Below are 144,179 nucleotides of genomic sequence, written 5' to 3'. Positions count from 1 at the left end.
GTGCGCTATTGTAGTGCAATTCCTTCCTTACCATCAGTAGATAAGAAGAAGTACCCCAGAGCAGTTACTATTCTATTTTCTATTAGGCCCTTTAACGTCAAACAAGCTTTGTGTGACCTGGGAGCTGGGATAAATTTGATGCCACTAGTTATATACAAGATATTGGTGATAGGGACAATCAAACCCACATCCATGAAGTTGTTGGTGGCTGAATCATCTGGGAAAAAATCATTGGGTGTTTAGTGTGACGTAGTAGTAAGGGTGACATCCTTTATGTTCCCAGTTGATTTTATGGTTCTTGACTGCGAGGTGGACTTTCAAGCCACTATTATATCCTGTAGACCCTTCCTATCCACAGACAGGGCACTAATTGATATGGAGTTGGAGCAGGTGATCTTCAGAATGAATGCTGGGTAATGATTTTTGATATATGTCTGTCAGTACCGCAACTAGATGATATACAAGTGGTGTTGATGATAGATACTATTGATAATGATGTTAATGCAGGGGTTGTGTTTATTCAACAGAGGCTTGGGGTTGAAGTGATAACAATTGTAATCATGAATTTTGAAAGTGATGGAATCGAAGAATATGATGAGATGGTTAAAGCATTGCATGGTAGAGGTTCTTACAATTATGCTCCAAAAAAGCTGGATCTTGATCTCAAAACTAGAACCCGCCTCCTGCAAAACCATCTATTGAGGAGCCATCGGTTTTGGAATTGAAGTCCCTCCTTTGTCACTTGTAATATGTATTCTTGGGCGCCAACAATACCTTACCAGTGATTATTGATGTATATTTTCCAGAGCCATAGGTGAAAGCATTGATATTCGCATTGTAGAGGTTTAAAAGAGCCACTGGTTGGACCATAGCAGATATTGTGGAGATTGTACCAGGTATTTGTAATCATAAAATATAGCTTGAGCCAAAATTTATTCCCAGCATTGAGCATCTGGTAGATTGAACCCTTATACGAAGGAGGTTATGAAGAAAGAAATTATTAAGTGGTTAGATACACGAGTGGTTTACCCCATTGCAGATAACAGGTGGGTTAGCCCAGTTCAATGCATACCCAAAAAAGTTGAATTACTGTAGTTCCTAATGAGAAGAATGAACTTATGCCCATGCGACCGGTGACCAGTTGGAGAGTTTGCATGGATTGTAGAAAGCTAAATACTTGGGCCTAGAAGGACCACTTCTCCATGACTTTTATGGATAAGATGCTTGGTACACTAGCAGGTCGGGGTTGGTATTGTTTCCTTGATAGGTACTCAGGCAAAAATCTGATCACTATTGCTCTGAAGGACCAAAAAAAGACAATATTTACTTTCCCCTACGGAACTTTTGCATTCAAGAGAATGCCATTTCGGTTATGCAACTCTCCTGCCATCTTTCAGTGATACATGATGTCTATATTTTTTTATATGGTGGAGAAAATGATCGAGGTCTTCATGGATGATTTTTTAGTAGTTAGGGACTCCTTTGATAATTGTTTGGCCCATCTGGCTAGTGCACTACAGAGATGTGAAGAGTGCAACTTGATGATAAATTAAAAAAAATGTCATTTTTTGGTAAAAAAGGGTATTGTTCTCGGGCATAAGATCTCCAAATAGGGTATTGAGGTGGACACAACTAAGATTGAGGTAATTGAAAAGTTTCCACCACCAATCTCAGTTAAAGGTATACAGAGTTTTTTGGGTCATGCAGGGTTTTAAAGGAGTTTCATCAAAGACTTCTCTAAAATTAAAAATACTCTATGCAAGCTGTTAGAGAAAGAGGTGAAATTTGTATTCAGTGATGCATGCCTGAAATCCCTCAAGTTCCTTAATAAGCAGTTGATTTTGGCTCCTATCATTGTGTCCCTTGATTGATTTTCACCGTTTGAGGTCATATGTGATGCGAGTGCAATGGCCTTAGTTGCTGTCCTATCCAAAAAGAGAGAGAGAGAAGATTACTGATCCAATATATTATACTAGTAGGGTATAAACCCCACATAGAAGAAATATATAATTATAGCATAAGATTTACTTACAGTGGTTTTTACCTTTGAAAAACTCCAACCCTATTTGATTAAGATCACAGTAATAGTTCATAGACTATGCAGCCTTGAGGTATCTGATGTCAAAAAAAGATGCCAAATTGAGATTGATTCGTTGAATTCTCTTGCTACAAGAATTTGATTTTAGGTGAAGGACCAAAAAGGCACTGAAAATCAAGTTATAGATCACTTGTCTAGGCTTGAGGAGGAGGCAATGCAGAAAGTAGGGGATGAGCTTGAAATATATGATACTTTTCCAAATGAGCGGGTCTTGGCAGTATCTCAGGACTTAGTTCCCTGATTTGTTGATTTTGCCTACTATTTGGCAAGCGATCTGTCCTAAAAGATCATTCCTTCTAATAGCTCAAGAGATTTATGTATGAGGTAAGGAAGTTCTTTTGGTATGCGCCATATCTTTTTAGGGTTTATGCAAATGGTGTTATTCGGAGGTGTATCCCTGAGGTGGAGATGATGAGCATTCTTGAAGCTTGTCATTCATCACCAGTTGGAGGTCACCATAGTGGTACCTATACAACCCACAAAATTCTGTAGTGTGGGTTTTACTGGCCTATAATTTATAAAGATGCTCACTATTATGCACAAGCTTGGTCAGTGTCAAGGAAATATTTCATGATACCATGAACTCCCCATGAAACCTACTTTGCCTTGCCTCATTGGTCTTTAATTTGACTTTGATGCCACATCACTTGACACGTGGCATAAGTTTGGGCCTCAAGGTGAGATAGACCTTGATGTCCTTGATGTGGAATAAAATGAGCTTATTATTTTTATTGTCTAAAATAATTTTAGACCCAATAAAATATGGGTTAAATCAAAATTTTATATGAATTTGACCCAATAAATTTTACGTGTCTACAGTATTCCCAAGCAATTCAGGCATCAAAACTTCTGCTACTTGATCAGGTTCTTGGGTTAGTTCGTGAGTTGACATTGATGTGGTGAGCTTTCATATTTTTGAAGGCTTCATCTCATGGTCCTTATTTCCTACGTCTTAGACCTTTTTTTGACTTTGTTTTGGCTACTATCGGGACATATCCTGACGTTTTATTGATTTCAGTTTTACAGAGGTTTTGCTGGATTACTGTGGATTTAGGAGGTTTGGTTGATTGTCTCGGTCGCGGACGGTTGTCCGATTACCTATGGATGGTATAAGCATATGATGAATTATTATTAGTTTTAGTTTACATTATCTTATTATATATTCAGAATTCATCCGACACTTAAGGTTATTGTGCTGGTATGGTTAGATGAATGCGGGGTTGATCTCCGATCCACGTGAAACTTGAGATACCCGTCATGGCAAGGCCCTGGTTCGGGTATACGCTTTGGCCAAGGCAAAATAAGAGTACAAAAAAGCTGTCATAATATTGGATAAAGGTTAAATCCTTATTAAAAAAGTGCTAGTTTAGATCAGCTACAAACTAATTAACATACCAACACACGACCTTTTAAATTGAAAATTGGAACTACATACCAAAAGATAACATACTTTGATGTTTCAAACTTTCATTGGTAAATAAAAAAAAACTTGTGATCGGCTACAAACTAACTAAACATACAAACAGTTGACCTCTTGAACTTAAAAAAACAACACTAGAAGGTGACATCCTTAGAGCAACAATATGGATTTTCAACCAATTTTACTATGCTTAAAGGGATAAACTGAAATAAAGTTAAAAAATACAACCATGTAAATTTTTTAAAAAAACTTCATGATAGATGTCAATTAGTTGTAAAAAATTCTGTAGCATCACTCCTCGGCCGTTCTATATTGATTTTGAGAAGGCAAAGCAAAAGAAAAAGACCATAACTCATAGCCCAAAAAACAACATTATGAACTTGATAGATTCCCTTTAAACAAGACTATTGAAAAAAATATAAGGAGATATGCTTTCAAGTATTCTAACTTCCTAGAAATTCTAATTACAAGCCTAAAGTGAAAAGGGGGGAGTTTCACGTTATAATTTTTTCGACCAACCAGGAAACAAAGCATTCCAAACTAAATTTTTTTTCTTAACAACTTATCTTAAACTTGATAAACTTTGACATCAAATTATTATGGTAAATGGAAAAGATTTTTTTAGCTCCATCGTGATTGAACTTTCAAGGTAGAACAAGAATTATTTCAGCTCATACACAACTAAACAAAACAGGTTGGCATAGAAAATTCAAGATCAGTTTATTTTTTTTCTTCTCTTACAACAAATTTATAAGATTACTCAAAAAGTAAACACATACCAAATATGACCAATACCATAAATTTGCAAAAAATTATGCAAAATAGGAGCTATCACAAATATACAAGTTGTGAGAAACACATATACACATATTTACGTAGCTTAGCCAAATACAGAAATGTAACTTACTCGAATATGAAAACAAAGAAAATAGGACGATTTTCACATTATTTTACTTCACATAGCCCTAAATTCGAAATAGGAGGAAATAAATTCAAACTTAATTTTTTAGAGACAAAAAATAAATTTTCATCAAAATAAAAAATATGACTCGAACAACAGTCCCAAAACAATTTCAATACACATACGGTATACATTTGCAGATTGGGGAATCCACATACGAAATTGATTTCAGGACTAAATATTGTATTCATCAGCAGGATTTAACAAAAACAATTAAGCTTAATCTAAATTTTATATAAAATTTTGTGTCCATAAAAATCATAACAAAAGAAAGAAAAAGAGATGAAAGTGGATCAAAGGAGTCGGATTTGCACCTTTTATGGGCAGCGAACTAGGACTTTCAATGGAGATTCAAACTCGGACTCGAACTTCAAACTCGAAAAGAAAGCAAAAATAAGGAGAAAAGTATGAACTTCTCAATATTTAGTAATGATTATTGCTAATAGCTGATGATTCTTGATTTAAGGGGGTGAAAAAGACTCTTTTTATAGGCAAAAATTACAACGGCTTCTTGGAGAGGCCTTGAAAAAAATTTAAATTTTATAGTCTTGATGTTCTTGAGGACACCAATATCATGCTGGATCAGGAAGAGAAAAGGGGTCACCTTTTCAGCTGATTTTAAGGAAAAACAATAAACTTGTAGTGGAGAGGCTTGGACCCGTCTGTCTAAGCTTGGTAGCTGTCGAATCGAAGTAAAAAACATCTTAAAACTGATGGATTCTCAATTTGTCCATCTCTTCCTAAAATTGCAGATTTTTGCTCTATTTTTTGCTTTAGAAAAGTGATGGAGAGATGGATGTTGACAAGAGAGGACAAATGAGAGGAGAGGCAAAAAACCATCGGATTTCTTAACTATCTGGTCGTCTGAGTATTGAGTGGCGTTGCAGGTTAATGATGTTGTCGTTGTTTTTATGATATTGTTGCTGGGTTGTATCATTGTTTTTGTGTTGCTATGGTGTTGTATTACTGATGTTGCTATTATTTTTTTCATCGGGTAAAAGGGAGAGTCACAAGGTGGGCTGGGTTAGGGAGTTGTAAATGGGATGGGGCAGTTTTAGGGATTTTGGGCTAATGTTTTGCTGAAACATAAGGGTCTAGAGCTTTAAATTGATAGTGGATTGGATATTTTGATTTGGGCTATTATTTGGCTAAAAAGCAAGGAGTAAATGGCCCAAATTATGCACAAGTGAATGAAATTTTCAAGAAAATCTAATCTTTTCCACTTGTTTTTACTTAATTAATTTAACGACGCTTCTTCCGTCTTAATTAATTTTTCATAATATATGTATCATACACACACACACACACACACACACATATATATATATATATATATAAATTGTAACTATATTTAGAAAAATATTATAATGATACAACAAAATTTGCTTAGAGTTAAAATTAAAAGTGAACATGCTAATAGTTAAATATTTATTGTGACATCGATAATATATACATACATATATATTATATATGTATGTGTGTATATATGTGTGTGTGTGTGTATGAAATTTAATAATAAGAAAATGAAAAAAATTATTCCATCTATGCCATAATTTTGTACTGAAATGAATATGAAGGATAAAAAATGTCATCTTGATAAAGTATTCATTACTAAGAATCATAGAAAAATTAATTATATGAAAAGGATAGTCAATATTGGGTGTCAACAGGTTGTCCCTCTTAGACCAAAGATGATGTAAGATTCTTTGAATGAAGACGTTAACGTAATAGCCAATTTTGTTTCGACTAGAAGAACAAATTTGAGAGAGAAAAAAGATGAATGGAAAGAATGCACTCGGATGGAGCAAACCATCTAAGGAATGGAGTAGACTAAACTAGTATGATTGTGGTCATGAATTTGACTGAACCTTGATTTTTGAGTCGCCTACATATTTTGAGTTTCACAAAAATCAGATCGATGTAGTTCAAAAGTTATGTTATGGTAAAATTTTGAGAGGATCTCAAAATTTTACCTCAGTTTCAGATTTATAATGGCACTAGAATATAAGAACAGATTTGGGAATATATTTAGAGTTATATTAATAATTGTGAAAATTGAGTCGAGTCGAGTTCTAAACCGTTGAAGCAGCTAGGGGTGCTTGACATTCCACTAGCTTGCCCAGTTTGCTGCTATGAGATGATTCTAGATTATGTTATGTCTCCTCTTTCTGCATATAAGTTTTGCTTTCTGCCAAGTCAAGATAAAAAATTTAGCAAATAAAGTAACGCATGAAAAAATGTAAATAAAATTCTTACAAAAAAGTCATAAGAAAAATGCATCCATTGATTCTCTAGATGCGATTGGTCAAACATTCGGTATTTTTAAAAGTAACAACTTCAAATTATATGCTTGGAAAATTCATCAAACTAAGAAGCAGTTCTTAATAAAAAACTAATGAGTAATTAAACTTGATTTATCAAGAGATTCAAAAGATAGCATACTGGGTAAAAATAAATAAATGGTAAATGCACTGCAAAATATTCAATCAAAGGCAACCAAAACATAGATATTCAATTGAAGGCAAACATGCATAATTTCTTATTAAAGGGTAGCCTAACCCACTCATGTCCTATTTTAGGATGGACGAACCCAATTTATCCTCAAATTATATGCCTGCAAAGTTCATTAAACTAAAAAGCAGAGCTCAAATGAGAAAAGGAAGCTTGATTTTCTTTTTAAGAACTTTAAAAGATAGCATGTAGTGCTTAATTAACTAAGAAAAATAATAATGATAAAAATAAATAGATGATTAAGGCATTGCGACGTGCTAAAGCAAGAGACAAACAAACATAAATATTCAATTGAAAGTAAACATGTATAAAATATCTTATTGGAGGGCAGACTATCCAAAAATATTCTATTTTAGGGTGGACGATCCAAAATATCCTATTTCCAGAGTGGATGAATCCAAAATATCCTATTTTAAGGGGAAAAATTCAAAGTGTCCTATTTTAGGGTGAACGAACCCAATGTGTCCTATTTTAGGATGGACGAACCCAAAGTATCCTATTTTAGGGTGGACAAACCCAAAGTATCCTATTTTAGGGTGGCCAATCTTAATGTGTCCTGTTTTAGGGTGGACAGACCCATAGTATATTGCAAACATACAAATATTATGCAGTGCAAAGAGATTGGTGCGATTTAATATTATAATAAACATTTATAAACAGTAAAACCTCTATGTAGTGCCTTTGTAGTAGTGAAAATTTAAGATGTGGTGCTTTGGAGATAGCAAACATTAACGGTACAATGCCACATTAGTGACTATTCATGATGTGGTACCCATAATTTGGGATTTTCCCTCTTTGGCAAAGTTTGTTGTAAAGAAGGTTTCTGCACTCAAAGAGAATTATAAGTTTTTGAAATTTTAACCGCTTGATTTTACTTTATTTTTCCATTGCCTTTATTGTGCTTTGCTAGCATGCGTTATCCTTCAAGAATAATTGAAAATAAGCAACTGCATTACTCAAAGAAATTTGATTAGTATAAAAGAAAATGATTGTCTTGCGTTAAACCTAAAGTTTTGGCTTTGAATTTGCGCTTCTCATAGTTAAGGCATTTCTGCTACTTGACGATGCAAATGTGGCCCATGATCTCTAACATCTTCTTTGAGAAAATGGTGATAGACTATCTGTAAAGTTGTACCAATTTTGGCTATAGGACAAATGATTTTTTTAAAATATTGTGACCGAACCCAGAATAGGCGCCTATGTATCCTGTTACTAACAAGAATCAGGTCCAACGTAGTTCATAGAAGTGTCTGAAAAGAATTTAGAAAAAGTAGCTTCTTATATAGAAGGAAAAAAAGAGTGGTACTAAGTTACAAATAGTAACTACTCATAAAGAAAGAAAAGGGGGAATAATATTCTCAAGTTGCAAAATGGTGTCCTTGTTAGTCTTCTAGACTTGTTGCACGTTTTCTCTTCAAGTGAATTGGTACCAATTTTGATGGATCACCCTTAACAAAAATTATATCCTTGATTGCGATATTACCATTGTTGATTGGAGGCTCTTGCTGCAACTTTATCTTGCCACCTTCAATCATGCTTCAGTGTCTTGACCGTAAAGTTTTGGCTTTGAATTTGCGCTTCTCATAGTTAAGGCATTTCTGTGACTTGACGACTCGAATTTGGCTCGTGATCTCTAATATCTACTTTGAAAATAGTGATAGGCTATCTGTAAAGTTGTCCCAGTTTTGGCTATGGGAGAATTTACAATATTATGATCGAACTTTGAATAGGCACCTATGTATCCTGTTGCAAATAGAAATCAGGTCCAACGTAGTTCATAGAAGAGTTTGAAAAGAATTGAGAAACAACAACTACTTATCTAGGAGGAAAAAAGAATGGTACTTAGTTACAAATAGTGACTACTCATAAAGAAAGAAAAGGGGGAATAATATTTTCAAGTTACAAAATGATGTCTCTGTCAGTCTTCCAGACTTGTTGCACGCTTTCTCTTCAAGTGACTTGGTACCAATTTCGATGGATCGCCCTTAACAAAAATTATATCTTTATTTATGACATTACCATTGTTGATTAGAGGCTCTTGCTGCAACTTTATCTTGCCACCTTCAATCATGCTTTAAATCTTGAATCTTAGTGTTGGAATATTCAATATCATGTCTTTGAATATTTGAGTGATAAGAATAATTTTTGGTTAAATCAAAGTTTGAAGATGTGCATTGCGAAGGCTAGAAGAAGCATAATATTGTGAAAATTGATGACTTTGATGGCATTGTAATTGATGTACAAAAGCTGAGTTGTTTATACTTTACTAATTTCTCAACGTCTTTGGTTGAAAAACTGGATGAACAACTAGTATTTCTTCTAAAAATTTTCCTTCTTGAATGCCACTTTCTATCTCTATTTCAATTCAAATCAAACTGGAGAAATTGTGTGCACAAATTTCAAACAACTTATCATAATATAAGCCTTCTAGAATTTGAATGAAGGCTAAAATCAATTCTTTTTCGAAAAGTAGAAGATGTATCTTTGAAGATTTTAACCTCCATTGTGTGGCATATGCTTGAAAAGATTTATGGCGTGTCTTCTTTATTTTGAGCAAACCGATCATGTGTAGATCACCTCCAATCTTAAACTCATATTGTTTTGACAAAGTCGCGAGCCATATTTTCTTATGTATGCCATTTTTTAAAGTCCTGCTTGGCGTACCAAGCGAGTGACAATCCTAATAAACTTTAAATGAATAGTCTCATTCGAATGGCTTCATCATGTCCAATTTTAATTAACCTGTTGCAATAGTCCTTTAAGTGAGTAATGGGATATCCTTCCCTACTTAAAGTATTAAATTTTGTTTGCTTATACCCTTGTGGAAGCTCAACATTTGAGTGCACACACAAATCTTAATAATTTAAACTCTGCTAATTTCTTAAGCGAAAATATTTATCAAGTGCTATTCCCAGATTGTAGAGTTCTTCGCCTAAATTTTCGTGGTGGATTGATAAAATCTCCTTTCTACATTTTACATTTTGACAAACAGCTAGCTGATAATGCTTATTTTTCTTGGAAGGAAGCACAATTGTTGGATAATGAGTATTTGGCATCGTAGTAAGATAAAATTTTTTAAGACTGACAGTATATATTGATGACATTTGTGGAGAGATCGTATAGGCGGGAGTTGAAAAAGGAGATATGGTTAAACAATTATTTTTGGTTAAGCTGAGATTGTGATAGTGGTAGAAAGAAGGCTTAATCAATCAAAATATTTTTTTGGACCACACTCTTCTTGCTATCATCATTCTATGCTTAAACTAAATCCGTATCAATATTAAATACTTCAAACTTATCTGCTATTATCGTTTCGTTCTCGACGCAAATTCACAGTCAAAATAGTTTTCAATGCCAGGTAATCTCTAAACAAAAATGAAACTTTAAACATAGAATGAAGTGTTAGTACATACGAAATACATATAATAATAATAAAATTTTGATAAAAAGATTAACTCGTGAGTAGTATAAGTGAAAGTTCTAGACTAGAAGAGAAGATCTTAGTTGCAGAATGACTAGATCAAAAGACTTCTTGACTAGTAGACTCTAAAGCTTGAGATGTAAAAGAAAAGTAACAATTAATTTGGAGTAGTAATCAGAAAAAAGCTTGAATCATGCCAAACACCAAAGCTTGGGTCTAGCTCGACCTTTATGCTTTGCTAACTCTGGCGTATCCCAAAATTTGCCTCAATCTGAAGACAATTCTAATGATGATGCCTTATCTTTGTGTGCGAAAATTCTACCACAATTGCCTTCTCTATTTTTTGAGAAAAAATAAAATATATAATAAAGATACCGAGCTTTATAAAGGCTGCCTACGTATTTTGTGTCCGACAGAAAATCAAGTCGAACATAGTTTCAATTACATGCTAAAGGAATATTGAAATCCTATCCTAAATATGACCGAGTTCCTATGCGGGCTGCCTACGTATCCAATAAGAAAATAAGTTCAACTGTAGTTTGACTTACATAAAAAAAGTTTTAAAGTGTACAAAGGATTGATCATTAAGTTCACAAAAGTACATAATTATTCCAAAAATATGCTACCCAAAAAATGACCATCCTACTACATAACTCCTAGATGACATATTTTAAACAAAGTTCCATTGAATTTTAATCATCATGCTCAAGGAAATCATTGTTGAAGTTCTACCCGACTCTGTTATAAGCTCTTGCAAAAATTGTGGAAAAAAATGAATTTGGTTCTTTTTCTTTTGGACCCTTAAGGAACTCTGCATATTTTCTTTTTAGCGGATCAACTTCTCTAGGAATACTGCTAGGAGACCAATATTACTTGACAAAATCATCGACCAAGTCACCCCAAGAAGACCATTTCCATGTCTCTTGTTTTGCATACCAAATCAAAGATGGACCCGTAAGAGTCCTAACAAAAAGTCTTATCTACAATTAATTATCTTGCCCAATATTTCTCACCCAATCAACATATGTCTTCAAGTGGTCTACAGGACTACCTACCCCATTATACATCAAAATATCATCATAATCCATCTCAAAAGGTAAAGCAAGCTCATTTGTAAAAAAAAAAAACCTGATTAGTTTCAATATTAAAATGCCCTCCATCATTTGCTTCAATTTTGCTCGTCTCCGCCAAGTTGTTGAATGTATCTTTTAGGAAGAATGAGTACATGTTACAGAAAAATTGGGCATTATAATCAAAAGTGGGAAGTTTGAAAGTACCAAAGGGTGAGTATGCTTTTGAGCCTTCAAAAATGGGAAGTGCGGTAGAGCCAAAGGGTGAGTATGCTTCTGCGCCTTCAGTGAATGAATTCTTAAGATCGACTATCATTTCTTTCATGCTGTCAATTTCTTGCTCCCTTTATGACAATTTCATCTCAATCTTAGCAACTTTATCTTGATATGAATCTGGTTCTTCGCAGTCGAATTCATCCTCAACTAGGTCAATCATAATAATTTGATTGGCCTTATTCTCTTTGAATTACCTTTGGTGCTCAACTTAAGTCATCCATTGGAAGGAAAATGAAACACTCGATAAGCATTGAATACTTATGAAAGGATAAGCATGAAGAATTTAGAAATGTGATTTAAAGGAAACCAATGGATTTAGTCCTATAGGGAATATAAGCTTGAGATAACGTAAAATAATTAAGAAGGCACAAAAATTAAACTTTGATAAGACGAAGGATTGTGAATGACTCAAAATTCTACTTTAACATTGTTGGATCAAAAATTATCGAGGACGAAGAAATGTCAATTAATAATTTTTTTTTATCGATTTACGTACTAAAGCTTGAATTTAAAATGAGTGCGGAAAGAACAATTCTAATAATCCCAAGATAGGAACGACGCTAGCATTTTGATGAAAGTTTAAAGAAGTATCAAACTTAGATCATCTCTCTAAAATAATTTAATGGACAAAATTGAATAAATAAAGTCAAGTGTGATTTGACAGTTTGTGTAATTAAATTTGGACATCCACCAACTTAAGAAGCAAAAAATCCCCCGAAGATCAATAAAAGGTCGGAAGAACTTGAGAGCGTGAGCAAGAGTTTCATGACGTAGATCGACACCAAATAGATATTATAAAGTATGAAACTAACGGGTTAAATTATTTCTCTCTATAAACAGAAGATTACACCTGTAGTGAAGAACTTGGAAGAGCTTGGAAAGGAAGAAAATCTAATAGTTTGAATTTAGATCGAGTCTGGCAAAATTTAAAATGAGTGATTTAGAAAAATAGACAGAAAAAATATTTGCAAAAAATTATGCCAACATTAATAATGTAAGGAAGTTTTTAACAAATTGTAGATACAAGTATTGAAAAACTCGAGGAAGAATGTAAAATAATGACGAATTAAACTCATTGAAAATTTAAAGAAAGAATGTGAACCCTATAGAAGATCGTAAAAAATGAAAATGGGAGAAAACCTTAATTGAAATACTAAAAATTCGACGGGATTAACATAATTTCCTAAATGAAGCTCTAGAATCATTAAAGTGCGCTAAGCGCAGAAGTGTTATAATAATAGAATTTTAAAGAAATGTCATGATATAAAATATGTAAAAATACAGTAGATAATAAAGAGATACATAAATACAAATTTAATTTTCTTATTTGAAAATAAGAAAAAAACAAAGATAAAGTTAGCAAATAAATACCAAGTCAAATTATATTACAAATAAATTCATGTAATCAAGTAGCACGAAAGCAATCAAATTGACAAAAAAAATGACACAAATATGTTAAATAATATGTCCTGATGTGCAGGTGACTCCTTTATACTGCAGGTAGGCCTAAATGTCAAATATTAATTAAGATTCCGATAAGCTTTAATTAATGACATTACTCAAGTTTGGAGTTAGAATTTTTCCAAAGTCAATTTGGTCAAATTTTGACGTGAATTAATTTATCATTATCTCTGCACATAATAGGAGGGTTGTCATTGGATCGTAAAATGCATTTGACATAAAAGGTATTCTCCTATTTGTGGAATGTCACCATGAGTCAAACCACCTAAGGTTTATGCATGCATGGCCTAAATCAAGGGTGGTAACACTCTATCTTAAGATTTTCTAAGATTTGGATAGACACGGACTTGGATTTCCTATATGAGAAGACATGTGGTCCCACGACAGTAAAACTTTCGCTCACCTTATGTATATGCCGACTCTCTAAAGTAAGATGATTTGAAAGAATTTTGGAAAAGTACAATGTACAATTGGCATGTACAATGTGTGTGAGTGTCAGTTTTTTAAAGTGGAGAAAATATGAACAGAATGCCAATTCATATAAAGCGATAAACAAATAAACAATTTATACAAAATAATAGCAAATAAATAATTTAATTTATGTCAAACAAACATGATAAATCAAGACAACTAAAGTGCAACAAATAACAATATATAAAAAATATAATTGTTAACCTAAGTTTGTTATGATTAAGAACATAATTTCCCAGTGAAGTCGTCAAGCTGTTATACTCCATTTTAACACGGGTCATACCGACATACAACATATTGGAAAAACTTCTAAATAAATTAAAGAACTCGCCACCTAATTAGTTCTACGATGAATTAGGACACCTATTATAAACTATGTGATTAAGAGAAAATAAAGACTTCATTTTAAGATCTATTTAATTTAAGATTCTAGGTAAGGATTCTAATTATCCTAATGGGGAAGGATTAGGCACCCTAAAGGATAATAAAATAATAGCAAATAAACAATATGTATTTGCTATATAAGAAAGTCTTGCAAAAATCTTGCCAAGTGGCATTATAGAATTATTACATGTGTTAGTTTTTAGGACAAATTAGTTAATCTAGTTATTAATTCTTTATTAGTTATTTTGTACAATTTAAGATTTTAAAATAATAAAATATTAATAATTTTATGAAAATATTTTATTTTAAATATGCTAAAATCATTCCATCAAACAATTAATTCTCATTATTTAATTTCTCCATTATTTTTATAATTTAAAAATCCAACCATTCCCGTTTAAAAAGTTACCGCATTTAATGATAAATAATTATATCAATATTTTTATTAGAGTCATTAATCCAAGTTATAGTTAGGAATTAGGGAGAAAATTATTTAAACATTTTATAATTTATCATATTTTAAGTTACTGAATTATTTAAATTATTAGAATCATTGTTAGATTTTAAATCTTAGTTTTAAAGTTGATTGATATAAGAATACGAACGTGGGCGACGAGAATGAGAAGTTAGGCAAAAATGCGGAACGAAAAGTTAGGATAAAGACTTAGTTAATTTATTTATTTATCAAATCTATCTATATCTAATGCGAGAGGCAACACACTATTAAGCTACAAGTGTCAAAACTAGGAAACTCAAATCCTATTTAAAAATTTAAAAATAATAAAAATCCAATTTATATATGTTAAAAAAATAATCAATATATATATATATATATATATATATATATTAATATATATATAAACACTAATCAACACATTAACTAGCCTATAATAAATTGCACATTAAAAATGAAAGAAATAGAATAAAAAATAAAAATATTGTTTATTATTTATAATATTTTAAAATATAAAAATTGATTTATCAAATATATAATAAAATAGAAAAAAAATCTGATAATCCTTGGGGGGAGGGATGGGTTAAACTTTATGTTTTCTTTTTTCGTTTTTCATCCAGTGTCCAGTGTCCTTATTGGAGCCCCGACTAATCCGAATCGCACATTGCAGGTCCCATTAAGGGGTTCAGTAATTCTTTTCTCTTTTTTAAAATAGCATTTTTATCTAATTCTTTTTGTACCTTTTTATTAACAAAAAATCAAATTACAAAGCAAAAAATATTTTTTAAAATATTATCTTTCTATATATTTTAATATTATAGAAATGATGGATTCAACATGCCTGCTTCACTACCTGCTTCATGATTTTATCATATCACCCTTAATTAATTATTATTAGTTATTTATTTATTAGAAAATTAAAAATATTTAATTAAAAATGAGAAATAGACATTTATGACATGTCTGATTTAGCTGCTTCATTCGTAATTTTACCATATCACCCCTAATTAATTATTATAAGTCATTATGTATCAGAAAATTAATAATATTTAATTAAAAAAATAGACATTTGTAACATGTCTGCAGCAGCTTCTTCAACCATAATTTTGTTAAATATCACCCCTAATTAATTATTATGAGTCATCTAAGTATTGAAAAATTAATAATATTTAATAAAAAAATAAGATAGACATAACATAATAAATTAACTCTTGATGTAACGTTGGTTTCGACATGCGTGCGTCACCAGCTGCTCCATAATTTTACTATATCACACATAATTAATTATTATTATTTATTTATTAAAAAATTAATAATATTTAATTAAAAAAGTAAAATAAAAATTTATGTCATCTCTATTTCAGCTGCTTCAATCGTGATTTTACTATATCACCCCTAATTAATTATTATAAGTCATTTATGTATGAAAAATATACGTTTATGGCATGTCTGCTTCAACTGCTTCAACTGTAATTTTATTAAATATCTCTCCTAATTAACTATTATGAGTCATCTAAGTATTAAAAAATTAATAATATTTAATAAAAAATATAAAATTGACATAAAATGATAAATTAACTCTTGATGTTATAAATTAAGTTGACGTTCTTCAACTATGATTTTACTATATCACCCCTAATTAATTATTATAAGTCATTTATGTATTAAAAAAAATAATAATATTTAATTAAGAAAAGAAAAATAGACCTTTATGACATGTCTGCTTTAGCTGCTTTAACCGTAATTTTACTAAATATCGCGCCTAGTTATCCTAAAAGGAAGATATTAGGCACCCTAAAGGATCTGCTAACTACGGTTAACGGGCCAAACTTAGACTAGATTAAAAAATTAAATGTTATATTAAAAAAGATATAAATAAGGTATTAAAATATATAGATCTTATTAAAATAAAACATGCTAATTATTCATAAGAAAAGATTAGAAAAATTTAGAAAGATTCACCCATTTTCGAAAAATATCAGAGATAACTCCTAAAGAAATAATGCAACCTTATCATTTCTCTTAAAGATATACAAAGCATCTATTTAATAATTTAAATAAAAGTCTAAGGCTAGAAAAGGAGTTAATTATACTATATCAAGAAAATCATGTTTTTCGTCATTATTAGAAATAAATTTAATTTTTATAATATAAATAAAATGGTAAATTAGTATATGCTAAGTGAATCATTGAGATAACTAAGAAAATATAATTGTTTAAATCTATATTAGCTTGAAAAATTATTCTTATAAAGAAAAAGCCCATGTTTAAAGAAAATATTTTTTTGCCATTTAAAATCTTAAAAAAAATGCCTTCATGGAATCAAATTGAAAAAGTTGCTATTTTTTATTTGAAATTGATGAGAAAATGGAGTTAATTTACCATATCCCAAGTAGTTAAAGTCAATTTTCGAGTCTAGCGATAACAAATTCACCTACCGCGAAACCTATATTTGATTAATTCGAATATTACTAATTACTGAAAATAACTTTGATTCTAAAGATAGACTACTATTCTATATTAAAGAAGTGCTAATGGAAATTAAACTCTAAAAGATATATTTTCGCCTATCAAATTTTAGCGATACAAATTATATACAAAGCCTAGCGATATGCTAAATTTAGAATCTAAGGGAAAAAAGATTTGCTACAATATTTGAAGATTAATTAAAAGAAGAACATACAAAACATAAATTTCAAATAATAATGTGTAAACTATTAAACAAAAATAATAAGTGTCTAAAAAAGAAGAATAAAGCTTGAAAAGAGGGAAAGAGGCACTAGACTGCTAGATGAAAATATGTAATTCAATATTTGTTCACTTCTCTGATTTGGACAGAGATGGCGTCAAACCATAAGACCCTAAATACGCTCTCGAGTGTACATGAGACAAATAAAAAGATAAAGGAGAATTAGTAACTGATCAAATGAAGAACTAAGTAAGAATATCAATTAAGAGGGTTTGTTTTGAATAAGAGCACATCATTGAAACAAAAATATTTTCAAATTGTACAGCTATAATACTTTAAAGAAAGTTATACACTTTGGCCAAGGCAAAATAGGAGTACAACAAAGCTGTCATAATATTAGATAAAGGCTAATTCCTTATTAAAAAATTACTAGTTTAGATCAACTACAAACTAACTAAACATACCAACACACGACCATTTAAATTGAAACTACATACCAAAAGGTAACATACTTTGATGTTTCAAACTTTCATTGGTAACTAAAAAAAAAACTTGTGATCAGCTACAAACTAACTAAACATACAAACACATGACCTCTTGGACTTAAAAACAACAACACTGAAAGGTGACATTCTTGGAGCAACAATATAGATTTTCAACCAATTTTGTTATGCTTAAAGGGGTAAACTGAAATAAAGTTAAAAAATGCAGCCATGTAAATTAAAAAAAAAACTTCATGATAGACGTCAATTAGTTGTAATTCTACAGCATCACACCTAAGTCGTTCTATATTGATTTTGAGAAGCCAAAGCAAAAGAAAAAGATCATAACTCATAGCCGAAAAAACAACGAAATGAACTTGATAGATTCCCTTTAAACAAGGTTATCGAACAAAATATAAGGAGTATGCTTTCAAGTATTCTAACTTCCTAGAAATTCTTATTACAAGCCTAAAGCAAAAGGGGGGAGTTTCAAGTTAAAATTTTTTTGACCAACCACGAAATAAAGCATCCCAAGCTTTTTTTTTCTTAACAACTTGTCTTGAACTTGATAAACTGTAACACCCCGAATCTGGTACCCAGAATGCCACACGGTGCTCATGACCCCAAAGGAAAACAAGCTAACACATGACTGATATCTATAACTGAGCACTGCATAACATACTGTATAAATGCGTAATAAAAGGTTGAAAGGACATAAGGTTCAAAAATCTGATAAAACATAACATCTGAATAATACGGTATCACAATACCAAAGCTGAAATAATTGTCTAAGCATGGTAGTCTGAAAGCCTCTAAAATAACTCCAACCACTGAAATAAACTAAGTACTGAAAGACTGAAATAATCAAATAATAACATCCTTGAATGATGAGGACTCACTACTAGTCTGTCTGCTGAACGTATGATCTACTAAGGATGCTCTGGAGCTCGTGCTTCTAAACCAATAGTATAAAATACCATAGCACAAATGCGTCAGTACGATTGAATGTACTAGTATGCAAGTAAGGTAGAGGGGTTTATATGCATGAACAGTACTAACTGACTGAATAACATGAACATGAGAATACATTCATGAATACGTGAACTGTAACTGAGATCATGACATCACTAAATTTGAATACTGAAAACATAAGTTTCATATAACTGATCTACTATTATCTGAATGACTGTGTCTGACAGTCCTATTTCTGATGAAACTAGTTGAGTTCTGTACTGAGCTGGGTGACTGTATCTGATAGTCCTAAATTCTATAAAACTATCTCAGTTTTATTACTGAGATTGAGGCTGTAACTGTAGAAAGTAATAATTTAACCGACATTCCCCTAATAAGATATTATAGCTGAGTTGGGGTCCAATCTGTAACCCCAATTGAAAGGGTGTCAATACCGCCCCACTGGTAAGGACAAGCTGTGAGTGATCCCTCATCTAACAGGTACTCTAAGGAGAATGGTGTGACCCTCATATAACAGGTTAAGCCACCTTATCTATCCTAATCTAGCAGGTTTGATGTCTCAACCTACGCTGGCTATGTAGTTCTAGAGCGCAAGGATTGCTTCTAAGAATCACACCCTCTAATAATAGGCGAGTTCCCATCCTTGGGCTCACTCAGTGCTGAATCCTACTCCCAACTGAATAGACACTGAACATAATTAACTGAACTGAACTGGACTGCGTTCATTGAGTTTCGTTGACTGATGAAATACTACTGAGATTACTGAATTTTTGAGATTACTATGTTTACTGAGTTTTCATGAGTCATATGACTGAATGATTTCTATGAATCATGCCTTGACTCAGAGTATGTGGAAAACATGACACTGGCTCTAGGCACACAACTAAATTATTGGGTACAAGTACCCTCAGGACTCGATAGCATGAAACTGACAAGACATGACACTTCTTCACACATGACCATAGTCAACAATTCATAGTACAATCATTGGGGATTTTCATAAAGTATTCGCATGCTATAAGCTTACACATGAATAGGAATGCATGTAAACATATCATAATTTCATAATCCTAATCTCATGAGCATTACGTCAATCCATTACAAAGCATAATAATAACGTGGGAGTCATATCAAACATAAGAGAGAAACATGGATTCATTAATTTTGGTCACAAATGAGTCATAAGGCATAATTTCTATTCTCTTTGGCATTTTATCAAACACCTTGCATGCATATCTTTAGGCTTAGGCATGAATATTAAAATAATACTTTATGGCAATATTTTACACTTCTAATGTAAGAATTTCAACTACATACTAACATATTTTAATGATAATCATTAAAGACTTCAACTTGGAAATCAAACAATAACATAAACATGGATATAATTTAATTCATACCATGGAATCCAAAGTTTATAATTTAAATAGGTTTTCTTGAGCTTCATGGGTGAAAAGAACCCATGAATCAACAATTGACATACCTGGGTGGATGATTTCTTAAAGATTGGTGGAGGAAAGCTTGAATTCTTGACTTGGAATTAAACACCTAAGGTTTCTTGTTCTTGGGGATTGATCTTTGAGAGAAACCCTAATTTGGTATTATAGATGAATAATGAAGTTATGAGATCTGGTATGATATAATTAGGGGTTAAAACGGGTGGAAAAAGTCCCAAATAACCTTTTCAAAATAGCTTAAAATCGCTGATCGGAAGTGGCAACGGTTTGAGAGATGGTCCATCACTAGCTCGACGCTCCGTTGTTCCTGACTGTCGCACTTGGATAGAACCTAAAATTTCTGCCTCATCTCCGATGATTCGGGTGACGGTTCATCACTAGCTCGATGGTCCTTCGATCCTGACCATCGTACTTGGTCAGAACTTGAACTTTTTGCCTCGGCTGTGATGGTTTGGGCAATGGTCCATCGCTAGCTCGACGATCCACCGGTCCTGACCGTCGAACTTGTCTAGAAGACGGGTTCACTACCGTAGTCACAATGGCTTAGGCGATCGTCCGTCGCTAGCTCGACGGTCCATCGGCTTGACCATCACTTACAGGCAGTTCCGACAGTTCTCTATAAAATGTCCATAACTTTTTACTTCGATTCCGGATTTGGACGAAATTGGTATAATTGGAAATCTAATTTAATTTCCCACATGATAAAAAATAAAAATTAGGGAAATTCTATCTGATTTAAACATTAATAATTTAGAAAGTCATCACTAGCTCTTCTGGAGACTAGATTTGACTTAAAGAAAGTTCGGGGTATTACAATATCTCCCTCTTTGGAACATTCATCCTCGAATGGGACTGACTAGACTGTGAAAGCTGATAGACTGATCTTACTTAAGGGACGCGAACATTTGAACATGTCTATATGACTGGAACTTCTGATATACTAAAATCTTATACTGAATATGCATGTCTGATGCATGGATATGTGGTGGATAGTTTTCATGAATGCATGATTGAAATTATAAAGAAATTGATTTTCTCATGATGAGAATGCATATCTGATGCATGAATACGTGACTGACATGATACATGAACATATGACTAGATATGCAAAGGTATTTTATACCAAGTTTATGACTGAAATCTGAACCTAAAACTGAATAAGCTTGAGGAAAGCTATTACCTTGGGATGAGTCTGAGTTTGTAGAAAAGAGGTGAGGATACTTGGTCCGCATGTCTTTTTTTGCTTCCCAAGTATCTCCCTCAACGGACTGATTCTTCCAAAGAACTTTAAATAGAGGGACTTCTTTGTTCCTCAGTTTACGAGTTTGGTAGTTAAGAATTTTGACTAGGATCTCTTCGAAAGAAAGGTTGTTCTGAATGTCTAAGCCCTCTACCGCAACTACAACTGCTGGGTCGCCTATTCACTTCTTTAGTAAGGAGACATGGAACACTGGATGAACTGAGGCTAGATCTGAAGGCAATTTGAGCTCATAATCTACCTTACCAAAATGACTAAGAATTTTGAATGGACCGACATATCGGGGACTGAACTTTTCCTTCTTGTCGAACCGCTTCACTCCCTTCATGGGAGAGATTTTCAAATACACATAATCACTAATCTTGAACTCGAGATCCTTTCTGCGCACATCTGCATAAGACTTCTATCGGCTCTGAGCAGCCCAGAGTCTTTCTCTGATTAACTAAACTTTTTATAAGGTGTCGAATACCAAGTCAGGCCCTACTACTATGGCCTCACCCACTTCAAACGAACCGATTGGAGATCTGTACCTACTACCATAGAGACCTTCAAATGGAGCCATTTGAATACTGGAATGATAGTTGTTGTTGTATGAAAACTCAATCAAAGGCAAGTGGTCATCGCAGCTCCCCTTGAAATCAATTTCACACGCCCTTAGCATATCTTCCAAGGTCTGAATGGTCCTTTCTGCTTGACCATCTTTCTGAGGATAAAAGGTTGTACCGAGATAAACTTGGGTACCAAGACCCTTCTGGAATGCTTTCCAAAAGTGAGAGAGAAAATAGGTACCTCTATCTGATATAATAGACAACGGAGCACCGTGCACTCTAACTAACTCCCTAATATAGAGTTTAGCATAATCCTCGACTGAATAAGAGGTATGGACTGGAAGGAAATGAGTTGATTTGGTCATCCTATCTACAATGACCCAAATTGAATCATTCTGACGATGAGTATGAGGCAAACCTATCACAAAGTCCATGTTCACTTCTTACCAATTCCAAGTAGGAATACTAAATTCCTGTATGGACCCACTAGGCTTCTGATGCTCTATCTTAACCTGCTGACATTTAGATCATTTATCCATGAACTCTACAATATCTCTCTTTACCCCACTTCACCAATAGATCTCCTGCAAATCACGGTACATTTTAGTGACCCCTGGATGAATCGAGTAGCGCATACCATGCGCTTTCACAAGAATTCGTTGCCTTAAGTCATCTACACCTGGAATATATAGATGACCCTGATAACGGAGAGCACCATCTACCCCTTGGTAGAAAACCTCTACCTTCTGATCTCTGACCGACTCTTTCAAATTAACAAGATTGGGATCTCTATCTTGTTTTTCTTTTACCTTAGATACTAGAGATGATTCTAAACTGTTCTGAACCCATATACTACCTTTTACTAAATCGAATAAGCGGACACCTAGTCGGGCAAGATGATGGACTTTTTGAGTTAACTTTTTCTTACCTTCCTCAACATGAGCAACACTACCCATAGACAGTCTACTGAGATCATTAGACTTGCCCGAGTGATAAAGAACACTCATGTCGTAATCTTTTAGGAGCTCTAACTACCTTTTTTGATGAAGGTAAAGATCTTTATGAGAGAATACGTACTAAAGGCTCTTGTGATCTGTGAATACATCTACATGAACACCGTACAAGTAATGCCTCCAAATCTATAAGGCAAAAACTATGGCTGCTAACTCAAGATCATGAGTCAGATAATTCTTCTCATAGGGTTTAAGTTGCCTAGCGGCGTAGGCTATGACCTTACCATGCTGCATGAAGACACAACCCAAACCTACTTTAGATGCATCACAGTACATAATGAATCCATTTGAACCATCTGGAAGAGTCAAAATTGAAGATGAGGTGAGTCGAGTCTTCAACTTTTGAAAACTCTTTTTGCATAAATCTGACCACTGAAACTGAACCTTCTTCTAAGTTAATTTGGACATAAGGCATGCAATAGATGAAAATCCTTCAACAAATCGATGGTAATAGCCAGCCAAACCCAAGAAACTCCTTATATCTGATGGAGAGATGGGTCTGGGCCAGTTTCTCACTGCTTCAGTCTTTTGAAGATCAACTGTAATGCCATCATCGGAGATGATATGACCAAGGAATGCTACTGACCTTAGCCGAAATTCACACTTATTGAATTTGGCAAATAACTAATGATTTCTGAGATTCTGCAATACTATTCTGAGATGGTCCGCATGATCATGCTCACTGCGAGAAAAGACATGAATGTCATCTATAAAGACTATGACGAACATGTCTAAGTACTACTTGAACACATGGTTCATCAAGTCCATGAAAGCTGCTGGGGCATTGGTAAGACCAAAGGACATAACTAAGAATTCAAAGTGACCATACCGAGTATGAAAGAATACTTTTGGAATGTCACATTCTTTGACTCTGAGCTGATGATAGCCTGATCTGAGGTCTATCTTAGAAAAATAGCTGGCACCTTGAAGTTAATCAATCAAGTCATTGATTTTGGAAGTGGATACTTGTTCTTGATGGTGAATTTGTTGAGCTGATGGTAGTTTATACACATTCTGAGAGAACCATCTTTCTTGCACATGAATAAGATTGGTGCACCCCATGGGGACACACTGGGTCTGATGAAACCCTTATCTAGGAGATCCTTCAACTAATCTTTTAGTTCTCTGAGTTTTGATGGTGTCATTCTGTATACCAAAATAGATATAGGCTGAGTATTTAGAAGAAGATTAATGTCGAAGTCTATTTCCCTTTCGGGAGGAATTCTTGGAAGATCTTTAGGAAAGACATCTGAATATTCATTCACTGCTGGGACTGATTTGAGACTGGGAGTTTCGGAACTAATGTCTCCAACTCAAACATGATGATAGACACATCCCTTAGATATTATTTTTTATGCCCCAAGGTAGGAAACAAGCTGACCTCTGAACGCTGAAGTACTACTCCTCCACTCTAAGACAGGTTCATTTGGAAATTGAAACTGGACCACTCTATTTTAGCAGTCGACTGTGACATGGCAGGAATGAAGCCAATCTATGTTGAGAATGATATCAAAATCAATCATCTCTAATTTGACTAAGTTTGATGATGTGACTTTTTGAAATATCATAGTCGGATAGTTCCTGTATACCCATCGAGTTATGATGGAATTACCTACTGGGGTAGAGACTAAGAAGGGCTCTGCTAGAATTTCAGGACTGACTCTAAAATTGACTTCTATATAAGGAGTAACAAAAGACAAAGAAGCTCCTGGATCTAGCAAAGCGTAAATATGTACATGAAAGATCTATAACATACCAGTAACCACATTAGGAGAATTTTCCTAATCCTATCGGGACTGAAGAGCATAGTGTCTATTTGGGCGTTGCCCATTGGTAGCACTGGAAGAGGCACCCTACTAATTCAGGCGACCGAACTGAGCTGGAGGGCGATTACACTGAAACTGACGACCTGGCTGGGGAAAATCTCTGACTCTATGGCCTGTCTTGCCATATCTGAAGCAAAAATCACTGCCAGCTCTACAAGTGCCTTGATGTTTCTTTCCTCATGTCTGACAAAGAGGATAGGTTTGGGCACTGCTAATACTGCCTTGAGACTTAAAGTATGGCACCCTATCTCTGATGCCATCTCTGAATTTTGGCACTGGAGCACTGGCTGAGGAAGGAGCTGGAATGGATGACTTTAGGCAGAATTGAGAATAACTTCCACCCTCTGATTTAGGATGAGCAAAGTTGAAACTACCTGTCCTTGCTCTCTTATTCTGTTTCTCCCTCATCTTAATCTTCTGCTCTTCTATTTGTTGAGCATGGACCATAAGTTTGTCTATGTCCATCTCACTAATATGCATTGCAGATCTGCACTCTTTGACCACACTATCATTCACTCCAGAGACAAACTTACTCATCTTAGCCCTTTTGTCTACCACTACATGAAGAGCATATCTAGCTAATTGAGTAAATTAAAGAGAATACTCTTTCACTATCATGTTTCCCTGCTTAAGGTTGATAAACTCTAACACCTTAGCATCCCTCAGCTCTAGGGGAAAGAATCTATCAAGAAAAGTAGTGGTAAACTCCTTCCACTCTATAGGACCTACGCCACCATCCCTCTCTGCTTTCCATTATTTGAACCATGTGGGAGACACATCCTAAAACTAATATGTAGCTAGATCAGCACTCTCATTAGCAGTAAATCCCATGATATCTGTAACCTTCTGAATCAGATCTAGGAATTCCTGAGGGTCCTCGTCTGAATTAGACCAAAAAAGGATGGAGGATTCATCCGGGTGAAGTCCCAAATCCTGGCTGCAGCTGAATTAGCCACTGGGTTGGACAGAACGACAGCTGGTCATTCATTCTGGGCAGCAACTGAGTTATCAAGAGTAGCGAATACAACTTTGAACTCTGCATGAGAAATATATTTTTCCAAAGGATCTGCTTGGACGGGCTGAGGGGCTGATTGATTTTCGTTTCTTCTCTTGGGAGGTATGTTCTGTAGAAGAAAGAGAGAAATGAGTTAGACTGAGAGTTAAATTTGGGCTCATGCTCACAGGCACGACATGAATACTGAAAGACGGGAAACTGTTCCTAAAATATCTTATAGCCTCCTGTACATAAATATGGCATGCTACACACCCAAACACAAGATTCTACTAGATGCGGCTTACAGACTTCCTAGGACACTATTGAATCTTAGGTTCTGTTACCAAGTTTATAACGCCCCAAATCTGGTACCCAAAATAGGACACGGTGCTCATGATCCCAAAGGACCACACACTAATCCATGATTGATATCTGTAACTAAGCACTGCATAACATACTGTACAAATGCGAAATAAAAGGCTGAAAGGCCATAAGGTTCAAAAATTTGATAAAATATAATATCTAAATAATACGCTATCATAATACCAAAGATAAAATAACTGTCTGAGCATGCTAGTCTGAAAGCCTCTAAAACTGACTGAATAAGGAGTTGGTGGGACATGTCCCCAACTAACTCCAACTATTAAAATAAACTAATTACTAAAAGAATGAAATAATCAAATAATAATGTCCTCAAATAATGAGGACTCACTGCTAGTCTGTCTGCTGAACGTCTAATCTACTAAGGATGCTCTGGAGCTCATGCTTTTGAACCTATGGTATAAAACACCATAACGCAAATGCATCCGTACGATTGAATGTACTGGTGTACAAGTGAGGTAGGCTGAACACAAAAGGTTTATATGCATGAACAATACTAACTAACTGATAATAAGAGCATGGGAATACATGCATGAATACGTGAACTATAACTAAGATCATGACATCACTAAATTTGAATACTGATAACATAGGTTTCGTATAACTTATATACTATTATCTGAATAATTGTGTTTGACAGTCCTATTTCTGATAAAACTAGTTGAGTTTCGTACTGAGCTGGGTGACTGTATCTGACAGTCCTAAATTCTGTAGAACTATCTAAGTTCTATTACTAAGACTGAGACTAAGACTGTAACTGTAAAAAGTAATTATTTAACCAACATGCCCCTAATAAGCCATTATAGCTGAGTTGGGGTCCAATCTATAATCCCAATTGGAAGGGTGTCAATACCGCGCTACTGGTAAGGACAGGTTATGAGTGATCCCTCATCTAACAGGTACTCAAAGGAGAATAGTGGGATCCTCATTTAATAGGTTAAGTCACCTTGTATACCCTTATCTAGTAGGTTTGATGTCTCAACCTACGCTAGCTACGTAGTTCTAGAGCGCAAGGATTGCTTCTAATAATCACACCCTCTAATAACAAGTGATTTCCCATCCTTGGGCTCACTCATTGTTGAATCCTACTCCTATATGAATAGATACTAAACATGATTAATGGAACTGAACTGGACTATTTTTATTAAGTTTCGTTGACTGACGAAATACTACTGAGATTACTGAATTTTTGAGATTAGTGTGTTTACTGAGTTTTCCTGAGTCATATGAATGATTGACTTCTATGAACCATGGCTTGACTTAGAGCATCTGGAAAACACGACACTGGCTCTAGGCATATAGCTAAATTGTCGAGTACAAGTACCCCCAGGACTCGATAGCATGAAACTAACAAGACATGATACTTTTTGACACATGACCATAGTCAACAATTCATTGTATAATTATTGGGGATTTTTATGAAGTATTCGCATGCTATAAGCTTACACATGAATAGTAATGCATGTAAACATATCATAATTTTATAAGCCTAATCTCATGAGCATTACGTCAATCCATTACAAAGCATAATAATAACGTAGGAGTCAAATCAAACATAAGGGAGAAACATAGATTCATCTATTTTGGTCACAAATGAGTCATAAGGCATAATTTCTATTCTCTTAGGCATTTTATCAAATACCTTGCATGCATATCTTTAGGCTTAGGCATAATATTAAAATTATACTTCATGGCAATATTTTACACTTCCAATGCAAGAATTTCAACCACATACTAACATATTTTCATGATAATCATTAAAGACTTCAACTTGAAAATCAAACAACAACATAAACATGAATATAATTCAATTCATACCATGGAATCTAAAATGTATATTTTAAATAGGGTTTCTTGAGCTTCATTGATGAAAGGAACCCATAAATCAACACTTAACATACCTGGGTGGATGATTTCTTAAAGATTGGTGGAGGAAAGCTTGAATTCTTAACTTGGAATTAAATACCTAGGGTTTCTTGTTCTTAAGGATTGATCTTTGAGAGAAATCCTAATTTGGTGTTATAGATGAATAATGAAGGTATGAGCTCTGGTCTGGTATTACTAGGGGTTAAAATGGGTGGAAAAAAACCCAAATGTCCTTTTAAAAGCGGCTTAAAATTGCTGATCGGAAGTGGCGACAGTTTGGGTGATGGTCCGTCGCTAGCTCGATGGTCCGTCGATCCTGACCGTTGCACTTGGCCAGAACCTAAACTTTCTTCCTCGTCTGTGATGGTTTGGGTGACGGTCCATCGCTAGCTCGACGGTCCATCGGCCCTGACCATCGTACTTGGTTAAAACCTAAATTTTCTGCCTCGACTGCAACAATTTGGGCGACTGACCGTCACACTTGTCCAGAAGATGGGTTCACTGTCTTAGTCACAATGGTCCATCGCTAGCTCGATAGTCTGTCGGCCTGACCGTCGCTTCTGGACAGTTCTGACAGTTCTTTGTAAAACATCCATAACTTTTTACTCTGATATCGAATTTGGAAAAAATTAGTATCGTTGAAATCTAATTCAATTTTTCACATGTAAAAAAGTCAAAATTGGAGAAATTCTATCTGATTTAAACATTAATCAGTTAGAAAGTCATCACTAACTCTTTTGGACACTAGATTTGACTTAAAGAAAGTTCGGAATATTACATAAATGTTGACATCAAACTATATGATAAATGGGGAGGATTTTTTAGCTCCATCATGATTGAACTTTCAAGGTAGAACAAGAAATATTTCAGCTCATACACAACTCAACTAAACAAGTTGGCATAGAAAATTCAAGATTGGTTTATTTGCTTTTTCTTCTCGTACAACAAATTTAGATGATTCATCAAAATGTAAACACATACCAATATGACCAATAGCATGAATTTGTCGAAAATTATGCAAAATAGGAGCTATCACAAATATACAAGTTGTGAGACACGCATATACACATATTTATGTAACTTATCCAAATACAGAAATGTAACTTAGTCGAATATGAAATCATAGGAAATAAAATGATTTTCACACTATTTTGCTTCTCATAGCCACAAATTTGAATTAGGAGGATATAAAATTCAAACTTAATTTTTAAGAGAAAAAAATAAATTTTCATCAAAATAAAAAATATGACGCAAACAAAATCCTAAAACAAGGCCAATACATATACGGTATATAATTGTATATTGGGGAATTCACATAGGGTATTCACGTACAAAAATGGTTTTAGGACCAAATGTTGTATTCATTAGTAGGATTTAACAAAAAATAATCAAGCTTAATCTAAATTTCTTACAAAATTTTGTGTCCATAGAAATCACAACAAAAGAAAGAAAAAGAGATGAAAGTGGATCAAAAGAGTTAGATTTGCACCTTTTATGAGGCACCGAACTAGGACTTTCCATTGGAGATTCGAACTAGAACTTCAAACTCAAAAAGAAAGAAAAATAAGGAGGAAAAGTATGAACTTCTCAATATTTAGTATTGATTATTCTAATAACTGATGATTCATGATTCAAATGGATGAAAAAGACTCCTTTTATAGGCAAAAATTGCAGTGGTTTCTTGGAGAGGCCTTGAAAAGATTTTTAATTTTAAATTTTTGATGTTCTTAAGAACACAAATTGCATGCTGAATCAGGAAGATAAATGGGGTCACCTTTTCAGCTGATTTTAAGCACAAATAATGGATTGACAGTGAAGAGGCTTGGACCCGTCAGTTTAAGCTTTGTAGTTGTCGAATCGAAGACAAAAACATCTAGAAACTGATGGATAATCAATTTCTCCATCTCTTCTCGAAATTGCATATTTTGGCATTATTTTTTGCTTTAGAAAAGAGTGGATATATGAGATGGTGACACGAGAGGACAGATAAGAGGAGAGGTGAAAAATCACTAGATTTCTTAATTATCCAAAGGTTCAAGCGTTGACTAGAGTTGCAGGTTGATGGTGTTGTCGTTGTTTTTGTGATATTATTGCTGGGGTTATGTCGGTGTTGTTGGGTTGCTGTTATGTTGTATTGCTTATGTTGTTGTTAGTTTTTTATTCGGTTAAAAGGAAAAGTGACAAGGTGGGATGGGTCAGGGAGTCGTAATTGGTTTGGGGCATTTTTAGGCCGATGCTTGCTGAAAAATAAGGGGTCTAAAGGTTTAAATTGATAGTATGTTGGGTATTTTGGTTTGGGCTGTTATTTGACTGTAAAACAAGGAGTGAATGGCCCAAATTATGCCCAAGGGATTGAAATTTTCAAGAAATCTAATATTTCTCACTCGTTTTTACTTAATTAATTTAACGACGTTTTTTCATCCTTATTAATTTTACATGATATATGTATTATATACGTATATATATAAATCGTAACTATATTTAGAAAAAAATTATAATGATACAACAAAATTTGCTTAGAGTTAAAATTAATAGTAAACATACTAATATATAAATATTTATTGCGATATCGATAATATATATATATATATATATGTATATATGTATGTGTATATATATATGTATATATATATATATATATATATATATGTATGTATGTATGAAATTAAAAATAAGAAAATAAAAGAAAATTATTCTGTCTATGTCAAAATTACTAAAATTAATATGAAAGATAAAAAGCGTCATTTTGATAAAGTATTTAGTACTATAAAGCATATAAAAACTAATTATATGAAAAGGAGAGTCAAAATTGGGTGTCAACACTGTAGCTCTTGCCTTAGAGACAAGACTTAGTCCAAGGAATTTTAAATAACAAGTTACACTACATAGGCAGGATTTGACACTATTATATTGTGTCTTGATTTATGAAATGTTTTATAAATCAAGGACTTTCAAACAATAAGTTATGCCCTATGGGTAAGAGTTGATACTACCACATTACGTCTTGATTTATGAAATATTCTATAACTCTTGCCTTAGAGGCACAAATTAGTCCAAGGATTTTCAAACAGCAAGTTACAACCCATAGGCAAGAGTTGACACTATTATACCGTGTCTTGATTTATGAGATATTCTATAACTCTTGCCCTAGAAGCAAGACTTAGCCAACAAGTTACGCCCAATGGACAAGAATTGACACTATCATATTGTGTTTTGATTTATGTGATGCTCTATTAGTCTTGCTTCTAAGACAAGACTTAGCCTAAGAACCTCGCAAAAGAACAAGTTACGCCCAATGGACAAGTGTTGATACTGACACATTATTTCTTGATTCATGAGGTATTCTATAACTCTTATCTTAGAAGCAAGACTTAACTCAAGGATTTTCAAATAAGAAGTTGTGATCCGCAAGCAAGAACTTAGCACTACCACATTGTGTCTTGATTTATGAGTTGTTCTATAATTTTTGCCTTAGAGACAAGACTTATCCCAAAGGACGTCCTAACAACAAGTCATGCCCTTAAATTTGCTTTAATGTAAAAAATAAAATCTCTTTACAGATTATCCAACTTCTTATTTATTAGCAAAATATAATAGGAGTTGAGAAAAATGAAAGAAGAGATCAAACAAAATAGATAAATTAAAAAAGAGATTGAGAAAAAGAGAAAAAAAATAAAGGTTAAGAAAAAAAGAATAAATAATAAAAAAGGAATAAAAAAGACTGAGAAAAACAAACAAGAGAAGAAAAAAACAAAAATAAAGTTTGAAGAAAATGAAAAAGAAAAAAATGTGAAATGATAAAAAATAAAAAAAATAAAGGTTGAGACTAATGAATTAAAATAAGATTAAAAAAAACTAAAATAAGGTAAAAAATGAAAAAAAAAATTAAAATAGAAGTTAAGAGACAAATGAGAATGAAAAATTTAAAAATATTTGAAGTGTAAAGGGAAAAAAATGTACTTGTGCTATACATACAAAAGTAGGAAGGCTAGTCTTTAAAGACTTTTTTTATGGAGCTCAAAAAATCAAAGCCACCCACTATTGGGGTCATCCCATGTAATTTTTTGATTTTATCCGACATGTATTATCTCCACAATTATTATTTAATTCTATATATAAATACATAGACATATTTTCATTAAAAAATCATCTAATCTTTGTTACATTTTTATAGAAAATTCAAATTCTGACCTCCTAAAATTTTTGTTCACTTTAATAATTGATAGCCCTACTTGGATGATTTGATTTAAAACAAGATTATTTAAATTTTTAATTTCAACGTTAATTATGAGATTGTAATTTTAGAATAATAATCTTATCTTCTATATACGAGAAATAATTTAAAATTTAATATGAATTTTATTGTGGTTTTAACTATTATATATAATTAATCACGGAATAAATTGAATTCTAAAGTGTATATTGAGATAATTTCATAATTACTATAACCAATAGCCCTTTCTAGTTATGGCTGCATGGGATAAGGCAGCTTGATCTCGATAACTTATAATATAGTGTCCTTAAATTCTTGCTACTTTTTTTACTATTTACAGCAACACAGATGAAGGTGGCCCATGACAAAAGGAATACTTCCTCGTTCTCATATGTAATACCCCAAGTTTTGGCCTCTGAAAATTTCTCAATTTTTCCGTCAATGCTTAGGGTATGGCTTTGATAACGGGTCGTGAAGACTCCTCACGAGTCGTATAGTGCCAATCATTCTCTGACCAGTGAGGATTACCTATATTTCTATCATAAGTACAACTAGGGCCCCACGAGTCATAAGTTCTGGTCACGAATCGTAGGGTGAGACTCGTGACCAAACCAATAAGGTGGCCTGAGTCACTGCCCAAATTACTAGTCGTGGTGACGAATCGTGGCCAGTGACCACAAGTCGTTATGAGACCCGTAGCGACTGGGAGTTATTTTTCAACACATTTTTCTTTAAGAGAAAATTAGTATTTCCCCTTTATTTTATAGTATTCACACGACTCAAAACTTTCCTTAGCATCATTTCCACCCAATTAACATAATCATAAACTGCTCTTCTCTCTCAAATTCTCCAATCGATAGCAAGGCTAGGGTTTCTAGGGATTGGTCATCTAGGACTCAAAGTGTGCTTTCTTCTCCAAATTCTTGGTATTTTCAGGCATGTATCTATTTCCTAAACTTGTATTTTAACATGATATGCAACGGTTTATTATTTCTATTGTTTTAATGTTTGGTTTTGGAATTTGAGTTGAAGATTTTGAATGATTATTGATTCAACGAAATTCCTATGGTTAACATACATTGCTTTATGCTTTATTGATGGAATTTGGAACTAATTGGATACATGGATTTGAATAATGGAATGGGGGGCACGGATTTCCCCAAATTGTATGAATTTATTGTATTAGAATTGGTAATAACCTCAACCTAACTTTATGAAATTGTCATTAAAAAATAGTTATATGCATAAATTAACCATCTCTGAAACTATTGTATTACATAAAAGGTTAATGAAACATAAATTATTTTGAAAGGCCATTATGGCCATGATTTGGTTTAAATTATAGCTTGGGAGTCGTGGATTCCCTCAAGTTGGTGGATAATTAGAATGACATGATTGTATAAGTTTGCAATCATAATGGTATGACGATACCAATGGGTAATGCCTTAATAAATGGTTCTTGGTTAAATGGATGGGTTTATGCGTAATTATTTTAATTAGGCTTAAAGGAAATTATCGCAGAAGGTGAAGGTCTCATGGGGACTGATATTGGAAACCAGGTTTGCCGACGTGGGGGTCTCCATGATCATGTGTATATTTCACACTTGATATATATATATATATATGTATATATATATATATATATATATATATATATATATATATATATATATACCTTGGATTGGCGTGGGGTAGTGGATTCCCTGACCTTTTCTTGGACTTCTCTAGGGGAAGATGGGCCCATATAGCTCGTGGGTCTTTTTAGGATGGTTAGAGCTACACAGTCTAGGTTTATGATTTTAAACCTTATTCCCTATCCCAGCATCTTCTATATATTTATGTATGCATGTATGTGAATATGTATATTGAGTTTGGATTTGATTTTGAAATGACACTATTTTACCCCTATTTTGAGTTACATGCTAGCGCTCACCCCGCTATCGTCCTAGGACACTACATTGTTTCATAATGCAGGGTCCTAAGACACGACTTTTACCTTTGTACTACATTCAGTGATCCAGTTTGTTGGTTGGTTTTTTGTGAAGTGGTTAACTTTCATCCTTTAGAAAGCTTAGTCATTCCATCGATTTTTTTCCATATTATAGAACTGAAAAATTCACATTAACATTATCATTGTTATTGTCACTGTCATGGTCAGGGGCATGTCCCAGCCTAGTTTGATATTTGAATTGGTTTAGAGGTTTTTATGGACATGTGTGGGTTGGATAGTGTTGTTGACTCTTAGAGCTTATTTTGTGTTACATTAATTATTTTATCTTTATTCTCTGGTTGTCTTCTATTTGTTATTATTTGGATTATGTTTGGTTTGGACAGGCTATGGGAGTAGTCTCTATCCCATGGTGGTCTTAAGATACCTGTCACGGCTAGGCCCGGGGGTAGGGTAGTGACAAGCTTTGTATCAGAGCCTAGGTTCAGGGTCATTGGGTGTCAATAAAGTTGCGTCAAGGTGTAGCGTGCCACACTTATCAGGGGTAGGCGACAAGGCATTTAGGAATATTTTCCATTCTTGTGTTCTAATCGGGCTATAGTGTTTGGTATCTTGAATTTCCCTATCTTTGATTTACTTTTATTTCAAATCATGCCTCCCCAAAGATCTGATGTTCTTCAGAACTCTAAAGGACCTTTTGTTCCACCTTATGATAATATGGATGGAACTTGACATATTTATGGAGTGCAGACCCGATCTAGGGTCCCTGCTCCTGATTGTACTACCCCTCATGGAGTTTCACTAGTCCCCACTAGCTCTTCTCTAATTGGTGACATCTCTACTATGGAGTTTTGTCATTCTATTAATCTGTTGATTCAGTTGGTGACCTTCTAGTCTCACTAGTCAGGTCAGGGTGGTTCTGTTGCTCCTCCTTTGGAGGTTACTCGGGTTGGCCAGTTTATGAGGTTGAATCCCCCAACCTTTATTGGCTCTAAGATTGAGAAAAATCCATAAGGATTTATTGATGAGATGGAAAAGGTCTTTAGGATGATGCATGCTTCTGATTATGAGGGTGTGGAGTTTGCTGCATATTAGTTGAAAGATATGACATATCAGTAGTATGAGGAGTGGGAGAAGTTGAGAGGTAATGATGCATAGCCAACTTTATCAGATGAGTTTTTGGGTGCCTTTCTTGATTATTTCTTTCCTCAGGAGACGAAAGAAGCTAAGGCGGAGGACTTTGTGAATCTGAAGCAGGGCAAGATGAGTGTGAAAGAGTATGCCCTGAAATTTCAGCAGTTGTCCCGTTATACTTCGGAGTTGGTGTATTCTATGAGGGAAAATATGAGATGAACAATGACATGGACATCTCCATACTTGTGGTGTATATGTAGCAAGTGAAGGATGAAAAGAAGAAATAGGAAAATATTGGAAAGAGGTAGAATAAAAAGTTCAGGTATTTAGAGTAGGGTGCAAATTAGCAGAATAGTAGAAGAGATGGTAGGCAGTAGAGCAAGAAAAAGACTTGGGGAAATTCTGGTTTATATTCATCAGCTAGTGCTCCTTATCCTAAGCCTTCGGGTGATCGCCATTTTTAGGATAACCAAAAGGTGCTACTTCAGGTACTGGCACTATCTAGAATTATCTTTATACTCTTGCTACTCTCCAGGAATCCGAGGCATCTCCTAACATTTTTATTGGTACATTACAACTCTTCTCTAGTGATGTGTATTATTTTCTTAATCTGGGGTCTACTCTTTTCTTATGTGACCCCTTATGTGGTTGTGCATTTCGATTTAAATCCTAAGACTATTCTCAAGCCCATATCTATTTCTACCCAAATGGGTGATTCTACTGTGGCTAAAAATATTTATAGGGTTGTGTGGTGTCCATCTTTCACAAAGAGACCTTGGTGAATTTGGTAAAGCTTGATATGGAAGACTTTGATGTTATCTTAGGGATGAATTGGCTCCATTATCTCTACGCATCCTTAGATTGTAGGACCCAAAAGGTTAGTTTCCAATTTTTTAATAAATCGATAATTGAATGTGAGAAAAGTTCCTTAGTGCCTAAAAGGAGGTTTATTTATTATCTTAGTGTTAGTTTTGGTTGAATGTTTTGACTTTTCTTAGTCGTGTTATTTCTAGTGAAGAGATTATGGTGGATCCAAAGAAATTTAAGATGGTTAAGAACTGTCCTAGACCCACAACTCCAATCGACATTCAGATCTTCTTGGGCTTGGCTGGGTATTATAGGCAATTTATGGAGAGTTTTTCTTTTATTACTGCTATGTTGATAAAGTTGACTCAGAAAAAGGTAACGTTTTTATAGTCTGATGCTTATGAGGGTAACTTTGAGAAGTTAATATATAAGTTGACTTCTGCTCTAATTTTGAAGTTGCCCGATGGTACTGATGGAATCGTGGTGTGTTGTGATATGTCCTGGGTGGGTCTAGGTTATGTCTTGATACAGCATGGTAAGGTTATGGCTTATGCTTCTAGGCAGCTTAAGGTTTATGAAAGGAATTATCCGACTCATGATTTGGATTTGGCAGCCATGGTTTGATTTGAAGATTTGGCGTCACTATTTGTATGGGGTGCGTATAGATATCTATTCAGATCATAAAATTCTATAGTATGTGTTTACTTAGAAGGAGTTGAATTTTTGACAGAGACGATAGATTAAGTTTCTAAAGGACTATGACATGAGTTTTTATTGTCATCTAGGTAAAGCTAATGTTATTGATGATGCTCTTGGTAGGTTGTCCATGGGGAGTTTGTCTTATGTAGATGAGGAAAAGTGAGGATTGGTATGGGATATCCACCGGTTGGCTAAATTTGGAGTTCATCTATTGGACTCGAATGATGGAGAGGGGGTAGGGGTTCAAGAAGTGGTTAAATCATATCTTGGTGTTGAGGTGAAGGAGAAGCAAGCTTTGGATCCTAATCTTATGCAGATAAAGGATGGTGTGGGGAAGAAGAATGTTATGGCCTTTGAGATTAGTGGTGATGGTATCCTGAGGTACCAAGGTAGGTCGTGTGTTCCTTATATTGATGAGTTGCATGAGAGAATTTTGACTGAGGCTCATGAGTCAAGGTATACAGTTCATCCAATTTCGACAAAGATGTACCATAACTTGAAGAAAATTAATGGTGGGGCAACATGAAGAAGGATATGGCAAATTTTGTGGCCAAGTGTATAGTCTATCAGCAAGTAAAGGTTGAACACTTGAGGACTAGAGGGCTATCTCAAGAGATAGAGTTACCTGTGTGGAAGTGGGAGATGATCAATATGGATTTTATTACGGGTCTTCTGCAGTCTCGCAATCAGTATGACTCAATTTGGGTTATTGTAGTTAGGATGACTAAGTTTGCTCACTTTTTGCCTGTGAGGACTACCTACTCTGGAGAGGATTATGCTAAACTTTTCATTGAGGAGATAGTTAGATTGCATGGTGCTCTTATTTCTATCATTTTAGATCTAGGTACGCAATTCTCTTCTCACTTTTGGCATTTATTTCAAAAAGGTTTGGGGACTAAGGTGAACCTTAGCACCGTTTTCCACCCTGAGATGGATGGACAAGAGGAACAAACTATTCAGACTTTAGAGGATATGTTAACGGATTATGTATTTAATTTTGGAGGTAGTTGGGTTGATCAATTGCCTCTTATTGATTTTACATATAATAGTAGTTATCACTTGAGTATCCAGATGGCTCCTTTTGAGGCTTTATATGGTAGGAGGTGTAGGTCTCCTATTGGGTGGTTTGAGGATGGTGAAACTCAATTGTTTGGTCCTGGCTTGGTTTACCAAGCCATGGAGAAGGTGAAGGTAATTAGGGAGAGACTTAAGGATGCCCAAAGTCGCCAAAAGTCCTATGCGGATGTAAGGCGAAGGATTTCCGGTTAATGATTAGAAGTTCTTGAAAGTTTCACCTATAAAGGGGTGATGTGGTTTGGGAAGAAAGGGAAGCTTAATTCCTAGTATATGGGTCCATATCAGAGTTTGCAGAGAGTGGGGAATGTTGTTTATAAATTGGAGTTGCCTGGGAGCTTAGTTCTATTCATCCGGTTTCCATGTGTCGATGTTGAAGAAGTGTACGGGTGACCCTTATTTGATTGTGCCTATTAAGAATGTTGGTATTTTGAATTTATTATCTTATGAGGAAGTCCCAATTGAGATTTTTGATAGGAAAGTCCATAGATTGAAGACTAAGGATGTGGCTTCGATAAAAGTCCTTTGGAGGAATCAAAATATAGAGGAAGCTACTTGGGAAGCCGAAGAGGACATAAAGTCTAAATATTTGTTCTTGTTCCCTATGTTGGATGGAAGTGTTTGAGGTACGGGTTCCTATTTTGCTCTTATTGCTTTTCAAACTTTGTTCTAGGTTTTGTGGTTGCATTCTTTCTTGTTTTCGTGTTAATGGGTGCCTTGACTCCTCATTCGGGGATGAATCATCCTAGGGGGAGGGTAATGTAATACCCCAAGTTTTGGCCTTTGAAAATTTCTCAATTTTTCCATCACTGCCTAGGGTACAGCTCAGATGACGAGTCGTATAGTGCTAATCGTTGTTTGACTAGTGAGGATTACCTATGTTTCTGTCGTAAGTACGACTATGACCCCCATGAGTCATAAGGTTAGGTTAAGAGTCATAGGGTTGGACTCGTGACCAAACCAGTAAGGTGGCCTTGAGTCACTGCCCAGACTACTAGTCGTGGTGACGACTTGTGGCCAGTGACTACAAGTCATTACGAGACCAGTAACGACTAGGACTTATTTTCCTGCATATTTTTTATTGAGAGTAAATTGGTCTTTTTCCTTTCTTTATCCTATTCCCATGACTTAAAACCTTCCCATAGCCCTATTTCAAGCCAATTAACATAATCATAAACTATCTTCTCTCTCAAATTCCCCAATCGATAGCAAGGCTAGGGTTTCTAGGGATCAAAGTGTAGTTTCTTATTCAAATTCTTGGTATTTTCAGGCATGTATCTCTTTCCTAAACTTGTATTATAACATGATATTCAATGGTTTCTTATTTCTGTGGTTTTAATGTTTGGTTTTGGAATTTGGGTTGAGGGTTTTGAATGGTTATTGGTTGAACGAAATTCCTATGGTTTTCATGAATTTTGTATGCTTTATTGATGGATTTTGGAACTCATTAGGTGCATGTGTTTAAATAACGAAATGGGGGTCGCAGATTTTCCCAAAGTGTATGGATTTATGGCATTGGAATTGGTAACAACCTCAACCCACCTTTAAAAATATGCTTTGAAACATGATTATATGCATAAATTAACCATCTTTGAAACTATTGCGTTGCATTAAAGGTTAATGGAACATAAATGGTTTTGAAAGACCTTAATGGCCTTGATTTTGTTTTAAATTAGAGCTTGGAGTCGTGGATTCCCCTAAGTTGGTGGATAATTAGAATGGCATAATTGTATAAGCTTCCAAGCATAGTGGTATAATGATACCAACGAGGAATGCCTTAATAAATGGTTCTTGGTTAAATGGATGAGTTTATGTGCAATTGTTTTAATTGGGCTTAAAGGGGGTTGTGTAGCTCGTCATAGAAGGTGGAGATACTGGGAGGACCGATACTGAAAACCATATTTTCCGGCTTGGGGGTCTTCGTAACCGTATGCATAGTTCATACTTGATATATATATACACCTAGGATTGGCGTGGGGTCGTAGATTCCTAGTTTTTTCCTTGGACTTCTCTGTTTTGTGCGTCTAACACGCACTGGGGACCTTCCGGTGAGGGAGCTGGACCCATATAGCTCGTGGGTGTTTTTAGTATGGTTAGAGCTATATAGTCCTAGTTAATAATTTTAAACCTCATGCTAAACCTTGTTCCCTATCCCAACATCTTATATATATGTATGTATGCATGTATGTGAACATGTAGATTGAGTTTGGATTTGATTTTGAAATGACTTTATTTTACCGCTATCATGAGTTACATGCTAGCGCTCACCCCGCTAACCGTCCTAGGATTCTACATTATTTCATAATGTAGGATCCAAAGCGTTAGGTGATTTGGTTCATTGATTGGTTCATGGTGAAGTGGTGAGCTTCCATCTTCCAGAAAGCTTTGTAATTCCATCAGTTTCTTTTCATATTTTAGAATTGAAGAGTTCATATTAACATTATCATTAGCATTATCACTGTCATGGGCGGGGATATGTCTCGACCTAGTTTTATAGCCGGATTGGTTTAGAGGCTTTTATGGATATGTGTGGGTTGGATGGTGTTGTTGAATCTTAGAGCTTATTAAGTTACATTAACTATTTTATCTTCATTCTCTGGTGGTCTTCTATTTGTTATTATTTGGAATATGTTTGGTTTGGACAGGCAATAGGGGTGGTCTCCGGGCCACGATGGGTTTGAGATACCTATCACAGCTAGGACTGGGGGTCGAGTCGTGACATCATATTATTTAACATATTTATTAAAAAAATTCATCTCAAAATGGTTGACATGTTTAAAGAATCTAGAGATAATTGGACACATTTTTTCAACTTTACCCTTAGTAATTTAATGAAAGATTAGATAACTCTAATATGTAATGACAATATTTAATGTGATCTTAATTGGGTAATTTGAGTCAATTTGCCCCCTATTAATTTCTCCTTAAGAATTGTGCAAAAGAAAAACATGACAAGTAATATGAGACAGGAGAAACATTAAATATAGATCTATATGGACTTCTTCTTAGTTTTTCATGTACCTGTTGTTGTTTGAAAGTTGCTTCAAACAACCTCAATTATTATAGCAGAATGTTCTCATGTATAATTGGATAACTGAGTAAGTATGCATTTAGTTCACCAGCCCTATCCCTTTACACACCATACAATGTATAATTGCGAGTTAGAAATCAAAATGACGGGAAAGAAATTCAATCCAAATAATGTACTAATTTTTTCAATCCAATCTAGCTATAGTAAAGTAATTTCATGCGTTATAAGTGATTTGGTTAATGTTTCATTAAAAAGTATTGTTAAAATATATACATTGTTTGAGTCTGTTTTTATTGTTACTGTTACATTGAATTTACTATTGCATTGAGTTAGTTATAAGCTTGTTAGTTAGTTAGTGGAGACAGCTGTGTGTGAGCTTTCAATATGAAAAGTTGGTGAATCGATTAGAAGATTTTTTTCTCCCTAAGCTAAAGACAAATCTATAAATTGTTGCACTGAGGAGATCTATAATGCACTTCTAATCATTTCTTCATCTTTAATAAAATTCCTTTTCCCTATCTAATGGCTTCTTTGTGTTTGTCAGTTAGTGTTTGAGCTCCTATAGTTAATATTTCTTATGGTATCAGAGCAATCATTGCTAGCTATGTAGATCAGAATCACAGACGAGGATCAAACTCATGAAAAAAGCTCAAATTCTCTAGAACTAGTTGAAGAAAACCTAGAAATAGAAGTTATGGAGAACCGAGAAATATCATTCATTGAGATTGATCAGAATGATCCACTGTGTATAGGTCCATCAGATGTCTTTTAAGCAATATTGATCCCTATTAAAATGGTTGGATCTAAGAATTATGGAGTTTAGAGTCATCAATGAGGATCGCACTACTAGAAAAAAGGAAATATGAATTTGTAATTGGAGCTTGTAGCAGAGTATTGTATAAGAATGAATTGCACAAGCAGTGCGAGACTTGTAACACAATTATGTTCTCATGGATAATAAGTATTGTCAGTGAAGAGCTCCTGAATTTTGTGTGCAACAAGTGTATTTGCAGTATTAGAAGATCTAAAGGAACGCTTCAAAAAAGTGAATCGTATGAGGCTCTTTTAATTATATAGAGAAATTAACATAGTCATAAGATACTTATTTAGTTTCAACTTACTTCATAAAATTAAAGAATTTATGGAGAGAATATAATGTTGTGGTACGTTATCCAAGCTGTGTTTGCACAAAATTAAAGGATTATGCAAATCAGCAAAAACTGATTTACTTTTCGAGTGGCCTGAATGACTCATATGATCAAGCTCACAGGTAAATTTTATTAATAGGAGTTACTCCAACTCCCTGGTCCAATAGTGATGCAGGTGAATAAAACTCAAGTAGGATACAATTATGGAAGTTAGAATTACAATGGGAAGAAGTTTGATTGCTGTTATTTCACTGATCATACTAGAAATAATTGCTACAAACTGATTGGTTATCCTATTTATTGGAAATATGGAAGAAACTTAGTTGTAACAATGGAGATTCAATAGCATCAGGTTAATAATTCTATTTTGGAGGACACATAATCATGGACATGAAAAGTTTCAGAGCTGTGGGAATCAATATGGAAGTCAATCCAACACTCAACACTCAGTGAATAACTTCACTAGAAACAACTTTGTGGTGATGCAAGTTAAATTGCTTCAACTAGCCATGAGGTGAACAGTGCCAAAGTTGCTCGGACTCTCCAAAAATTATTGCCGCACCCGTGTTGGATCCTTCAAAAATACACTATTTTTGGAGGATCCGATACACACCCGTAGGCATTTTTTAAGAGTCCGAGCAACTTAGAATGGTGCTATATATCCAAGGGACAAGGATTTGTTAACGAAGAATACATGCAGGTCATAGAGTTGTTGAAAAACATACTAAAGTGATGAAACATGTCAACATGACATGTATAACTACTTGTCTATTGTCTTATGTTTTTTCACAAGAGTGGGTAATAGATTCTAGTGTTACTCACCATATTCAACAAACAAGGAGTACTTGTTATAAATACTGTATTCAGGTACAAGAATCTGTATACATGCAATACAAACTTCAACTCTAGTTCAAGTCTAAGACAAGAACACTTTTGAAGTTACTTAACACCTTCAACGCTAGATTATGAATAGTCTATCTAAGAAGTGTGTTTATTTTCAGAAAATAGATGAAATAGAATTTGTAAGGCCAAATCCCCCGACTTCATGGAGTGTCCTTAAGGAATAATTCCCCTCACTGTACCCGAGGTTATGGAATCTTTCTCCCAGAATAAATTGGCCTTCAATCTAAACAATAGTGGTACCTCAAATTGTTGGATTCAACGAACTCACTCAACAGTTTGATTGACCATACAAAATGTTTTGAATACAAGAAGAGAATTTGTATTTCAAAAAATTCGTGTCTAAACTTGTGGATGTGATAACGCTCAAATTACACTCTTGAATGGGTGTAAGTGACCGTTGTCAATATAAAACCCAACTAGGTTGAGGTCAAATCCCACAGGGAATATGGTGTGAACTAAAGTTGTTTGCAATTTAATCCACTGATAATTTAATGTTTCCTGAAATGGGGGGTTTAGGTTTAACAAGTTGTTGTTTCTCACTTTACATTCAGTGTTTGTAAATCAAGAGTTTATGAAATAACCCGAATTATGTTCACTAGGGTTTTCGGTACATGACAGATACTAAAAGTGGTTCAAGATTCTCATGGTGGGTAGGATAACAAGCTATCTTTATCGATATTATGCTTAAATGTCTCTCGACCTGCTTAAGAGTTTAAATCCCTAATCCTCTCGGACTTAGGGAATTTCCATTTACTGCCCAGATTTTACCTCAGGTTAACCAACCTTGTTACAACACTGATTATTAAATGAAGTATTTTCGAGTCCCTGTTGATAATTCACTTCGTACTATATTTGATTTTTTTCTCAAGCAAATCAAAGCAGGTGTGTCTAATATTTAAAACCAATAGACATTAATTAAAACTTCAAAATTATCAAGAGATCCTACCACCTATTAAATCTTGAATACTTAGCACCTCATCAAGACCTAACCCTAGATCCCATAATTCAGGTTAAGGGAGTTTAGCCACTCATGATGCAATGAACGAAACACATAATCGAATTTATGATTTGAAAGATAAAATTACAGAGATAAATAATAACCAGTGAATCGTAGATTAGATCACAAAGGAAAATCCCAAAAATACTGATAATAATCTCTCAAAATAGTTGTGTTGTTAAAGTCTAGGAATATAGAGAGAAAATATCGGAGTATGTTGTCAAAACTCAAGATGTCGAATAATGTCTGGAATCGTCCCTAGAAAACCCTAAAACAAAGCTTTAAATAGTTTAACCTAATCATGGAAACAAAATAAAGGTTACAGCTTTTCCTCGGAATAGACGACGACATCCGTGAGAGCTTATCAGGAGTCTGACGACTTATCATGGATATCATCAGCTCCTCTTCTATTTTGGATCTTGTTGTCTAAGACTGAAGACGACAATGACGATGGCTTATCAAGATTTTGACGGCTTATCAAGAACATCATTATATTCCTGCTGTAATTCTCATATCATGTCTACGTCTGATGGTATCCTTGACGCCTTATCATCATCCTGATACCCTATCATAAAATATCGTTAACTCTTCTAGCTGAAACTCACTCCTGTTTAAGGCTAACGGTATTCCTGACGACTTATCAGACCCTTGATGGCTTATCACAAAATATCATCACAACTTTTACTTTAGGCCAAGTTTTTATCTACTAATGACGACCAACCTGATAGCTTATCACAGGGCTGACTACTTATCACAAATGTCGTCAGCCACACTTGTCTTCAGATTTCTTAAAATTTCAACATTTTTGCTTCCATTATTGTTGGTTCTCTATCACATCAGCTTAAACTGCAAAATCAAACATAAACTAATAAAAAATAACTAAAGTTGCTCAAAGACCTTGCAATTATTTAGAGTTAAAAGCCTCAAATGTGTTAGCATATGCTCACACATCAACACCCTCAACTTAAAACAATTGCTTGTCCTCAAGCAACTAAAACATAACTAAGAGAATACAAAGTATAATTTGCCAGCTAACTACTCATATTAGTTCATAACAATTTCACCATCTCCAATGTCAATCAATTTAAAACTCACTGTTGATGTTTTGACAAACAACCATGCAGCTCACAAGCATCATGATACGGAAAAAATTCACCAATAATAATCATACCATACCAAGATCACACTATCTAACAAGTCAGCGACTTAGTAACATACCCAATGTGCCCTTACAACAAAGAAATCCCTTTTTTACTCATATCAGAATTCACATACATAAACATAGGGATAATCCCAAGTCTCGCTCTCAGAATGAAGTTCCAAACACTGCATGTCAAATTCCATAGGCTTCCCCTTGTAGTCAGTCCCCAAGTCTTTAGATAGGTCAGTTAGAATCACTATAAGACTTTTCTTAAGCTTGTAACGTAGGTCAGGGCTGGTATGATATTCATGGATATTTTAGAGTAACTATGCCTCCTTGACACTATACTAAACTCTTAGGGTTTCACTTATCAACCTTCTTTTCTTCCTCTCTTTTATTGATCACACATACTCAAGATGGATGCGGTTTTTCCAATCATCATATTATCTTTTTATCCTCTTTAACACAACTTTCTCTTTTCTTATTCCTTTTTTGCCGCACACAACTTTTTATTCTTTTCTCTTATTCTACCTCTCTTCATGCTTATTTTGGATCACGCACCCCTATAATAGACACCCTTAACTTAGGTTGTTTGCCTAAGTCAAGGTGCACAGTGTGCAAGGAGGACCAGGGCCAAAACAGGTTCATTATGAAGTAAACAGAAAGGTGAGAGGTTCACATAAAGAAACAGGCATATAGGTTCAAATCTGGGATCAAGGGATATTATTCACATTGGGAAGGTCATTTAGGCTGAAAGTGGGTTACAATCAAACCTGGCCTATGATCCTTTCCTAACCTCTATCTTACAATCTAGGCATAACTAACAGGGCAAGTTCTAGATTTGGCACACAGCAGGAGTTGAGTAAGAACTCACACACAAATGGAATATAAGTACATCACATATCACTACTTATCTGATTCATGCAATTTGTTTAGCAAAAATCGTCAAGTTGCCAGACTAATACCACAAAAAGATGCACCGCAGTCACAACTAAATGCAATTCACACAGTTATAAACTCAGATTAATGGGGAGATGCACAAAAGTCACAAAACAAGATAACTTCCTCAAGTACCTGTATTACTCCTAATTATCTATCAAAAATTGTTACAACAACATCCTACCCTACACCTTTAACTTAAAATTAAAAATAAAGCTAAACTAAGGGTTAGAGTATACCTAGAATGGATCAATCCCGGGGTTCATGGGTTGCCTCCCATGCATCGCCTGATTTAACATTGCAGCATGATTCAGGTATATTGATTACTTCAGACTTCATCGAGACAGACAATGGTGACACTTTTCATTGATTCTGTCAGACTAATGTAAAGGTTGACATGTTACCCATTTACCTTAAAGGTACTGCCATCATCATTTTCAAGTTTGACTACTCTAGATGAGTAGACTTGGATAACTTTAAAAGGGCCCGAACACTTAGATTTCAGCTTACCTGGGAATAATTTGAGTCTGGAATTGAACAGAAGCACCATGTCACCCTTTTGGAAGTCTCATTTCTCTATCCTCCAATCATGGTATTTTTTAATCTTTTCTTTATATAGGTCTGCTCGTTCATATTCCCTGAGATGGAATTCATCCATCTCATTCAGTTGCCCCAGTCTTAGCTTTATTGCCTCCTTCCAATTCAAATTCAGCCTTTTGAGTGCCCATAAGGATTTCTGCTCCAGCTCTATTGGGAAGTGGCAAGATTTTCCATAGACCATGTGAAATGGTTACATACCAATGGGTGTCTTCAACGTAGTCCGATATGCCCACAAGGCATCATCAAGCTTTCGAGACCAATCTTTTCGGCTAGCGTTCACCATTTTGGCTAGGATGGCTTTAATCTCTTGCTTTGACACCTCCACTTACCCACTGGTTTGTGGGTGGTATGGAGTATCTACTCAGTGCTGTTTCATCCCATATTTTTCTAAAGCTGCTCAAAACAGTTTGTTACAAAAATGAGATCCTCCATCGCTTATAATAGTATGTGGTACTCCAAAGCGAGAGAAGATATTCTTCTTGAGAAAAGTAACAACCCTCTTCCCTTCATTATCAGAAAATGCTACAACTTCGACCCATTTCAAGACGTAGTCAACAGTAACTAAGATATACTTCATCCCATACGAGCTTATAAAAAGACCCATAAAATCAATGCCCCAAACATCAAACAATTCCACTTTAAGCATCTTAGTTAAGGGCATCTCATGTCTTTTGGAGATTAACCCCTGCCTCTGACATTGGTCATATTTCAGCATAAACTCCTGGCATCCTTGAACAATGTTAGCCAGTAATAGCCACTCTACAACACCTTCCTAGCCATTCGGTCGCCTGCATGGTGACCCCCAACTAGGGAAACATGACAAGCTTCTAATATGCACAATATATCCATTTTTGGTACAAATCTCCTTATAATATTATTTTCATATCTCCGAAAAAGATACCGTTCATCCTAAAAGTAATGAGTCATATCATGCAAGAGTTTCTTCCTTTGATATAAAGAAAGGTTTTCTGGGATGACCTTACTCACAACATAATTTGCATAATTCGCATACTGAGGCAATTTTTCCACAGCGGTAGCCAAGATCTCCTCATCAGGGAATGCATTATTGATCTTTGTTTCATCACTAATTTCCTGTTCACCTTCCATTCTAGACAGATGATCTGCAACCTAGTTTTCACAACCTTTCCTATCTTTGACCTCAAAATCAAATTCTTGCAACAGCAATACCCATCTAATCAACCTTAGTTTTGCATCCTTCTTAGCCATTAGATACTTCAAGGAAGCATGGTTGGTATGGACCACTACTTTGGACCAAAGCAGATAAGCTCTAAACTTCTCAAAATCATACACTACGGCCAGAAGCTCCTGTTCAGTGATGGTGTAATTCTTTTGCGCTCCATTCAGTGCTTTGCTGGCGTAATATATCGGATGAAATAGTTTTTCCTTCTTTTGTCCCAATACAACTCCAAGGAAAATACCACTAGAATCACGCATGATCTCAAATAGTCTTGACTAGTCAGGTACAACAATAATAGAGGCCTCAATCAGCTTCTTTTTAAGGCATTCAAATGCCTTCAAGCACTCATCATCAAAGGAAAACTTTACTTTTTTCTCCAAAAGTTTGTCAAGTGGATTTGCAACTTTCAAGAAGTCTTTTATAAATCTCCGATAAAAGAATAATGTCTAAGAAAACTACGCACTCCCTTCACTGAAATGGGAAGTGGTAGTTTCTCAATAACTTCCACTTTGCTCGATCAACTTCTATCCCTTTTTTGGAAATTTTGTAGCCGAGAACGATGTCGTCCTTTACCATGAAATGGCATTTTTCCCAGTTAAGCACCAAATTAAATTTAACATATCTCTGCAAGACTAGATTCAAATTTGTCAAACACATCTCGAATGAATCACCCACCACAGAGAAATCATCCATGAATACCTTTATGGTGTCTTCCACCATGTCTGAAAAGATAGATATCATACATCATTGAAAAGTAGCGGGCACATTGCATAGACCAAATGGCATCCTCTTAAATGTAAAGGTGCCTTATGGGCATGTGAATGTCATCTTATCCTAATCTTTAGGAGCAATGCATATTTGGTTGTATCCGGAATAACCATCCAAGAAGCAATACCACCCCTTTCCAGCCAATCAATCAAGTATTTGGTCTATAAAGGGCATTGGGAAATGGTCTTTTAGAGTCCAAGAATTCAGCTTGCGGTAGTCCATGCAAACTCTCCACCCAGTTATGGGCCTGAGTGGAATCAACTCATTCTTTTCATTAGCAACTACCGCCATGCCCTCACTTTTTTGGGCACGCGTTGAACTGGGCTTACCCATTTGCTATCAGAAATAGGGTAAACCACTCCTGCATCCAACCACTTAATAATATCCTCCCTAACCACCTCTTGAATTGGTGGGTTAATACAGAATTGATGCTCTATGGTTGGAACATAATCTTTTTTATGTTGAATTTTATACGTACAGATGCCCGGGGGAATGCCAATAATATCTGCGATAGTCCAACCTATAGATCTCTTATGACTCTGAAGTACTAAAATAAGTGTGTTACCTGTTGCTTATCTAAATCAGCCACAATAATAACAGATAGTATGTTCCCGTTGCCCAGAAATACGTACCGTAAGTGTCCAGGCAGTTCTTTTAATTCCAACACCGGAGGCTCCTTCATAGATGTCTTGGCTAGTGGTGTTGGTCGATTAGAAAGGTCAAGGTCTATCTTTTTAGGAGCATAAGGATATGAACCCATTCCTGTCAAAGCACAAATGATCTCTTCATACTCCCTGATGCCTTCACTGTCATAATTCATTATAATTGCGGCCAAAGGTTCAATGACAAGTTGCTTGGCTATGGACACTTCCTGTTCATCCTCATAATACACATCAACTACTAAGAACACACTCAATTCTTTATGTTTCTTCATTGACTTACCCACATCAAACTGGACCACTTCATCATTCATCCTGAATAAGAGCTCATTCGCTCTCAATCAATCAACATACTTCCAGTTGCGAGGAAAGGTCGACCTAAAATTATGGGCACCTCAAAGTCCACCTCATAATCTAGAATGACAAAGTCTGTAGGGAATATAAAGTTGGATATCTTCACCAAAACATCATACAGAATATTAACAGGTCACTTTACTGACCTATCCGCCATCACGAGTCGCATATTGGTGGGCATGGGATTTCCCAGATCCAACTTTCTATAAACATTCAGTGGCATCAAATCAACGCTTGCTCCTAGATCACCTAATGCCTTGGCGAATTCCATAGTCCCAATTGTACAGGGAATAGTGAATGCGCCCGGGTCTGGCTTCTTTTACACCAAGGTCCTTGTAGAAATAGCGCTACAATGGTGGAGATTTTCCTCCAATTTGTAGCTCACAGTTATTTCCTTAGTCACAAGGTCCTTCATGAATTTTGGGTATACTGGCATTTGCTTAAGTTCCTTAACCAAAGGCACATTTATTGTCAATTGCTTGAGCATTGCCATAAATTTTCTATATTTTACATCATCAGCCTTCTTCTTCAATCGTTGAGGAAAGGGAGGTGGTGGTCTTAGGATAGTTTTCAACACTACTTCCTCTTCCTTCTCTTTTTCCTTCTCTGAAGCATTAATAGAACTATCCGCTTCTCAGACTCCACTGGATTGCTTTCTTCGGATTCATCAACAATTACCTCACCATCTACAAATTTTCCCACAGACGGGCCAGGTAACATCTTACCACTCCTAGTGGTAATAGCCATGCATGAGCCACTATTCTATGGATTCTGGACCATGTTACTCGATAATATTCCGCTTTCCCTTTGGTTCAATACTATGAAAAGTTGGCTCATGTGCTGCTTTAACTGTTTGATTGAAATAGAGTGTGAGTGTACTAACTGCCTGATGGATGTCAGATCGGTCTTCATGGTGGTCACACCAGAGTTGGTTACCTCCAATCCCTTCAACAACTTAGCCATTATTTCCTCCATGGACATCTTTCCAAAATTTGTTGAAGCAGCCTCACGATTTCCAGGAGGAACATATAGCCCGCTCCTGTCATTGTTATTCCTCTAATTTCCCTGCTCCCTATCTTTATAACCAGGCTTATCATAGTAAGTCCAACCTTAATTTCCTTGGCTATTACCTCAAAAACCCTCCTGATTATTAACATTGTTAGCCTCTTTATCTGCATCAGCATCACTTCTATCCTGAGATCCCATAGTTTTCACCTTTTCAACCTTTTTTGATAGTAAGTGCTTGGTCAGCAAATCCATCTGTGTTTTAAGGTGAGCCATGTCTTGGTCACACTCCTTTTTTCTTCTTCGTTATTCAATAGTAATACCCACAGACACAGTGGGGCTAGCTACCACAGAGTCTCTGGTATGCCATGTCCAACTATGTTTGGTCATTCTTTCCAGTATCTCTGAAGCCTCTAGGAGTGTAAGATCAACAAATGAACCACCAGCTCTATTGTATACCATTGGCTTTGTGAAAGAGTTAAGAGCCTTGTACAAAGTCTCTATTAAATGTATGTCTGTCATGTTGTGGTTCAGACACTTTGTCAGCTTCTTCTTGAATCTTTCCTAGGTTTCACACAAGGCTTCAGTCGGGAGCTTCCTGAAGTTGCTGATCTCATCCCTCAACTATACCCTCCTGGAAGGCGAAAAGAACCTTTCTAGCAAAGCTCCTTTCAATAGCCTCCAGTTGGTTATAGAATCAGGTATCAGCTCATTTAACCACAAGGTTACCTCCCCAGACGGAGACAACGGAAACAATCTCAATTGGATAGCATTCTAGCCCACTCTTGGGTTATCAAAAGATTTGTAGATGGTGACAAAATTTACCAGATGCAGGTCCGGATCATCCCCCGGAAGGCCACCAAATAACCCCTTTAGATTAAAAAGTTGGATCATAGTACTCGTAATATTGAACTTAGCTCCAGGTACCAACGGTGGAGGAATAATTGCACTCGTTGCACCTACCCCGTCCATGCCATCATCATCATCATTCATATCATACTGGACCAGATGGTACTCTTGTCTTCTTTGGAATGAACGATTTCGATCAACATTACATGGTACTTGTGCAGCTATCTGCTCTGCACACCTTGGGTCACCAGGTTTCAATAACTCCTCGTCCCCCAAATCTTCATCCTCAGGGTTTGGATGTCGTGCATGTTGCTCGATATTTTGTATATTCACCTGAGCTCAAGCTAAGGCAACCAGTCTATCAGGCTCTTGCTGTTCTGCCATTCTTCCTATTCGTTGAGGTTCCAGATTTAGTAGTAATAATGTTTCTCCAAAACTTTTAGTGCTTGGAATACACTATAAAATTCTGCAAATAAACAAAAACAACAAATTAACGTAAATCTAGGAAACTTAACTAACAGTCAATTAACGCATACAAACTTCAGCTTTCAACCATATTCCTCGGCAATGGCGCCATTTTTGATAACGCTCAAATTACACTCTTGAATGGGTGTAAACGATCGTTGTCAATATAAAACCCAACTAGGTAAAGGTCGAATCCCACAGGGAATATGGTATGAACTCAAGTTGTTTACGATTTAATCCACTGATAGTTTAATATTTCCTAAAATGGGGGGTTTAGATTTAACAAGTTGTTGTTTGTCACTTCACTTTCAGTGTTTGTAAATCAAGAGTTTATGAAATAACCAGAATTATGTTCACCAGGGCTTTTGGTACATGAAAGATGCTAAAAGTGGTTCAAGATTCTCATAGTGGGTAGGATAACAAGCTATCTTTATCAATATTATGCTTAAATGTCTCTCGACCTACTTAAGCATTTAAATCCCTAATCCTTTCAAACTTATGAAATTTCTATTTATTGCCTAGATTTTACCTCAGGTTAACTAGCCTTTTTACAACGCTGATTATTAAATAAAGTATTTTCGAGTCCCGGTTGATAATTCACTTCCTACTATATTTGATTTCTTTCTCAAGCAAATCAAAGCAGGTGTGTCTACTATTTGTAACCAACAGACTTTAATTAAAACTTCAGAATTATCAAGAGATCCTACCACCTATTGAATCTTGAATACTTAGCACCTCATCATGATCTAACCCTAGATCCCATAATTTAGGTTAAGGGAGTTTAGCCACTCATGATGCAATGACCGAAACACATAATCAAATTCATGATTTGAAAGATAAACTTATAGAGAGGAAAAATAACCAGTGAATCGTAGATTAGATCACAAAGAAAAATCCCAAAAATACTGATAATAATCTCTCGAGATAGTTGTTTTATTAAAGTCTAGGAGTAGAGAGAGAAAGTATCAGAATATGTTGTCAAAGCTCAAGGTGTCAAATAATGTCTGGAATCATCCCTAGAAAACCCTAAAACAAAGCTTTAAATAGTTTACCCTAATTATGGAAACAAAATCAAGGCTACAGCTTTTTCTCAAAATTGATGATGACATCCGTGATAACTTATCAAGAGTCTAACGACTTATCACGATTGTCGTCAGTTCCTCTTTACTTTTGGCTCTTGCTGTCTAAGACTGACGACGACAACGATGGCTTATCAGGATTTTAATGGCTTATCAAGAACATCATCACATTCCTGCTCCAAATGTCATGTCCTGTCTATGTCTGATGGTATCCTTGACGCCTTATCACCATTCTGACGGTCTATCACAAAATGTCATCAACTCTTCCAACTGAAACTCATCTCCTGTTTAAGGCTAACGATATTGCTGATGACTTATCAGACCCTTGACGGCTTATCACAACATGTCATCACAACTTCCACTTTAGGCCAATTCTCTGTTTACTGATGATGACCAACCTGATAGCTTATCACAGGGCGGACGACTTATCACAAATGTCGTCAGCCACACTTGTCTTTAGATTTCTTTAAATTTCAACCTTTTTGCTTCCATTATTATTGGTTCTCTATCACATCAGCTTAAACTACAAAATCAAACATAAACTAATCAAAAATAACTAAAGTTACTCAAGACCTTACAATTATTTAGAGTTAAACACACATTAGGAAGAAAGCAGGTTTATATAGCCTTCATATGCCTCTTCTGAAAAGTGTCAATAGTTCACTTAAAGGTGTGACCTTTCCTGAAAGATCATGTCTATTCGTCCAAAGATTGCATCTTTTTTTAACAGGCAGACCATTTTATGAATCAGTGTGTCATTTCGTTGAAGGATTGTATCCTTCTAAAGAATCAGTTCAAAATAGTTCATCATTCTGAAGCATCAGTTTGAAACAGTGCATCATTTTGAAGCATCAGTTCGAAACACTGCATGCATTCATATAACTGGAGGATCAAAATACAGAAAAATTTACTGCGTTTATATTTTTCCCTTCTAATTAAATTTCTGTCAAATAAATTTTGTCCAAAAAGATAGATCTCATCGATCGATCATTTGCCAAATCCAAATCCAAATCCGAAGCCGAGTCGAGAGACGACAACGATGGCGCAAGGCATCTCTTATTTCTTGCCTCACTTACCAAGTGAAATAAGTATTTCTTAATATAAACACTTGAAATTCACATTCTCCCACCAATGTGGGAGAAATAGTATACTTTCCATTTTAGTGTTTTCTTCTCTATTTTTCCTCCACTTGGTTTCCTCCATTTTTCATTCTCGCTTTTCATATACTTTGAACCCAACAATCCCCTACATGAATGGGAAATGGCTATTCATAAAAATTTTATGGACAAGTATGTGATCATCAAGCAAAGACTGATTGCATCTGGATAAGTAGGTTTCCCTTTGAACTTTTCGTAGTAAACATGTACCGAATGAGCTCGGTCATTAGTAGATTTGATATCTTTGATCCGTCGAGATTTAATGTACACCTAGATAACACGTGTCACACAACCAACCTTTTACTTATTATGGTTCTCACGGTTTTGTTCTTTTCAGCCATGAACACATCTCGGTTTCATGAGAGCTTAGAGAATAGTCCTTTACTAATAGTCTCCTTGAACGGCTTCCACTTCACCCTTACATAGGTAATTTCTAAATGTTCAATCCTATAGATTAAACTATTTGGTCAAATCTGCCAAATTTATATAATCATTAAAAGACTTTTCACCTTAAGTCTTATCCTTGTTTACTAAACATTGTCTACATCATGAGAATGGGTTGGGTAATTGACAATGTTGAATCTGTCAGATGCAACTTTGTTTGATATCCTTGAACCTAGATCTTGGGATCTCCAGTCTTCTAGGTAGAGTTACCTCCATGCTGACTTGTCCTAGGCCTTAACTCATTCCCTTGGATGTTCTTTCCACTCCTTCTCTAGATAAGCCTTTTGTAAGTGGATCCGACATATTATCCTTTTAATTTACATAGTCAACAGTGATAATTCCACTAGAGAGAAGTTCTCTAATGGTATTATGTCTCCATCGTATGTGATGAGATTTATCGTTGTACATTATGCTCCTTTCCTTACCTATTGTCGCTTGGCTATCACATTGTATACATACTATTGCCACTGGTTTGGGCCAATAAGGAATATTTTTCAAGAAATTTTAGAGCCATTCTGCTTCTTCACCGGCTTTATCTAATGCGATAAATTCAGATTCCATTGTAGTGAGAGCAATACAAATCTATTTAGATGACTTCCAAGAGACTGCTCCTCCACCGATAGTAAATACATATCCACTTGTGGATTTTACTTCATTTGATTCGGTGATCCAATTTGCATCACTATATCCTTTGAGTACCACGGTATATTTATTATAATGCAAGGAATAGTCTTGAGTGTATTTAAGATATCCCAAAACTCTTTTCATTGCCATCCAATGAATTTTTTTGGGATTACTCGTGTACCGACTCAATTTACTAATAGCTCATGCTATGTCTGGTCGTGCACAGTTCATTATATACATTAAACATCCCAATACTCTAGCGTACTCCAATTGTGAGTCACTTTCACCTTCATTGTTTCGAAGTGCAAAGCTCACATCCAATGGAGTCTTGGCAATACCGAATTCCATATACTTGAATTTTTCAAGTACATTTTCAATATAATGAGACTGTGAAAATGCCAACCCTTGTGGAATTCGATGGATTCTTATTCCTAAGATCACATCCGCAACTCCAGGGTCTTTCATATCAAACTTACTCTCGAGCATTCATTTTATTGCATTTATGTCAGAAATATCTCTACTGATGAACAACATATCATCCACATATAAACAAACAATGACTTGGTGATTCCGAGTGTCTTTAATATAAACACATTTATCACATTCATTTATCTTGAACCCGTTTGCCAACATGGCTTGGTCAAACTTTGCATACTATTATTTAGGTGCTTGCTTTAGTCCATGCAATGACTTAATAAGTTTACACACTTTATTCTCCTTTCCTGGAACCACAAAACCCTCAGGTTGTTCAATGTAAATTTCTTCCTCAATTCTCTATTTAGGAATGTGGTTTTCACTTCCATTTGATATATTTCAAGATCATATACCGCCGCCAAGGCAATTAATATTCGAATCAATGTTATCCTTGTAACTGGCGAGTATATATCAAAGTAATCAAGACCTTCTTTTTGTTTGAAGCCTTTTACTATAAGTCTTACCTTGTATTTGTCAATAGTACCATCCGCCTTCATTTTTCCTTTAAATATCTATTTAGAACCTAAAGGTTTATTTTCTGGAGGAATCTCAACCAATTCCCACGTATGGTTGCTTAAGATTGAATCAATCTTACTATTGACTGCCTCTTTCCAAAAGGATGAGTTTGACGATGACATCGCTTCTTTAAATATTTGAGGCTTATTTCTAAGAGAAATGTTACAAAATTTAATCCAAACAAAGTAGACATTCTTTGACGTGTACTACGTCTTGGATTCTCTTCATTATGTACATTCTCACTTGGTTCATATTGAGGTCATTTAGATCCTCCACTAAACTGTTCATGTCTAATTTAATACGGCTAAATGTTTTCAAAGAATTCAACATTATTTGATTCAATTACCGTATTTTCATTTATATCCAGATGTTCTGATTTATGAACCAAAAACCAACATGCTTTACTGTTTTTAGCATATCCTATGAATAGCAGTCCACAGTCTTAGGTCCTATCTTAACCATTTAAGGCATAGGAACTTGGACCTTTGCTAGAAGTTTTTCTCAAGTTTTCTCTCAACATTCTATGAAGCATAGGAACTTGGACCTTTATAAGCATTCTATGAAGTTTTTCTCAAGTTTTCTCTCAATAAAATCCCTAAGTATCCAAAGCCTCTTCCAAGAATCTCAAGAATCCACCATAGATTTTCTAAATTGAGTCAAGATTCAAGGTTCTCAAGTCAAGGGCTTCAAGAACTCTCATTCAAGAGTACAGATAGAGTTCCAAAAGTGAGAGTTCGTTCAAAGCGTCTAATTAAAGGTATGTGGGGGTTTTTGAACAAGGGTAATCCTTTCACCCTTGTGCCCAAAGGCTTATTTCAACTACAATTCTTTGCAATTTATGAGATTTTACATGAAATTGAATTTGGGCTTTTTCACCCATTATTATTGATTACAATATTTTGATGCTTCCCATAAATTGAGAGTCTAATGGCATGATTTTCACATGTTTTCTTGAGAAATTGCTGATGGGTCTATACCCCATGATTTTAATCCTTGAGAAGTTAATAGTTGAAATGTTTGAAATATTGAAGTATATGAGTATGTTGAAATTTTGAGATAAATTTCTGAAATTTTCAGATTTCTACATGGGTGATGAATCTATATGCTATCGATTATGCTTTTGATGAGTTCTAACTTGAGATTGAATTATGGGTTACTAAGCCCTACTTGAGACTTGAGATTATATGAACTATTGTTCTATAAGCACCCATGATTTGGGTATTCTAAGATTATTGAGAAATTTTTTGACCTAATGGTCATTGAGTTTTGAAATCCACTCTACTACATGAGATTACAAATTTGATTAGTGGGTTCTTATTGAACCATGAGATTATTATAAAGTGGATTTTCATGAGATGAGCGAGATAAACTAAAGGGAGTAGTATTTAGCACCGATTTGGGTAAGTTACCATGGTTTCTTAGCCCATAACTACATACCATCGTAGGTTGGGCGTAAGGACGAGATGATTATTGGGCCTAAGGCTGAGATATTGGGTCTGAGGCTGAGATAAGTGATAACTGAATTAAGGTTATACTCCCTGGAAATGAGTATGACGCTCTTTCCCAACGTGGGGTCTCTTTCTTAGGAGGACAATACGTTGGACTCCATGTAGCTCGTATGGTTTATGTCGATTAATAGAATCTCCCTTAAAACTAAAGCTTTTAGATAAGATATTTTCCTTTAAAACTAAAATACTTTCCCTTGATATAAGTATATTTTCCTAAATCTTGAAATGAGATATTTTCCTAACGAGAATGAAATGCCTTCAAGTATAATCCAAAGTTATATGATTCCAAATTCCAAGTAGTTGAGTTCAAAAGAGTTATGAGTTCTTGAGAATTGAAGAAGTTTTACTCTCCATGAGTCATATGCATGAGTTGAAAGTGTTGCTTAAAGTTTCCTTTAGCCTTGAGTAATGAGAATAAGAGAAGAGTACAAATTTCAAAGCTAAAAGTAGGATGACTCACGAGATTGTGTTACATGTTCCATTTTACATGATTCATGAGCTTTGCAATTTATACTTATTCAAGCCATACATGAATAATCTGTATACATGCAAAACAAAATTCAACTCTAGTTCAAGTCTAAGACTAGAACACTTTTGAAGTTACTTAACACCTTCAACACTAGATTATGAATAACTATCTAAGAAGTGTGTTTATTTTTAGAAAATAGATGAAATAGAATTTTTAAGGCCAAGTCCCCCCGACTTTACGGAGTGTCCTTAAAGAATAATTTCCCTCACTGTACCCAAGGTTATGGAATCTTCCTCTCAGGATAAAATGGCCTTCAATCCGAACAATAGTGGTACCTCAAATTGTTGGATTCAACGAACTCACTCAACAATTTGATTGATCACAAAGAATGTTTTGAAGACAAGAAGAGTGTTTGTATTTCAAAAAATTTGTGTCTAAACCTGTGGATGAAAGCAGGTTTATATAGCCTTTATATGCCTCTTCTAAAAAGTGGCAATGGTTCACTTAAAGGTGTGACCTTTCTTAAAAGATCATGTTTATTCGTCCAAAGTTTGCATTTTTTTTGAATAGTAGACCATTTCATGAATCAATGTGTTATTTTGTTGAAGGATTGCATCTTTCTGAAGCATTAGTTCGAAACAGTGCATCCTTCTGAAGCACCAGTTCAAAACAGAACATCCTTTTGAAGCATCAGTTCAAAACACTGCATCCATGTATATAATTGGAGGATCAAAACACAGAAAAAATTTACTGCATTTATATTTTTCCCTTAGGATTAAATTTCTGTCAAATAAATTTTATCCAAAAAGATAGATCACATCGGTCGATCATTTACCAAATCCAAATCTAAATCTGAAGTTGAGCCGAGTGACGAAGGCGATGGCGCGAGGCATCTCTTATTTATTTCCTCACTTACCAAGTGGAATAAGTGTTTCTTAATATAAACACTTGAAAGTCATATTCTGCCACCAATGTGGGAGAAATAGTATACTTTCCATTTTAGAGTACACTTTCCATTTCAGTGTTTTCTTCTCTATTTTTTTTCTACTTGGTTTTCTTCATTTTTCATTCACACTTTTCATATACTCTGAACCCAATAGTACTCATAAAAGATCACAATGTCATCAAGTCATAAAGAGATAAGATGCATCTTTCTACTAGCACTAAGGTTGACATATGTTAGAAAATAAAGATGAATCTATGAGGAATGCGTTATTGTGTCTGACTTCAATTTTAATTTATTGTCTGTATCTAAGATCACTAGACAAATTTCTTGTTTGTTTTTTTTTACATTGACTTCTATGTATTTCAAGACCTCTATAGTGGAAAAATGAAGAGGATTGGTAAGGAAGAAGGGGGTTTATACATTTTCAAAAGTAAATGTAGAATAAAAGAGACACATAAAGTTTAGGATCATCAGAACCTGATCAGAATTATTTATGCAGGACAACAATCTATGGTATCGAAGACTTAGTCATCCTTCAACTGAGATGCCGAAGTCATTAGATATCTTGAAACATAACAAGGGTATGAATTCTTTAAATAATTGTCATGTTTATCCCTTAGCTAACAAACAAGATTGTTATTTTTTGTTAGTAATATTAGAATATCCTTGTGCTTTGATATTGTACATATGGATATTAGGGGTCCATATAAAACTCTAATTTTTGATAAGAAACATTATTTCTTAACAGTTGTGGATGACTGTAGCAGACATACTTTGATCTATTTATTACAACTTAAATCTGAAACAATATGGCACTCAAAAATTTTTTCTTGATGATTAAGACTCAATATAGAGTCTATGTAAAGACAGCGAGATTAGATAATGGCACAGAGTTCATCAACTCTTAGTGCAAAGAGTTGTTTGAATCTCTTGGTGTGTTAAATTAAAGTAGTTGTCTTCACACACAATAGTAGGATGGTGTGGTAGAAAGGAAGAACAAAAAGATCCTGAATATACCTAAAACTATTAGGTTTCAATTTCATATGCCTATCAAGTTTTGGTGCATGAGTGTCAAAGAAGCAGTATATTTAATGAACATGTTGCCATTTTCGGCCATTGGTGATAAAAGTCCATATGAGTTGTTATTCTAAAAAATTCATTCACTATCACATTTGTGATTGTCTTTGCTATGCTTTAGTGGTTCTAAAAGGTAATATTTGTTTAGAAAGCGCTAGACCTGCTATCTTAATAGGATATTATACTGCATGGAAAGGATATTTGTTGATGGATTTAAATACTAATAAGTTTTTTTGTCAACAAAGATTTTATTTTTCAAGAGCATGTTTTTACTTCTGCACAAACAAGGGCCTAAGAACACTCCACAGAATTTCTTAAGTCATATGAAAAATTCAATAATAATTCAGCCTCAGACCCTCTTCAAGAACATGATAACAATTCTATATCATCTTCTAAAGTATCATCTCATGACATGCCAGTTCTTGCTCTATTGATTGACACACTAGTTGAAGTGTCATTTTCTAGTTCATTTGTTGACGTCCCAGCTGATCATCCATAAGAAATAATGACAGAGAACCATCATCAATAGTTGATCCACCAAAAAGGACACATAGAATTACTAAACAACATGTTTGGATGAAAGACTATTCAGCACCTGAAAGGAGTAAAGGGACCAGATATTCTTTGGCTAACTATTTGTCATAAAATAACATCACTACTAGTTATCAAAATTATTTGATCAGTCAGTTACGGATCTAGAATTTTAGTACTATGGGTGCTGACCTTTTTTCAGTATAAAGTTACTATCTATCATACAATATAAGAAAAAGTTATCTGAACACAAAAATGAGAATTTTTCTTTATCAGTACCTATATCTTGCATCTATCTTTCAAAAACTTGCGATGCTATTTTTTCAAGGAATTCAACTCGTCAGAAAGAAAGGTGATCGTGTGTGAATCGGACGAAATACATCTTTGATGTTAAGAAGATTATATAGAGAGAGTTTTACAAAGGAATTGATCCAATAATTAACAGGAAAAAAGTTAATGAGGAAACATATTAAAAAGAAGTTGAAAACTAAACAAAAATATGAACAAAGAAGGTAAAAAAAAAAAGGAATAAAAATAAATATATACATTGAAGGAAAAGAAGGAAAAATCATGGAAACAACTTAAAACATAAGAATTTTAAGTTAAAATCAAATTAAAGTAGAAGCCAACAAAACTTAAAGGAAAGTCAATAAATAAAAAGTATGTCCTCCGTTTATTTTTATTATCCAGACTTTGCACCTCTTTTAGGAAATAATAATTGAACTTAGAATGGTACTATAGCTTTCATATTAATTGATGTTTATTATTATATTAGGTCTTAAAAAAAGTTTGAGAAGAAGTAATTAATGTCAAGTGTAAGACAAGAAAAAATAATTATCTTTTATAGATATGTTAAAAGTGAGAAATAAAAAAAATAATTTTTAAAATAGTGGATAAGTAAAAACGAGTACAAGGAGTATAAAAAGGGAAAGGAAAAGATGTATGGGAGAGAAAGAATAAAAGAGCAAGTAATAAGAAAAAAAAATGGGGAGCTCTTATAAAGAAGTGTGTTTCCCTGAGGAATCGTTGTGACCATTCCGTAGTAATTACTCCTTAATGTCAGCTCATAACCAAAGCACCTGAGCCAACTTTTGTTCAATGGGTGCTATTCATTTATTATATCTCAATTAAAGAAATCTATGTAAGGATATATAGTTTTCATTCCGATCAATGAGTGCTCGAGCATTAGAATTTGATACATGGGTTCGCTCATGTGATCAACTTTTCCACATTGGTGGAACTACAACACTTTAGTCAAGCTATTAAAGGTTGAAAGGTGGATTCAAGGTATGAAGTTGGAAATTCAAGCATTTATATATAATAATACTTATATGGTAGTTGACTGATTGGTTCAAAGTGGGTGTACAAGATCAAATATAAAATCAATGGTAAGGTGGAGAGAACCAAATCAAGGTTGGTAGCTAAAAGGTATAGTCAACAAGAGGGATTAGATTATCAAGACATTTTCTCACATTTTGTTAATAAAATGTTTGTTAGATGTTTCATTGTCTTGGCAGTCTCAAAAGAGTGGTATTTGTATCAAATGAATTTATATAATATCTTCCTGTAGGGGGTCTAAATGACGAGGTTTATATGAAGATGCATGAGAGATTTAAAAATAAAGGAGAACACAAGGTGTACAGATTGCTAAAGTCATTATATGGATTTAAGCAGGATTCTAGGCAATGAAACATTAAACTCACCACTGCCTTAGCTCATTGGATGCAAGCTTTACTCATAATACATATGATTATTTCTTTTCACCTTAAAAAGGAATAGAGGAATGATAATTATATTAGTGTATGTTGATGATTTACTTATCACTGATGATAATGCAACAATGAGTTGTTAAGTAAAAGAGGTGTTGCATCAATAATTTTAACTTAAAGATTTAGGAAAACTTTAATACTTTTTGGACATTGAAGTGCCAAGAACCAAGAATGGATTTATACTGAATTAAAGAAAATACATCCTTGAACTTATTTCTAAGAGAAGTTGTCGGTGAAAAGCCAACATCTACACCTTTGGAGTCTAATCTCAAATTGGCCTCAATAGATTTTGATCAGGTTGTTGGTACTAGTGGAGATACAATTTTGAAGGATATTACTTTCAACCAAAAATTGATTTGAAAGCTAATGTATGAACTATTACCAAACCTGATAGCAACTATGTTTTACAGACACTTAGTCAGTTCATGCAGTAATCAAAGAAATCTCATTTACAAGCAACAAATAGAGTGGTCAGGTATTTAAAAGGAACTGTTGGCCAAGATATTTGGCTAAGAAGTCAATCCACTACAAATTTTATTGTTGGTGTCACTTAGATTGGGCTATGTTCCCAACACAAGGAGGTTTATTATAGGCTCTGTGGTAAAGTTTGGTGAGTCATTGATATTTTAGAAATCCAAAAAATAACAGACTATGTTCAATTGAGGAAAGCATGACATAAGTTGTAGCAGATATTACTTGACTAGTAGGATTGGTTATAGAGTTGACACTACAAAAAAAGGGTCAAATTGTGGGGGTTAATTTTACAGTCCCGCAAAATGTAATTCCGGCAGTTTTCAAAACCCCCACAATACAAGCCGTCACAAATAATTTGCAGTGGTTTTTTTCCGATCCCCATAATTAATTTGCGCCAATTATTTTGCAGGGGTTTAAAACCTCCATAATTTTTTTTAAAAAAAACAATTAGTAGGCCCATCAATTTTCATTAACTAATTATAAATTTTAATTTTAGTTCAAATTTAATTGTTTCTTTAGACATGACCTACAATCCAATATTTGTTCAATTAATATATCATTAATACAACATGAGTAATTAAACATTGTAATTGACAAGCATATCAAAAATACATTGAACATTAAATTTCAAAATTAAATTTTCAACATTAACATCTTCAAACTCCAAATTTTCAACATTAACTAATATCTTCAAACTCTAAAATTAAATTTAAACACAAAAACTTCAATATTCTAAGATCCGCTCCAACCACACAATTACATCATCATAACTGAATATCCAAGACAAATGCAACGAAATCAAAGAATGTCATTAGGATCATTATCATCACGTGATCTCCTTGCATCCATAGGCGAAATGGGTCCACTAGCCGCATCACTTGGCTATATGAAAATGCAAAGTATAAAAATCAATCAATAAACCGTTTTTAATATAAGTAAAGAGGACATTAAGCGAGTCTGACTTAGCAATCTGAATAAATATATTATGCAAATAATATAATTATTCATAAGGAATTCCAAAACAACACCAAGAAGAATCTGAAGTTCAAAATTTCAGGCCAAAGGTCTACTGAAACTCTTTTATAAGAAGCTAAGCTATTCATTCCAGATAGTTCTCTATATTTCACATTAAGATGAAACAACAAAGGTTTTTGCTTATTATCATAGCTTCATGTAGTTATGTTTTAAAGCTATTAGTTTCTTTCTCTATGTAATCTTTCATCTTGATGTCTTTCTGCTTACTTTACCTAAAAACCTAAAGTTGGACACACCATAAATACTGGCCAAAAAGGAAGCACAACAATGAGAAGAAGCAGAGGCAGAGTAGAGGCTCCAAAGAATAGTTTTAGTAGCAAAATAACATAAAGTCCAAACAAGTAAGAGAAAAGACATAGAAAATCTATTCAAACTGGATCTGAGAATTCTTTCTTGGCATCAAGAACAATAGGAAGAGAGAATACATGATTTTGAATATGCAAGTTCATGTTTTACTTGATGTAAAATGTGTATATCAACGCATTTAATGGTGTAGCATTTGAACCATGGTGTTATTAATTCACATGCATTAACCTATCAAATATAAACACTGGAGTTATGTTTTAGAGAGAAAGAAATTACCATACCTTTCGTATTGGCCAAAGTTCAACAAGATGACTTCTATATAAACAAAGACCAACGAGGCGTGATGGGTCAAACCCCTCCGGCAATGAACTTGAAGGATAGTCCGACCATTCAAGCCACCACAGGCTAGAAGAAAGACAAGTGATAATGTTTCTCGAGCAAATAGTTTGATTATCAAATATTAGAATTTATAAGCTTTCCATCTTCTTGAATACCTTGCTATGATTCACATGATCATCTTCAAAACGATAACCTTTTAGCACTCGTAGGCTTTCCACCTTTTTTGTTTTCTGTAAAGAAAGTAACATATATTTATTTGTCATGGAACTAAAAATAAATGAAGTAGGAAAATCAACATAATAAACAAATAATACTAAGAGCTTCATAAAATTATCAATTTTTCAGTTTAAGATATTTCTTATCAACTTTCCAGCAAAAAGGTCATGAACTTTCTTAGGAAACCATATTCTGCTATTTCTGTACTCTTCTTTAAAAACATTTTCACCCATTTCTCTTATCAAATTATGCATGTTAAGTCTGTTGAAATAGCTACTGATGGATAAGAGAGATTTCTCGATGAGGCGGCTTATTCCTACCGTGTGAATACCACAACTCTTAAGTATTTGTTTCACATCATATACTGGTCTATTGTTGTACAATTTTATGATATCTAGAAATATACTCATCTCGTCTTTTTTCAATCCATCAAGACCAATCTTAAGTTTTCTAGAATGTCATCATTAGGGATCTCCTTCAGTCTATCAATCATGTCTCTCCATAGCCCTTTATTTCGTCCGTAAATAGAAGAACCCAAAACTTTAAGAGCTAAATGGAGTCTATCAGCATACTCCACCACTTTTCTTGAAAGTTCCATAAAATCTTCTTGTGGTGTTTTTTCTCTGAAAGCATGCCTGCTGAACAATTCAAGTGCTTCATCCTCAGATAATAGTTGGACTTCATCCACGTTATCCCCAACGTGACTGATTAATAAGTTCCAGTCTCTTGCTATTAAAAAATTCTGCTACCCCTACCAAACCACTCTTTCCCTCCAACTAAACATTCCGACTGTTCTCAATGGTTTACATCATCAAGAATAAACAAAACTTTCTTCCAGCGAAATATATTCTTTAAAATAATCACCCCTTTATGTTCATTAGTTAGGATCATCTTTTCACCCAAGAGCTTGAGAATGACGACTTGTGCGAGCCATGTTAGTCCATTTCTCTGGTAAAGTTTTCCGACATCACCAAGAAAACAATCAGCTTCAAATCGATGACGATATCTTTAATACAAAACACTTGTAATTTATGTCTTGCCAATGCCGCCCATACCCCAAATCCCAATTGAGCAAACATCATTTGATTCCATATCTAATAGTGAGGTTACTTTCTCAACCTGAGATTGCATACCCACTAAGTTTTCTAGTAAAGGTGAAATAACTTGAAGCAACTTAGGAAATATGTCATCGACTAACTTCTTGATGCACTCTGCTTCATCCCTACATTACAACGAAAAGAATCTGAGGGTAAATTAAATAGAAAATAAAATAAATAATTTTCATAGACTAATGTCTCATACAAACACATAACAAAATAAAGAGACAAAGGTAATATTCTTTTTCCCCGGTATCACTATGATTATTATAACAATTTCATATTGTTGGATCCAATTACATCATCAAACAAGAACATACTCAAAGTTTGCCAATTAATATAAATTATAATTGTAGCTAAGAGTTCGTTCCTTTTTCCACTTGATAATGAGAAATCTAGAAAAGAACGAACGTTTACTTGATATTTTGTAAATGATACCCTGATATTTTCCCTGCCTCTGCAAATGCATCCCTCCATCTCTGAACCTTCTCCATATCATCTCTATACTTTTTCTCGTTTTTGGCAAATGACTTAGCGAACGGGGGATTTTGATGGCATACGTCTGATGGACTCACATCATGGAAAACTGGAATCACAATCTGCTCTAATTCATTTTTACACTTTATGATGTGTGCAAAACATCATACCATCACATCTTGAGGATGCATGGCTTTTTGAAAATATCACAACCGTGAATCTGGCCTCTTCTATGGCTTTCAAAAGTTCATAAGAAATTAATTTTTTGGTTTCTAGCCGCTCATCGTCTTTAAAAGTGTGGATTCCTCTTTGTTCTAAAGCATTATAGAGATGACTCACAAAGATTTTGCGTGTATCTTCACCTCTAAAACTCAAAAGCATTAAGAAACACCATCATCAATATGAAAATTCTTTCTTGGCATATATGCTTTTAAAGGAAACCTAACCAGCGGCAAATTTTCCTCCTATCGCCAATATCATCAAATGTTATACAAGCTTCTATTTCTCTTCTTTTTTTGCTAAGTTACATCTCTTTCTATTGTGCAGTCTCAATATATATAAAAGTCTTGCTGACACTTACCTACTACATCAGAAGTCATCAACAATTTCCTTTATCAGCTTAGCAAACAGAAAATGGTATGCAATTACTGTCCAAAATCTATCTTGGCTACTCTATTTTTATTTTTTTTTATAACCATGGTGTCTGGGACAGCTTATGTATGCACTTAGACTAATTTCATGAGTTACCTGCCACTTCACACCAACAACGTTCAAGCCCTACATATAGAGCATCCCACAAACATATTTCCCTAATCCCTATCCCATCTCCTCACGTTAATGCAATTCTAAGGTAAATTTGATTTTTAAAAGAAGTCAATTTCAATCAGCTCGTCACACGTCTATAATTTTAATAGCGACAAGAGGAGATAAGATGACTCAACAGCTAAATAAACAAACAGTTAAAGAGTATTCTCCATGTCATATCATACATTAACATCAATTACACAATACAACTGTGGAAATATACTATAAAAAAAAAACAATTCAACCATCATCTTGTATTAAAATTCACAAAGATAATCACAAGATGCATCTTTTTCCTAACATAGTGTATTTAATCTTTCTTTTTATCTTTCAATGGACCTCCAGGAATTTTACTTAATACCTTTGCATCAAAGACAGCATATTGTTTCTTGAGTTCATGCACGACTTTCTCAACAAATGCGTCCACCTGATCTTCATACTTCTCATACAGAACAGGTACTGTGTGGAGTACCACAGCAACTGTTCCAAGAAAAAATTACACAAAATCAATCTCAAAATCCTAGCAGTCGCAACTAAATTTAAGACGAAATTTACTAATCTGGTATATGAAGTTGCTTACTTACATAGAACAAGGTCAAGAAATCACAGCAACCCCCCAAGATTGACGCGAGCCACAAGCCAGCAATGACCTGGTGAAATAAACAAGATTTTATATGGACTATCACACCTAAATTCCCATATATAGTTAGTAGAAACAAGATTTAGAGAATGAACTATATTAATATGAAAGTATCCGTAAATGTCAGTAGATAAATTACGTGAGACGCACCATAAGGAACATCTTCAGATTCTTTTAAGCTGTTATTTCCCTCAAAACTGCTAAGGCACAATTGACTTCATTCCTAGGAGCAGAGGTGAATTTCAATACAGGTTTCTCAGGGATGTGAACTTTCAAAATGTGTGGTGTAGATGTACAAAGGGCGACAGAAGCATCTATCAATTTTCGATTTGGGGTAGGTGAGGGGGAAATGAGAAAGGAAAGTGAGGGAAAATGAGAAAGGAAATAATTGGGAGCTGCCTATCATTGGGAAAGTGAAGGAAAATATTTTGCCCAATTAAAAAGAGAGGGAAAATGATAAGCTATTTTTTTCGATTATAGCGGGGGTCTAAAACCCCAGCAAATTTATATTTTTATGACTTAGAAAGTGTTATTTTTTTGGTAGATAGCGAGGGTTTAAAACCTCCGCAATTTATAGCGAGGATCTAAAACCCCCACAACTTTACAAATTTTAGCGGCAGATTTTTAACCCCCGAATTTCATATAATTTATGGGGGTTATAATAACTCCCGCAATATTGCCTGTTTTTTGTAGTGTGAATATCTCCACTCATAAACTCATCATTGTATTGAGATAGCAAGTCTGCTATTCAATTATCAGCCAATCTCATATTTCATAAAAGGACTAAGCATATGGAGATTAATTGCCACTTCATCAAGGATAAGATCAAAACTAGGATGGTGGAGACAATGTATGTTTTCACACAAGTGGTTGATTTGCTGACTACGAATTTTGGTCACGATCATATTTGCATTTGTTAAGCAAACTTAGCTTGGCGTGCTCAATATCCTACACCCTTCAGCTTGGGAGGGGAGAGGGTATTAAAAAATATACGCCGTTTGAATCTATTTATACTGTTATTGTTACATTGAATTTATTATAGCTTTGAGTTAGTTATAAGCTTGTCAGTTAGTGGAGCCAGTTGTGTGACCTGTCAATATGTAAATTTGTTGAGTCGGTTAGAAGATATATTTTCTACCTGAGCTATGCACAAGTCGATAAATAGCTACAATGAAGAAATCTGTAATATACTTCTTATCATTTCTTCTTCTTTAATAAAATTCCTTCTTCTTTTCTAATGGCTTCTATGTGTTTGCAGTTAGTGTATTCGTTGAGGTGACACATATTAAAAATATATATATTGCATATTTTAGTGGGAATATTTATAATGTGTTTTTTCTGACTCTTAAAATTGTAATACATTCAAATATAAACATTACTAGATGGGCACGGGCGATTATCTTAATGGTAAAGAAAGCAGTAACGTTATGCTTCATATTATGTGGAACAAAAGATTAAATTGTCAATTGTATATATTCTAAAAGTATTATATTCATGCAACATTTGTTGCTACAAAAGTATCAAAGCTAAAATGTGAATTCATATAGTTGTTGGCAGCAAAGTTGCATCCGTGCTTTAACTGAGAAAAAGAACGAAAAGTATTAATAATGATATGTTAGGCAGTACTTTACATGAAAGATAGAGAGATGATTTCAGTATAAGCAGTTGATTATAAGAATAAGCAAAAAGGGTGAAAAACAAATCCTAAATAATATTTGAACCACATTGCATGAATATATATAGCAACAGATAGAAAAGGAAAAGGGAGGGTAAGTATATTCCGTAGAATGTGGAAAACGTGATCAACTCTATGGATATATATTGTCCTGTGTATCCTGTGCTCAATGATTTATAAGAAAAGTAGATGCAGTTGCTTCTTCTCTCTCTCTTGCCTTAATTTCTTAGTTTATTATTTGGTGTATGCTGGACTGGGGGTATGAGAATCCATAAATGATGAAATAGATGACAGAAAAATCATCTTCGAAAACTCAAGCATCCTTCTCGGCATAGAATACCACAAATAAAATCAGACCAGCAAGCAAACAACATATGCCAAACTACTGCACCTCTAAGAAAGACTAAGGTGTCCTGGATTTTTTTCCAGGATGGAATCTTTATATGTTTTTATGAATTCCCAAGATGGAATCTTTATATGTTTTTATGAATTCATGATATCATATGAGTTGGAAACATGTAAATTTGGTTGTTCATGATGTATAATTTGATGATTTCATCTATGCTTAAGATATGCATGTAAGGTGTTTTATAAAGTGCCTAAGAAACTAGAAATCATGCAATGTAGCTAAATGGTAACTAAGTGAAGGATTATGATAGGAGACATATATAATAAGATAACTCATTTCAATATATGATTTAAATTTAATTCCTGTATAGGATACAGGTCCAACTCCTTATTTCATGTAGGAAGTGCATTTTTTTATGTGCATCTATATCTTTCGTGTACAAAGCACTGCACACAAACCAAAACAAGTTGGTACACCTGTTGTTAGACAGTGGAGTATATTAAGTGTTCACTATTTACTGACTATCTGAGTATCCCCTCCAGTAACCTTCGATTTATTTTTGCAAATTAGTAAATTATCTTTTTATGTTGCACAACAACAACAACAACAAACCCAGTGTATTCCCACTTTGTGGGGTCTGGGGGGGGTAAGATGTACGCAGTCCATACCTCTACCTCTGATGAAGTAGAAAGGCTGTTTCCGAAAGACCCCCGGCTCAAGTTACGAGATATCAAACAAACACATAGTACAGCACAGAAGCAGATGACATAACATAGATACTGCAGCCATAAGGAATATAAAACAGAGTAAAGCAGGAATGCAGGAATATAAAGCAGAGGAAAGCACACAGATTCGTAACAAACATAGAACACGGAACACGGAACAGAACATTGAATACGGAATCATACCAGGAATACACCCCCACCAATTACCTCCCTACATTAGCGACCCGAACAGGCCCTAATCCTCTGCCGTAATTCGCGTCTTCCAGACCTTCCTATCTAGGGTCATGTCCTCGGTAAGCTGTAACTGTTCCATGTCCCGCCTAATCACCTCACCCCAGTACTTCTTCGGTCTACCCCTACCCCGTCTAAAACCATCCAACGCTAGCCTCTCACACCTACGGACCGGGGCATCCATGCCCCTCCTCTTCACGTGTCCGAACCATCTCAATCGTGCTTCCCGCATCTTACACTCCACTGAAGTCACACCAACCTTCTCCCGGATAGTCTCATTCCGAGCTCTATCCCTTCGGGTCAGTCCACACATCCAGCGCAACATCCGCATTTCTGCCACCTTCATTCTTTGGGTGTGGGAGTTCTTAACTGGCCAACACTCCGCTCCATACAGCAAGGCCGGACGGACTACCACCCTATAGAATTTACCTTTAAGCTTGGGCGGCACCTTCTTATCACACAGCACCCCCGATGCAAGTTTCCACCTTCTTATCTTTTTATGTTGCACAGAAAAATAATTACTTGCAGCTATGTTACAGGGACGCCTTATTTTTCCTGATATGCATGGGACTTACATGCTTCTTCAAACTATAGGCAAACTTTAAATTTTGCATACCGGTTTTGATTAAATGCTCATTTCGATACTCATGTTTGGGTTTTAATAAATAGTTGTGAAGTGCCATAACTGTCTTTCTAGTAAGGTGGATCCTTGCTTCTGCTTGGAACTTTATGAATCCTGCTGTGAAGTCTCTCTTGTCCATATTTGAAAAGCTAAAGTGACAGATTATTTTTTTCGGAGTCATAACTGATAGTGCTATTTAAATTTCAAAGATGCTAAACACTACTACTCTGCCTGGGTCCAAGGAAGAGATCATGTTGTTGTAAATCGTATTGCTGATCAGCTGGGTTTGAAAGGTTCATACACTCCTTGTACATATATTGAACACACACACTAAAGAAGGTTCATACACTCCTTCCATAGCATTTGCATTCACTGTCCCAGGTGAAGTTGACCATCTTTATGTTTACTTATGAAATGTAGTAACCAGATTTCTACAATATGTACTATGTGGATTATGCATAAACAGTTTTTTTTATTTACTCAATCTTTTTGTTTGAAAACACCTAAAAAATTCTAATGGGGCTTGTGACATAGCAATGGGGAAAAGGTGAATTGATTAATGACACTGAACATTTTAAGAAAATAAAAATTAGCTATCTGCCTTAATCTTTATTGCACACATCAATAAGAGTATTTTCATTAGCTCATGATATTCTGTAGAATGGTAACCTATTAGTGAACCTATTCTGTGCTTTACTATATGTATGTGTGGTATCTCGTGTCTTGAGCCGGGGGTCTATCGGAAACAGCCTTTCTACTTCATCAGAGGTAGAGGTATGGACTGCGTACATCTTACCCCCCAGACCCCACTAGGTGGGAATACACTGGGTTTGTTGTTGTTGTTGGTAACCTATTAATGAACATATATCTTATCCCACACTCAGATTCCAAAGCAAGTTTGAAAACAATCAGGAGAAAGTAAATTGAAAGCTTTGAAGCAGATTCAGAGAGCGTAATCTGAACTAACCAATAGAATACAGAGAATAGATGATTGACCTCCCTTCCATTTGATGATTTTCAAAAGGCTGAATGTGGTGTATTAATTTTTCCCTGGTTGATCACGAATCTCATTGCTCTAGCCTCAAAAATAGGAGTTATAGTGCCTACAGCTCTGGAGGCAGGGATGACACTTAGATTGAATAGATAGCCTTCTCGGAGGTATAGTCGCAGCAGCCAGAGTGATCTACATTAAAAGATTAAAAAAAGCTGACGTTAAAAGTTTTATTTGGAGCTTTAGAACATAAGTGAATGATCATTGCAAATTCTACAAAATTCTGAACCGACTGTACTTCTCTTAAATATTTTGACAATTGATTTTCTTTGTTTATTTTTAGTGGCTAGAATGTCTTATTAATACTGAATATAGAGCTCAATGGACACAGAAGGATTCATATACACACTCTTGGTAATTTTGAATTGATACATAGTTGAGTGACTGCTTGCATAGTTGAGTGACTGCTTAATGTTGCAGGCCGAAGAGTGCATTGCCAATTTACCATCTGCTTCACCACAGAGACCATGGATTAATATGTGCTCTCAGTGAATTTGAGCTATATTTCACTATTTATCACCTATTACATTTATTTATCTACGGGTCTTATCAATGTTGGTGTTAAGGAGGTCAACATTAATTATATAAACATAAAAAATAATTTTGACCATGTATAAAAAGTATAATTTTTCACCGAAAAGGGGTTCGGGAACCCCTAACCGTAAGGTCGCTCCGCCCCTGAGGAGAGCATATTTTTGTTATTACACTGGAGCATAATGAAGGTTGGGAAAACGACAATAGTGTTATCTTATAGCTTAATACCTAGATAGCAACTGATTTTACCTTTGCCCAGCAATTTCTTTCCAATGATTTCTTTTCAAGTATCTTTGCTCCGACATCAATCATCAAAGCCATATAATACACCAACTTAGAAAATACTAAAAAAAAAAAAAGGGCAGCCCGGTGCACTAAAGCTACCGCTATGCGCGGTGTCCGGGGAAGAGCCCCACCACAAAGCTGTGTAGTACGCAGCCTTATCTTGTATTTCTGCTAGAGGCTGCTTCCAAGGCTTGAACCCGTGACCTCCTGGTCACATGACAGCAACTTTACCAAGGCTTGAACCCGTGACCTCCTGGTCACATGGCAGCAACTTAGAAAATACTAACAATATTTAAGGGAGATTGCAAAAATTAGAGTTCGTCAAGAAAAGAAGTGTGATGGGCAGCTGGTGGAATTTCTCTCATAATATAACCAAACAGTCGCACGGTTGGCTTAGTCCCAACATGGTTGCAATTATCATGCTTCAAATAAAATATACCCCTAATGAAGATGACCTTCTTTACAAGAAGGTTTGAATTTTTTTTTTTTAGATGCAAAACTTTTTGCATCTTGTTCTTCATGAGCAAATGATCCAGGCATGTTTTTGCTTCAAGTACAATACCTGCAGAAAACTTAAATGGTGAATTTTGAGATCAAGGATATCTTTCCAAATGATCTTCATATGCCAGCTCAAGTTACCCTAGCTTAAGATGTTTACTGTGAACATAGTCCAAAAGGGAGTGTGAACTTTTCTGATGCAAAATTTCTCTCGAATTGGATTTCTTAAGCTAAGAAAATTAGCAAGAAAGATGCACAAAATAAAATAAAGCAGAGTTGAACACATTTTTTAGTTAAGACAAACTATTTGATCTTAATGTTGAGGTTCAACCAAGCAATCATCTAAAAACTTAAGTCTTCATATACATGATTTCAGTATAACTAAGGAAAGGTAGATATAAAAAACAGAATCAAATGAAGAGTCAGGTCTGGCATATAAGTCATGAGTGCTCATCTATGTATAATCTCATCTACTCATAAGAAAACTCACCACAAATGTAGAAACAGCTGAAGCAACGACAGGAAAGAGAATCCACCAAACGTTGATAGAACAACCTAAAATGGAAGAGTAAGAAAAAAAAAAGACATTGTTAATCGTCAATACATGCATAGTCAAAAATCCAGCGCAAATAAGTTAGCACTTGAATGTACTAAGCATTTGTTTTTCAATTACAAACAATGCAGTTGCCACCAGAGCAAAATTAAGCCCAAAAAAGAGAAATTATTAAAACGACAATACATGCAAAATAAAAAGATTCAGTTCACTATATTTCAATCAAATGATACAACAGGTAAAATCAATAAGCTAGCACTTGAACGTACTAAACATTTTTTTCAAGCACAAGCGATGCAATTGGCACCAAAGCAAAATTAAGCCAAAAAAGAGAAACTGTTAAAACGACAATACATGCAAAATCAAAACCCAGTGAAAAAGAAGCACAAAATAAGAGAAAATCTTGAAATTATTGAAATGCATTTACAAATTCAGTCAAAAATTAGCGGAAACGTTGAAGACGCAATTTTTATTTTGAAAATACAAGAAACAGAGACTAAATTATTGAATTTCAATGGCGGTAAATTAAAGCCAATCATGCTTGTCAAAGAGAGTTGGAGTTTATTTAACCCTCAATATGAACTTCAAGGAACCCATTTACCTTCAAATTCCATCTTACCTACGAAAAATCAGAAACTATAGTATATCCCAAATATGCATGTGAGACCCAGATTTTGAAACATACAGATTCTATAAATTTTTCTAACTCAAAAATAGAGTCACTAATAAAATCCACCAAAAAATTAAAAGAGAAACACAGATTGTACAGAAGAAAAAATCAACCAAAAATATCAAAAAAAAAAAATGAGGAAGAAAACGAAGTGGAAAGCAGAGGTCTATGTGTTGAAAAAAAAAAAAAGGACAATAACAATTCTTTTTAGCACACCTTTGTGATCTTGATCTTGATTCAAATAAGAGAGAAGAAGTATACGGTATAAAAGGGAAGAATAGTTAAAATGAAGACCCCAAAATTTGAAACACAAAAGGACAATTTGGGGAAATAACACTAGAAACACAGAGACAAATACAAGAGATATAGGAAGATTTCCTGTTGGAATATACGAATACCAAGAAAAGAAGCTTTTAGTCTGTATAGCCCCTAAATTTCCATTACTTCATTCTGCTCAACAGTGATAAGGGATGCAATTTGGGAAAGGAAAAACCAAAGAGAAAATGGAAATGAGGGAAAATGAATTTGGGAAAGTTAAAAAGTAAAGAAGAAAACAGGTGGAAGCCCTTCAATAACCACATAATCAACATTATTAGGAGTGTTATTTAGGAAAACATCCTTGATGTTATTTGTCAAAACACCCTTCATAGTACGCCAAAACTTTCATTTAGATATAGGAGTAATTTTCAAATATTAAAAATATAACCAAACACAATTTCGATTTTATAAATTTAAACAATTGAAATTTTAAAAACATTCAATCAAGCTCATTTAAAATTTAGGGTAAATAATATAAATTCCACTAGTTTACTCTTTAATTATCTTTTCTTCCGATTTTTTATTTAATTTTTTCTCTCTCCCAAATTTTAATTATTCATATTCATAATTGGAAACTGATATACATTACTAATTATATATCTGAACTCACTAATTTAACTATAATTAAGGAAATAAAATATTTGCATTAAATACATAACGCAATTAACTCTATATTTATGGAATTGTGATTAATGAATTCCTTAAATCAGTAACAATTTTTCAATTTCAAAATTTTGAAACACCAAATCAATTTCAACGATTAGAATTAGAGATTGAGAAATCTTGGGTTGATTTATTCCTCAATTGCGTTTGAATTGCATCCCCTGTAATAATATAAATTGCAAATCAGTATCAGTTTAATATGTAACAAAACTTAAACAAAAATTTTCAAGACTTTAAAGCATAAAAAATACTTAATATTCACGACTAATATTCTTTCATATACTTAACAATGCTCTGTATATAGATTAAAATAAACACATCTCATCTTGTCTAATAAAGTCATATACATAATTGTGTTACATATAACACTGTTAATGCGTAACATATACATAACTCTACAATGTATATGTTCTGAAAATACAATAGTCCAAAAGTGTTTGTTTCAACACAGATATATAACAGAATTTTGTATATGGATTGATATACATAATTGTGCTATGTATAACACCGTTAAGGCATAAAATATAGAAAAAATACCCAATTACCCCCCTGAACTATACCCAAAAAGGCTATGACACACCTCAACTTAAAGGGGGTCCTATTACCCCTGAACTAATTAAAAGTGGAATTTTCACCCACTTATTGCCTATGTGGCACATACGTGGCACACACGTGTGCCTATGTGGACACTTCAGTGTGTTGTACCACGTAAGCGCCATGTATGTGCCACATAGGCAATAAGGGGGTAAAAATTTCACTTTTAATTAGTTCAGGGGGTAATAGGACCCCTTTTAAGTTAAGGTGTGTCATAACCTTTTTGGGTATAGTTTAGGGGGTAATTGGGTATTATCTCTAAAATATACATAACTCTGTGATGTATATATTTTGAAATAAACAGTCCATCATTGTTTGTTTCGCCATATATACATAACAAATTTAAGTATATAGGCTTATATACATAATAATGTTATGTATATGGAATGGAGTAAAAACAAATTCCACACATATATTTATGGTGTGATTTAAAAATTCTCGGCAATGTCAAATTTCATATATACATATATATACAATGATTCAAACTTTCTTTTGCATCTTATCATGTATAAGACAAAAACATTTAGTATCATCAATACACCTAGCTTCATATCTTTCATTACCAAGCATATATAGGACTTTATCAAAATTGATAATTGATATAATGAAGAAGGGCGGAGTGGAGACGAAATTGATGAAAGTATAAGGTGTAAAGAATGAAAAAGAAATGGAGACTGGAGGAGTTTTTTGAGTGAATCTAATGGTTGAAAGCGTGTCAAGTTTGGGGAGGAGAGGCAAAGTCACTGGAGTTTTGCACCAAGATAAAATTTTTCAGTTTTGTACTCAAACTTGGTAACCTCTTGAATGTGACTCCTTGATTGTAGGCACTTTATAAGGCAAAAAGTGTATAAAGGTAGATCATGTATATGAATTATAGAGAGAGAAATTGTAAAAATGGGATATTTGTAATTAGTTTTGAGATTTGGGATGTTGTGTGATAATATAAACTAAAGTTGTAGCTTTAAGTAATTTATCCTAAAATTTATCAAAGTTAATAATATTTATTTAAGTTTTCATTTTAGACTCAATGAAATAATTTACTACCTCACGAATATATGTAACTTATTTTAAATAAAAGAGAATATCAAAGTTATTTCATCATCACCGCTTTTAAAAAATATTATGAACAAATATTGAATCTGTACATAGCACAGACTTTTCCGCACTAGTCCATTTATGTAGAAGTGCATTGATAGTGGTGTAAAGCTTTGGTATATGAATATACATTGACTGTTCTTTAATGATTTCACACTTTAGAGTTAAAGTACTCCCTCTGTTTTATTTTAATTAACCCTTATTGATTTAACACTCCCCTTAAAAAAATATTTAATAGACTTATTTTACTAAAATTAGTGTAGAATACATGTATTGCACACGAATTTTAATCGATCACCAAGATATTACTCTTAATATAATGCAAAATAAAATTCTGAATTAGGCTATTTAGAAATTCTAACTAATCAAACTAAAGCTAATACATAGAAAATATTCATAATTTAGAAAGGGATAACTTATTAGTTATAAATTAGTATTAAAAAGATACTTACATATGTTTTAAGCTAGCGAATGAAACTGGAGAAATATTTTACTTGAAAAGCCTAGGCAATAACGTGGTGTAGGATTTATAGGATTTCTAACAATATCGCTATTCGTTGCTCCACTCCAAGAAATCACTGTAATGAAATATCAATGTTAGTACCCATATTAAGGAAATATAACAAAAAGAAAATACGATAGTGAAGAAGACATGTCAATTAGTAAGGAAAGTAGTCAATATCATTCAGAGAAATAATACATGAAATAATATGGCAATTGAAACACAATATACAATAGATGATAATAGACTTCAAAATAAAAAAAGAATAATATACATGTATGAGTATAAAACTACACAAACATAATCTCCTAGACTCCCACCAAATCTAACCCTGTCAAAAAGCAAGTCAAAACATAACTACATACTAACCTTCTACCATATTCTGTTATCCCCGAAACCTTTTATCTAATGTACCTGTATAAAAAGAACCACAAATTTCTTAAGAAAAATATACTACGAACATTCAACAACATTAGAACTAAATTGCACATAAAAGATACAATACTACAAAAACAATAATTCATAAATTTTTAAAAAATAACTTTCTACCCTAATGTGTGACCTCCAAATCTTTATATATAATGTACATGTATAGAAAAGAATTATGAAATTCTTAAAACAAATACACCACAGGTGAAACACTATTAGAACTAAATTGTACATAAAAGTTACGACATTACAAAAATACGATTTATAGATCAGAAAGTATTTAACCTACCTTAATCTAGAACCTCAATACCCTTCTATTTAATGTACCTATACAAAAAGAATCAAAATTTTTTTAGAAGGAATATACTACGATCATGCATGTAGTGAACGAAATGCTAAAGACAAAATTTACACCACCAAAGGATGTGGTGCAGTGGATGGGGCTGCTCCTCCCTTAATCAGAGATCTCGAATTCGAGCCCTGGGTATGAAAAATCCTTGGTAGGAAGCGCTACCCCCCGAATGGGGCCCTACCCAGTGCGAATCAGGATTAGTCGGACTCCAATGTAGGTATCGAACACCGGATAGAAAATAAAAAAAAAATCACTAATCTATAAAAGTTAAGGAATCAAAAGTAAAGTTCTAATTTGGCCACAAAATATTTCATTTGAAAATTAGAAATGCTACTTCAGAACCATGTCTGTAACTTGAACCTCCACCATAGCTAGAAACACAAAAAATAGAAATGAAAAATAAAAGTAAACCATATTGATTGTTAACTTTTAGAATCAACTTTTTAGTTGATATTTGCGTCATAGTGATTGTTAAATTTTTAAAAAATATTTTTTTTATCATATATTTTAGGACTTTTTTTTCTCATACACAATAAACAAAAACTATTAACATTAATTCCCCACATATTTTGGTTTTACCATATATTCTAGGATTTTTTTTTATTTTTTAATAATTAAATAATAGTCTATTCTACGTGCAACAACATACGTCATAACAATTACTGTCAAATTTATATTTAACGTCATGTTAAACTATTTCTAATAGAGTCTAAAGATCAAACATTTACTTTTTAAGTATCAAGCTATAAAGTATCAATAATTGTGAAGATTTTTATGCTTAAATTTATAGAATGAGTCCATTATTAACTTTCTCGTGATATGTCCTTTACATCAAAAATTCATATAGGTTATTAAAAATGCGAGAAAACACATAATATATATTGTAAGAAAGGAAAGAAATGGTGAAAAATGGCAAAACAGAAGAGCTTAAAGAGCATAAGGAGAAATTGAGAACTAACCTGAGAAAATGGAAGGAAAGGTGTCTTTTAAGTCTTGAATAGAGGATTGGTGACACTGACCAACTTAAAGGGTCAAACATCATTAGGAAACTTGATTAAGTTAATCATGGAGTTGATTAATATTTTTAAAACTTTCTAATCTTTTCAAAAATGCAAATCAACCCACATCTCTCTTCAATCCAAATCACCTAGTCTCTCGACAGCTTATCACCAACAGTTCAAAAAAATTCTCCCTTCAATCCCCAGATACTTCAACCTCTGGTGAAAATTTGTCAGGCTAGTTTCTTTTCGACTTTCAACCGTCAATCGACGTGAAGATTTTTTCAAAGACAACAACTTCTAGTTCTTCGTCGTCTCATTTTTTTTCACAGGTAAAAAATTATAAAGAAACAGAGAAACTTATTGATTCAAATATATTGGTAATTTTTGTTCACAATTGATTTTCTTAGTGTATGTGTGTGTGTGTGTGATATGTTGGTATTGCTGGGTTAATTTATTATTTGTCTTAGTAAAAATAGTGTTGCAACAGATGAAACATCTGATGCAACAGATGAAATATCTGATGTGACAGATAAAGACATCTGATGCAACAGATGAAAATATCTGATACAACAGATTAAAATTTGATGCAACTATGAAAATCTGATGCAACAAATGAACAATCTAACATTCATCTGTTGCGACAGACGACTTTTCTATTTGAAAAAAATCTAAACAATATTGATCTAACAGATAACTCATTTTACAACAGATGAGTGATATATTTCAATAGTTCAGTGATTTATTTTTATTGTCTCCAACGGTTTACTCATCCATTGCAATGGGTCGGCTATATGTTACATCAGATAAAATACCTGGTGCAACAGATTAGTGATCTGTTTTTATTGTTTCCAATGGTTTACTCAACTGTTGCAACAAGCCGATTATATGTAGCAACAGATAACATACCTGATGCAATAAATGTGTGGTCTATTGGAATTATTATTTTACCATTGTGCATGCTAGATTTACTATTATTCTTTTTAAATGATGCATTACTCAATTATAAGCTATTTTATGTTCTTGTTAATTTAAGATAATATGACTCCCAAAAGAAAAGAAATCGAATCAATTCGAAGTAAAGGAATAAGTGCAGCAACTCGGCTACATCCACTACTCTATGAACTTGCTTTACAAGTATTATCTCAATCAGGAGCAGAAGATAATGAACACAAGGAGGAGGAATATCTCAAAAGAGATGATCTAAATGCTAATAGCCTTTCCACCGAAGAGTTGGTCAAAACCTTCAATATTGATCATTATCCTGTGAAAATACAGTGCGATGATGCCACAGATTTAACGGGTGATTTCGTAGTTAAGTAGCCATGAAAAAATCTTTTAAAACCTTCAAAAAATACTTTGAGAACAAAAATTGGATGCTTATTTAAGGAAAAGCTACTTTGGGCGATATCTTGATTTACCAGAGGACAACAATGCTTGTTTCCAGATGAAAATGGTATACGATCTTCTCAAGCTTAGGTTTATATATGAAAATAAAGACAAGATGGATGAGGTGTGGATAAATTACTGTGGCATGCCTATTTGTTTTGGTTGGAAGGAGTTTGCCATAGTTATTGGACTAAAATGTTATCCTCTTTCTCCTTCTCAAGTTATACCTACTCTGACCAAAAAAAGCATCTCGTACACCTAAAAAAGGCAAAGGCGAGTCCAGTAATTATGAGGACCTGGTGTCCATTGTTGGTCCAAGCTTTAAAAATAAAAATACGATAGAAGAGTTGAAAGGTAAAGGACTCTCAAAGAAGTGCAAGGAATCATTATGCTTGGTTTGGTTTGTACATAATATTCTTTAGGCGAGAGACGTTAACAACAATATAATTCCCAATTTAATAAATCTCTTTGAGGATCTTGGGGCATTTAACAACTATCTTTGGGGTTATGAAAGCTTCAAAATAACTGTTCAATATTTGTTGACTCCGTTAACACCAAAGACAGTCAACTTATATGGCTTTCCATAGGCCTTCATGGTAAATATTTCTTTTATCAGGATATAATTCATCATTTTTTTATTCAATAGTGCTTTTGATTTATTAGTGTTATGTTATAGGCTTAGGCATTTGAAGTCATTCCTTATTTGAGACAACAAGTGAACTATCAGGAAGAAGTTTCCTGTCCAAGAATCCTAAGATGGTTGTCGGCCAAAACAGATAAAGATATAAAATTTCTTGATCTTTTCAACCCTCTGAAGGAAGCAGTATGTCCAATTCTAATCAAGTTTTTGTTTTAATTAATGATTATTTTAAATGATTTCATCATCATTCTAATATATGTATTGATTATTTTAAATTGTCCATCCGTGGCTTATTTCGACCAACCGAGAGTTGAAAATGCCATTTTTTTTACTTTATGATATGTGTAAACTTTATCGAACCCTAAGGTTGTTAATAGAATAAAAATGGAATTGTTTGGAGCAATAGCCATCAGAAGAAAAATAGTTTTGGAGGTGGGCTTGTTGTTGTTGATGGTGGTAGTGGTAGTGCTGCTGCTGTTGGGGCTAATGATTCTCCTCTTATAGTTTTTTAAACAAGAAGTCATTATGATTATGATCATACTGGTTGTATAGATTTTTCTTCAGGTTTTGCCACATCTAACGAATGTTTTGCATGCAAATTTCAAGACAGTAAGGCAAAATAGGATGGAGTGATTAATGATATTAATGTACTAACTGCTTCTGTAAAGGAAATAACATCTAAGAAGGGTGTAATTCCATCAAATAAAATTTCATATTCATACACTCCACTAGAGATCAAGGAAGCTAAGAGGAGAGGGAAAGATACTTCTAAGGCATCATCAAGCATCGAAAAAAGCAAAATTACAATGCCTCTGTCTTTGTCTTGTACCGTTGTTTAGTATGCAAGGGACACAGGAGAGCAGCATGAGATGAAGAAGGTGAATGCACATCATCTATTCAAATAAATAAATAAGCATATATCTATTTTAATAGCTAATACATCTGCTGAAAATTATCAAACAGATATATACATCTATTACAACTGTTGTCTAACCTGTTGCATTAGATGTGTTATCTGTTGTAATAGATGGGCCTTATGTTACAACAGATGGGTCATCTTTTCAAAATTATCGTACTGCTCTGATTTACCTGTTTAAACTCATCCCAATAGATGATCCATCTATTGCAACATAAGGCTCATCTGTTGCAATAAATGGACAATCTGTTGTATATCTGTAATTAGTATTGATAATTTTTGGCTTTCCAGGTGGATGTCACAGTAGAAACCACTACTGAAGAGCATAATATCACAGTTGATAATCCATCAACTGCTTCCAAAGAAAAAGAAAAAGTGGAGCCTGTCAGTTTGAGAGAACGAAAGAATTACCATTTGAAGAGTTCAAATCTCGAACGAGGCTCCAAAAAAACTAACACAGTTGATCAACGACTATTCAGAATGGATTGCAGATGGGCTGTTAAAGCATCATACCGGCAGGTACATAAATCAATTTTTAAAGATATTGGTTTATACGATTCTTATTGTAAGAACGTAACATTAACACATATAAATTATCATGTAGAAAATAAAATAACAAATGCTACAAAGTGGATGAATCAAGTCTTGGTTTTGATATGTTCGACTTTATTTTTATACATCCCAGAATGAAGAATTGGTTCTATTTGATGTCACAGCCCCAAACATGCTGGAATGATGAGGTTTAAATACCATACATATTACTATTAATTAATACGTTATTTAATTATATCTGCATATTATTTTTTTTGTCACGTTATTCAAAATATTTGATAATAGGTGCAGCATATCGATGTCATTTTTTACTATCTTCGAAAGAAGGCCAAGTTACAAATAAAAGAACAATACAGATACACGATAGATAATTTTTTGTACAAAGTTTACATCAATAATTCCTATGATAGGTATTGTCAACAACAGCTGAAAGTTTTCCGAAATGAGGAATACTTAATCAACATGATCAAAGGGTTTAGCATTTGGGCTGACTTACCTTGGCATTTGGTCGATGAAGTGTACATCCCAATCAATTGTGGTGAGGAATTCCATTGGGTGTTGGTTGTCATTGTTCTAAAAGAGAGGCGCATCCGAGTTTATGACTCAATATCGTGAAGGAGACATTTTGGGCCATCGTTTGAGATACAAAATCTGGCCAAAATATTGCCTACTTACCTTGATATGACTGGCTTTTTGGATTAGAAGGTTCGTACTAATTGGTCGACGATTGAAGCATACCAGGATAAAATAGATAATCCATTTGATGTAAAATATATTGAAGGAATTGCTCAACAAACCATTGGTAGTGTGTAAGTTTAAGTGTCATGATTTAGTTTCATTTCACAAATTTCACAACCCGGCATGAATGACAAGATATGGGCTATCTATTTGTTTAAAATGCAGGGATTGCGGTCTTTTTATTGTCGCGTACACCGAGTATTTGAGCGATGGATTACAATTATCAAATGATGGACTTGATCGCGGATTAATCCGTAAAAGATATACTACTCTTTTATGGAAATACGGAGAAGCGAAAGCTCAGAAGTCATACGCAAGCGACATTAAACATCCACGACGACAAAAGCCAAATTCCACAGCACCGGATGAAGAACAACTGGTCCATATTGAGTAGATCTTTATAGCTTGAGTCCATCAATGTAATAACCTATCCTCCTTGGTTTAACTTGTTGATTTACTTGTAGAGTAGATCATTTGTACCCATAATGATTTTTTTACATTTCATTTATTTGTTGAGTTATTTCATGTAATTTCTGAAGGCTTCAACTTATTTTATGCTGTCTATATATATAATTTAATCCTTATTTTTAAATATGTTAATTGAAATGGAATACTAGATTCAAATATCACAACAGATAATACATATACTGCAACAGACGACATATCTTATCAAATAGATTTAGACATATGTTGCAACATGAGATGCAACACATAGGTCTTCTGCTGAAAATTATATAATAGGTCTTCCTATTTTCTTGATTTTTTCCAACAGATTACCTATCTATACAACAGATTGATTATATATTATAATAAATTAGATATCTGTTGCGACAGACAAACTGGGAAACATCTAGTAATGCAACAGATGACCAACCTATTCTAACAGATAATCAATCTATCATAACAGGTATTATATCTGTTACAACAGATATACTATCTGTTGCATTATACAAATTCAACTTGGCCAATATAAAAATTATTGCCACTACATGTAAAGCGAAGTGGCTTGAAATAAAAAATTATTATCGTGTTTGTCTCCGTCTTTGTACATATTCTTCTTTATACACGGACTCCAACTATTTAGTTAGTAACCCATAAGCCCATACAATTGTATCTTTCCCATAACGGCGTTGTACATACCGGTTATTTCTGTGCCGGTCAATAAACACTTGATGTATGCAAGCGAATATGGCCCGCACGCTACACCGATTTTATTTTTTGGGAGATGGATGTTCTTATTTCAACCTTTAAAATCCCATGATTCCTTCATCAAGACTTTTGTCGGCAAATGATCCATCATCTTACTTTGTGTCAACAACTTAGGCAACAACTTCATGAGTGGCTGTATGTGGGCTAAAAATGTGTCCTCGCTGAAGACAGGTAAGTTGCAGTCATAAACCTTCATCTTTCCCTCGTAGAGTAGTATCTCAACAGGAAGAAAATATTTGACTTCCATGTTTATGATTGCAAGTATTCTCTTTGCCTTGGTCCAGCTCTTACCGTGTGGATATGCCCTCTTTACTCTAACATATTTAAACACTTCTTCATTCCATTAGAGCGTAGAAACTAACTTATCAAATCCCGAGCCATCGGAATCAGCTAGCTTACTGAGATCAGCATACCTATCCTTAAAATTTTTGTAGAAGTTGAGGTTCATTATCCTATCAGCAGCATCATAAGCATCCGAGTACGCTAATTGTCTGCCCCTCATGAGGCGGAAAATTTCATCAACATACTGTGGTATAAGAAGATAATTTTTAAATGATTAGTAATTGTAAAGATCAAAAACATAGTGGAAAGAATCCGATGGAGAAGGTTCTCTGAATCAGTTCACAGATTACCCAGCCAACAGAACTTATGCAACAGATGTGTATTATGTTGTAACAAAATACCAAGTTGTTGCAACAGATTACATATTTACTGTGTAGATTCTTCTTCATGGAGTAGATTGGAAGGATAGGTTAGCAAAAGTAAACTTACATTGTCCTCGTACCACTAACGTATATTTGTCACATTCGTGAAGTCTTTGGTTGCAAATGAATGCATGGTGTATTCTTTTCAAACCTTTGTCCTGCGATTCATGATTTCTTGCAGTTTTTTTTCTTCTCCTTGCCAAATACCGCGAATATGTCCACCTTCTTCAGCGGTCCCTGAACTTCAACAACTCTTAGAGCGGGAGGAGTTGCAATTTTTGCTGTTTTCAGAACGGAGAGAATTTTTATAATTTTTATTCTCTTCCTCCTAACCACTACTGTAGGAGTACATGGCTCCGTCACCTCGTTGGATGGTATGACACCCCTCCTAGATTTCAACTCCTTGGTAATTTCAGCAATAGCCTCTAGCTTTTCAAGGAGTTTATCCTTTTTGTCCTTGTACAATTTGTATTTGCAATGAGAACATGAGGGTAAAGAGGGGTGAGAGGGACTACTATAAGGATGGAAGGGATCAGTGTAGGGGTGAGAGAGACCTGTGCAAGGATTATTTTTAAAAGTATTTATTTTTTGCTGAGCACCAACATGATCATAATAACAAGTGGTAGCAGCAGCAGCATCAGGATGACTGGCACCATTATAAAAACTCCACCAGCAACACCCCCAGAAGAAGCACCCATATCTATTGCAGTTTGAGGTTAGTCGTGAAGAGCTTCAACATTAGGCTGACCTTGCCTAGCCGTTCTTCTTATGGATGTTGCTCCAGACAATTCCTTTTTTATTAACTTTACCATTGGGTCTTTTTTTGTATCAACAAGGCCTAGAGTAAGAAAAGAATTCATCCCCATCTCATCAACGATAGGCACGATCCAAGGATGCACAACCTAAAAAAAAACCGGAGCCATTTAAATCATATAATAATAATTTACAGTCTGTTGGGTTACATGAATATTAACACAGCCAACTTATGCAACAGATAATCTAGCTGCCACAACAGCTGATCTGTATGTTGCAACAGATTGACAATATATTGCATCAAATGGATAATCTGTTGAGTTGGGTTCAAAGAACCAAAGCAACAGATAGTTAATCTGTTGTAAAATATGGATCATCTGTCGTAATAAATTACCCATCTTTTGCACCAGTTGCAGTTGATGTGTAATCTATTGCAATAGATAACCCATCTGTCGTAACAGATGGAACATCTGTTTCAATATCTCTCTTTGAGGCAAATTATTTTAGTTTAAAGAAGACGTACTTCATTATCTAGAGGGTTAAAGAGAGCAGCCTCCTTAATATATTTTTTGCTGCTTTTTGTTGCAGCCAACCACCTAAGGATTCTTGGATGAGAAACTTTATCTGGGTAATTCTTGAACTGCTTTCGGAGGGAAGGAATGGCTTCACATACCCAAGCCTAAAAAATGTAAATAGGAAGCAAGCAAAAAAATTCATAATAACTATATTCTATATAAATTAATGGGTAATTAAAAATAGTGATCAATTTTACCATGAAAGCCCAGGAAAAACCGTATAATGTGATCGTCTTTGGGGATAGCTTTGTCAGTAAATATTCAACAGTCAAGAAGTAACTGTCATATCCCCAAGGATAATCATTAAATTTTCTAAAATCATCAGCAAGTGCCAACAAATCATGTTCTATGATTTTCCTGAAGTCTCTTGCCAATAAAACAGAATGTACAAACCAAACTAAGCACAATTTCCCCTTGTCGTGCTTTGGTATGTTTTTATTCTCGAGATCCGCCATCAAATTCTCCCATTTGTAGCTAGGTCCAACAATGCCCAACAACCTATCTTTTTTTACCTTGCGGTTGTTGGACCCTTTATGGGGTATTTCCTTGATGTTAGGTTCTTCTGGACGATTGCATCTCGAGCCCGTCACTATGGCAAACTCTTTCAATCCAAAACAAACTGGCATGCCACAGTAGTTGATACAGACTCCATCCCTCTTTTTTTTGCCCTCATTCGAATCTTTATCATCCCCGGCTTACTTGATCCTGTGCTTGAGAAGGGCATATACTATGCTCATTGGGAAACGGAGAGTGCGGTCCTCAGACAGATCGAGAAAGTATACAAAGCAGCACTTCTTGAAAAGTTCATTTATGTTTTCATTCTTCATAATACTCCTAAGTTTGTCAAAAGGTTTTCCCAACTGACATTTAAGTACAAGATCACCAAATACTGCGTTAGGGTTATCCATCGGCATCGTAACTCAAAACTTGTTAAAACTAATGGTTTTGACAGAATTATGCTGGGATTTTGATATTATTTCATGCCCCATTGGTGAGAAGGAGTTATCACTTTCCTTAGCTTTATTTTGCCCTGACTGAGATTATTCTGGAAGTTCCTTCGAATCTATCTGTACTCTAGCCTTTTTTGTTTGGTGATCAGAAGTTGATCCACTTTCTCCACTTTCAGTTTTTTTTCTTTTGGAAGACATCTTTTAACTACAAACAATAGAAAAAATAAAAAATACATTGCATTTGATATATGCATAATTTTTTTAAAAAAAGTAAGATAAATTTTAATGAATTATTTTACACCACATTACAAAAAAAATGCTCCAACGGATAACCAATCAGTTGGAACAGATGGAGAATTTGTTTGAAAACCTATTTAATATCTCCTAACAGATCCTCCACCCATTGCAACAGATAGACTACCACCACCACAACCAATGCCACCAAGACCACCACCAATGCTACCAATACCAACACCAAGACCACCGATACCATCACAAAAAACACAAATACCGACCCCACCAACAACAGCCACCAACAACACCACAAATACCATCCAATAATACCACGATAGTCAACAAAACACTAAGATAAAAACTAGGATTTTCTTGGGTGCTTCCTACCTTTTTAGCATCAAAACACAAAATTATTAACCCATTATCGAAGATAATACAACTAAAAGTCTTCTTTTTCATCATTAACTAAAAATCCCTAATTTTTAGAATAAAGAAAAAATATAGAACTCTTATTGAACTCTGTTACCTATGTAGATAGAGAAAACGACAGATACAAGAGATAATGAAGTCAAAAATAACAACTATGTGGTTGGAAATAGGAAGAAAATTGATCTATTTTAAAGGGTTGAGCAATATGTTGAGTAGTTGTTGTTTGTATTATTGAGAGAGAGAGGGGGGAGGGAGAACTTGAGATTTTAAATGAGGAAAAGTTTTTTCCACAAATGGATGATTTGTATGGGTTGATTTGTAATTTTGAAAAAAAATGACAAGTTTTGAAATTGTTAATTTAGTCCAAATTGATTTTAATTAATTTTTAAAATTGCAAAAGATATAGTTTTTACAATATTAAGTTAATGAGAACTCATTTCAACTCAGAGTGATCGATCGACGACTCGGGTCGGGATGAGCGCAATACCAACACCATGCAAATACAATGACTTAAGAAGTTGTTGTTGACCCTGTGAGCTCATTCATTCGTCTATAGTTCCACCTAAATCAATTTAGGTACTATTAATCTTAACATTAAGTTAATGAGAACTCATTTCGACTCAGAGTGATCGATCGATGACTCGGGTCGGGATGAACACAATACCAACACCATTCAAATATAATGACTCAATTGAAGTTGTTGTTGACCCTTTGGGCTCATTCATTCATCATTAGTTCCACCTAAATCAATTTAGGTTCTATTAATCTTAATATTAAGTTAATGAGAACTCATTTCAACTCAGTGTAATCGATCGACGACTTGGGATGGGATAAACGCAAACCAATACCATGCAAATGCAATGACTCAATTGAAGTTGTTGTTGATACTGTGAGCTCATTCATTCATCCCTAGTTCTACCTAAATTAATTTAGGTACTATTAATTTTAACATTAAGTTAATAAGAACTCATTTCAACTCAATGTGATCGATCGACGACTCAAGTCGGGATGAACGCAATAACAAAACTATGCGAATGCAACGACTCAATTGAAGTTGTTGAACTTGTGAGCTCATTTATTTATACCTAGTTCCACCTAAAACAATTACAATGAAATCTGTTGCAATAAATGACTGAACTATTGGATATTTTCAAACAGATAATCATAACTATTGCAACAGATGACATATCTGATTTAATTATCAAATAGACATTTGCATCTGTTGTGATAGATGAATGAGCTATTGGAAATTCTCAAATAGATATTAATATCTATTGTAACAGATGACATATCTGATTTAGTTATAAAGTGGACATTTACATCTATTGTCATAGATGAATGAGTTGTTGGGATTTTTTAAACAAATATTTATATCTATTGCAACAGACGACATATCTATTTGAAATTTTTTTTTTCATCTTTAAATTTTAAAGCAAGCTTCTGTCCGAGTAGATAAAGTAGTACTACTAAAGGCGCTAAAAAATGTTTCTTAGATTACTCAAAAATCTCATTGAGCAGTTTTGTCTTGTCTTTTCAATGTCATCCATTTTCTTCCTCGTGCCCCTCAAATTATTAATGAATATTAATTAATGAATATTGAAACTCCTAATACTTTCTCTATTTCATATTAGTTGTCCTCTATTGACTTGACACACCCATTAAGAAAATATTAATTAGGGATTTATTTTACCAAATTAGCCTTATTAATTATGCTTTAAAAATATAAATTTGAATAAATATACTTTGTTTAGTCATTTAATATTAAGGGTAGTACATCTAGAAATTAGAATTATCTCATCGCTCCTTCAGCCCTAAATTTATTTTATTCGTCTCTCATTTTTTTTTCTCTCCTCTTTAATGTTATCACACTTTTTTCTCTCCTCTTTTTCATAAGATCCTTTTGGATCTAAACCGATCCTTATCTTAGATTTCTCGACTGAAATTATTAGTTTGATCCTCTTTTGACATTAAGATATGGTTCACTATTGCTCTTTTATTCTCGTTCTCTTCTTTGCAAGTTATTTACATCTATTTTTTATTTAATTATCATTTACCCATATCATATTTATTTAAAACATTTGAAGGAATTTTTAATTATTAAACAAACGAACCAAGAATTTTATTACTATATGAAAAAAGTCATTTGTTGGGAGAAGATTAAAATCCTTGTTGGCAGTATCATTTTTGTATGTATTTTATTTATTTCTTTGTTGTTAATGTTGTTATTGATGTTGTTGGTAGGGTTGGCATTGTTGAAACTTGTGGTATGGTGTTGTTGATGGTGTTGGAATATGGGATGTTGCTTCTTTGTTGTTGATGATGTTGTTGGAACAAATGTTATTATTTTCTTTATTGTTGATGTTATTTATTTGATGTTTCTTTATAGTTTATGCTGTTGTTGATGTTGCAACAGACAGAGCAACTTTTGGAACAAATCAAACCACCATATTGTGAAATTGATTTTTAATTATGAGAAATGTAGGAATTTGTAAAATTGAACCAAGGGGGTTGTGAATTCCCCTAAGTGAAGATAATTGGTGTGGCATATTGATGTTATCTTACAAGTGCAGTTGGTATGATTATACCAATAATGTATGCCTTAAAGTGTAATATGGTTCAATGAATGGGAATGTGTGATAATTATTTTAATTGGGTTTTAATAAGGGTTGTGTAGATGAGTGGTAAAAGTAGAGGTCTCGAGAGACCTACACTGGAAACTACAGTTGCCGATGTATGATCTATATGACTGGAAGATTTGAGTCCCCCTTGTTATTATTATTATATTACTGGGAGGTTCGAGTCCCCCACATCTTACCACTTAATTTAGCGCTTGTATAACCTTGATGTGCAAGGAGGTTTGAGTCCCCAGTAGTACATATGGTTTGTGTGGCCAGATGCATTGGGGCCTTACCAGTTGGGGGAGAGTTGGGCCCATATAGGTTTTGGGTTCCTTCATATTTTATGACAGCTGAGCTACACAACACAAGCTAAAGTTCTAAAACGCATGTTAAGTCTTGTTCCCTATCCTAGCATATGATATATATGTATGGATATGCATTTGATTATGTACATTGGTTTTGAATGATTTTGAACTATTGATCATGACATTATGTTAAACTTATCCCTAATTTACATTTTAGTATTCACCCCACAACCGTCTTCAGATATTGTATCGTCATGTGATCTAGGCACTAGAGCTACTTATACTTTTCCTGCATAGAGTTAGGTTGGTCGGCTTGATTAGTTGTGTTGTAGTAAAGTGGTGAGCTTCCATCCCCCAAAAGTCTTGAGTATTTCACCAGCTTTCATTCTTAGATTTGTGTTGATAGATCTTTCATTATCATTAAAATTATCATTTTCATTCTCATTGTCATCTGTCAGAGTCGGGGACATGTCCTGACCAAGACTAGTTTTGCTTCTTTATTTGAATTATTGTGGATATTATGTTATGTTAGTAGGTTGTTTGACTGGTCATCGGTTATAGCAAGTCTTGATATTCTTTAAGCTTGTTATATGCTTTTCAGTTGTATGTTTGGAATTTTTCCAAAATTAGGGGATATTATATTTGGTTATGTTAGGTGCAGAGGGTGATCTCCAATCCATGTGGGACTTTAGATACCTTTCATAACCAGACCCTAGTTCGGGTAGTGATAAAGATCGTATCATAGCGTAGGTTTTGTGTCACTAAGTGTCCAACAAAGTCATGTTAAGTAGAGTCTCGTTTATGAATGTGTAGCGTGTCACACTTATAAAGGATAGGCCATGAGGTATTTTGGAATATTTCCCTTTCTTGTTGTTCTAATTTAAAGATATAATGTCTAAGGTCTTAAATCTCCTCTAATTCTCGTATGTTATCTTTTCAGATCATGACTCCCAGAAGATTTGATGCTCGTGGAAACCCTTCTATCTCGTCTGAGGACAATGTGGGTAGAGCTGGTCTAACTCCAAGAGATCAGACCCAGTCTAGGGTCGCTTCTTTTGATTACCCTGAGAGAGCTCCATTGGTTCCTTCATCCCTCCCCAGGCACCTAAGGCTGGCGTATCTATTGTTGAGTTTTTCCAGTTGATTCATTTGCTTACCTAGTTAGTTGCCTCTTAGACTGAGCATGTTGCTTGTGTTGCTCCAAAATCTAAGGTTATTAGAGTTAACCAATTCATGAGGTTGAGTCCTCCTGCTTTCACTGGTTCTAAGTAATGCATGCTACTAATGTGGAAGGGGTAGAGTTCCCAGCTTATCAGTTGAAGGATGTGGCATACCAATGGTATGAAGAATGGGAATAGTAAAACTCTCTCAAATCCCTAAGTCAAGAACAAGCTAGGGTTTCTAAGGATTTGGCTTCTAGAGCTCCAATTGGTGATTTCCCTGCATAATTCTCAATACATCAAGTAATGTATATCTTTCGTAAAACTTATTTTGATAAAATTATTTGTTTAAACATCTTATCTATGTGATTAATTGTTGGTTTTGAATTTGGGTTTAGGACCTTTGGATGTTAAGGGTTGAATTGTTTTATCCATGGTTCTTTTGATCATTCATGCTTTGAATTGATAGTTTCTAAACTAATTGGGTGCATGAGTATGGGAATTGGAATAGTGGTCGTGGATTCCCCCAAATTTATTTGATAAACTTATGGGAGTCGTGGATTCCCCCAAATTGATTTGATAAACCTATGGGAGTCATGGATTCCCCCAACTTTATCGATTTTTGTAATTGAATTGGTAATAACCTCAACCCTACCTTATGGAATTGGATTTGAAATATGAGTATATGCATATTGAAACTACTTTTGGAATTATTGCATGATATATAAGGTTGATGAAACATAATGTTTTAAATTAAACCTTGTGGGGTCGTGGATCCCCCCAAGTTAATGAATATTTAAACCTTGTCGGGTCGTGGATTCTCCAAGCTAATGAATAATTGAACCTTGTTGGGTCATGAATTCCCCCAAGCAATTGAATAATTAAACATAGGTGGTCGTGGATCACCCATATGGATGAATGATTGGAGTCTATAGGGACCATGGACTCCCCAAGTAATGATAATCAAAATGGCATAATGATATTAGCTTGCAAGTGAATTGGTATGACGATACCAATAATTTATGCCTTAATAAATGATGATGGTTCAATAAATAGGAATGTCTAAGTATTTTAATTGGCCTTAACAAGAGTTGTGTAGTTGATCCATGAAAGTGAAGGTCTCGAGAGACTGATACTGGAAAACCTATGTTTGCCAAGGGCTGGTCTTGATGATTATGTGCATGTGTCAAACTATATATATTTATATACTAGATTCGCGAAGGGTCGTGGATTCCCCCGCCTTTCTTGATACCCCAGTTTGTGCAGCTAACACCCACTGGACCCTTTTAGTTGGGCAAGAGCTAGACCCATATAGTTATAGGTATAGATGACAGTTTGAGCTACATATCCCAGGTCAATATTTTACTTTCATGCTAAACCTTGTTACCTATCCCGATATGATATATATATATATATATATGATTGTATACATATGTTTTTGGAATGATTTTGGACTAATTAATTATGGCATTAGTTTATACCATCCCAGAGTTGCATACTAGCACTCACCACGTTAACCATCCTCGAATGCTGTATCCCATGTGATATTGGGTCTAAAGACACTTCTATTTCCTTGTATAATGGTAGGTGATTTTTGGATTATCCATGAGTCAGCTTTGAAGTGGTGAGTTTCCATTCTCCGGAAGGCCCTCATTTTATGGTCTTGTCTTTACTTATGTCTAAGACTATTTCAGTGGCTTTTTAGCTATGGTCGGGGCATATCCCAACATTGGTTGACATTTAATTACTTAAAGGCTTTATAGATAGTATATAGGTGGATTTGGTATTATGAATTGTTAGATCCTATGCAGTTGATTTATCTATCTTGTTATATATTGTTGCTAGTTATATTTTGTTTTGTTTGGCTAGGTTAATGGGGGCGGTCTTCAGTCCTTAGAAAACTTGAGATATCCATGATGACTAGGCCCTAGTTTGGGTTGTGACAAAATTGGTATCAAAGCCAGCTTCATGGTCATCGGTTGTCCATAAATTCATGTCAAGTAGAGTCTCTTTTATGGGTATGTAGTGTGCCATAGTTATAAGGGTAAGGCTATGAGGAATTTAGGAATTTCTCCCCTTTCTTATGATTATTTTCAGGCTATAGAGACTAAGGTCTTGAAAAACTCCTCTAATTTTGTTTACTCATATTTTAGATCATGCCTCTTCAAAAATCTGATGCTCGATGAAACATCTCTGTCCTACCTGAGGATAATATAAATGGATCTCATCCTGTCTATGGAGTTCATACTCGGCCTAGGGTCCGTGATCCTGAGTGTACTACCCCTTGTAGAATTTCCACCGATTCTTACTAGTCCTCCTCAGGCTTCTAAGGCCGATGATGTTCATGCCCCACCGCCCCAAGGAGATATTTCTAATGTCAAGTTCCATCAATCTATTTATCTGCTAACCTAGATAGTTACATCTCTATCACGCTAGTCTAGTCCTATTCATGGAGAAAAATAGGCAAAGATAGAAAAGAGGCGGAATAAGAAGTTCAGATATCCAGGATGTGGTAGGGATCAGCAAAATAATGGTCAAAATGGGAAACAATGGTTTGAGAAGAGAAATTAGGGGAGTTCCTATGCGATTGTTAGTTCTGCTTATCCTATGTCTTCTAGGAATTATCTCTTTCAGGCTAACAGTAGGTTTAAGGCACAAGGTGCCTAGTCTCAAGCTGGTGAAGCTCAGTAAGCCCCATCTTATCTTCTTTGTAGAGCTTATGGTTGGTTGTACCATTATTGTTACAAAGAAGAGAGGAATTGGTGTTTCAAATATGGACAACTTGGTCATATCTAATGGAAATTTCCTTTAGCTAATATTTCTACTAGAGCTTATAAGGTTTGGGTTTATATTTCTTTTGCTCTTGTATGAAAGGGTATTAGTTCTAGTACCAGCACTGATCAGAACAGTCTTTATGCTATTTCCACTTGTTAGAAATATGAGTCATCTCCTAATGTCGTTACTGGTATGTTACAACTTTTCTTTTGTAATGTGTATAGTCTGCTTGATCTGAATTCTACCCCTTTCTCAAGTGACCCCTTACATGGCTATTCATTTTGGTTTTTGTCCTTAGAGTAACTCCAACCTTTTTTCTATGTCTACCCTAATGGGTGATTCTATTATGACTAGAAAAGTGTATAGGGGTTGTGTGGTGTCTATCTATGGTGGATTTTCATGTGATCTTTGGGATGTATTGGATCCATTCGTACTATGCCTTACTATAATGCTAGACCCGTAAAGTTAGTTTCCAATTCCTAAATGAACTAGTGATTGAGTGAGAAAGGATTTGTCTAGTACCTAAGAAAACATTTATTTCCTGTCTTAGAGCCCGAAAGTTGATTTCCAAGGGGTGTTTATATCATCTAGTTTGGATTAAGGATTCTGGTTCTGAAAGTTCTTCCTTGCAATTTGTCCCCGTGGTTAAAGAATTTCCTAAAGTTTTTGCCAATGACCTTCCTGGTATTCCTTTCAATGGGGAAGTAGACTTTGGGATTGATTTTCTGCTGGTCTCCCATCCTATTTCTATTCCTCCCTATTGAATGGCTCTGATTGAGTTGAAAAAACTTAAGGAGCAGTTAAAGAATCTCTTTGCTAAGGGTTTTTTCCATCCTATTATGTCTCTGTAGGATGCTCCTATGCTTTTCATGTGTGAGATAGATGGATCTCTTCGAATTTGTATAGACTATCGATAATCAAATAAGATAGTTATGAACAAGAACATGCTTTGGGGTCATAGTTTAGTTAAATTAGGATGTTTAGGTTGATTTATCTATTGGATGGTCTAGTATATTATGCAAGATATTCACCGGTGGTGTATGATTATTTCTAGACCCTAAGTTTGAACTTTAGATGTTTATTATGGTGAGGAGAATGTTATCTCAAAGAGAGTGATGCGAAGTTATAGGAGTGAATTAGTAGGCGTGATTTGGTGTATGAAATAGATTAGGTTGATAACTTATGAAAAAATAAAGTGGGCAATTGTGATATATACCAGAGGTCTAGTGTTGAAGCAATGAATTGGGATTGTGTCATTAAGTGGATAGGAGCATTAAGTTCCTAAGAATATATTGAATCCCAGGTAGCATCTTGTTAAACAAAGTCTTAAGTATGTAAGTGCCATTTGTACCTAGTTCATGTTATTGAATGTCTTAATATAGAGAAGTATGTAGAGTTTTTATATGGTATTCTTCAAAGTTGAATTGAGGAAAATATAGGTATACGATGTGAGCCCTTGAGGTAGTCTTAAAGTATTTTGTTAAGTTGTGAGGTTATGCGATTAGAGGTTTTTTTATGAGTTAAGAAGTGTGGAATATAGATAGATGATGTGAGCCCTAGAGGTAGTCTTAAAGAACTTTATTAAGGTGTGAAGTTATGCAATTAGAGGTTTTGTTATGAGTTAAAAAAGTGTGGATGTGTATGCTCATGAGAGTGTGACTTATAAGGTGATAGTTATAGAGGCTAGAGAAAGATTAGATTAGTATTTCTAAAGGAAAATGACTACATATTGTAGCTATCGGGGGAAAGTTGGCATTCATGTGTACTGTGGTACACCATGGTGAGGAGTGTTGTACTTATAGGTTAATGATAGAGTATGTCTGCAAGTATAAGATGGTGAACCAAGGTTGATCTTAAATTTTCTCATAATGGTAAGTTTTAGGGAAGAGTTATGGTAAGTCTACGCTTATTCTAGAAAATTCCCCCTCCTCCAGTTTAAGGGTACCTTCAATCAAAGTTTTACGTATTCTAATTGTGCCTATGCCTAAGGTTAGAGTTCTCTATACTGCTTATGTCATGATAATCCCTGAACTAAAAGAAATAATGGATCTAAAAAATTCAAGCCTCCAAGTATTCAAGCTCTATGTTATTATGCTCATGATCCATAAACTCATGTCTCACTTTATACTTATTTCTATGAAACTATATGTTCTATATGCCATCAATTTATCTCAGGTGATGTAATACATGCATAATTGTGACCATTCTCAATTCTTATAATAAGAGGAAATAGTTTCAAGCGGCAGCCCTTGTCTTATTTCTTGAATATATAAATATCAGGATCTTGTAGTTATGAGTTTGGCGGGGGAATCATAAGATTTAAATGGTGAAGTGGTGTATCCATAACTAAAAGCATAGTGGAGAAGCATGTCTATATTTGAGGGCTATTAGATATGTCATTTAAGGTGGAGAATGTTTCTATTCTATTCTTATAACCCTAATGAGTCGTAATGAATCATTATGAGTCATGGTGTGTAAGTCGTAGGCAATCCTGTTTAAGTGCCTAAATCTACAGTTGTGATGATGATATAACTCTAAGAGTCGTAGGGTCAGGTCATAAGTCATATGATGTAACTCGTTATCATACCAGTGAGGATGCCCTGAGTAACTAGCCAGACTAGGAGTCTGGGCAACGACTAGTAGCTAGTCGTGATGTGACCTATAACGACTGCGACAATTTTTCTATGTTTTATTTAATGGCACTTTGGTTATTTCTCTCTTTTCCCAATTATAACCCATTACCTAAAATACCCTAAGGTACCCAATAGATCTCCATTCTCAATCTTTAAATACTCAGAAACTCTCTTAAATCCCAAAGTTAAGAACAAGCTAGGGTTTCTAAGGATTTGGCTTCTAGAGCTCCAATTGGTGATTTCCCTCCATAATTCTCAATACTTTCAGACATGCATCTCTTCCTAAAAACTGTTTTAGCTAAAACATGTGTTTAAACTTGTTATCCATGTGATTAATTGTTGGTTTTGAATTTGGGTTTAGGACTTTTAGATGTTAATGGTTGAATTGATTTTTCCATGGTTTCTATTAATCATTCATTCTTTGAATTGATAGTTTTTACACTCATTGGGTGAATGAGTATGGGAATTGGAATGGGGGTCTTGGATTCCCCCAAATTGATTTGATAAACTTATTGGGGTTGTGGATTCCCCCAACTTTATGGATTTTGGTGATTGAATTGGTAATAACCTTAACCTAACCTTATGGATTTGGCTTTGAAACATGAGTATATACATATTAAAACAACTTTTGGAACTATTGCATGATTTAGAAGGTTGATGAAACATAATGGTTTTAAATAGAAACTTGTGGGGTCATGGATACCCCTAAGCTAATGAATAATTGAACCTTATGGGGTCTTAGATTCCCCTAAGCTAATAATTAATTAAACCTTGTGGGGTCATGGATTACCCCAAGCTAATGAATAATTGAACCAAAGGGTTATAGATTTCCCTATATGGATGAATGGCTGGAGCTTGTTGGTTCGTGGATTCCCTCAAGTGATTATAATTAAAATGGCATGATGATATTAGCTTGCAAGCATTTTGGTACGACGGTACCAACAATGTATGCATTAATGGATTATCATGGTTCAATGAATGACAATGTGTAAATGTTTTAATTGGGATTAAAGGGTTTTTTTAGCTGAGCCATGAAAGTGGAAGTCCCAAGGGAATAATACTGGAAACCCACGTTTACTGGCATGAGGGCTGGTCTTGATGACTGTGTGCTTGTATCACACTTTATATATTTGTATCCTGGATTGGCGAAGGATAGTGGATTCCTTGTCCTTCTTTGATACCCTAATCTATGTGAACTTGAGATACCCATCATGACTAGGCCCTGATTCTGGTCGTGAAGTACCTATCCCAAATATGTTATTTTTGTCTCAGGCCCACTCATCTTATTGACCCGAGGCACCTCTTTTTCTTATTGATTATTCAAGACGTTTCTTAAATAAACTACCATAGGTGGTAGTGTTTGTCATCCACCCCTAGTGGAGGAGGTGTATGCATGGGCATTGATTCAATGGGAAGCATAGTCAAGTATTGGTGAATCTATGTAATGGATTCCTCTTCTTATGGAAGAAGAGGGTAGAAAGGTAGGTCTTGTGTAGTTGGATCGATGAAATTAATTGCTCCAACCATAAGCGTGGTGGTAGAGGTGGGTAGGGTTTATTTGAAGTGAAAATTGGGCGGTTCCTTTAGTATTATCCATTAGGATGATATTCTTCATGGGTTGTATTAGATGAAAGGGTCCCAATGATTTCTAGTAGATATAAAGGTGTTTGAGTAGACAAAATTGATTGTGGAAGGTCATTATATAATGGAGGGCAAGAAAGATCAAGGTTTGTATGGAAAGTCAACTGGGTTGTGGGGTTTAAATGGATTAAGGGTGTAGAATATGTCGCTGAGTCAAATTGAATATTAGCGTGTTTCATCGAAGGTGAAAGGTTGGTTTTATGTAAGAAGCAATCATTACTAAGATTTAGCTTATATTCAGGAGGGATAGGAATTGCCGTAGAGGCTTCTAGAGATCAATCCCTAGAAAAGGACGTAGTAAGTTATTGCATGGAGTCCATATGGAGTGAGTTATGAGATGGTGCATCCAACAAGGGGGAATTGCAACACAGGTTATTTGAGTAGGGCCTTAATTTGTGATCTGGCATAAGATTAGCAAAGAATTATCATCTTCAATTCATTGCAATAGTATTTAGATAATTTGGAATAAGATATTTGGTGGAATGAGTCCATTTACGATTTTTGCTATTATTTGTCAAAGTTAACCTACCCAATTTTCCAATCGGCACCACAACACTATTTCTCACCATGGGTGATGAAGTTGTAGGAATAGGATTCCTACCTTTATTTGTGATGGATTTTAGAGTCTTAGATCTAAATTCCATAACTTCCCAATTGGAGATAGATGGAGATGCAGACGATAGGGGAAATTTTTTGAGTTATCCACTGAAATGGTACTATTAATTTCATTAGGCCTATAGGGACATATTTTTATCTGATGTCCCATGCGCCCACAATTAGTACACAAAGGGTTAAAATCCCTGTAATGAATTACTTACTTTTGAGTTTCAATAAATATGTGGTGTTATAGAGGTTGTTCTAAGGGATTTTGAACACACAAGCATGCATATCTACCTTTAGATATAGAAAAAAGTGCATGTATCAACCTTTAACAGGGTACCTACCTTTTGGAGGATGTCTAAGCCGTAGAATTTGGTTTGTAGTTTTGGTAGGTGAAGCCAAATAGCAGTGGAAGAGACTTGTAATTTCAAGGCCACAAAGTTTGGTTGCCATTATTGGACTGATAGAAAATGATTAAACACAAACCATTTCCCTCCGTGTAGGGCATGTAGCATATTTTTTTCAAAGTGAAACTTCATTAGATTAAAATCAAAACCCAAATAAACCAAGCTTAAGTCCTATGAGGGCCTCCATAGGATCAAAATCTTTTTCTTAAGTACTTGATGTCCTACCTTGTAACCTACCACCTTGACAATTAGGGATTATCTCCATGGTGTATAGGTTCAATTTTTATCCTCAAAGGTAAGAGGTATGAAATTATCCAGATATTTTTTAGGACATACTTTATCCTCTAAGTCATGGGTGAGATAAAATGATTGCCTTTCTAGGTAAATCAATTTTTATATTTTCTTGTTTGTAGTAATGTACATAGATATGATGGTTTTATTTGAAGATCGATGTTTTCGGTCCTAGCGGAGGGTATGTAGTCATTCATGATTTTACCAGTTGTGCCTTTAGTGAAGATAAACTATTTACATTAGGTAGGTTTCTCAAAATGGAGAAAGGTTAATTGGAAAAGTCAGGGACATTAAAGTAGAAGGAATGCAGAAAACTTTCTCTCTATACATGTTCATTTGTCAAATTTCACATGCCATGTTCCGTTACTTAATTATCCATAAGTCCATATTTATATCAGTGTCAGAAAATATATCCGTTAAATATGCAAAATTGAAAAAGATCATTTTATATACTCAAATTTGAATACCTTAAGATCATCTTTAGTTATTTTTTGCTTATTATGAAATAATACATAGTGGAACTCATAACTGGAGTCTGGAGAAGGTAGAGTGTACACACCCTTTTATATTTACCTTTGTTGGGTATAAAGGTTGTTCAGATAAAAAATTTCTGAGTAGAATTGAAAGAAGAGTGACAAAAAAATAACATGATACAAATCAAATGAAGAAACATACAATAATACACATTGGAGAATATAATACTACACAGCTACATAATACACTCGGCTACCTACTAACTTTTTACCCAAATCACTGACCTCCAAACATTCTATCTAGGATACTATCCTTGGAAAGAGGAAGTTTTATGCTATGTCATGTCTAGCCACTATCCTTCATTCTTTTTCAGTCTACCCATACCTCTCTTTACTCTTGCTACAGTCAACCTCTCACACCTCCTTACTAGCACATCCACACACCTCCTCTTTACATATTAAAACCATCTTAATTTCACTTTCCTCATCTTGTCTACTATTGATACCTAATTTTTGTCCTCCGCGACTAAGTTTAATTTTGAGTTTCTTTAATTTTAGATAAAATACAACTTGTATTTTATCAGGATAAAATCTTTTCAAAATATTTATCTACGTAATTTTTTCACTATAAGAATAGAGACTATATGTTTCAAATCCATATATATAAGATCATATAATTTTGTTACTTAAATAATTATTTTTACAAAAAAAATATATTTTAATCAAGGGTTATCTTGAAAATTAATTCAAATGAGTAAAATCTTAATCAAAAAATAATTTATCCTAAAAATAATTTATTTGAAAAATATTTTTTTATTTTATTTAAACAAGAAATTTGAGATGAAATTGGCACTTAAATTTATGTCGGATTGTAATTTAATTTTATTAACTCATTAAACTTGGCTTTAATTGAAATAAAATTGGTCGTAATTGCAATGCAATTGGCCAACTGATTTTCAAAATAGCCAAAATTTAAATGGGGTAAGCTAAATCCTAACCTAATTGGGGTTGTATTAAAAAATAACCCCCCAAATAACCTAATCTACCCTCACCCATCTACATTAAACCAGCTCACTTCCCTCTACTCATAACAATACCCTTGACCCCACCAGCCCATTTCAATCGACCCAAACACTAGCCCAATACCCATCTGCCTGGCCTAAACCTTTTCTCCTATACCCATTACCCGATTATCAATAGCATCCAATGAAAAACATCAGCAACAAATAGCTGACACCAACAATGTCCAAACAATATCCAAAACAACAACAAAACACAGCAACAATAGTATACAAACATCGACAACAACTTTAGTAAAACCAACTCCGACCCGGCAAACCAACGCACCAATGAACCCACAACGTGGCACTTCTCAATTTTTCCCTCAAATTCTTTTTATTTCCAATTCAAATTTCTCAAAAATTTGCATGAATTCATACAATTTTTGCAAGCTCAAACCTTAACCATTAGCTAAATTTTCAAAAACACCCCAGAATATCCCATATCCCACATCAAAAATTCACCATCAATTTTATCCGATAAATACCCTTACTATTCATTAGTGAAGGAATGTTCATTCTCAGGAAAGAACTCTATTTTAAGGGATTTTCTATTAATAAGATTTTTCATGGCCAAAAGGTCCTATAAGACTCCTTGAGCTTAGATTTTGGCAAAAAAAACTCAAAGCTTATCGGTGGTGGTGAAGCAATTTCGATCAAAACTCGTTATCCTGGTGAGCTGCTTCAAAAAAGGTAGCCTACCCCTTTAGCTAATGTTCTTCTTTGCTCTAAATTGTGTAATTTATTGATGTGGGAATCAATTTGGTTTGTTTGTCTATTTGAAGCAGCAAAATTTTTTGTGGGTATTCTAACATTCATTTGAGTTTCTGTGTCATGATGTATTGGTTAATTCATAAGTCGCTTGCTTTTTTTCAAACCTGAATTAAATCGACCCTTATGGTTTGTTTGCTTGGGCTATCTGTGTTCTATGGAATTTTTGTGTGTTTGATAGTGTGGAGTTTTTTTGCTTTTGTATGTTTGCCTTGATATACCCTTATTCATTGAAATAATTTAGTGATGGACAACATCGTCGCTTGTGTAAGACTAGATGTAAGTAGCAATGAAAGCTGAAATTTAGTTTGCTTAGACACCATACTCATTTTATTAAGATTTCATATTATCCCAATGAATTTGGTTTCGTTTGAATGGTATGATGGCAGATTTTTTATTTAGTGGTCATGTCCATTTTATGCTTATTACATCGTATATTTAGACCATTTGAATTTGGGAAAGCATTTTTTTGGAAAGCATTCGTTTGTAAGATTTTTTTCTTGTGTATACACGTGTTTCATTCCCTGTTCCATCTTGTTCCTTGTCTTGAACTTGACTAAATTCTGTTATTAGAAAAATTAATTATTAGCATATTTCTTCACATAGATTACTTTTACTAGGAGCCACCTTTATTTAAAGATTAAGAATTTTCAGACAAGTATATGTTCTTCATGGTTAGTAAATTTTGTGTTGAATATAGTTGAATCAGTGATACTAATCTGAATTTCCTTGATAGTTTTCTATGCTACTTTGAAGCTTTGTTATAGCATAAAATTCCATCTGTTACATTATAGTCTATGGTCTAGCCTTAAGCATATTCCTTGAATGATTATTTGTTCATAATGTTACCTTAATGACATGCTCTTATTCAAATAGATGTCTTGTTTATAGTTTAGAAAGTGGTAATTTATGGAAAGCTTTAAGAAAAAATCATCATGAAGGGGATTCATAACGCCCTGGGTTTTTGATCCTTGAAAATTTTCTAAAATTTTATCCTCACTATCCTAACTACAACTCCCCTGATGAGTCGTAGGGAGTCATGACGGGTCATAGGGACTTGGTTGTAACTTAATCAAAACATGTGGCTTAGTATTCTACTCTGAGTACGAATGACTCTCAACTAGTTATCAAGACTTTTTACGGGTCATAAGATCAAGTTGTAAGGTGTCTAGAAAGTTTGGCCCAAGGCACTGTCTTTATTACGACTTAAGGCTACGAGTTGTAAAGACTCATGATGATTCGTTATGTCCCAATTGTAAGGTGTCCAGTGTGTCATCCCCAATTTATTATTGTCTTGAGTACGAGAAGTGGTTAAGAGTCATCAAATGTGGTAACAAGTTGTTGGAATGAATCGTAGCCAGACCAGTGTGGGGTCATGGTGGTTCTATTGACTACGACCCCTTGTAATGAGTCATAATGTGTCTATATGAGTCATATAGTGATTCATAGTCACTTGCGATAATTTTCAGTCTTTTAATTAAGGGCATTTTGGACATTTCTCCTTTACCCTAATTGTAACCCATGACCTAAAACCTTATTGGGGACCCCATTAGCATGCATGGTTAACTCACTAAAACACTTTTAAAAGCTCTCTTAAATTCTCTCAATCAATCATTCTTAGGGTTTCCAAGAAGTAGATCAAGTAGAGCTTCAAGGTTGAATTTTTTCCATGAAACTTGGTATTTCAAGTATGTTACTATTCGTTCATTGTTAATTTGTTAAAATCATATGTTTTAAAGTATTATTCATGAGATACTTACGTTGATTTTGAAAACATGGGTTGAGGTTTTTTTGTATAACTATTGTTAATGTGATGATTCATGTTTGTCCCTATATGGGTTAAGTTTAAATGGTGGTTTTAAAGTCAATTTGATGCATGGGAATGGTGAATGAACTAGGTATTGTGATTTCTCAAATTTGTAATTTTTAAAGTGGTTATGACCCCATCCCCATATCGTGAAATTGATTTTGAGTTTTGAGAAATGTAGAAATTTGTAAAATTAAACAAAAGGGGTTATGAGTTCACCCCAAGTAAAGATAATTGGTATGGCATATTGATGTTGCGTTGCAAGTGTAGTTGGTATGACAATATCAATAATGTATTCCCAAATGTGTAGTATGGTTCAATGAATGGGAATGTTTGATACTTATTTTAATTGGGCTTTAGTAAGAGTTAGGTAGCTGAGCCATGAAAGTGGGGATTCCGAGAGATCAACACTGGAAACTGCAATTGCTAACGAGGGGGTCTATATGACTAGGAGGTTTGAGTTATTATTATCATATGATTGGGAGGTTCGAGTCCCCCCACATCTTATTACATTATTTGGTGTTCGTGTCACCTTGATATATAGGGAGGTTCGAGTCCCCCATAGTGCATATGTATATCCTTTGGTTCGAGCGGCCACACGCTCTGTGTCCCTACCAGCTATAGGAAAGCTGGGTCCATATAGTCCGTGGGTGCCTTCATATGTTATGACGGTTGAGCTACACAATCCAGGCTAAAGTATTAAATAGCAAGTTAAGCCTTGTTCCCCGGCATGTGATATATATATATATGGATGGATATGCATTTGATTATCTGCATTGGTTTTGAATGATTTTGAACTACTGATTATGGCATTATGTTAACCTTATCCATGAGTTACATACTAGTGTTCACCCCATTAACTATCTCCAAATGTTGTATCCCCATGCTTTGCAGGCACCAGAGCTACTTCTACTTTTCCTACACAAAGTTAGGTCAGGTGGATTGGTTCATTGAATTATGGTGAAGTGGTGTTTTTCCATCCACGAGAAGGCTTAGGCATTTCACCTGCTTTCATTCTTAGATTGAGTTGATAGATACTCTCATTACCATTAACATTATTATTTTTATTCTTTTTGTCATCTGTCAAAGTCGGGGACATATCCCTACCAAGACTGGATTTGGTTGTTTGTTTAGAAGGCTTTGTTTAGATTACTATGGATATTGGGTGATGTTTGTTGGTTGTTTGGACGGTCATCGGTGATCAGTTATAGTTGTGTTTTGAGTTTTTATAAACTTGTTGCATGCTATCTTGTTATATGTTCTTAATTTATCCGACATTGGGGGATATTGTGTTTGGTTTGGTTAGGTGCAGGGGGTGATCTCTGATCCACGTGGGACTTGAGATACCCATCACAACTAGGCCCTGGTTTAGGTCATGATAGGATTGAACTAGTGACATGCTTGTTTCTTCTTTGTTTACAAATATAGCGAATTGATCAAATTTGGATGTTTGATTTGATATGTTACAAGTTTATATGTTATCTTTGAACTTGTTTATCTAGTTTGAGGTGATCACTAATCTTTATTTTTCTTTTCAATGCGTTAGACATTTGTCCGAGTCCAAATGGGACTCTATCTTCCATTACGTATCCCAATGGGCCAATGGGGCTCAATCCGAGTAAAATATCATGGCCCAAAAGGCTCCAAAATGAATTTAAAATATTAAAGAAAAATGTGTAGCTAAAAGCTACATTAGCAAGCCTAGTACTAGGTTGAGGATAACGGTGGAAGAAAAAATAGAAATAGGCTAAAGGCCTATGAAAAATCAAGAAATAAAGTTGGATAGGTCCAAATGAGTTCAAAACTTGTTTTTCTCAACTCTTTTTATGTATTTACTTATTTATTTATTTTCTTTATTAGCTTGTAATGAATTTAATTTGTCTAGATAAAATTCTCGGGGAGGAAAGTTTACTGTAGATTTGTTCACTTTATTTTGATTACTCAGATTCTCAAATAATTTGTTAAGGAAAATTTAAGTTTATAAAATAACTTGAAAATTTATTTTATGTTCTTTCATAGTTATTAATGATTCAAATTTCATGTTTACGGAGTTGAGTTAACTATTTAACCTAAAGTCTTAGTCCGGATAAAATTATTAAAGATAGAATTATTTTGAAAATTTGATGTTTATTTTATTTTATTACTTAGAATAAATATGGATTAGTAGCAAATAAATTCTGGTTATTCAAAATAAGATTTTCAAAATAAATTCAAGATTTTTCTAAAATAAGTTCAAGATTTTTATGACTTAAATAATTTCTTTTTCAAAACTAGCCAGATAAGTTTAATTTGCTGAGAGCCACACTTTGTGGATTTTCAAATATGCCTAACACCTTCTTTCGAATTTACTTGAACCATTACCTAGACTTTGGTTATTTTTAAAAGGTTTTCTTTCAAAATCACCATTTTAAATGGTTTCTTAATTCTTCTAAAAAATTAAGTGGCGACTCTAAATTACTGTTTTAAATACAACCAAATAGACTTCTATTCTTTTTCCACCATGAAGTTATGAAACGTTTTTGACTTTTCTAAAATGGATCATAACAGAATAAAGACTCTACTGGGGATTCATCTAGGTTCTAACCATAAGGATTTTATTTGTTTGGATAATATTTGTATTAATTTGTTACTTTTATAATTATTTGTTTAAATTTTTGCTATTATTAACTGTTGCATTTATGACATACTTTCATATTTGATTGTTAAATTATTTTGGGGTTTTGCAGTTGTTACAGCCTCTATTGATCTATTACAAATAAAGTGTTAAAAATACAACAGTTTATTGGTACGTTCGGCATCCAATGGCTGTTTGTATTTTCAAATCCAAGTTGTCCACTTGAGAACCTTGTCGAAGCCCACTCTAGATACCTAGGATAATGCAAAATCAAAATCCCATTTAGGTATGAGCCTAGGATGACCCAATACCTGATGAGGTATTGGGCCCATTAGAAATCTATCTTGCGTCTATTGATCATGAGTCATAACAAACGATCATCCCATATGTGTTAAATTGAAGGATATAATGTCGGATTGTATGGACCATTATCCTTTGGATTTAAGAATTTTATTTATATAGTTTCTTTTATTGTAATCAAGAGGTGGTCTTCATTCAAAAGGTATTCAGAAATTTCAAAAAGTTTATATCGAAGGACCCCATAGATGTTTAGTTTAGATTTGTTCTCTTGCGTGGGACTGATATTATTTGATTTATCCATGAAATTTGTATAATATATTTTGGGGGCAATGGAACATCTTACAAATGACATGTATATCCTTCGAACTCTAGTATTACCCTTGTCTTCAAAGGTCCCATGTATTGCTAGGACGCATTAAAATTATTTGTGCTAAAGTGTATCATTATTTTTCTTTATCTATAGTTTCTTAATTTGTGTGTTTGAATAACGTATTTTTGGTTTTAAACAATACTAGTACATTGTTCTATTATGAAGTCTTAGAGTTTTAGGCATATAAGACTCAAAATTTGAATCTTCTTAAAATGCCCTTAAAAATCCATTGATAAAATCCCTTCCAATTCACCCAAGTTTTACTAAAAAAAATCATTCGGTCATTGGCCAGTTCACATTGACCATGGTGCTCTTACAAACTACTTTTTCTCACACTTAATTATAGCTAGAGCTATCCAGATATTCTATTAATAGAAAGACTCTGTAATCTTTAAAAAAGCTTTCCAAATAAGTCTTTCACACCCAATCTATTCAAATCACTTATTTTATTCTTTTTTTTATAAATTTTCCCCCCCCCCCCCCCACCATTAAGTTCAAAATCCATCAAATGATCAAAGTTTTGATCATTCAGTTACTCTCCTAAAGTGTCCTATTCTTCAAATTCTGGACTAGTCTATTTCAAATCAAATATATGTTATTCGTTTCATAGATTATTTTGGCAAAATTATTATGATCATGAATTAATATTTTATCTTTTGAGCATTTTTTTCTTTTAGAGAGAGAGAGTGATTTATGTTGGTAATCAAACATACTCATTTCACAAAGAATAAAAGAAAAGTAATCGCTAGCAAAACATCAATATTTCACACGGTGTAGGACAAGAAAGAAAGTAAAGACTCCTCAATTCTTACTTGGGATAATGGAAAGACACGTTCAACTATTGATCCTCGTTTGATCAGCACAAATACTTCATCCGAGTTAGTTCCCACTTTGTCGGTGGTAATGGACCCTAATCCTTTGATAGTAAGAGAAATAACCTAGAGGTCATTACTGTTTTAACAGCAAATTGTTGAACTAAAGTTAATGCATAGCATAACGTCTTCTCAGACTCCCCCAAACATGACTTTGCCTCCTGATACTCGACAAAAAGTGCCTATGTTTTTTACATCAGAAGGATTACATCATCGAGGTAATTTTACCACTTCTTAAAATATTCACGCTTTTAAGAATGCTCCTTTTGTTTACATATTTGCTTCTCTAAAAGTTCAGAACATATCATTGTTACACCACGCTTCGTTGGTGTATACCTATGATACCACCCAACTAATGACAGAAACTCAGGGATTATACCGCCCAAATGTTGATCATTATACTGAAATTTATAATTAACCAAGGGCTTGCACTAATGAGATGGTGAATAGAAATATCAAGGCCTTGGATGCTGAAATGAGAAGCCTTCAAGGTCTTGGAAGTAACCAAAGTGTAAAGTATGAAGAGTTGTATACGTTTTTCGAGATCAAATTGCCTCCTGATTATGATATCCCAAAATTTGAAAAGTTGATATGTCTGCAAATCACTTATTTTATTTGAAAACTTTTTGTGAAAATTTGATTGGTATGGGAAAAAAAAGAAGGAATATGGTTTAAGCTATTTAGTCAAAGTTTGAGTGGAAAGGCTCTAGAATGGTACGCTAAATAAGATTTGACTAAATGGAACACTTAGGATGACTTGGCAATTACTTTTATGGATCATTACAAGTTTCATATTGATATTATTCCCAATTGAATCTCTATCATAAAGTAAAGGCATAAATCAAATAAGAGTTTTCATAAATATGTCATACGGTGGAGAGAAGAGGCAACTAGGGTACATTCTCCTATGAAAGAAGTTGAAATAATCAATTTCTTCATCCATGTACTAAGTCCAAAATATTTTGACAGCATGGTGGCGATGGCTTGAAAAATGTTTATTGAGATTGTTTAGACTGGAGAAATAATTTATAATAGCCTTAAAATAGGAAGGATAATACATTTTATAGAATTTCAATCCACCCATATGGATTTCCAGACTGGCTCTTTTTTAGAAGTGGAAAGAAAAAGGAGAAAGTAGCAATGGGAGTAGTAACTCAGGGAAGTTCATCAAACTATAAGCAATCTCTGTGATACAAACCTAATGCTTGACATGATAAATATTTGTTCTAGAATGCGCAAGCAATGCGTGCTCAACATCCATCACATAACTACCTATATAATGCTCCTCGTGCCAACCATGGAAGAAAGCCCCTCAGAATCTTTACTCCATTAGCAGAATCACTTACTTAGCTTTATGAAAGGTTGAAAGAAGCAGGACTACTTCATCCAGTAGAAGCAAAGCATGTGAACACTTCTGCTAATTGGTATGATTCAAACAAGCGATACGCTTACCATTCAGGACTTGTTGGACATGATACTAAGAAATGTATTACTCTCAAGCACAAAAATTAGGATCTGATTGATAACACGGTGATACTACTTGCAGAAGATCTAGCCAATATTAACAATAATCCATTTCCCAATCACAAAAAGTAGTCATTGACATCATCAATCAAAAAGAAGAATGAAGTTCCCTTAAAGGTACACTTTTGGCGTCCTTCTATCTTACTTTTGAAATTGTTGTTTTCTTTTCATGTAATCGTAATTTATTATTTTTATTTCCTTGTAGTTGCACTTTGTCACTTTATTTTCTTGTAATCACACTTTATTATTTGATTTCCTTGTAATTGTACTTCTTAATTTTAATGAACTATGTTTGAACTGATTTCCTTAGTGGAATACTTAGGTGGCCATATATTGGCTTCAGTTACACTATCAAAATATTAAATATCCCTATCAATTTAATACAAACTATGTTTGACTTGAATTCCCAAGAATGGGATACGTAGGTGGATGATATCGACTTCAGTCAATCCCTTAGAAAATTGATCTTTCCATTTTGCCTTAGGACTAAATTTGATATGATTCCTACCTCATTGGGATATGTAGGCATCATACCAACTCGATCATATTTCTCTCACAGAAACTGGGGCAGAATTTTTGATTTTATCTTAAAAAGATCTTTTTCCAAGTTAAATGAAGATGACACTAAAGCATGTAACTAGGGAAAAAACTTTTGAGGTCTCAAAAAATTCTTAAAACTGTATATTTGCTACAAATTTGAAAACTAGATATTGTTGAAGCTGAAATCGGGGCATAATTTTCAAAAAGTTCTCAAAATTTCAAGCTACTCTACATCAGAAAGAACTCAAGTATTTTGTATTTTGGACTGGGGCAGGAAATTTTGAGAGATACTACGATATAGAGTGATTAGAATTTTTTAGGAAGATCCTTAAAAATTCTTCAAAGACTGCTTTAAGATCAAAAAAACTTGCAAATCAATGATCAATAAAGAGCGTCAGGAAGAAGGAAAAAGCAACACAATCAGTCCCTCAAAACTAAGAATTTTTCTTTGGATGTAGGAACAGTAAAGTCACAATGTGACAACATTAATCATGACAAAAGGCATTACCTAACCCACCATGCCTTGACATAATAATCTAGAAAACTTTTATTCTCCATTTTCCTCTTGATTTATGTTTCTATTACTTCCTATGATCTATAACACTTTTTCTTAGTTTGTAGGAAAATGATCAAGAATAAAAATTTAAGGTATGGAGATATTTTCCATACCACTATCTCTAAATCATCATGAGTCAAAAGACTTTATTTTTAAACTTTATCTTCTATTACACTATAGACTTAGTTACAAAAAATTACTATGTTGTCAATAAGTATTGTTTGAGCTATGCAGGGGATGTTATGCAAGACCACCTTTAAGAAATAATACAAACGTATCCTCTCAAAGTTTGAGGATTCAACACAGAAGCTCAGGACATGCACGGGTCCTTTTAAGAATTCCTGATTCAAAGGATGAAGTTCAATAGATCAACTTCTATCTCATCTTATCATATTCGGTTCATCCACCCTTTCAAGAGGACATATCAAATATTCGCTTCATTTGAAGTGACACATCTTGTTATATTTGGCTCATCCACCTTTTCAAGAGGACATACCAAATTATCACTTCCTTCAAGGTGACACATCATTATGTTATGGACGTTACTTTCTTTAGTGGGATATGTTATTGTGTTATGGATCATCACCTCCTTCAGAGAGACATATTATTATGTTATGGATTGTCACCTCCTTCAATGTGATTTATTATTATTGTATGGATTTTCACCTCCTTCAAAGTGACATATAATTTTGTTATGGATCGTCACCTCTTTCAGAGTGACATATTATTATGTTTTGGATTGTCACATCCTACAGAGTGGCATGTTATTATGTTATAGATTGCCACCTCCTTCTGTATAACATATTATTATGTTATGGATTGTAACCTCCTTTAGAGTGGTATATTATTATGTTATGGATTGTTACCTCCTTCAGAGTGACATATTTTTTTATGGACGGTTACCTCCTTTAAAGTGAAATATTATTATTATGGACTGTCACCTTATTTAGAGTGACATATTATTATGTTATGGACCGTCACCTTCTTTAGAGTGACATATCATATTGTTAAGGACCGTCACCTACTTTAGAGTGATATATTATTATGTTATGAACTATCACCTCCTCTACATTAACATATTATTATTGATCATTACCTCCTTCAAAGTGATATATTACTATGTATAAACCATCACCTCCTTCAGAGTGACATACTATGTTATGGAACATCACATATTTTATAGTGACACGTCATTATGTTATGGATTGTCACCTTTTTAAGAGTGACACATTATTATATGGATCATCACCTCCTTCAAAGTGACATGTTACTATGTTATGAACCATCCCCTCCTTCAGAGTGGCATGTTATTATGTTATAGTTTGTCACCAGCTTTAGTGTGACACATTATTATATGGATTATTGCCTCCTTCAATGTGATATGTTACTATGTAATGGATTGTCACCTCCTTCAGTGCGACATATTAAAACAAGGTTTGCTCATTTGACCTTACATTGCATTTGCTACTAATAAGTTTTGTGCAAGTGATTAATAGACATGTTGAGCCATCCCCTCATTCAAAGTTGCACATTACATTTAAAATAGGTCATCCGCCTTTTAATGAGACATGTTGGGCCATCACCCTATCAAAGTGGCATGTTGCATTCAAGATAGGTCGTCTGTCTTTCAATAAGATATGTTGGGCCGCCACCCTATTCAAAGTGGCACGTTATATTCAAAATAGGTCATTCACTTTTCAATGAGATATGTTGCATTGTTACCCCACTTAAAGTGGTACGCTACATTCAAAATAGGTCGTCTGCCTTTCAATGAGTCAAATTAGGCCGTCACCCATTCAAAGTGGCATGTTACATTCAAGATAGGTCGATGACATTTCAATAAAGCATGTTAGGCCCTCAGCCCATTCAAAATGTCACGTTATATTCAAGATAGATCATCCTCTTTTCAGTAAGATGCATTGGGCCATCACCCCATTCAGAGTGGCACATTACATTCAAGATAGGTCATCTACTTTTCAATGAGACACATTGGACCGTTACCCCATTAAAAGTAGCATCTTATACTTAAGATTAGACGTCCGCCTTTAACTGGTAAAGGTTGGGTTATCACCCCATTTAAAGTGGCACAAAATATTCAAGATAAGTTATTCGCTTTTTACTGGTACACGTTGGGTTATCATCCTGTTCAAAGTGGAATAATATTTTTAGAATAGGTTGTACAAATTGGTTCTTTTAGTATCTCAATGTGGTCGTGTCAAATAGGTTTGTACCAATTTGTGTATATGTCAAGCTATATTTAAAAATAACTATTTTTTTTAAGATGTTGTCGAGAGTATCTGAAAGGATGAAATTACCAAATCAAAACCATAGGTGCGGATGACTCCAAAAAGGATACAGCATAATGTGGAAGTTTTTTTTAGCAGTAAACTGGAACATAGTCCGAAAAGGGACCTCAAACTCTTTGGATGTGAGTTGAAGGAATGACTTCCACCACCATCAAACTATATCCATATCAGAAGGCATGTGGGTGTTTTAGAAGTTTTTTATGTCAGTTTCACCTCCAAGACATTTATAAACTCACACCAGAGGTAACTTTCCTTTTCTTTAAAATTCGGGTAGCAATACACCTAGAGCTTTGGAAATTATGTCCATGTAGCACTCAGTTGGGGGTGTAAAGAGGACCCATATTCTTAATTGAGATGAATACCATCCTCTTTTTCATTACTCGATATATTTGTCACTCATTATAAACCAAATATCATCTAAAATAAGAGACTATCTTTTCTACCGATCGAGTCGAATTAGGAATAATCTGATTTCCTGGGTCTTGGGATATGTAGGCTGAGATGTTGATTGAAAACTATACTGTATTCCAACCTTTCCCCAATCCTCCTATTCCCCAGCTTTCTAATTTCATTACAATTTAAAAATCAGGATAGCTTGTGAATTCTTTAAAACACGTGCTTAAAATCAAGCGTTATGAACTACAAGTGGCCTGAATTCTTATGTAACCTGATATATATTGGAAACATGATACCGAGGTCAGGCTAGAACTCCCTAAAACTCATGCAAAAACCAACCCTTTTGAGAACTGAATTTGTGGTCGGACAAAAATTAAAAATGTTAAGATTCCTTTGTCAGGGTTACTTGCATCCAGCGTACCCAAAGGGAGAGGGCAGCTGTTGACACCTAATTTTTTTCCTCCATGACTAAGTTTAATTCTATGTTTCTTCGGTTTTAAATAAAATTACAACATTTATTTTATCCAGATAAAAACTTTCCAAACTATTCATTTATGTAATTTTGTCACTCTAAGTAGCAATTATATGTTTCGTATCTGTATATATGAGATCATATAATTTTGTTACTTAAATAACTATTTCTATGAAAAAATCATATTTTAATCAAGCGTTATCTTGAAAATTAATTCAAATGAGTAAAATCTCGATTTTAAAATGTCCTAAAAATGATTTATTTGATTTTATTTAACCAAGAAACTCATAAATAAATTGGTACTTAAATTCATGTTGGATTGGAATTTGATATTGTCAACTCATTAAATTTGATTTTAATTGAAATTAAATTAACCACAACTTCAATGCAATTGATCAATTAATTTTTAATTCGGCCAAAAATTAAATAGGGTAGGCTAAATCCTAACCTAATTGGGGTTATTTAAAAATAACCCCAAAAATAACCTAATCTACCCCCACCCCTCTATATTAAACCAACCTACTTCCCGCTACCAATAACAATACCCTTTGACACCATCAACCCATTTCAGTCGACCCAAACACCAGCCTGATACCCATATGCCTGACCTAATCCTTTTCTCCATTACCCCTTACCCAATTATCAACAATAGCCAACAAAAAACATCAACAACAAATATCCTACATTAACAATGTCCAAACAATAGCCGAAATAACGACAAAACATAGCAACACCAGTGTACAAATGTTGACAACAACTTCAGTAAAACCAACTCTGATCCAGCAGCCCGATGCACCAATAACCCATGATATGGAACCTCTCAATTCGTCCCTCAAATTCTATACATTTTAAATTCGAGTTTCTAAGAAATTCATACGAATTTGTATGATTTTTGCCATCTCAAACCTTAAACCATAACTAAATTTCAAAAAATACCTCTAAATTTTCCTTATCCCACATTCAAAATTCACCCTCAACTTTATCCCTTTTTGTTTCTATAAATACTATTATTAATCATCAGTGCAGGGATGGACATTCTTAGGCAAGAGCCTCATTGTAAGAAATTTAGCAATAGTAAGAGTTTTCACAGCCAAAAGGTCCTATAAGACTCTCTGAGCTTTGATTTTGGAAAAAAACTCAAAAGCTTTCCAGCAGTGGTAAAGCCATTCCAATCAAAGCTTGTTGTCCTATTGAGATAATCCAAAAATTGTAACCCACCCCTTTCATTAATCTTGTTCTTTGCTATAAATTATCTAGTTTATTGATGTGGGAATCAATTGGTTTTTTTTATTTGTTTGAACCGGCTAAATTTTTCATGGGTATTTTCACATTTATTTGAGTTTTTTTTTCATAATGAGTTGGTTAATTCTTAATTACTTTCTTATTTCCAAAGCTGAATCAAATCTACCCTTATGTTTTGTCTGTTCGGCTATCTTTGTTCTGAGGAATTTTTGTGTATTTGATAGTGTGGAGTTTTTTTATTTTGTATGTTTGCCTTAATATGCCCTTATTTGTAGTAATTTAACATCATTGTTGAGTAGGAATAGATGCAAGGAGCAATGAAAACTGAAATTTAGTTTGCTTAGACACCATACTCCTTTTATCGAGATTTCGTATAAGCCCAATGACCAAATTCTGTTGTTAGAAAAATTAATTGTTAGCATATATATTCACATTGATTACTTATACTAGGATCCACCTTTGTTTAAAAATTAAGAATTTTCAAACTAGTATATGTTCTTCATGTGTTAGTTAATTTTGTGTTGAATATAGTCGAATTAGTGATATGAATCTGAGTTTCCTTTATAGTTTTCTTTGTGCTCTGTAGCCTTTTTAAGTCATCAAATTTCATATTTTACGTTTTGGTCTATTGTCTAGCATTATGCATGTTCCTTGAATGATTATTTGTTCCTAATGTTGCCTTAATGGCATGATCTTCTTCAAACAGTGGCTTATTTATAGTTTAGAAGGTGGTAATTTACTGAAAGCTTTAAGAAAAAATCATCATGAAGGGGAATAAACTTGTGGAATGCTTGTTTTTGTGTTTACAAATATGCCAAATTGACCAAATTTGGATATTTCATTTGATGTATTACATGCTCATATATTATCTTTGAACTTGTTTATCCAGTTTAAGTTGGTCACTACTCTTTATTTTTATTTTTGATGCATGTGACATATATTCGAGTTCAAATGGACTCCATCTTCCATTGCATATACCTATGGGCCAATGAGGCCTAATATCACCGAGTCAAACATCAAGGCCCAAAAGGCTCCAAAACGAATTCAGAAAATTGAAGAAAAATTTGTGGCTAAATGCTACATAAGGAAGACAAGTACAAGTTGAAGACAACAATGGCAGAAAAAATAGAAATAGGCTAGAGGTATATGAAAAATCAAGGAATAAAGCCGGACAAATCCAAACTAGTTCATAAATCATTTTCTCAACTTTATTTATGTATTTATTTATTTATTCATTTTCTTTATTTTCTTATGATTAATTTAATTATTTTTTTAATTAATCTAGATGAATCCTTAGGGAGGAATTTTGTTGTGGTCTAACACACACATAAGTACACGAAATATTTCAAGTAATATAGTGACTGAAATTCAACTAAATTTTGTTTCGATAAAAGGTATTAAGTGTTTCAGAGTAACAAGATGATTGTGAAGATTTTAGTAATAATCTAGTCAATAAAGAAATAACAATGTGTGACAATAGCAACGTAAGCAGTATTGTAAAAAATACTAGTGAACATTCCAGGGTTGAGACACTTCTAACTATCTTAAAAGTCTCTATTCTTATCGTAGTTTAGTTGATTATTGAGTTATTGATTCATAGGGTTAAGAGTATGATCATGGTCTCTCGATCCTCTAATCTTCTACCTAACTGGATATTACAACCATATCGTTGAGCAGGGATGCAATAATACATTTAGATGCATTAAGATTTCATCTAGAAAGTGAACCAAACAAGGCTTCTAGGTATATCTATATCGTAGACGCTAATTCAAATCCCTTATTTTATAAAAGAATAAGAACCTTGCTACTTAACCTCTTCGTTCTATCCTATGATTCTCATCTCGTATTCATATAGGAATATAGGTGTATTTTAATGGTGGCCAATCATCAAAACAGTATGCAGAAGAGATAATGAATAACCCATATGATAATTCAACTATAAACTACTATAAGAATATTAAAATGTAATCATTTTTTTGGCCCGAACCCAAGAACAGGGGTGTTTAGCCACTTATGTTCAAATTCAACATCAAAATTAATAATTAATCAGAACAAAAAGTAATTTTGAAAGGATGAAGTTCCAAGAACACTAAAAGCAGTATCATAGTATTTTTAGCCGTTGTTGTACGTATGCCAAAATTATCATCAGTTGTGTTAAAGTGTTAATTTTATAGTAGGAAAAGTTTGGACCATTGAATACCCACCAACACATCATGGGGCTCATTCCAGAGGAACAAAGTCAGCGCCACAGGATCCAGAGCAAAGGATCAAAGTCCATGTTGCGAGGATATCATGGACCCTCAATGGAATTCGTCATTGGGAATTGATTTGACCTTCGTATCTCAGGGCTATCCTAGAGGCTCATTGGAATTGACACCAAAATTGCAAGGGTGATGCGGAGAACAATCCAGGGAAATAGCTTCTGCACCACACAGCTTACTCCCTCTTCAGCTCATTGCTTCTTTACTTGTTTTTGCCTCCTAATACACATTTTTTGAGCTCAATCCTCTTCTTCTTATGTCCAGAAAATCAATTCTAAAGGTTCAATCATTATTCACTTCCCATAACATCCAATTGCATCCACTTTCATTCAAAATAAATCCTGCATCACTAATCATGTCCATTAGCTAATTCGTGAAATTAAAACTCAAATACAATAAGAAAAACATAGTTTAGCTTGAATAACAAGTCCTATTATGAGTAAATATTAGTATTTGGACAAATAAATATGCTTAATATCACCACCCCATACTTAGAATCTTTTTCTTCCTCAAACAACTTCAAGTAGACACTATAGCCAACTAAACTTAACACCACAACATAAGCAAAATACTTGGGTTGGGCACACATAAGCCAAGCATGACCTTTTAGCCAAAACATGTCAATTTACTTTTATAAGCATGGGATTATTCATTTCAAACATCCTTGCCTCAAAATGAACTTCTAATTTGTTGGCCAACTCAATCAAATTACTCAGTCAATAACACTATAAGTCACCTGACTATCATCCACATGAACCTTCACCATAAAAAAAATCACATATTCACTCCACAATCTAACAATATATATAACAGAATGGGAATATCAAAAACTAATTTTTTCACTCTCAATAAGGAATTCATACATGATAAACTATGAACCATAAGTTCGCCCTTAGTGTACTACTCCACTAATAGTAGAATGTTGGGATTAAGGATATGGTTAGTGTAACAACTGGCTTGTGTAGACAAGTTAAAATGTTTATTTTAATCGTCTTCCCTTTCTACTCAAATCTATCTGTTCCAATCAACTACTTTCCTATTCATGCACCGTATTGGCGAATCTTTCATGGCTATTAGTAACATCCTAAAGTAGAAACACCGACCAAAACTTCAAGAAACAATTAAAGGTCTAAGGGTATTTCAATGAAAAGTTAAAATAACTTTGAGGATCTCACACAATGTAGAAGAATGGGTTCATTCTTCCATTAACCCATTGGTCACTAATCACACGTAGTATGAAACAATCACTACAATGTTCTCACCTTATATTGGTGCGTGTGTCTCATTATTTTATCCATTCAACATCATACAGATCTAGGTCTAGACACTTCTAAATGTCTACCCTGAGTTTCTTTAATAATCCTCAAATCCATATTCTTAGAGAAACTCACATCTAGCTTTACAAACCAAGTCATTATCTTATGGTGGAATTTTTCTCTTCACGTTCCTCGATGTAAGAGGCGATTACTCGTGCGATAGAGCCAATCTCGCAACTTATTAGACACATTATATTAATAAAACACATTTTCACATGCATATGAGATTGATCATGAATTCAAGTTTCTTATATTAATAATAATTACAATCAATTCATCTACAATACATAAACATAATCATATCCTACGTAATCCTAGAGTCATAACATGTTTCTCAAACAAGTCTCTAGATATCGCCTTAGTAAAGGGATCATCTATCATTTCTCGTGTACGAATGTATTATAAATTTATTTCTCCACTTGCTACTATGTCTCTTATAAAGTTATACTTAATATCAATGTGTTTGGTCTCGATGTAATATTCAGTATCCTTCGTATATACGATATCCGCTTGACTGTATTAATACAAAATCATGGGATCCTTAGAATTCTTTGCGATGTTCAAATGCTTAAAGAATCTCTTCAACTAAACAACTTCTTGACTACAGATGCATAAGCCACAAATTCAAATTCCATAGTTGACAGGGTTGTGCAAGTTTGTTTCTTACTTCTCCATGAAATTGCACCACTATATAGCAAGAAGGTATAATCAAAAGTTGATTTTCCATCAACCGATCACCAGCCTAATCAGTATTTGTATAACCTCTTATAGATAAATCGAATCCACTATATCATAGCGAATAATCAGCAATTCCCTTCAGGTATTGAAAAATTCTCCTTACTAATCTTCAATGATCTCTTCCGGGATTGGATTGATACCTGCTAACCTGACCTATGGCATAACAAATGTCTGAACGAGTACACATCATAGGGTATATCAAACTCCCAACTGCACTAGAATATGGTACTCGAGACATGTCTTCTTTTTCTTTTATAGTCTTAGGACACATTTCAAGGCTTAAAGTTTCACCTCTTGCCATAGGAGTATCCATGGATTTGCAACTATTCATTCAAAAACATTTCAAAATTTTCATTATGTATGTTTCTTAAGATAGACTCAAAATTTTCTTGGAACGGTCTATTTGGATTTTAACACCCAATATATAGTCTGCTTCGCCCATATCTTTCATGTCAAATGACCTTCAAAGCCATAACTTAACAGTTTTTACATACTCCAAATTATTTTCAGCTAATAAAATATCATCCACGTATAACGAAAGAATCACAAACATTTCATTAGAATTTTTTACATAGATGCAATGGTCTTCATCGATCATGGTGAAATCAAATGAAATCACTTTCTTATAAAATCTCAGGTACCACTACCTTGAAGACTGCTTAAGGTCATATATTGATCTATTTAATTTACTGACCTTCTTTTCTTGGCCTTTAACAACAAAACCTACAAGTTGTTCCATGTAGATTTCCTCATTTAGCTCTCTATTGAGAAAAGTGGTCTTCACGTCCATTTGATGTAATTCTAAATCTAAACGTGTGACTATAGCCAAAACCAAGCGAATTGAGGTAATTTCACAACTAGTGAAAAATTTTCTTCATAATCTATTCCAATTTCTTGAGTAAAATCTTTTTCCACCAATCATTCTTTGTGCCTTTTTATTGACCCATCTTATTTGCGTTTAACTTTGAGAATCCATTTGTTACCAATAGCTTTACGGCCAGAAGGAAGGTCAACCAGATCCCAGACTTTATTGGTCTTCATGGGCTTTAATTCTTCCTTCATTGCTTTTATCCATTTATCTTTTGAGGACTCGATAAAGCCTCAGTCACAGAATTAGGTTCATCCAATTCTATAGGAGATACCAGGAAGACATAATCCTCAATCTCATAAGATTGTTTAGGCACACCTTTTTTGGTACATTTACATAATTAAAGTTTAGATTCCTCAATAAGATTTTGGGATTCATGACTCCCACTTGGACCAAGAATCATTTCTTGTTATATTAAATTATCAAGCATGTCCGATGACATTATTTGATCATCTGAATTCAGCATTTCATAAAGAGGCTCATTTTTCTTTATTTCACCCCTTTTTAAAAAAATTATTTTCCAGGAATATGACATCTCGTGATTCAATTTCAGTAGTGCTTCCATCTTCCAATTCACTGATGAACACATATCCTTTAGAGTGTTTTGAGTATCTTATAAAGATACATTTCTTTCTTTTTGGACTTAGTTTTCCAAACTCACCAAAACGATCTTTAATAGATACAGCACAACCCCAAGGTCGTAGATCATTAAAGTTTGATTTATTACCAGTCCATAGTTCATAAGGAGTAGAAGATACTGGCTTATAAGGTACTTTGTTCAATATGTAGGCCATAGTTAATAATACATCTCCCCAGAAAGAGATTGGTAAATTTGTATGCGTCATCATGGACCTTGTCATATCCAATAATGCTATATTTCTTCTTTCAGCTACACCATTTTGTTGAGGTGTATAAAGAGTAGTTAATTGTTTGATAATGTCTTTCTCAATACACAGTTCTTCAAACTATTTTGACAAATATTCACGACTTCTATTGGTTCTTAATGCCTTTATACTTTTGTCTTATTGATTCTCAACTTCATTCATATATCTTTTAAAGCGTTCAAGTGCTTCGGGTTTATGAGATATCAAATAGACATAACCAAAGCTCGTGAAATCGTCAATAAATGCAATAAAATATGAAGCATCAGTCATTTCCCTCACATTCATTGGACCACAGATATCATAATAGATTAATTGGAAATGGAATTTGGCTCTTTTAGCCTTGCCAAATAATTTACATGTAATCTTTTCGGCAAGTTAATTTTGACAAGTTGGCATTTCAATTTTGGATAAAAAACCTAGACGTCCTTCCTTTGCCAATCTATTTATTCAATCTTGCCCTATGTGACCCAATCTAGCATGCGAAGTAAGTATATCAACACCATTATTCTTGAATAACATGACATTATACAATGGTCAACATAATAGTCATAAGTTGAAGGATTATTATCTAAAACAATAAATTGATCATAACGATGTCCAAAACCATAAATAAACATTATCTAGCATAATTCTTACACAATTACAATTAAAAAACAAATGAAAACCAACATTTAAGAAAACAGACACAAACACTAAGTTCCGTTGAATTTCTAGAGCATATAGGACTTCATGCAACATTAAAGACCGGCCTCCACGCAAATCTACTTTGCAAGTGTCAATCCCTTTGACTTCAAGTCTTGCATTATTTACTATATAGATCCACCTTGATCCAAATGAAACTCGACGGAACTCCACAAACGCTTCTCAATCTCGACTCACATGGTTGGTGGCTCCTGAGTCTACAATCCACATAGGATAATATTCAATTAATAAAGCAGTGCTAGAAACATATGTAGCACTTAGAGTTGTGTTTAGAAATGCTACCTTTTTCTACTCAGGACATTCATAGGTAAAATACCCCAGAACTTGGCAATTGTAGCACTTCATCTTGCTCTTGTCTTTTTTCTTAAAAAAACTTTTTTCATTTGTTGGAATTTGGCTTGTTCTTTTTCTCGAAGGGTCTTTTTTGGTATCTTTACCCTTCCCATTCTATTTCAACTTCTTCTTACACTTGAATACTGAAGAGCTCTTACCACTTGATTCTGCCATAAAGGCATTAAAAAAAGCTTTAGCAGCACCAAGCCGCTCATCTTTAAGTTCAACACAACGGGCAACATCAAAAAAAGTTTTGATGTAATCATTGTGGGTTAAGTTGACCTTCAATTGTTCCCAACCGTTGGAAAGTGATCAGATCACTGCCTGAACCTGTTGTTCATCCGAGAGAACGTGACCAGCACTTTTGAGTTGAGCTATCATATTTGAAATCACCCAAAGGTATTGTTTGATGTTTTGATTATGACGTTTCTTGTAAGTGTCAAACTTGATAGTCAGTTGTCTGAGGCGGGTGACAGAAGTACCCCCATATGTTCCTCACAAGTGTGACCAGATGGCATTGGCAGTAGGAAATTACTAATATTCATGTATGAGGTCATCAACCACAGAACTTACAATAATTCCACGTGCAATGGAATCAGCTTTTTTTTAAGCCTTATAAGTTTCAAGGTCTCTTATGTGTTGTGAAGTATCGGCCTCTTCAGGTAGACATAAGACATGGTTAATACCTTCAAGAGCATTTTGCTCTTCCAGTACATACCATATTTTACAACTCTAAATGTCGTAGTTGTCTCCATTTAGTTTTTCTCCTTTGTTTAAGTCAGCAATTATATTTTTTGATGCACTGTCTATTATTAAGAGACAATCACACAAGTATTTTATCATTTATGCATGCAAATTACACATTTAAGCAATTCATTTCACATAAAGATTTCATGTTTAGTGTAAAATCGAAAGAACACTTAAGAATCCGATCATCTTCTATGAACTAAATATTTGACCAAAATTATAAATTAATTTCTTAATGTGTATTAGTATGATAACTTTTAATTAAGTCATTTTAAACTCAAATAAATGAATGAAATTCACGTAAAAGGAGATAAACAACTTAATATTTATATACATATATATATATAATATAAAGTTAATAAATAATTTCATGTTACAAGTCAATCTTAAGATAGAAGTCATTCCAAAAATATTCTAGACGACTTATGTACACCCAAAAAGGATCACTAAGCCAAATCTCGTGGTAAACATCAATTAATATCTTGCCCCAAGGGTCATGGGAAGAATTTGATAAAATAGCTAATGCTTTCCAATCCGAGATTTCTATATAGTTTTCTAGTTCTTCATGTTTTAATTCAAACAAATGAATAAAACTAGCAATTGTAATACTAGGTGACATCTTGAACTCTTTCAGTTTCTTCTCTTTTTTCCTTCGTATAGTCCTTTCATTCCGTAACAGATTTTGTATAGCCTTGGGAACACCATTTCATATGATCTCATGAACTCGAAAACATGCCCTTCGACGATGTGCTCTTCCACTTTGTCTCTATACTTGACATCCAAAAGTCCCACTTGAAGTGATTCGAGTTTGTCCCCGTTCAGTCATTTCTGAAATAGGAACCAAGAAACAATAAGAATGGATTAACCACTCAATGTGACACTTATGTCAACATTTATTGCAGAAGACAAAATCTGTTTATGAATGTTTAGGAATTAATTTAGACAAGGGTTATATCAAGTCTAATTTATACACTCATTTAATAAATAAAATTAAAAGGCATATTTTTACACTATATAATTTCTCATTATACAGTGACTATGCTAGTGGAAAAACATCACACCTTTTATTAAAGCAATTATATAGCCTTTTTTATTATTATTATAAAAAATCGTAAAAGATAATTGAGCAACAGTATACACCCTTTTCATATATATGTACTACAATTAGTACTTGTACTACATATAAGTACTATACAACAACCAAAAAAATAAGTAAAGGGCCCATTTTCACGCAAATAGATTTTAAGTTTTCCGGCAAATTTTTTGCCGGAATCATCCGTCCCTCACCGGATTCGGCCAACCCAAACCCAAAATCCACTTTTCCCCACCGGATCCACCCACCAACGGTGAAACTATCGCGGAAAACCATTTGGAAATGCCAAAATCGGCAACCAACAATCGTCGTCCCCATTTCTCCAGTATCACCCCTTTCAGCACCACTTATCGCCAGCAAAACGACCAACTCTTTACCAATTCTTAAAAATAATGTTTCTCTCTTAAGAGAAGTAAAACTAAACAGTGGCATGTCTTACGAGATTGACGGTGTATCTGATCGGATAAGCAGCCTCTGACTAGACTAGCGACGCGTCTAACCGGAGATAAAATTCTTACAGTTATTGTCTCTTACAGTTATTGTCAATATACTATCTTTTCAAGAGTTTTTACACACTGAACTTGAGAAATAACATTAAAACAGTGTAATTCAACCTAGTCTCTGATGCCATTTGTAAGAAAAATATTCAGCAAAATCAGTGTTTACCTTATATGTTGCAGCGGAAGAAGATGATTTTGCTACTGAAAAATTGCCCAAAATCTGCTTTGAATATCTTGAAAACAAAGCCTTAGAATCACAAACTAAATGCCTTTATTGGTCACAACAGTTTTCTTGCTTTTTGTGTTTTATTTTCGTCACTATCTTACTACTGAAGAAGCATAAATTGAAGTTTATAAGGGGATGTTGAGCAGTTTCATTTTGTAATTGTTCCCCCTAAAATTTTAAAATTATAGTCTGATCTTCTTTCTTCAGATAAAAAGAAGAGTTTTTTGGGTCGGGTCGGTCCACATGGGCGACCCATGACCCGTAATCCAATACTATGTCCCCTTTGGGTTGAATAATTAATTGGAGCTTTAGAAAAATGATAAGTCCATTTTATTAAATTTAAGTCAGGTGATATGACGTCCTAATTAAAATCATGACCAATGAGACGATGCAATATATTCAAATAATGTGGCAATCCAAGTCAAATATAAGAATCAGTAAAAAATGGTGAATTGCCTAAAATAATAGGGTTTTTTCCAATCACAAGAAACCTTGTCATATAGCATTTGTGATAAGCTCGATAACTTACATGAATCAATCCGAATGAGGCAAAAATGTTAATTTACGCTTGCACCGCCTACTCTCTACAATTATAAATAAAATTACATAACTTTCTGAGGACATTCGACAAGCATTAGAGAAAGCATCGACACCGACTACACATCTATTCAAAAGATTGATCAACGGAATATTGACTAGAGATCAACTCAAAACAACAAAGTGTTGTTGGATATTCCTAGAGACCAATCACATTTCTAGGAGATTCAACTCTTCGATAAATACGCTACTGAAGGCCCTCGAATCATGAAGAAGCTTAGAAGAGAAGAATCAAGTGAACAACAGAATTGTACTCGACAAAATTCATTCAATAATTATTGTTAAAAAATTTTAAGTTGCATTTAATTTTCAGCGATTATGAAAATTTGTTGTGAACAAATATATCTTCCTAAAGCATTTATGTATAATATAAACATATACTATGAAAGGTGAAAGCGAAATAGGTCTATATAGTGGTGGGGATAAGTGCTACAGCCTACAAGGATGGAGTTAGGAGTATGGGTGATGTGGGGTGAAAATAAGGTGTCTCCGATGTCAGGGAAAGAAAATCAACGTAGAATGTTGTTTGTAAAAAAATAGTATATTTATTGGCACTACGAAAGTCATTTCATCATTTTTAAGAAATTGTTTTTCTAGAAAAATATTTTTAAAAATTTTTTTACCGTGAGATTTTAAAAAATTGAAAAAGATAACTTCAACACACCTTAGATGTTGACTATTTTACAGTTGGAATGGTTGTGAAGGATTTGAATACAGTAAGGATCATTTGGTTGGAAAATAAGTTATTTTGGAGTTATTAATTTCAGAATTAGCTATTTCTGGATTAGTTATCCCATTCTTAAGAAGGGATAAGAAAAACACTACAATCCTGAGATAACTAATTCCGAGAAAAATTATCCCATGCATTTTATCCCAACCAAACGTGGAATAAGCTCCTCTTCTAAGTTAATCCCAAGATTATTTATTTTTATCGCTTCTACCAAACAACCCCTAAGTGTCTGTTTGGATGGTAGTTTCTCATGGTATGGTATGGTTACCAAGGGAACCATATTTGTTTTGATTGTTTTCTAAAAGGTATGATACGGTACGGTATTTTTTCATGGTTTGGTATCCATAAAATCCCTCAATTTTTAGAAACACCAATTTGGTGGTATCATATGATTTTCTTATTTCTTTTTCGGATTATGCCCTTACTTAATATTTGCTAATTCTATTTTACCGTCCACCCTATATTACTTCCAACTCTATGTTTTTATTTTTAAGCTTTTCCTCTACATTTTTCTCCTTTGCGTTCTTCTTTGTTCTTATGTTGTTTTCTCTTCTATGCTAGTTCTCTCTTTCTAGGTTTGGTTTTTTAAACTTAACTTCTTATTGTTTTCTTCTCGTGCTCTTTAAACTTCAGTGATTTTTTTTTGCTGATTCTCTTCAGTTTATGTCATGTATGATGTTGGTTGTGTGAATCAATTGAGTGATTTCTTTAATCTTGTTTCTACAGCCTGAAATTTTGACAATTGAGTGATTTGTTTAATCTTGATTCTGTCACGTTTGTATTAAATTAATATAGTTTCCGCTTTCATGCTCTTACTAATTTATATGAATGCAACTCTGTAATTAGGGGCGTATTGCAGCTGCTATAGTCACTACTCATTTCTCTATTTTTAACATATGAAAGTGAGCATGCTTGTTTGTCGGAAAACAAGTTCCTGAACCTTTATTCATTTCATTTGTTTATTTTTTGTGTCGGCATTTTTCATAGAAGTGCCTTAGGTTCAAACCGTAACTAAAATTGATATAATATCACCTTAATACTTTGAGCTAAGTGATCAAGTACACAGTAACTCCAATGTGCTATTTCTAGATTGCTTCTGACAAACACCTTGGCCTTAACCATGTATATTACTTCTTTGCTCTTTGAATAAAGTCTTTTCTTTTAATCAGAAAAAAAAATTCACTGTAAACCTCAGGGATTAGCACCAAAAAAGTTTATTAGAAACCAACACTAGCATCTTTCATATGTATAAGGTGGATCACCTTAGAGGTGAACTATTTACAAGACATGATTTGTGATAAATTTGTAGAAAGAAAATTATTTTATTAATAATTACTAATAAATTTAAAATTTATAATAATTAGAGATATTTTGATAAAATTACCCGTTACGATACAATACCATACCATCAAACCATACAAAAAAACTGTTATTAAACAGCAGTGAACGATACAGTCTATCCCAACATTGTATTGTACTATATTATACAATATCACACCATACCATATTATACATTATAAAATCATGATAAACCACCATCCAAACACTGTAAGAGTCAACTGTTACCCAATTTGGTCTGAAACTATCAAACCACAATTGGGCGTTTTTTAAATCATCCGGCATTTACGATCTACTAGCTCATCTGATTTGGCGTAATTCATTTGACCAAAATTTGGTAATGTTACTCATAGATCAGCACTATTTGACGTCAGATCAGTTCAGGGTACAAGGTACTACACTGTACAACAAAGGTGACAAAATTAAACAAGAAATTCAAATTTGACGTACAAAAAGCAAGCTGCTAACAATTTATACATGCAAAAGTAACTAATCAAGATGTTTTATTTGAATTAGAAGCTGGCCTGGATGGCTTCACCATGATTAATGCATAAATCTACAATGGAATGGCATTCTACTGCACCCACAATCCCCTGTTTAACGCCAAAAGGCAAACCAAGTTTAACTTCTACACACTAACAATCTAAAATAGTTAGATCACGTTAAAATAATTACACATAACCATCCTTAAACAGTGACAATGTTAGATAATAACGGTCAAATAAATAAATTACCTGCTCCACCATTAAATAAATAAATCACAAGATCAAAACATAGAAGTTAAATCCAAATCTAAACCCAACACATCACTCCAGCTCACTTTGCATTCACAATTCTAGCAGCAGTCAAAAATAGATGTCAAAAATAATCGAGGCATAAAAACATTTACAGCGGCCAGGCCACACAATTTACAAAATCCAAATAAAAAAAGTTGAGAGGAAGTAATAGAAGCCTAAGGAGTGCAGATCTCTTTTTTAAAGTCCTTGGGCATAGGAACTAAATCTGCATTAGTCTCGAGTTAAACTAAAGTGTACATTGAAAATAAAAAATAAAAATTGCAGGCCTGCTGTTATCTTTTCAGAGACTACCTGGTATTCACAAGAAAATGGTACATCATTTGGAAGAGCTTCATCAATCGAGTAGCACCACAATTAGGTTGAGGTGGTGAAAGGAGCAAGTGTGTTTCGAGGCAGACTTATGCCGCCACCTTTCACAGACAGGTTAGGCCCCTTCATAGAGCTAGCCCTGCTCACGAGATCTGAGTCGAGGAATACTACCACAACAGAGATGTCATCATGGAAATGCCGACGCACTCCACGATCAATTTTCTTCAAGTCTGAGTACCTCATCTCCCTTTTCTTTGCTGCTTCTTGCAATGCAGTTTTCACTAGCCTTTTGGCGATCCCCTGCCAAGTGGCAAAGAGGAACTTAAGTTTGGTCCAACTGTTTTTTCCTGTAGTTAACATGTATATCTTTGTATTGGATCTATCTAGAGCAAACAAACTCAGAATTTTGCTTAGAACCACTTCTGAGGAACAAGGCAAGCGAAATTGGTTTTCTTACTATGCCAGTGTGGCTGCAGATTCAAATAAGTGTCTTTATTGCTTCTCTTATGGTGAGGGAGGGGGCAGGGTGGGAGCTCTAATAGAACTAATAGTTTCTAAATTCAATTTCTTACTTCCTGCTTCTACAACTGTAAAAGTCTTCAATACCGACCCCAACCAAATTCTTTTACTTCTACACAGAAGAGTATCATATCTGGCTTCCCTAAGAGGCAGGCTGGTGCACTAAGCTCTTGCTATGTGCATGGTTTGGGGAAGGGCCGGACAACAAGGGTCTATTGTACACAGCCTTACCTTGCATTTCTGCAAGAGGCTGCATCCAACTTCCCTTGCATTTAAGAAATTTAAAAAACAGGTTTACAGGACAACAGGAAGTCAACCAATAAAAAGGGCATCAAAGAGCCAAGCCATGATGATACACTTGTACGAGAGATCTACACATGCATTTAACAGTAATATAATATTACTATAAGGTCAATGATTTCAGGAATCCTGAAACTTTTCATGAAAAAGTGCTTCCCTATCGCTAGAATCACCAATAGCCTAAGAAAATGGCAAAAGCATGTATCAAGGGGATCTCTTACATTGCGTAGGTGATTTTGTACAATGTCAACAGCTTCTTGGTTACTTAGGTGCTCCCAGAGTCCATCAGAGGCAAATATAATAAACTGATCCTGAGGTTGCACCGGGTGCACCAAAATAGCTGGATCTGAACTCAATATGGGCCTTAGAAATGGTTCACGGAGACGAAACTTAGCATATAACGGTTCTCTGTTGAATTCAGCTTTCTTTAAGTACACATCACCAATGGATCTTGAGATCTGCAAGAAGAAGTATACAGATTATGAGCCATGCAAAAAAAAAAAAGAAAAAAACAACGCAAATGAACTCCGTAACATTATTCTCCTCCAGCAATGGCCAACTAGGGGTGGGCGTTCGGTACTTCGGTTCGGGTTCGGTTTTTTTATTTCGGTTTTTTCGGTTTTCGGTTTTGAAATTATAAGAACCGAAAACCGAACTTATATAATTTTCGGTTCGGTTTTATTGCGGTTTAATAATTTCAGTTTTTCGGTTTTGGGCCTGTTTAATGGGCTACGTCATATTTATAAATTGGGCTACTGAGCAGCCAGACAGGTATAAAACTAATAAGTAATAACACTAGTTTACAAATTGAAGGAATGGAGATGATTAGGTATACACAGAAAAGGAAATATGTACATGGACAAATCAGTGTAATATCTGTGAGTGACTAATTTCACTCCCAGGTAAAGCCTTGAAGAAGTAAACAAACAGAGTTCTCTAGGTTACTTATTGCTTTGGACAATAATCCTGCAAACATCATTTGACCGCTAGTATCACTCTAGAACAATTGAACCGCAACAGTTAATTGTGAAACAAAAACAACTATATATTCAACAGCAAGCTATCATAATGCGTAAAACAACTTTAACACTTGACATATTATAAGTTTTCCTAATTAAATTATGACTAATTATTAACTACAGAATGCTCAAAACTGGAGGTACATAGAGAACTTGTCTCCCATAACACATGTTAACAGTATGGTTTTTGTATAGTGTAAGGGAAAAGTATACTCAAATCTGATAAGTTATCCAACCTTTATCTCTTGACAGATCATTTAGAAATTGTCTAAATGGATTACAAACCTACAGATCCTTTAGACTAGAGAAATCAAACTGGAGGACCAACACAGACATTAAAAAATATATATAGCCTTGTACTATACAAACAACAACATTCATGAAAACAACAAAGGAAATATATTGTTCATTTCATGAAAGTTGGGACCTATTTCTGTCAACATTACAATTTACAGAAGCAGTCACATAGAAACGGTTAACACATAATCTTTAAACACATTAGACGGACATTGTGTAAACACAAAATCTTTAAACACGACACTAATCTCACACAGAATGACAGAAACAGCAGTAGTCAGCCAGTCACACACAACGCACTAATGCAGAAACAGGTTCACAGGCCACACACAATGCAGAAACAGGCTCACAGGCCACTCATTGCTCTGGCGTTCCCCTTCGTTGAGTTCTTAAGAGAATGAATTTAGGAATTAGGGTTCTTGCCTTGGCTATTTAGGAATTAGGGTTCTTGCCTTGGCTTCTTGCTGAATAATGAACGATTAAGAGTAGCAGCCCTTTAGGAATTTAGGAATTAGGTTTCTTTGCCTTCTGGAATGAAATCAATTTACTGATTTAGGGCCTTTTGGAATATATATTAATTTAATAATATAGATATATTAGTGTATATTATTATATTATATAAAGGGCCCTCTTAAAAGTTAAATATATATTATTATATTATATATATTATATAATTAAAAAAAGTATATTAAAAATTTTGGTTTAAACCGAAAAAATGAATTATGTGAACCTAAAACCCGTAACCCGAACCGAAATACCGAAATTTAAAAAAAAAAAAAAAAAAAAAAAACCGAACCGAAAAACCGAACTGATTCGGTTTGGTTCGGTATTTATGCCCACCTAGGTCTACATTTCCAAAAGACTGAAACTGCTTTTGAACATCAGCCTATCAATAGTTTAAATTAGTGCTTCCCAGAACAAATGCAAAGGTCATACAGAAGTTCTGTTGTAACGCCAAAAGGATAAGAAACATTTTCATGCAAGTCTTTCTTAGGGCTGCTGAGAATGTTTCCATTTTGACCATCCCAATATTATTATGCTGACATTCACAAAAGGAGAGTTTTTATCTTTTATTTCACATTTATATGGTATATGATTTGGACAGGAAGACTATCATAGTTCACATCAAGGGCAATATATCACTTTCCACACAAGTGGGTGCAATTTTTTTAAATTCAAAGATTCCATTATTGATGCTAGTATATACTAAAAACTGAGGAGTAACAACTGCGCAAGACCATTTCAAACATTGAACAACAATTATCATCATAGGCATCTCCTAAATGGAGGGAATCATAATAAAATATCGGATCAGAACTTATACATGAGAAACACAAGACACGGGACTTAACAAACCCAATTTTGTACTTACGCTTCTGTTATTGGGGACACAAGACGGCTAAAAGCTGAAATTTGAAAATGAACAAAAAGCAAAGCTTGCTGCAAATACAGATCAGTCATCAGACCAAGATAGTCAATTCCAGTCTCAAGTATGCCTCGAGGCTCAAGCTAACACTAAAACAAAGAAAGGAGAAGCATGACCTTCAGAGCATACTTATATATATTGGTTCTTGGATAATCATCATTGTGCTAAAATAATGAGCCGGAAGAACAAAGAAAGATCCTCTAATCAAAGGGAAAGCAGAACAACTTTGAAATTCTACTCAGTCGAGGTAGCAACCTTTAAATACTATTCCATCGATGTATAAGGAGACAACAAAGGCTAGTATTGTTAATACAAATAATGATAATGTCAAAAGCAGAACACCACAAGCTTATATTAAAGCTCAAAAGCATACACAAATATTGAAGGAGCAACAACACTATTTATCCTCCTTGCTTTTGAAAAAAAAAAATACTGCATATTTATCCTCCTTGCTTTTGAAAAAAAAAATACAGCATATTTATCCTCCTTGCTAAGAAACGGAATTTGTGTATTGCTATTTAAAGAACACCAACTCATAAAAGTATCAAAAATACTTTTGAGCTGGGAAAACATAAACAGAAACAGCTTAGGAATGCAAAGAAGATCTTACCTGTATAAGGCCCTTCACGCGCCAAACATTGTGCTTTAAAACTACAATTTGCGAGTCATCTGGATGCAAAGACTGCATTTCCTGCCTTACAGATTCAATACTTGCATTGTGTTCTGCAGAAAGCTGAATAGCAAGAATCTCTCCTGTTGCCTTGACAAGTCTCCCCAAGACTGCTCGAGAGTCGCCAAGATTGGCAATATATAATGTCCCACTGGAGATAACTCCAACAAGGCAGCATGATCCAACAGCAGCAATCTGAGGTCTTATGGGCCATTGCCTAGTGACAACCGAAAGGAAACCCTCTTCTGTTGCTTGAAATGCCTTCCGGATCACCTCCGCAGACATAGATTGCTGCTCAGATGTAAACCCTGCATATTTGAACCAAGTGGTTGAGTGAAAACCTAGAGGCCCTTAAAATCATGCAAATATTGTCCATGGAAGATAACGTAAAAACTTCACCAAAATGAGCTACTTAGATTCTATGGTCCTATGTATTTACTGTAACATTCTTTTTATAAGCGACAAATCCCTAATGAGCTCACTCATTGTCTCATCTCCACTTAATTAGCGGACTTTTGCCTGCGGTAGGGTTGAATCCATGATGTGCTCCAGACCACACGTCAAGTGTTGCGTTCTTACCACTAAGTCAGAGCCCCAGGGACCAGGGGCTACTTCGAATTTTGATCATTGTTAAATGGTCCTTAAAAGCTAATAGATCACTAATACTTAGACTACTCGAAATTAAATTGAAGTCAACAATTTTAAAAGTAATAAGACAAGATTCAGCTCCCCTCATCATGAACCATCACAATAGTATTGAAAAATTGAAGGAATTGATTGAACAGGTAATAAAAACTTACTCTTGAGATGCTGAAAGAGGTGCTCATTGATGAACCTTGAAGTCTCAGGGCCACCATGGCCATCATAAATTCCAACAAAGGTACCATATGGACCTGAATCATTCAACCCCAGACAGCCTGATTCAACTTGGCTCTGATCTTCCAATAAATTATTAGCCTGAACTACAGCCATTGAGAACTCTCCATTAAAATGTTGTCCAATATCCTTATACCATAACAGCCCATCTTGACGTCCATTGGCATCCGAACCTGTATGAACGTGCCGATTGGCCCTTGGCTGAAAACAAGCCCTCAAGAAGTTCATTAATCCAGATAACATACCTCATCTCCTCCAATACACCATCTAAACTCTCCACACCTAACAGGACACACTAATAAAACTCAACTTTGCATATTGTTACTCCTCAAAGCAAGTATAATATGCGTTCTACAAATCTATAAAAACAATATCATCAATCAAGTAAGCTGAAGAAAAGAATAAAAGTGACAAGAAACACAATCTTAAAAGGTATTATGCACACACTAATAAACCTCAAATTTGCATATGTTCCTCCTCAAAATGAATAATATGTATTCTACAAATCTATAAAAACAATGTCATCAAACAAGTTATAAGCTGAAGAAAAGAGTATAATTAACCAGAAACACAAACTTTCCTATAATACCAAGAAATAAGGCATCTAATAAGAAAATTCAACAGCAATAAAAAAGGAACTTTGAAAACAAGACTAGTCAAAATCACTTTTTTTTCAACAAAGAACTGTATGGTCAGTCAGTTTTGCATTAGATAAAGAAACCAATTTTCTTGGTTTCCCAAATTTGAAGAATCACATAAATAAGGATAAACAAGTTCTTGAAAAAAAAAAAACTGACCTTTACAGTGGAAAATGGAAGATCTGAAAGTGAAAGAGTATTAGATCTGTGGATCCATCAAATCAATAGGAAAACTAAAGTGGGGTTATTGAATTGATTATCTTTTTTGTTTGTTTGTTTTTTCTCTTTCACTTTTGTGGAAGGATGAAGATCATTATCGAAAAAGAAAAACTAGAAAAGAGTGAAAAGGAGCGATCAATTAGTGTTTATTTTCATTGGACCAAGTTAATCTATAATAACAAGAGAAACCCCTCCATTATAAAACCAACAATGGCGAGAGTTTGAAGCCAGCAAAGCAATGGACCAGCTGTGGGCTCCACATTCACACCAGAGTATAGAGAAAGAGGAGTAAATTCAGATGGTAATTGAAAAATTATCTACAAATATCATATTTATTTCATTTAAGAAAAAATATCACCTAATTTTTTCTATTTTTCTTAAAATATACTTAACATCTCAAAAGAAAACTTCTCTCTTACTTGAAATGTTATATGATAAAAATTTCTTTCTTTCTTTTTAAATAAATGAATCTATTTAACTTATTTAACTAAAATTTTAGACTAATTCTTTCTTTAAAAAAAATTACACATGATATATTAATCATTGAAGATTAATTTAATTACACAAAAACTTGAATTATTTTATTTGATATGTACTTTTCAAATTTTCTTTTATTTACTTATTTATTTCAACACTTAATAATATTTAAAACTCAAGTACTTGTAAAAATTGATACTCATTTAATTTTTTTTGTTATTTATTTTATATATTAAAGATTCTTAAAATGTAAAAAGAAATAAAAATGATGAATTTATATTTTAGAAATTAAATTTGCTATTTATATGCGAATAAAAGAATAAAATTCACTTTTTGAATCATACAAAAGAATTTTTTGAATTAATATAATCCTAAGATATTATATTACCTTCAAATATAGAGTAATAGAGAATAAAAGAATGTAATTTTTTATTTAAAAGCATTGATGGCAAATCTACGGTATTTTCTGTTGCCAAACAAAATTTAATAAGAAAATTTTAATATGTATTATTACTTGAAAATTTTAATTTGGACATAGATTACTTGCAAATTATTATTTAAGATAATTTTTGATAAATATATAGTGAAAAGATGATTTTTTTTCTTGCAAATTTTTTACAAGTAATTGTTTATAAATAAATCAAGTAAATCTGTAAGATAAGACACAAAATTTAGAAAAGAAATTATTTTTTTAATTTAGTTTGTTTTTTTTGTAATCATTATATTTATATTTTATTTTATTAAACAATTAAACGCTAGTTTATACCCATACTTCATTCTAAATCCATCAAAAGTAAAGAATAATTGATTGAGTAATATTTTAAAAATCTATTTGTAATAGTACGTAAGAAGGTATTATTTTGTTAATATTTCTTAAAAAAAAAAATTGTTTCAAGACTACATAATTTTTCTTTCCTTCAAAAAGGGGATATTATTCTTTTATTCTAATATAAATAACAAACTTGATGTCTAAAATTTGAAATCTATCGTTTTATTTTTTTTACATTTTAAGAACTTTTTGTATATAAAATAAACGATGAAAAAAATTATTGTACCAATTCGTATAAGTACTTGTATTTTAAAACTATTATTATGTGGTGAAATAAATAAGTAAATAAAAGAAAATTTTAAGAGTATATATCAAATAAAATAACTCAAACTTTTGGTGTAATTAAATTAATCTTTAATGATTAATATATTATGTGTAATTTAAAATAAAGAAAGAATTAGGATAAACATTTAGTTAAATAAGTTTGATAAGTTATACATTTATAAAAAAAATAAAAAAATTAATGATATGACATTCAAAGTAGGAGACAGAAAGATTTTGAGTTGTTAAGTATATTTTACGAAAAATAAGAAAAGTTGGATGATATTTTTGTCCTAAATAAAATAAAAATAATATTTATAGGCAATTTTCCAAACATGAGTGATCATTCGAAAAATTTACTCGAGAAAGAGAGAAAAAAAATCTAGAGAGAAGAAAGTAGCACTACCCAATAAATGGTATACAGAGACGCTAGAAGAGTCAATGAGTATTTAAAAAAATAAACTATTGTGCAAGTTGGAATTGGAATTTTCATGAAATATCCTCTTATCAAGCAACCTTGGTTGATTATCATAAAAATAGTAAGGGATCGTTTGGTAGAGCATATATGATAATATTAAATAGGATGTATTACTAATGTTGGGATTAGTAATGTAGAAATGAGTAATGTAGGGATTAATAATATTAAAATTATTTTTTATGCAGTGTTTAGTTTGATGTATTGAAAATAATATGTATTATAATATTTTTAAAATAATATTATTTGTTTATAAAAATATCTTCGACATACTATAGCTTATGTATTTTCTTTATAAAGCTTTATTATTCAATTTTTAAAATAAAAAAGATCTATATCAATAATATAACTAATAACTTACTTTGGAATCTTAGGATTTAATCATTCACTTGCAGGAATTTTTATTTTTTTTAGTTAGGTTTTTTATTTGTTCATCATTTGTTTGTTGTTCTCACTTTGTAGTGTTATTAAGTTTGAGGGAGGTATATGTAACTTTTGACGAGATAATAGAATCGTTATTAATATAAAATTGTATTCCATGGAGTGTTAAAGCTAAGCAAAAAAATTATTTTAATTTATGATATATCATATTTACAAAATTAAATCTTGTATGTAGTCACACAATTTATTTTTGAATTTTGATCAATAAGTATTTTTAAAGCTAATGGAGTAGTTTTTTATGACTAAAATTATTTGAATTATCATCTTGATAAATTGAAAAGAAATAACTCACATCGAATAAATTGAAAAATATTTAGAAAAAAATTAAAGAAATTTAGGGGCATTTTGTCTTTAATCATATTTATCCATGAATTATAATCCATAGATTACTAATCCCATCAAATAGGGTGTATTAGTTTTACACCATATAATACTATGTAGGGTGTAGAACTAATACATGTATTAGTTATACATTGCTTCAAATTTGCTACCAAACAATATATTAAATAATATCGTACTTTAATCCATAGATTATCAAAATAATACATCCTATCAAATGGCTCCTAAAAGTAGTACTCAATCATGTGTTTTCTTTTTCTCTTTTGATGGTGGAGGTGGGGTGTGATTAAAGCTGTCAATACTGGTCGACCAACCCATGCGAGCTAGCCCACGCGGGTTTTGGAGTTTTACAAGTCAGGTCGGGCTAGCCCATTAATATGACATGCCAAGAAATAGCAAGCCCAACCCATTACAGTGTGGGCTGCGGGCCCTTACGGGTCAGCCCACTTTTTAAAATATATTATTTTTATAATCTTAATTTAAATTTTAAATTGTTAATTACGTAAATATGTACAATATAATATTACATGAGGTTACTACATGTTAATCAAGTCTCAAATTTACAAAAAAATCAAATAATCTGTAAAATTAAATAACTTTTGACACCAAGTTCAAACCAAATAGAGATGTTGAAAAACAAATGAAACTGTTCATGAGTAATAATATAACTATCTAAATAATATTAACCTATTTTTATTTTAATTAAGGGATAATACCCACGAAAATACCTGAAGTTTAATCAAATTTCCAGTGGAGCATATTGAACTTTAAGGGGGGTCCTATTACCCCCTATACTTTTTAAATTGAAATTAATTTCCCCCAAACTTTTTTAAAGTGGAATTAATTTCCCCCCCCCCCCCCCCCCCCCCCGTAAAGTTATACCCACTTTTTGACGTCGAAAGTGTAGTACACGCGCTTTGTCTTTATCACTTTTCAATATATTTTCACCATTATAACTATACTAAAAAGTCCACAACTCAAATTCCTCCTACAAATCGAATTCCAAATGATTCCATTGACTTTTCATTATTTTTTTTACCATTTTTAAGAAAAAATTTCCCCAAATTTCAAATTCAAATTGAAAACTTTCTTCAATAATTTTATTCAAATCGAACTAAATAAATAAAATTTGAAGAAATGGAGTCTTGAATAACTTCAACAATGGAAATACGTTATAGACTTCCGGAAGACGTTGAACAATTGAAGACTTTCAGAAGAAATTTTATTAAAGTCACTTTCAGAATAAAATTGAAATTGAAGTGTAGTACATTGAACGCAATGAAACTGGAAATCAGAAACTGGAAATTGAATTTGGATTCAAGTTTGAAATTGAATTTGAATTTGAAATTATTCAAAGTTTCAAATTGAAAATTTTCTTCAAGAATTATTTAAATTTGTTTCTAGTTTCGACGAACAATTTTTTCCCCTCTCTTGGTGGATTTTCTTTTTGATGAAATTGCTCCATTGTTTTGGAGCAACCATTGTTGAAGAAAGAAAGAAAAAAGAAGAAATAAGAATGAAAAAATAAATAAAAATATAAAACTTTAAATAACTATAAAATTAAGGGGCTGTTTGGCAAAAAAAATGAAGTTTTTAACGGTTTTTAATAGTTTTACGTGCTCAATGCACGTGAATTACACGCAGTGTGCCAAGTGCCAGATGTATGCTATTAAAATACGAAAAAAAAAGTCTGGGGGGTAATAGGACCCCTGCAAAGTTCAGTATGGCTCAACTGGTAATCCGGTCAAACTTCAGGTATTTTCATGGGTATTATCCCTTTAATTAATCACGATAAAACACAAAGAAATATCAATATTTAGTCCATTAAAAATAAAAATGAAATCTTAAAAAAACAAATTCTCATGATACTTATGAGTTATAGCGTGTTCAATATCGCCATATTATCTTCATCAAACATATTTGATTTCTTAAAAATTTAGTATTTTAATTATTTATATATTTTATAAACATATTTAATATTTAAATATCTATGATGGTCTAAATAGACTTTAAGTTGTGACTTTTTTTTTATTTTCAGTACTCTATTCTATTTTTAAGTATTTTTTGTTTGGCCCACGGGCTAGTCCAACCCATATTGCTCAAGTCTCACGGCCCGATGGGCTTATACGGGTCGGGCTAAAAAACCTTGTTCTTAACGGACAGTAAAAATCGTAGTCCAACCTTATCAAATTACAAGATGGATCAGGCCAGCCCAACGGTCCTGGCCCATATTGACGGCTTTAGATGTGGTTGTTATCTTTCTCTTTAGGTGTGTTTGGTATGACGAAAAATATTTTTCATGGAAAATGTTTTCCTAGAAAATGTTTTCTAGGAAAATAAGTTATTTTCTTACTTATTTTCTCATGTTTTGTCGGTGTGTGAAAAATATTTTTTAGAAAATATTTTTTGGTGTTTGGTTGGTGCGTGGTAAATATTTTTAGAAAAATATTTTCTAGTATTTGGTTGGTGATAGAAAAACATTTTTCAAAATATACTTTTTTTTATTTGGTTAGAATGTAAATACTTTTTTGGAAAATAGTTTCATGCTCCTCCATTCAAACCCCAACAAATCCCTATGTTTTTCAATACTCCCTAGCCCAAATAGTAACTTGCCCAAACGCATGAAGCAACAAATTTAATAAGTTCCCAAATATATATTACACACGGTAAATATAATTTTGAATACTTTAGTAATGCTAGTAATACTAATCAAAACTAGCTAACTATTAAACTAGTAAACCAACAGTCCTTATACAAGATCATGCTTGTTGTAATAAAATACCAAGTAATTAAATACTTTACAGCCAAGTAATCAAATAGTAGTAACTTAAACAATTGCATTGCATATCTATCTGGTAGCCAAATCCCAAATGATCCACAAAATAGAGTATTTAGTAGCAAATATACAATACATTTTCAAGACATAAGTGCACAAATGATAATTGTTTCCATACTCTATCAAGCTATGTTCTTCCCACCTATTTATTTATCTATCTTTGTAGTTTGAATCTTTCCAACCATAACTTTTGGAGATATTGACTTTTCACCATAAACGCCTTGGCTAAAGTATCAAACCCATTGCATAGTTTTTTGATAAGTTTTCATATTTGCTTGATTTAATTGATTCCACAGATACACCACTATGTACAAATTCATTCGTCGTGACATCCATTTCCACTGTTGTATACACATCTTTAATGGAATTCTGCTTAGAGGTACTTCTGTCAAGTATAGTCCTCTCTTGATTAGTGTGCTCCTTCATGTCCTCCTTTCTGTTTTTTTCCACCAAATCTTTAGGAGAAATAGTAAAAGCATGATCGTTTTGAGAAGAATCTAGGAGCGTTGTAGGATCACCTTTTAGGGATAGTTCAGCACGGTAAGCAAGATCATGTCTAACAAGCACATTCTCTGGGCTTAGTTTATTTTCAGAAAGACTAGATGGTGAGGAATGAGCACTATACCTCTTCTCAAGTTCTGTGGAATTTGATTTCCGACTCTTGGAAGGTAACTCTAGCTTAGCATCGTTGAAATGGTAGCTAGAATTATCATAATCATTAGACCACGAGCTCATATCATTGTTCACCAAACTACCATCAGCATTTTGAAGATTCTCATTTGGCGAATCACTGGTACCAGGAGAAAACTCAGCAGACAGTTGTTTCACTTGTCTAGGAACGGATATAGGTTACTAGAAGTTCTTGTAAGTTGCTATCATCCAAAATCCCCTTATTTTTTGCTGCACCACCATAATAACAAACAAATACAAAGCTTTAGAATCTTAAAAACAAAATTTAATTCTGAACTTATCCTACCATCTATACAAAAGATTACAAAAAAGTTCTGCCATACTGAAAATAGGAATACCAAAGAAACAAATGTATAGGGAGAAAGTGTTCAATTACTATGTTAAAAGCCTCATCTAAAATCTTGAATCATTAAAAGTGCCATATTTACTTGTTCATATTCAATTTGTCCCCTCACGTGAGGGCTGGTTTTTTTCTTAGAACAAGCAAGCTGACAATGTTTTTTGGTGAATCAGTAAAGGTGAGACTTAGAAATCAAGGTATTTATCTTGCTCAAACAGCAATACAACTACGTTTCAGTCTCACACAAGTTCATGTCATCCATATGAAAGCCCAACTCATGTCATCATCTTCTCGGACACCCATGAGCTGAGCTAGGATACCAGTCGGGGGTTACTGCAATTCTACAGAAAATCCAAGGCGCAACTCTACCATAGAAGAACATATCAGAATAATGCTAGCTTAAGCATTTCAAAGTATCAAACGACACAAGTCACAGTTGTAATGACATCATAACATGAATAATAAAAAACAACTGAATTTAAGTTTACAGACGAATACAATCTCCCCATCATGAACGTGCGAGATGATATAAGTGCAGTTGATAGTCGAATCCAGGATTTTAACTTGATAAGTTCTACTTTTAAGGATCTTAGAATTGAACTCATTGTATGTAGTAAAACCAAAAATCTCTTATCTCATTTAGAAACACTGAATAAGTTTAAACACATAAAAGATACAACTAACAGAACACAAAATTTTTCCAGAATGATTACTCCATGGTACTGAAAATATTCGAAACGAATGAAGAAGCTGAGGATAACCAATATGTACAACTTGTAACTGCAAAATACACAACAATTTGTACGTCTTATATTTTTCCATAATGTTTGAGTTCCCTTGGACTTAAGTTCCATAATGTTTGAGATTCAGAAAAAGATAGTAATGTTATTGAATTTCTCATCAATAAACCGAGATTGTAAGATACTCATATAGCTTAAGTGTACTGCTAATTGCTTAATTACCTCATTTTCAAACAAAATCGAACTCAAATCACACGAGTAAGTACTTCAGCAGAAATCCAAACAAACGAAAAATAAAAAAATTGAAGAAATTTTGGCCAAGAACCGTAGAACTATGATTATTGAAGCAATAAAAAATTTATTTGAAAGTAATTATGGAGCATACCTTTGAAATTTTTGCAGAAATCGCAATGGGAGAATTGATAAGAAAACCCCAAAATTAAAGAAGAAGCGATAA

The 144,179-nt window shown here is 33.9% G+C and overlaps 2 protein-coding genes across 11 annotated transcripts; both read right to left on the bottom strand.

The window, feature by feature from the left end:
• Positions 1-69,332: 69,332 nt before the first annotated feature.
• LOC107855998 lies at positions 69,333-126,265 on the bottom strand. The gene is made up of 7 exons (XM_047397637.1): positions 125,972-126,265; positions 124,152-124,275; positions 75,337-75,549; positions 74,388-74,452; positions 72,930-73,028; positions 72,497-72,712; positions 69,333-69,506 (listed from the first exon to the last, which is right to left on the bottom strand). Exons 1-6 carry the CDS (start codon positions 126,263-126,265, stop codon positions 72,611-72,613), a joined length of 897 nt encoding a protein of 298 aa, XP_047253593.1. The 3' UTR covers positions 69,333-69,506; positions 72,497-72,610.
• Positions 126,266-129,289: 3,024 nt separating this feature from the next.
• Positions 129,290-136,604, bottom strand: LOC107855996 (probable protein phosphatase 2C 28). 10 transcript variants are annotated; one of them, XR_007045640.1, is made up of 6 exons: positions 136,235-136,592; positions 135,362-135,796; positions 134,502-134,869; positions 131,371-131,607; positions 130,313-130,630; positions 129,290-129,624 (listed from the first exon to the last, which is right to left on the bottom strand). XR_007045640.1 is itself a non-coding variant. In XM_016700997.2 (5 exons), exons 2-5 carry the CDS (start codon positions 135,678-135,680, stop codon positions 130,376-130,378), a joined length of 1,179 nt encoding a protein of 392 aa, XP_016556483.2. In that variant the 5' UTR covers positions 135,681-135,796; positions 136,235-136,604; the 3' UTR covers positions 130,018-130,375. The 10 variants fall into 10 exon arrangements, 4 of the variants coding, with proteins under 4 accessions (XP_016556483.2, XP_016556482.2, XP_016556484.2 ...); XR_001670426.2 differs by having other exon boundaries at positions 135,362-135,719; positions 136,235-136,591; XR_001670427.2 differs by having other exon boundaries at positions 129,290-129,817; positions 135,362-135,719; positions 136,235-136,588.
• Positions 136,605-144,179: the final 7,575 nt, after the last annotated feature.

This window comes from Capsicum annuum, chromosome 10, assembly GCF_002878395.1.
Source record: "Capsicum annuum cultivar UCD-10X-F1 chromosome 10, UCD10Xv1.1, whole genome shotgun sequence".
NCBI lineage: Eukaryota > Viridiplantae > Streptophyta > Magnoliopsida > Solanales > Solanaceae > Capsicum > Capsicum annuum.
The sequence above is the reverse complement of the archived record's forward strand: the minus strand, read 5'-3'. Positions and strand labels throughout refer to the sequence as shown.

Coding starts and splice junctions, on each gene's coding strand:
- LOC107855998 (XM_047397637.1), bottom strand. CDS start 126,265: ATGCCACTGTTTAGTTTTACTTCTCTTAAGAGAGAAACATTATTTTTA. Junction 75,550..124,151: donor CTTTATGGCAGAATCAAGTG/GTAAGAGCTCTT, acceptor ATGGAAATTTAG/GGGCTATACAGACTAAAAGC. Junction 72,713..72,929: donor TCAATTCAAAATTACCAAGA/GTGTGTATATGA, acceptor CTTTTAATGTAG/ATCACTCTGGCTGCTGCGAC.
- LOC107855996 (XM_016700997.2), bottom strand. CDS start 135,680: ATGTTATCTGGATTAATGAACTTCTTGAGGGCTTGTTTTCAGCCAAGG. Junction 131,608..134,501: donor GCGTGAAGGGCCTTATACAG/GTAAGATCTTCT, acceptor TTCTTCTTGCAG/ATCTCAAGATCCATTGGTGA. Junction 130,631..131,370: donor TACAAAATCACCTACGCAAT/GTAAGAGATCCC, acceptor GCCACTTGGCAG/GGGATCGCCAAAAGGCTAGT.